Source organism: Adiantum capillus-veneris, chromosome 19 (genome assembly GCF_014529385.1).
Source record: "Adiantum capillus-veneris isolate H3 chromosome 19, ASM1452938v2, whole genome shotgun sequence".
In the NCBI taxonomy this organism is placed as follows: Eukaryota; Viridiplantae; Streptophyta; class Polypodiopsida; order Polypodiales; family Pteridaceae; genus Adiantum; species Adiantum capillus-veneris.
Window position 1 is genome coordinate 151,148,384 of NC_140949.1, and position 144,179 is coordinate 151,292,562.

Consider the following 144,179-nt stretch of genomic DNA (forward strand, 5'->3'; position numbering starts at 1 on the left):
GCTGTAACAGATGTGATTTGTTTGCCGATGAGCGATTGGCTTTTGGTGATTTCTGTCATTTGAGTGTAGCCTGAGTTAGATGCGAGTTATTTGTTGTTTTCCAAGAGTTCTTTGTTGTTTTCCAAGAGATTGACAACCTCTTGTAGCCTCTATGCACTAGTTGAGTCAGCTTTGTCCCATAGATTGAAAATTTATTCGTGATTCTCGCTATATCTGCAATAAGATAGGAGTGAGGTTAGAGACTTGTCCCACAGTACCTAGAAGTGATTTATACTTCACATTCTATTATGGTTCATACCTTTCACCAAGGTTTGCAAAAGATTGCATTAGAAAGGGTTTAGTTTCTTTTTAGAACTATTTACACTCCTCTTTCATGTGTGCTATGAACATCATATTTGCTATAAGTATTGGCAACTATGATCATGGATATACAGGTTTGGAATTTTTTTTGCTACATGCATGTACACTTGGTGTTATGGGCCCTAGTGTTTAGCAAAGGTTGAGTTGGAGCGGCATGCACATTCACACCATAGATCTAACAACCACCCATAGAGGTCATGGCTTGGTGTGGGTGCTTGTGGGTCTTTCAAGTTAACCAAAATGGTTATTTATAACATTGTTGATCCCTCAGCCATGCTGTAAGGCATTGTGATCCCTGTTTACTAGTCATTTTGGAAGACTGTCTGTAAACGGTGGGGAAACACACCTTAGTATTGTCACTTATCCAACGAGGATAGACATATTACAAGTGTAATATTGTGCTAAAGGATATGCAAAGCGTGTACGTGAGCACCAAGCAATCCAATTAGAAAGCACTTATTGCTCTAATTGGAGTTTGCTTACCATAAGGTAAAGCATATTTGTGACTAGGTTTAGTCTCTTCATGTGTAAGCCAGGTTATCAAGCTTGAACACTAGTTATGGTGGGGTTGTTTACTGATGAAAATTGATAACAAGCCAAGGACTTACAATTTTGGGTACATCTTGTATGATAAATCGTTTAGCATACTCAAGAGAGTTCTAAATGGACTCTACACGCTATGTTGGATATGGGCCGATTACACAAGACGGTTGCAAAAGGACTACAATGTGGGAAATCAAGATGTTATTCTTGATTTCATTGAACCTCCTGTTGAGTCGTGTTTCGGTCAACCAAACAGGTGGATCCATGCAGGATGCCACTATGGAAAACATTAGTATTTTTATGAAGATATAACCACTTTTGTTTTTGAGAACGAAAACGCTTCTCCAAGGGGGGAGTAATATCAGGCCTAGGGTAAGATCGGGTAGGCCAAGGGCCAGGACAGACATGTGGTACAGGGGGTCCCTATTAGTAGCTAGGTAGGTCCTATATAGGGCACGGTTGGGTGGAAAGTGGCATGCTCCAATCCCCAGTTCTTAGATGATCTCTCTCATTTACCGACATCTAGGGCTCGCCCAATGCAAGTGGGGCGTGCAACTTGGCGCACTTGGGGTCCTTGGTAACCTTAGTGTCAACATTGAATGGTCTAAAATACCTAGAGTTGGCATTAGTCTTTCCATTAATCCTAGGCTCAATGGACTTTAACACTTATCCTTTGGAGGCTTAATGAAGCTTACCCTAAGGTCATTTCAAGCTTCATTGGGTTCACATTACTATGTGGTAGACTATCTCTCCTCTTGGTCCCCTGTTAAGATAGGTCCAATAACACATATTAATAATCTGACTCTTGCTCCCTTTATCTTCCCATTTTAAATGGCCATTATGAGAAAATCATCTGGGAAAGTTAGATATTAGATTTTATGACATGCTTAGTTGTTTCTCCACATGTGAGGTCAATACATAACGTCCAATGTTCTGATTCTGGGGTCCATTGTCCAAGCATAAAACTTTTTATGCTATACATGATGGCTTTAGAGAGTAGTATATAGTCAATCACACTATGCCCATTGTCTTTTCTACATGTAAAACAATCGGTTCCACTCTACAAATATACACCATTGGCAATGAGCATACCCATGGTATTGCACATGTGTAAAAGTAACTTTCTACAATGAGCATACCCATGGTATTGCACATGTGTAAAAGTAACTTTCTATAGTGATCTGACTCTTTCTCATCCATTGAAGTACAATCATACAAGTGAACTTCCTCCAACTCCCTTGAAATGTATGGCATATCAAATTGTTGCATACCATGTTGCAATGTTTTTGTGCGAGCATTTAAATCCCCAAAGATAATAACATCATCTATGCCTTTAAAATAAGCAATGTCCTCCTTTAAATCAACAAATGAATGATCTCTATTCATACAAGCGGAATCATGACGAGGAATGTAGCAACCAGAAACAAAAATGGGTGCTCTTTTTGGTGTCATAATTTTCATCCGTACATAACGTTTGTGCTTGTCATCTTTCACAATTGATTCAAAATTTTCCAATCCTTTCTTTATCATACATGCTACCCCTCCTTGCCCTCTTTGTTGCTTGAGATTCTTTGACCACATCAATGAATGTATATTGTAATCCTCCAACCCGTTGTTGATCCTTTGTGTATCAGGCTCCCAAGTTTCAACAAGAAGTACAATACCGGCTTTGGTCTGCATTCCATGGGTATCCATTGCAATTCTAGAAGCATACTTTCAATTGTAACCCGGCCTCATAGGTTGCACATTCCTATTTTCTTGAGGGACTTGCCTCCTCCTTGGGCATGTTTTCTTCATGAGAGATTCCTTGTTTTTCTTATTCATATCCTCATATGCCTTGTGACACATATTTTATTTCTTAATTGTGCGATCTTCACATATACCCACTTCTATGCTTCATAATCCATAATCCTGACATGGCAAAGTGGGTTTTGAAGAAATCTTCAATATCAATGGAAAGAGAAGGAGGTGTCTCTAACTTCTCTTAGGAAATTCCACGAATAACAATGTCTGAAAAGTCGCTTTCATTCCTTTAACTCCTCTACATCCACATTCTCAACATTCTTTGTTTGGGCCATAGCTTGCATGAGAGAGGAATTAGGAACCACATTGTTACCACATAGATCAGCCCAATATTTGTTTGTGCATATATTTTTTATGTCACATACATCACGGCTCATGGTTGTCAAATTTCTCCTCTTTCAAATCATGGTCATGCTCCACGTTGCTCATGTGCTCCTCCAAAGCATTCAAGTCCACAAAGAGAGTGTTGACATTCTTTGACTTCCTCTTCAAGTTGCATCAAACGTGTTATCTGCATCTCAAGTGTCCTCTTGGGATTCTCATTCAAAGCCGTAATACATTGGCGTTGTCGAAAAGCTTCATTCACTTGGGAGTCAATTGAAGCATCATGTAGCAAGTGTAATGCATCCCATCTCCCAAACCACTTCTTTATGTCTTGCATCCATCCCGTGCGAGAGAGAGAGAGAGAGAGAGAGAGAGAGAGAGAGAGAGAGAGAGAGAGAGAGAGAGAGAGAGAGAGAGAGAGAGAGAGAGAGAGAGAGAGAGAGAGAGAGAGAGAGAGAGAGAGAGAGAGATGATAGTGGACATGGGGAGATTTGCTTGTGTGGGGAAGTAGGGGTTGACTGAGACCTAGAGCGACAACCATAGAGAAAAGAACGAGCTTGATTATATGAAGGTGGGCTAAATAGAGCCACCGAAGCTTGCCATAGTTAAGGCAAGGCCGACGTCTGTAGAATGGGACTCCTCTCGCCTCTGATAGCAAGAAAAGTAAAGTTATTTAAAGATTAATAAAAATATCATCAAGAACTATTAGTGCTTTTGTAAGCATGTGTCACACTTAAGAGGGTGTCCCAATCTTACTGGAGCGTGGCCGACCAAGACACTATCACAGTTGAAAAAAAGTTTCCTATTTTTCTCAGTAATCAAATGCTAGCCAATTGGTAAAACATTCCTATGCATCACTAATCTCTAGTGTTAATATATTTTCATTCCTACACGTGACTAAGCGCCATTGCTAACTCCTGCATGCGCATCTCCAATGTTGCCATATCACATTTAGGGCTCTACCATGCGCATGTCTCATGCTACATGTCACATTCAGGGGCTCCACCATGTTTGCAATTTAAAATTCTTGGTTGAGATAGGAAAAAAATTTCACTATATATATTTTTGCTTAAAGATTAATGAATCGCTTTCTAAAGATTTTCTTTCACAAGGCAGGCCTTGTGATTTTATCACTTGTCTAAAATCGATGCCAACTAGTGCTAAAATTTAAAGTCTTCCCTTGTAATCATGAGCCTCTAGAGTTGTTGTAGAAGTTTTGGTTAGCAAGCAAAAACCCACGTGCGTTTTTTGTCTTCCAACTCAGGCCTAAGTATTCCTAAACTAATTCTTACCATCACTCACGCTAGGAATATTTCACCCACAACTTGCATCTAAACTAACATAATATGACAGAAGGGGGAGCCCTTTACACTTGTCAAAATCTGCGACATGAAGGCTAAACTCTAAAACTGAGAGAAGCCCCTGTGCACGCCAAAAAAAAGGGACAGAGAAAGAGAGAGAGAGGCAGCCGAAGGCGGCTGGCCGTACTAGTTTGATATAAGCTTGGACCTACAAACGACTAAGTTTCACACATACCATGGGCAACCTATGGGGTAATATGGGCACTCCATAATAGGCATTAAGCCTCCCAAAGGTTAAAAGTGTTTTGGGGAGTTATGTCAAACAAGGTCGTCTACAATAGACGAGGGCATTGCCTCCAATTAAGAATTGAAATTGCTGGTCAACAACTTGTTGCTCCTCACTGTGGCAATTTAATCTGCCTCTCTCATACACACATATCAACATAACCCTCACTTTCCTCCCCACCTTCTCTATTAACAAATGTCTACTAACATAAAAACCTCGAAACATATTGAAGGGATGCCGGTGCAAAAGGAGCCATTGTCAAGGAGAAGTCACTTCAATGCCCTCAAAAGAGGCAGATCTTCCCTTCTTGGCCCACTATATTCCCTTGTGTTATGTGCATATGGATATTTTCGATTTAAAAAATGTGTAGTGTCGTATATTACACACAGATCCTGATATGGCATGCATTCTCATAGCGTGCTGCAAGTAGTGCACTTTACTCAAAGAGATGACTAGCTTAGCTTAGCAACGTTGCTTGCTTTGAAGCTTTTCTGCAGTTTATGCATATAAGAGCTCAACAGCTTGTTGCTTATGTTTTCAAATAGTGTGGAATTCTTTCATGGCAGATAAATCATTGATATTGTGCATTGCGAGTAGGGAGCGCTATTGCCTCTTAATTAGAATTGTCCATCAAAGTCAATAGCTCATAATACGAACAATGCCAAAGATTCAACCTTCAACCTACACCTCATGGCATAAGCTGTTGTCCTTTGTTTGTTATTTGCTCCTTTCAAAATGGCTTATACCATGAATTTCACTATCGTGAATGGCTATAAGGGTGGGGGTAGGCTTTTGTAGGTGAAAAGATAGACTTAGTATTGCTTCATCATGTGAGGAGGTTTCGGCGATCATTGGGTCAGTACTCAAAAGTACCAAAGCGGGAAAAACCTCCACTTCGATTTGAGTTGTAAATTACCGTTGTGATTCTGTGTGTTTCATATAAGGTAGTTTTACAACCTACATAATATCCTTTGGAATTCCTAGGCTAGTTTTACATGGGGTGCAAAATATTTGAAATCTGTTATGAACTGTGACTATGTCAAATATTATGAGTTTGTGGCTATCTTTGACGCAAACTTTCAACCATGGCTAGCCCTTATAGAGGGTACAATCATTCACTTTAAGGTGCCATCTGCCATCTCTTTGATTTCTTTTGGTGCTTATTGTGTACACTATCCAATACACTATGTACAACATTCAAATAGACACACATAGACATAGATGGGTACACATACACATATATAAAAGACTGTTATCTTAGTCATAAGTTTGTATGCCGTATCTTTGACTATGTTTTGACACTGCTTGGGGTCCCATTTCATTTAATAGCTTATTATAGGAGTTAATAAATTGTGCTTTTGTCTCTTGTCTATATTGATGTCAGACTTTGAAGAATCAATTCGTCGCCCTCTCATTTCCTTATTTGAATGAATAAAATTATAGCAAGAAAAAACAAATCCTCTTACTGTTCCAAACATACAAGCACAAATTTCGAGGAAATAAGTTGCCCTCGAAAGTTAATAAAAGATGATTTTAAAAAAAAACACAATAATACAAAGTTCTTGAGAACAAGACCCTAATACATACCAGAATTACAAGCCTACAACAATATGCACTACATCATATTTAGTTATTTTTCATGGTCACAATTTATTGTTTTTCTATACCAAAATTTATGTGGTTCATTACTGCTTGTTTTTTGGTAAAATCATAAAAAATATTACATACTTACTTATAATTCACAAATGCAAGCATTCTCTAATCCAATCACCTTGACTGGTTAAAATTTAGTGTTTCTCCAAACTACAACTTATGATTTCTCGCGCCTCAAGTTTAATAATATTTTTAACCACCAATTCCAATTTTTAATCAGAGGCAGTGCCCTCGTCTACTATAGAGGACCTTGTTTCTTCTCTCATCCCCTTTGCTTGTGCTAATGGGTGTTCATTGATGTTTGTGATCATAGGATGGCCTTGCCACGACCAACTTCTGAAAAGCAACCGCAGGGGTATATTGTCCATGTATAACTATCGATGACAAAGCGAGAGAGACGTCGATCATCAGCGATCCAATGGACCCTTTGCCTTCCAATGGACCCTTACCATCAGCGTTGGCACTCTTGCCATCCAATGGACTCCAGTAGTGCCTGCCGTCCTGATGGACCACATGATCCTCGTTACGAGCTCCATGGTGGTCTTAGCTGTGCCCACTCTCTCATGTTACTTGAATGGATGACATAAGCTTCATGCTCCCTCCTATCAATTTAAAATGACATTCAAATGCACCTCACTTCGCAAGCCACGAGAAGCTGAGCCTATTATAGATTACCACAATAGATAAATTGACATCTAGTCTAACTACTTACAAAGTTAGAGCCAAACATGAGCCAATAGCTGTTTGGAACACACCCACAATTTTCCATGCAGATAGTGCAAAAAAGGAGACTGTGCATGCATGATTCTCATAATTCACCAATGCAAACAACATGTTCTAAGGATAGATGCAGTTACAGGCACATGCAACCCCAGAATGAAAATTTGAGACTGACATTCAAAAAATTCACTGTAATACTACCTTGAGACACGCCTTTAATGTGTTTTTCCATTTCAATGAAAGTCCCCAAATGGACAATTACATGGCAGTTTTGTTAGCGCTTTCAAAGGGCTTTGCTACAGAGCCTATCCGATTATCTCGAGAAAAGAATGGCAGCATGGCCTACATACCCACTCTTTGGGAAAGAAGAGAGCTTGCAATATGCATGATCATAAAGTACTTTAGTCTAATGTCCCAAATCAAAAAATTCCAAGAATTAGCCATATGGGTTGATCTTATGGAGAGACCTATAGACAATGGTCTTTCATCAGAGCAGCATATTTTGAAGGAGAATTGTGCGCGTATGTCGTACGTGTCAATGCAAGGAACTTGCCGATACACTGTGTGCGAGCCACAAATGGCTCCGAGCACACAACAAGCCTAAACTAGTAAGCTCAAAGATGGCGTTGGTGTGTCACTCACCGCTCTACGCTTCCTATCGTGGAGGATTCCTCACCGCAAAGAAGAGGGAGATACTGCTACGCCGCGCTCAACCGCCTCGCCGTCGTTGTGCCTCCACAATTCTTGATCGCTCTCTCTCTCTCTCTCTCTCTCTCTCTCTCTCTCTCTCTCTCTCTCTCTCTCTCTCTCTCTCTCTCTCACGCATACACACACACACACAAGGAGATGAAGAAGAAGAAGATGGAGATGGAGCAAGAGCACTCTTCAATTGCACAAATGAGAGAATGAGTGAATTTTAGGTTTAGTATACTTTTATATGAGCTCACCCCATTCACACTTGGGCGCCCATGCTTAGCCAACTAATCCCTTGAATGTTCCAGTTAGAGTGCGCCTCTCATCGACGATCACTTACCCTTTTCCTATTGGACCGACAAGCCCGATACCTGACTCTACCAAGTAAATAATACAACGTCCGTCGTAGGTGATAGGGTGTCCGTGAGCCGTGAGGGTTAACATGCCCCCCTTCCTGATGTAGATTCTGTCCTCGAAAGCTATTGAGTTGCAGCGCGTTCATCGAGGTGGAAGAGCATTTGAGATGAATGTCCTTAGCTTCTTCAGTCCTGCAAAATCAAACAACATTGGTACAGTAATTGCATTCTCGTATACAATTAAAAAGCATATGCAGTTTTAGGCAGACAAATTGATTGGTAACAGAATTTTAAATCATTTGTCAGCAATAAACATTAAATTGCAATATAATCAAATGCATAAATAGATGTAAAGGTAAAAATTAAACAAGTCTGGGGTCGCTAATTTAACGATCGAAAGGTACTAGAGATCGACTATTAATACCATGGGTAAGCTTCTTAATTTTCTCTGGTCAATTAAGTTGTTTAATCGCGAGAGCCAAGTATTTCATGTTCGAGGGCTGACTAGAGGCTATACCTAGAAGACCTTGTAGTCAAGCTACGATAAAAGGAATTTCTCATGAAATCATCGCCTGACTGATTACTTTTTCTTTGACCCCCCCAAAGTCTTTTCACATTGATTCAATTTCAATGTTTGTGTTTATTTTGTATGCCTTGGGTTTTTTGTTTTTCAAGGAAAAGCGCCCACACTGGGAACCTCTAGGGCTCTAGTACCATAGGCGATACATGTGAGTGAAGTACCAAATCAAGATGAGATTTCTCTTCCAGCTTAAGATTTTACATTGTGGCACTTGATTTTTTAATTTGTTCATTTTTAGCATTTTAATTTTGTAACTTTGGGGGGTCATATAACACTGCTACCCTCCCCAAGCTCATCACACTAGTAAACTCCCTTTATAATAGTTAAGCTAAAGGTCAATAGGGATTAAGCCCACTAGAAAGCCCTAGTACATGTTACACAATGTTGCCTAAATCGGATTAAGAACCTAAGTAACCATTAATTATTATGAAGGCATTCCCCATGGTATTAATAGAAGATCTTTAACGCCTAGCTTGGTCAAACTAGCTTAGTCGGACTGCTTGATTTTTAAGCCTAGACAAGTGATTTTGACAAAAATTACATTGAATTAAATGTTTGACACTAAGCAAATGCGTTGAATATTATGCTACCAATCACAATTAAAGCAGACAAACATGGATGCAAAAAGATAAGGGGCAATGCTAATGAACAAGAATGTGTTGATGGTCGCGCTTGATTTGAAGTGTGAATGAGAGATAGATTCCATGAAGGTCCAAATCCTAACAACAGCAACACATTCCTGTACACACGAGGAAACACAAAGAATACCTCGAGGAGGCACATCAGTGGGAAGAAAGAATTTTGTTAATCACTAAACTCTAAAACAGAAACACTCCTATCGTATCCTACCTACCCTCCATCACTCGAGTGATGAGGATCAAAGGTGTTTTATGACATAGGTTTCTGTTCCAGTGTACCAGATGTGAATGTGTAGGTCTGGGTCAATGTTTTGACTTTTATTGTGCACACTCGTTTGCTAATTGCTCTTGCTCTTTATTATTTTTGTTTTATTGTGAGTATAAGGCTTTATATATACATTCCCTAAGATTGGGAGATTGAGAGGTCAGGGAGGAAGGTTGAGAGGGGAGCAAGTGAATAATGACTGTCAGCAAACACTCCTCCCTTCCTTGGGTAGATCATACCGTTTGAAATGATCTTGTCACCCTTTGAAACCAATTGTTCCAGTTAGTACTAGGTGAGGATTTTTGCCAGTAGTTTTCTATTACCTTAGGTGCCTTGTCGAGTTGCAAGGGTGGTAAGGTACTCTCCCAAGATCGAACTTGAAGTGGTTCAGGTGATTCTTGAACACTGGGAGGTGTGGATTCCTTTGTAGCTTTATGGAGGTCCACTATTGTAGGTGGAGGCTGTGGAGAAGTTTTTACCTCTATGGATGCATTACATGATGAGCTAGAAGCTTCATGAGACTCCCCCCTTCCTGAGCTAGGTGGAACAAATCGTTCTTTCTTCGAAACCCAAACTAGCTCTGGAACAGGTGTGTAGCATTCTGTGATTTTTTTCTTTTCGGGATTGTTGATTTGTTTTGGAGCTATGGGATTGGGCTCACATGGGTCAGGTGACAAGTAAGAACACAATCTACGTTTTGGCACCCAGATTTGATCATTTCCTTGATAGTAGCCTTGAGCTTCCAATAGTTTTTTAGGAATCCAACGCAACGTTTCTTTACATTTCTTGGGGCGAATGGGACGTCTCTTACCAAGCTCCTGTCTTTTAGCACTGACTATGGTTGCTAAAGAATCTTTAGGGACCCACTTGTATGTTTTCTTTGTCATATTAGGATGAGTCTTGTCAAAAGCTATTTGCATTGCTTCTAGCATATTTAAGGGTACTGTTGGGATTAAAGCCCAAGTGGCCTCTTATGCGGATATGGCCGCCCGCCCGCCTAACTCACTTACCTCTAACTCTTTGTATATACTAACATATTCTTTGTGAATACTAAGGAATTGGGAGATAACCCTTCTAACAGATCTCTGCGTACTGTACTGTGTAAGCTCACTGCGTGTGTGTGTGAGAGAGTCGACCCACGCTCCGCTCCGCGACTTCAATTGGTATCAGAGCCTTGGTTCAGTGCGGATTTGCGCAATCGCGCGCGCGCGCACTTTTCCGGCAGATTCTGGATCCGGAGTTCGAAAATTCACACTCGGCGTTCCGGGAGCGTTTCCATCAGGCGACCTGGGGTTTTACCCCTCTTTCGAAGCCGTTTATGCCCTCAGAATTTCGTTCTGAGCACTACAGCAGAAGATAGATTTCAGCCGCAAAGAAATCCGTCTTGTGTAGATTGGCAAGCAGGAGGTGGTCGACATCAATATCGACATCGACATACATCACTTATTCGTCTTCAGAGCATCATCTATAGACCAGGTACACATATATATCATCAGATATATATATTGCAGTCTGCATTGCTTCTTCTTGTGCTTGCCAGGTTCCAGGGGAGGTGTGGCCATACGACGGCTTGACACCACTGGCATGTATTGCAGATTGATGTACTATGATTGTGGGTCTGCTAGTTGTGAGTCACGCTAGCAGACAGACCGCCGCAGCGGTCATAGGACAGTGATTGGTCTATTATAGGATGTATGCTAGTTCTGGGCAGTTTGCTGAGCCATCTGAGAGGGTCGTGTGTGAGGTTTTTTGAAGCCAAGCACTGGGGGCTGGGTTACCCAGTGTGAGGTGGATTAGGTTGCTGGAGTTCCCCTCTACACGCATCCTCTTCGGCGACTTTTATCCCTTAGGATGTATGACTTTGTATAGACACTGGATTGCATCTTATGCGTCAGGCCGTTGAGGCATTGTTCAGGGTTCAGTCTTGAGACAGATACAGGTTCTGTCATCGCCCAGAGAGGAGACAGTGTATGCTTACAGGACAGCATATTACAGGGATTTTTTAGATTTGTCATTGGTCAGCTATTTATGATTGTTTCTTGAGCTATCTTTTGGTTCCCAGAGCTCAGTTTACAGGGGAGACTCTGTCAAAAATTTTCAAAAATACTGACAGTTCCTGAGGAGAGGTGTTCAGCTTGTTGATTATAGCTTGTTTACTGTGTACAGAGGCCAGTTTACAGGGGAAACTCTGCCGGATTTTTCTCAGGAGTAAACAGTTTGGCAGATATGGCATCTTCTCACAGTGAGACTCTTTACAACATAAAGAAGCTGGATGGCACAAACTTTCCATTCTGGAAGAAGCAGATTTGGCAGGTTTTGGTGCAGAAAAAACAAGTGAAGCCACTGAAGCTCAAAGGGGAGAGACCAGAATTTATGGCTCAAGATGAGTGGGAAGAGCTTGACGAGTTAGCTTGTTCCACAATCATGCTGACACTGGCAGAAAATGTTTACTTCAACGTAGCAGAAGAGACTACAGCGTATGGCGTATGGCAAAAGCTATGTGATATGTACGAGAAACAAAGTGCTGCTTCTCAGATTTACTGGCTCAAGAAATTGGTGGATTTGAAGATGAAGGAAGGGACAGCCATGTCAAATCATCTGAATGAATTTCACTCAATTTTCAGCCAGTTAACAGCACAAGAGATAGTCTTTCCAGATTCAGTGAAGGCTATGTTTCTCTTAATCACTTTGCCAGACAGTTGGGATACTTTTCGTACAGCGTTAAGTAATTCTGTCGCGCCAGAAGGTCTTACAAGTGCCAATGTAGAAGGCAGCTTGCTCACAGAGGAAGTGAACAGGAAGAACATTGACAAAGGCAAAGGCAATAGTGCTTTGGTCGTTCGAGGGAGACAACAGTTTAAAGAGAAGAAGGGTAAGAAGGCACAAAACCGAAGTAAGTCTCGTGATTCGAAGTCAAAGGATGACATAGAATGCTACCATTGTGGCAAGAAGGGTCACATGAAGCGAGATTGTACGAAGTGGAAACAAGAAAAAGGCAAAACAAAGAGTTTTGAGCAAGATGAAAAGAAGAGTTCAGTGAAGATTGAAGAGGTGAATGTCACAGGATCTGGTTCAGACAGTGATTCTGGTATAGCAGCTAGTGACATCTTCCTTACAAGCAATCTTGATTCTGTTTTCTTGACTGCAGAGGATGGACATGCTATGAGTGATTGGATTATCGACTCAGGGGCATCTTTACATGTTTCTCCGCACAAAGAGTGGTTTACATCATATGTGGCTACTAAAGATTATGTCAGACTTGGCAATGAGCAGGTTTGTGACATACTTGGAGTGGGAGATGTGCAGTTGAAGTTTCAGAATGGCTCTTCTTTATGGCTCAAGAATGTCAGACATGTTCCAGCAATCCGAAAGAGCTTGATTAGTACAGGGAAGTTGGATGATGCGGGTTATGTGACAGTTTTTGGGAACAACGCTTGGAAGATCTCCAAAGGTTCAATGACTGTAGCACATGGCAGCAAGTCAGGAACTCTGTACACTTTACATGTTTCAGAGGTTAAAAACCATGTAATTAATGTGATTGAGCAGCCAAGTGTGTCACTGTGGCATCGTAGGTTGGGACATATGTCAAAAAGAGGAATGGAAATACTTTCTCATTATGGTTATTTGCCTGGCTTTTCATTTCAAGATTTCGAGTTTTGTGAGCATTGTGTTTATGGTAAGCAAACACAGGAACCGCACAGATCAAAGAGGAATCGTAGGGACGAACGGTTAGCTCTTGTACACAGTGACCTATGCGGACCAATGCCTAGTTTGTCACTAGGGGGAGCAGCGTACTTTTGTACATTCATAGATGACTATTCTCGCAAAGTATGGGTTTACTTCTTGAAGCACAAGGATAAGGTGCTCAAGGTCTTTAAGACATTCTTGCAGCTGGTGGAGAATCAGAGTGGTCAGAAGCTGAAGTGCTTGAGAACTGACAATGGTGGAGAGTACGTTTCCAAAGCTTTTCAAGACTTTTGTGAAGCAAAAGGGATTAAGAGGGAACTTACTGCACCATATAATCCTTCACAGAATGGGGTTGCAGAACGTATGAATAGGACCATACAAGAGAAGGTCAGAAGCATGTTGTCAAATGCTGAGTTGCCTGATGGATTTTGGGCGGAAGCAGTGGCTACAGCAGTCCATTTGATCAACAGGTCTCCTAGTAGGGTTCTGGATAAGAGTGCAGTGGCCGAGATGCTATGGACAGGCAAGGCACCTTCGTATAAGCATCTCAGAGTCTTTGGTTGTGAAGCTTATAGCCATATTCCTAAGGAGTTCAGAAATAAGTTAGAACCAAAGAGCAAGAAGTGTATATTTCTTGGCTACGGAGAATCGGGCGAGATGGGTTACCGGCTTTGGGATCCTGAGTCCAGAAAGCTTATTCGTAGCAATGATGTGCATTTCAATGAAGCCAAGTTTCACGCTAAGCCAGAGAAGACAGAGGAGATCAGAAGAGTTGTCTTCAGGGAAGATGGACCTAGTGCTAGCACATCAAGACAGCATGGTCAGGCTCAGGAACAGCCTATAGTGGCTAGAGAGGCAGAATCAGTTGTGGTGAGACGTTCTGAGCGTGTCTCCAAACCACCTGATCGTTATGTGCCATCTCTAAATTATGTCATGCTCACAGATTGCGGAGAACCATCTTGTTACAAGGAAGCATTACAAGTGGTTGACTCGAAAAAATGGCAGTTGGCCATGCAGTCAGAGATGACAGCTCTGCATAAAAACCAGACATGGAAGTTGGTTAAATTACCACAGGGCAAAAAGGCTCTACCTTGTAAATGGGTTTACAGGTATAAGATCACCGCTCATGATAGTCAGCCAAAGTACAAAGCAAGGCTTGTTGCCAAGGGCTTTAAGCAAGAACAAGGCATTGACTTTGATGAAGTCTTCTCTCCAGTGGTCAAGATGACTACATTGAGATGCTTTCTTGCATTGGTTGCTATATTGGATTTGGTGTTGCACCAAATGGATGTCAAGACAGCGTTCTTGCATGGTGATTTAGATGTGGAAATTTACATGCAGCAGCCAGAAGGGTTTGTTGAGAAAGGCATGGAACATTTGGTATGCCAGTTGTTAAAGAGTCTTTATGGCTTAAAACAATCACCGAGGGCATGGTACCATAAGTTCCACCAGTTTATGCTTTCTCAAGGCTACAAACGTAGTGAGTTCGATCACTGTCTATATACAAAGAAGGCTAAGGATGGCAGTTGGCTGATCCTTATTTTGTATGTGGATGACATGTTGATTGCTGGCAAACACTTGGAAGAAATTTCAGCTTTGAAGTCAAAGATGGCAAAATCGTTTGACATGAAAGACATGGGTGAGGCAAGTCATATACTTGGTATGCGCATTGAGAGAGACAGATCAAAGAAGTTGATTTGGTTATCTCAAACAGAGTATATTGACAAGGTTTTGCAACGTTTCAATATGGAGAAGGGAAAGGCATTGAGTGTTCCATTGCCACCATATGTGAAACTTAGCAAACAAGATTGTCCTGTGTCTGAGGAAGAAAAGGCTGAAATGGATAAGATTCCATATGCGTCTGCAGTGGGTAGTTTGATGTATGCAATGATTGCTACACGTCCGGATATTGATATCTGCGTACTGTACTGTGTAAGCTCACTGCGTGTGTGTGTGAGAGAGTCGACCCACGCTCCGCTCCGCGACTTCAGGTACGAGTGGTGGTATTTCATCCCCCTCAGGTGTTACCCAGGTTGTTCCCCTATTTCCCCAAGTGTCTATGGTTGCTGCTAGGTGGACCCAATCCACATTGTCCGACTCAGTCATCCCAGGTAGTACATCCATATAAGGAGAATCTCCCCCAACATCAGTGTCCGCTTTACACGTGTAACAATACTACAATGGGGCCGAGTGAACTGTGGTGTCAGATCTATGATCAATTATAAACATTGTTTCCTAGAGGATGTGCTCGACCCATCACAAGATCCACTTGAATGACAGAATCTTGGAATTGCAGGTAGACATGGTTTTTAGACCAGTCATGCACCATTTTTGCTTCCCTCATGAAAGGACGTCCTAAGATCATCTCTAATGCCATAGTGTGTTTGGAGAAATCCATAACAATGAAGGTAATCCTTATTTTAAGTCCAAAGACCTTGATCTTGAGATCTTCTATCATCCCAATAGGTTTAACAATAGACCCATTGGCCATCTTCACTACTATGGTTGTGGTTGCAAGGTGAGGTCTTCCCATAGTTTCCTAGCAATTTTTAGTCACAATGCTAACCCCAGCGCCACCATCAAGGATTCCCTTCACAGTTAATCCCTTAGTAGTGATTGGTATGGTCGCATTGGATTCATCACCCTCAAAGTATTGTCCCAACTTGTTAACAGGTATTTCTATAACAAGGTTCTCATCTAGGTTGGGTTGTGGATCTAAGTGTTCCTCCTCTAATGGCATGTCCCCAGCTCCATCTATCTGTGCAAATTGTGGTAGCCCAAACTTTAGTTCTCCATTGAGGAAGGCTCAAAGAGCTGAGACTAGCTCAGGGTCTTTATATAGTTTGGACATGATGGTGGTTCTAACTTCTGAAGACATGAAATCCATCAATTTGGCAATGTTTAACGGCACCTTTTGGACCTTAGTCCCTTGATGTGGGGAAGATGGGATCTCCATTTCTTCGATAGAATCAGGTAGTCCCTCTGTAAACATTCTTTCTATCAAGAAGTGAGTATGTCCACTTTCCCATGACTTTAAGTCACTTTCTTCTTGGATGACACTAGGTACGGCTAAGGGTCTATGGTCTTGGAAACACGGTGTCTGTAATCTGGATCTTCCTAGGTGCTGGTTCTAGATCCCTTTGGGTATCTTCTACCAAACTCCTTAATTGCTTGAGTCGCTCAATCTCCTCTGTAGGGTTTGGATAAGTTCCTATGTTCTCCTGGCCATTGTGGCTCATGAAGATCTTCCTTGTTGGTTTCTATCTTAGTGGTCGTTTTGGTCTCCATGGTTTCACCTGAATCAGAATCCTCTTCAGCGTCGTTCATATATATGGGGTCGTCACCAGTCCCTATGTTGGTCTTCGAACTGGGGTATGACTTCGCTGCTTTTTACGATCTCTTCCTTCGTGTTTTCTTCTTTTTTTGAGATTGGGCAATTGCTGCCGTGTCTCTTTCCTCAAGAATATAATTTTGTTTTTGGAGCATCGATCGTGTGAGTACGTTTACTGGTACCACAGGTGTACTTTGTGATGGCTCTTCGATAACTTCAATCAAGTTTAATGGCGTCATCTTTGGTGCATTTGGATTATTTGGACATTGGGCAATCAAATGATCTATGCCACATCAATTACACATGAGTATCGACATTATAGACGTGCTCGCTTGATTGGTTTGCATTAGTGTGGCGTTATTTTGTAGCCTAATAGGACACTTGGCTACACGATGTGGACCTCCACACTCATAGCATTGAAGAGGTGGTCTCTTAGCAGTGTAATTGATATTTTGGCCTCTTGCCGCAAGAGCAGCTACTTGATAAACATGTTTGACTTGTCCCCAATAGTCCTCCATGTAGTATTGTGGACTTTCTTCACACACAGCCATCCCATATGCAATATTAGCATCTATATCTTCCTCACAGCCTTCCAAACAAGAAATAGAACAACCCACTTGATTCACAGAAGTGATTCTCGGATGTGGTGTTTGCGTTCCTAGCACTGGAGGTGGTAAGCGTGTTGTTTGAACAACATTTTGGGCCCTAGGGACCATGTGTTGTGACGTTTGTTCAAGAGGTGGGGCCGACATCAATGCAGGCACTCGTGGTGTGTCTGTCCAAGCTAAGGTTGGTCTATTGGCCATCACGCACTTAAATACTATGCAATCCTTAGCTTGATGACCATACCTCCCACCACAGGCATTGCAATTCCCATTGAATTTCACTCTAAAAGTAGGGCATTCACTGGTACTATGCGGACCATAGCATAGTGAGCACCATTGTTGCTCCCTTCTTGGATACATATGATTGTGTTGCGAAGCAGATTGTCTCTAAGGGATCGCATTGGTGGTGACTGCTTCCCAAGTGGTGATACCTCTAATGACTAGGCCATTGTAGATATCCTCATGTTGTAATCCCCTAATGAATCTATCAAGCAATTGATTATTATTGAAGCGCTCATTTGGATTACAACGAGAATTCAAATGCTTCAAGCGACTAATAAAGTCTCTCACCGACTCTCCTTCCTCTCGTTGGGCTTTCTGGAGCTGAGAGGCTACACCCCAAGGCACTCCCTCTCGTATGTATTCTTTCAAGAACAGTCTCCTAAGAGTAATACTTTAAGCCTAACCTTAAGTGGGAAGGCAGGCGATTGGTATAGAACCCTAAGGGTGGAAGAAAAAACGATTTACCCTACTCTTATGTAGGTCATTGTGTTCTCCCAGAGAATCGCATATTTGTTCAAACACTTTGATATGCTTTCTCACATCCCCGTCTCCACTAAATTTTTGTGTGAGATTGGCTATTTGTACCGCCTTACTTCTGGGCTCTCTATCAGGCGTGTTACACATATTCTCAATAATAGATCGACCAATAGCTTAAGCAAATGTTGCCAAGTCACCTAAGTGAGCAGGCACCGTGGGTGAAGGCGCTCCAGAGACTACATGTGGAGTAGGTATTGGCATTGGGCTTGGCGCATAGGAAGCCCTTGGGTTCCACGTTGGGTACGATGTTGTGTCATGTGGCGGCCCAAAGTTCATATGTGTGGCCCTAGGCATAGCAAACGTCGGATGTGACATGCTAATGCTAGCCGGTATAGTCCCATGGAAATAAGAACTTGGGTGATGTGGTTGTGGAGCATAGGTTGTTGAAACAATGGGAGGAGTAGGGACTACATGAGTACGATGACCCATAGGTGCATACGATTGGTACACACTTGTAGGTATTGTTGCAGGCATTGAGCTACCATGTAGCGGTGCTTTACTAACAAATGAGGTCCATGGCATGTTTCTCGGCATGCCCATCATTGGGGTAGGCATGGTAGTCATGGTGTCATCAAGGGAAAGATGAGCTAGACTTGGAAAGGTGAAGCTATCACTTGTGGACTCATATTGCACTGAGACCCCTGGCGAAACAACATATGGAGGATCCATCGAACTTACCGAGGGAGTCTCCATTTGCGATAAGGTCGGTTGTTTAGCCTTTCCTGTATCCAAGAATCTCATGAAACCCGTTGAAGGCATGTTGATCCCCTTGTTGCTTTCTAGGGTTTGGCCCTTAGCGGTTGCTAAGTCAGGAGCACTCGATTGCTCTCTTAGCAAGGATATTGACATAGGGGCTTTCGCTTTTAACTCTCTTCGTTGCTCCGCCTTGCGTAAGCTCTCGACTTCCTTTTCCCTCACTACAAGGATATACTACTCAACCTCTTGCACTTCGACAAGGCTTCTACCATCGGGTAATATGACCTCGGAGGGAAATAACTCTGAAGAGTCAGGAGGTGCAGTGAATGAAGTATTCACGTACACATTCTGTAAGGGTATAGGGTCTACGTTGGTCATGAATGGAGAATTTACTTCCCCACCCCCCTCATTTACATCATTAGCTCCATGTTCGGAGCGAGAGGCTCTACTAAAGGTTTCCTTCAGGCGGCTAAGCATGCTCGGCCCGGACCGCGGGCCCATGGCATGCATGTCTTGGCTTAAGCTATCGGGATTAGGCATTGGGAAACCCTCCATGACGTCGTAGTCAGAGGAAGAGTCACTAGCCGCTATGTTCGGGTCTTGGTTTTTACTACCTTGGGTCCCCACCGAGGGCCCGCAACCTAAAGTAGGTGGATATTGAGAACTCGCATAAGTCGAAATTCTCTCTAGTTTCTCCATCTCTAGCACACGACCAGAGCGCAGATGCATGTGCCTTTGGCACCCTACAAGCGTCGGCGAATAACCTCGAAGGTTAACCGCTTACTTTTTTAAGCGTCCGTTTTCACTTGTGTTTTTAATGTTTTTAATGTTTTTTAATGATCGATTTTTTTATTAAAGTATGTGATAGCTCAAAATGAGCGTATCACTTAGAGGATCACGGTGTGCTTTACAGCACAACGTTCGGACACCTGAAGCTTCATTGGTCCTCAAAAAATCGATTTTTAGCTACGTGTGAAGCTAAAATTCGTAATTTTAAAGGGGGATAGATGCCTAAGCCTGAGCGTGAGCTTGGGCTTGGGCCTGAGCGTGAGCTTGGACTTGGGTCTGGGAGATATTCCCGATCTCGGTCCTACCTTTTATATAAAAATTATTATTATTTTTTAAAATTTTTAACTTTTTTTAAGGATAAGGTCGCCGCGGCCTGCGCGAGAGCACACACACTCTACCTACCTACTTCCAACTAATACACCTATTGTTACACACTAACACACTCTATTAGCTGTCAGATCTACTTCCTACTTACTGTACATTACATTACACATAACTAACAACCTTAATACTAACACCTTACACAGAGAAAAAACACACAGTACCTTTGAAAACTCCATTAACAAAAAAAAACAAAACTAGTTAAGTAACAAAATCCTTCTTCTCAAACACACACCTCCTTCCTTACCTTTCCTACAATTGAAATTGCACCACAAAAGAAGCACAAAGTGCCATTCAAGCTTAGTGTATGGCATTCCCGGCAACGGCGCCAAAAATGTGCACGTATGTCGCAATGTCAATGCAAGGAACTTGCCGATACTGTGTGCGAGCCACAAATGGCTCCAAGCACACAAACAAGCCTAAACTAGTAAGCTCAAAAGATGGGTTGGTGTGTCACTCACCGCTCTACGCTTCCTGTCGTGGAGGAATTCTCGCCGCAAAGAAGAGGGGACACCGCTATGCCGTGCTCAACCGCTTCGCCGCCGTCGTGCCGCTGCAATGCTCGATTACTCTCTCTCTCTCTCTCTCTCTCTCTCTCTCTCTCTCATGCATTACACACACACACAAGGAGATGAAGAAGACGAAGATGGGAGATGGAGCAAGAGCACTCTTCAATTGCACAAAGAGAGAATGAGTGAATTTAGGTTTAGTTGACTTTTATATGAGAAATTCACACTTGGGCGCCCATGCTTAGCCAACTAATCCCTTGAATGTTCCAGTTAGAGTGTGCCTCTCATCGGCGATCACTCTTCCCCTTTTCCTATTGCACCGACAAGCCCGGTACCTGACTCTACCAAGTAAATAATACAACGTTCGTCATAGATGATAGGGTGTCCTTGAGCCGTGAGGGTTAACAAGTAAGCACTCAATAATTACACATTGGTAACACATTGCAAATTCTTATAAAAATGCCTTTCACTTCAATGCCCTCAAAAGAGGCAGATCTTCCCTTCTTGGCCTACTGTATTCCCGTGTGTTATGTGCAAATGTCTCTTTCAGATTTAAGAAAATGTGTAGTGTGGTATATTACACACAGATCCTGATATGGCATGCATTCTCATAGCGTGCTGCAAGTAGTGCACTTTACTCAAAGAGATGACTAACTTAGCTTAGCAACGTTGCTTGCTTTGAAGCTTTTCTGCAGTTTGTGCATATAAGAGCTCAATAGCTTGTTGCTTATGTTTTCAAATACTGTGGAATTCTTTCATAGCAGATAAATCATTGATATTGTGCATTGCGAGTAGGGACCGCTATTGCCTCTTCATTAGAATTGTCCATCAAACTCAATAGCTCATAATAGTTATAACATGCTCTCAGACTTTGACTATGCTCTCTAGAGAGCTACATTCAACGTAATTGTGGCTAGATAAATCGATTTTGGGTCAAATACGAACAATGCCAAAGATTCAACCTTGAGCCTACACCTCATGGCTTAAGCTGCTGTCCTTTGTTTGTTATTTGCTCCTTTCAAATGGCTTATACCATGAATTTCACTATCGTGAATGGCTGTAAGGGTGGGGGTAGGCTTTTGTAGGTGAAAAGATAGACTTAGTATTGCTACATCATGTGAGGAGGTTTTGGCGATCATTGGGTCAGTACTCAAAAGTACCAAAGCAGGAAAAACCTCTACTTCGATTTGAGTTGTAAATTACCGTTGTGATTCTGTGTGTTTCATATAAGGTAGTTTTACATCCTACATAATATCCTTTGGAATTCCTAGGCTGGTTTTACATGGAGGTGAAAAGATAGACTTAGTATTGCTACATCATGTGAGGAGGTTTTGGCGATCATTGGGTCAGTACTCAAAAGTACCAAAGCAGGAAAAACCTCTACTTCGATTTGAGTTGTAAATTACCGTTGTGATTCTGTGTGTTTCATATAAGGTAGTTTTACATCCTACATAATATCCTTTGGAATTCCTAGGCTGGTTTTACATGGGGGGCAAAATATTTGAAGTCTGTTATGAAATGTGACTATGTCAAATATTATGAGTTTGTGGCTATCTTTGACGCAAACCTTCAACCACAGCTAGCCCTTATAGAGGGTACAGTCATTCACTTTAAGGTGCCATCTGCCTCTCTTTGATTTCTTTTGGTTCTTATTGTGTACTCTATCCAATACACTATGTACAACATTCAAATAGACACACATAGACATAGATGGGGTACACATACACATATATAAAAGACTGTTATCTTAGTCATAAGTTTGTATGCCGTATCTTTGACTATGTTTTGACACTACTTGGGGTCCCATTTCATTTAATAGCTTATTATAGGAATTAAGGAATTGTGCTTTTGTCTCTTGTCTGTATTGATGTCAAACTTTGAAGAATCAATTCGTTGTCCTCTCCTTTCCTTATTTAAATGAATAAAATTATAGAAAGAAAAAACAAATCCTCTTACTGTTCCAAACATACAAGCACAAATTTTGAGGAAATAAGTTGCCCTCGAAAGTTAATAAAAGATGATTTTAAAAAAGCACACAATAATACAAAGTTCTTGAGAACAAGACCCTAATACATACCAGAATTACAAGCCTACAACAATATGCACTACATCATATTCAGTTATTTTTCATGGTCACAATTTATTGTTTTTCTATACCAAAATTTATGTGGTTCATTACTGCTTGTTTTTTGGTAAAATCATAAAAAATATTACATACTTATAATTCACAAATGCAACCATTCTCTAATCCAATCACCTTGACTGGTTAAAATTTAGTGTTTCTCCAAACTACAACTTATATTATTTGTTATTGTTTGCTGTCAAGCATAGATTACATCTATATGATTTCTCGCGCCTCAAGTTTAATAACATTTTTAACCACCAATTCCAATTTTTAATCGAAGGCAGTGCCCTCATCTACTATAATCGACCTTGTTTCTTCTCTCATCCCCTTTGCTTGTGCTAATGGGTGTTCATTGATGTTTGTGATCATAGGATGGCCTTGCCACGACCAACTTCTGAAAAACAACCGCAGGGGTATATTGTCCATGGATAACTATCGATGACAAAGCGAGAGAGACGTCGATCATCAACCATCCAATGGACCCTTACCATCAGCGTTGGCACTCTTGCCATCCAATGGACTCCCGTAGTGCCTGCCGTCGTGATGGACCACATGATCCTCATTACGAGCTCCATGGTGGTCTTAGCTATGCCCACTCTCTCATGTTACTTGAATGGATGACATAAGCTTCATGCTCCCTCCTATCAATTTAAAATTGACATTCAAAGAAGTCACTATAATACTACCTTGAGACACGCCTGTAATGTGTTTTTCCATTTCAATGAAAGTTTCCCCAAATGGACAATTACATGGCAGTTTTGTTAGCGCTTTCAAAGGGCTTTGCTACATAGCCTATCCGATTATCTCGAGAAAAGAATGGCGGCATGGCCTACATACCCACTCTTTGGGAAAGAAGAGAGCTTGCAATATGCATAATAATAAAGTACTTTAGTCTAATGTCCCAAATCAAAAAATTCCAAGAATTAGCCATATGGGTTGATCTTATGGAGAGACCTATAGACAATGGTCTTTCATCAGAGCAGCATATTTTGAAGGAGTAAGCACTCAACAATTACACATTGGTAACACATTGCAAATTCTTATAAAAATGCCTTTTGCTACTAGCAACGCAAGGCCTTAGAAGAACCATAGTGAGTTGAAAATTAGCAATTTGCTGTGGAATGGAGTGCGTTTTGTTGTTTGGGGGAGGAGGGGGGTTTGCAAATTCTATCATTGTTGTGATATAAAATTGCATCATATTTTTCATGAAAGAAGTATTGAACAATACCAAGAATTGATATTTCTTAAAATTGTCTCAATGCTTTATTTTGAGAAATTCACTTTTTGAGGCCTTTAAATGCATTAAGGACAATCAAGTTACAGGAAATCACGTGTACTTTTTAGCAAATCATACAAGTGTATATAAGTGACTAGGGTCATTGGTTTCAAATGCGACCAAGTGACGTTAGCGCTCATGGACAACGCTTGTCACCTCACATGGGAGTTGTGCGATACGCCCAAAAGGAAAAAAGATTCCAAGTTTGTAAACTAGAGCCCGGGGATGAATGCCCTTTGTTATCGGAGCATGTCTCATAATTGGCTCCTTGAGTACCTATATGTATCCACTAGATTCGGAAAATCTTATCACTAGAGCATTTCAATATTGCAAGCCTTTACCAAGGCTAAAGATTGCTTCAAAGCCTGGTGGCCAAGAGAGTTGATGCCTTTTTAACTCAAACAAGGAACATTTTTCCAAAACAAGCATAAAAAGGCCACACTTAAAATTGTCCCGATTTTTAGGTCACAATTTCAAGGATTCAAGATTTTTACACTACAGTTTGTAGAAGCTTACTAGTTTTCTTCAAAGCTAGCTCAGAATCTAATCGGAGATTATGCAATTTGAACCAGTTAATTATACCCTAAACCCCAATTTGCAAGCATTGCTCATAAACACTAGGTGCATAGGCCTAATGCTCTACTCTACCGTGCCACATAGCAGTAGACAAAGCAAAAAAAGCTATGTGGGCAGCTTATCTTTTTTAACATATCAGCAAAAAGGAACAGTCTTATTATTGTCTTTCACTCAGCAAGGTTTTTGCTCAACAATTGCCTCTGAGGGTGCTTTCAAAATGCTCATGGAATGTCGTGAGTTGTGAACTCCCTTTTGGGTCTCTCCAATTCACACTGCTAACAAAAATGATACCTACCACTTCAAGGATAGCAAGCAAGTAGATATGAGTAACTAGATCAAACGGCTATGAGTATATGAGGTCATGTGCTCAACGCCTCCCCATGTTGCGCACGCAAAGTTCTACACATATGCCTGATGGACTTCAAATCGTCTTGACTTCTGAAAGTGGTGAGGCCGTCTGTACGTGTGGTGGGTTTGGAAGTCTATTGGGTTTTGAAGGCATTGTTGGTAGGGTTACCTTCAAGAAGCAATGCTAATATGCAAACGACAACCCCATGTACCTCTCCATTGGATAATGGCATCGGCTTTTGTGCTGCTTCTGTGTTCGTGCGACAGGTACCTGTGTCTGCTAAGCTTCAAAAAATTGTGCAATTTTCAAACATATATTTATAGACGTCTTTTAACACTTGAGGCACACAGGCATTGCAATCCTTGACCAAGGGCACGATTATCGTGGAACCAGGGCTGTACACATCTTGATGACAATCATACTGTTACCCTAGCATGCAACTAGAGATAAAATGACACAAACCATGAGACATTCCAGTGAACCTATCAATACAATGAACTAAGTACAGATGATACAAAATGGAGCACTAAAAGCGATTAGGTCCAAATTGGACTTCTACATGTGTGCTTGCGAGCAGGGACACATAGAGAGACAGATGCTCATCCATATGATATGCCCGTTTCTTACTGTTGGAATTAGGGTTGAATAGAAACACACACAGCTTGGAGAAGACGAAGGAAGCTCAAGGCACACAATAGAGAGTGTGTTACTTAGTGTGCAATGGAAAGATAGATAGCCCTAGAGTGATGGGCGTATATACAATGCACGGGGGGAAAAACCTCCTAAAGAGGGAAAAAATGCCCCGGCGGTCCTAGTGTGTTCACACACATCACTACCACATGTATATGGTAACAAATCCCCCCTGGAGTGATGCGGTGAACGAGAGATGGCACATGAGTAAAGGGAAGTGCCGTGCCCTGAGGACAGGATCAGTCCACAAAGGGGAGTAAGCCCAAAGCTTTGCAGAAAGCTTCAAGCTTCTCACAAGACAATGCCTTTGTGAAAATATCTGCAAGGTTGTCCTGTGTTGACACATAAGCCAAGCTGATCTCTCCTGCTGAGAGCCTCTCCATGACATAGTGGTAATGCACCTCAATGTGCTTTGTGCGAGCATGAAAAACTGGGTTCCTCGCAACAGTCAATGCGCTCTGACTGTCAGTGTAGATAGTGTTGGCAGTGTCCTGTCCAACACCCAAATCAGCCATAAGGCGTCTGAGCCATACACACTCAACCGTAGCTGTGAAGACTGCCCTGTACTCAGCCTCACAACTCGGAGTGGCCACAGTAGGTTGCTTCTTGCTCAACCATGATATACATGAACTGCCAAGCATGAAACAAAAACCACTTGTGGACACTCGCGTGTCAAAATAACCAGCCCAATCTGAGTCTGAAAAAACATGTAAGTCTGGCGGCAATGATCCCCCCTTGGGATAAAACAAGCCAAGATGTAAAGTGCCACTAAGGTAGCGGAAAATCCTCTTGACAGCCTGTCAATGCTTAGACCCTGGGCTATGCATAAATCTGCTGACCTGTGAGACCACAAACTGAATATCCGGCCTCGTGTTGCATACATAAATGAGGCAGCCAATAGCAGTTTGGTAAAGAGTGACATCAGCAGGATCACCAGCATCATGTAGACTCAACTTCAAACCTGTTTCCATGGGAGTGACAATAGGTTTGCAATCCTCAAGTCCAAACTTACATAGCAATGTCTCTATGTAACTTTTCTAACACAAGGCAATACCACCATCACACTGCTTAAACTGTATACCCAAATAATGATGCAACAGCCCCAAATCTTTCATCTTGAAAGTAGCATTCAAATCAGCCTTAAATTCAGCAATATGTCTCTCATTTGGTCCAGTGATCAACAAATCATCAACATAAAGAACCACAATGAGAAGTACATCACCCTCACGCTTTACATACAATGTGCTTTCTGTTGGACTGTTACGAAAGCCTTGTTTGACCAAATGAGTGTCAGCTTTCTCATACCAAGCACGAGGAGATTGCTTCAACCCATACAAAGCCTTGTTACATTTGCACACTTTGTCCTCTTGTCCTTTTATGACAAAACCGCGAGGCTGCGTTACATAAACTTCCTCAAATATGTCACCATTCAAGAAAGCAGTAACAATGTCTGATTGATGTACATCCCAACCAAAATGAGCTGCCAATGCACATAGAAAACGCACAGTAGTCATACGACAAGTGGGAGCAAAAGTCTCTTCATAATATATGCCTTTTTGCTGTGCATAACCCTTTGCAACAAGTCGAGCCTTATGGCGATCGATCTCACCATCCGGCTTGCGTTTCAACTTGTAAACCCACTTCGTACCAATGGCCTTTTTGCCAGGAGGCAAATCACATAAAGTCCATGTGTCATTTTCTATAAGTGCATCATATTCTGATTGCATGGCAGCCATCCAATTTTCTAAATTTTATGCTTCATCAAAAGTCAGAGGCTCCTCAACATCATGTAAGCTAGACACAGCCAAAGCATAACAATCTGATGCATAAGATGCATGGCGAGAGCCTGAACGAGTACGACTAGACAAAGGTGCATCCAATTTATTGTCACGCAAAGTGTGCACCAGCCATTTTGGCATACCTCTAGCTTGCTCATTTTCAACCCTTTCCTCATCAAGTACATCATGTACATCTGCATCAGTAATAGGCTGATCTAGAACATTTTCAGAAACCCCCATAGGCTGTACATTTGCCTCATTGGAACTTACATTCGTATTTCCACCACTGAAAAGAGGCAACAAAGTGTCATAAATGTCCTGTGAGCTTACATTACTGTCTCTAGCACATGACAGCAAGGGATGAACATAATCTTCCACAAACACTACATCCGGAGAAACCAGAATATGTTTTGTTTGTGGATGATACAACCTGTAACCTTTGCTTTCAGCACTATAACCAACAAAAATACATTTGACAGCCTTATCATCCAATTTTCTGCGATGCACTTGTGGCACCAAAGCATATGCCAAACAGCCAAAAACACGCATGTGCTCAATAGAAGGTTTTATATCATGCCATGCTTCATATGGAGTAATAGACTGCAAAGCTTTCGTAGGACACCTATTAAGTACATAAGTGGCACACATAATGGCCTCAAGCCAAAAAGAATGCGGCAAAGCTTGACTTTTGACCATACATCGTGCCATTTCCGTCAGTGACCTGTTTTTCCTCTCAGCAACACCATTTTGCTGAGGTGTATAAGGCACTGTACATTGGTGTTTTATCCCACGACTAGCCAGAAATGCATTAAATTCATGAGACATATATTGCCCCCCTCGATCGGAACGGAGGGTGCCCATAGTACATTTCGAGACATTTTCAGCCATAGCCAGAAATTGTTTGAAGCACATAAAAACTTCGGACTTCGCTTTAAGCGGAAATACCCATGCATGCCTGGAGTAATCATCAATGAAAGTCACGAAGTACAGGTAATTGCCCAAGGACGGAGTTTGCATGGGCCCACAAACATCACTATGCACAAGCTGCAACGTGCATGTGGCCCGAACTGAACCATCCTTTGGAAATTTAGAACGTTGCATCTTACCCAAAATACAGCCTTCACAAACATGTTTGACAGGTGCTTCAAGAGGCGGCAAAGAAGCAGCCATATCATATTTCTGCAAACGCAACAAACTGGCAAAATTCAGATGACCAAAACGTGCATCCCAAAGTTTTGCATCTGAAATAGCCCTTGAATCTGCAACAGCATTTGCAAAATTTTGTCCACACTTGTCATACAAAGTGAGCTTATACAGCCCACGGCACAAAAGGCCAGATGCAACAATTTCATCACCAAAACTGAGATCATGAACTGTACATCTGTCATCCACAAATTTGACTACAAGTCCAAGTCTAGCAAGTGCAGATATAGACAAGAGATTCTTCTTGATCCCAGGTACATAAAGTGCATCAACAAGTGTGAAGGAACTGCCATTAGCAGCAGTGAAAACAATCTTTCCAACTCCTTGAACTGGATAAGAGGCGTTGTTGGCACAAGTGACTGAATTCCCATGAGGGACTGACTTGAGAGAGGTAAACAATTCACGATGTGAGGTAATGTGCTTTGTAGCACCACTGTCAAAATACCACACATGTGGATCTGCAGCAACTGACAAGCATGCATCATGGACAACAGGATTGTAAGTGCACTCTGCGCTAAAAGCCCATTCTGCATCAACATCAGCATTACAGTCTCCTTTCACAGAAGACTCAACAATGGCTGCATTTGTAGTGGAACCAACATTTGCAGTGGAACCACCCTCTTTCTTCTTAGCCTCTTTGGCCTTCAACTTAGGACACGACTTGATCAAGTGATCATTGGCTTTACAATAATGGCAATGCATCTTCTTTTTGCCCTTATCACTAGAATTTCCAGACGAAGTGCTGCCAGCAGAAGCATTAGGAACAGAATTTTTGCCACTCACAGCAGAACCATAAGAAGTGGCTGCATTACTGTTACCACCCTTTCTTTGAGAAGCAATAAAAGCCTGTTCAACTGCACGCTGCCTAGTCCTGTTTTTTATAGAAAGTGACTCTTGCAACAGCAATGTGCACAATGCATCAAACTTGACAACTTCAGGATTTCCTTGGGTCATAAGTCTCCAAGTACTAGCAAAAGTCTAGTAGGAATCTGGTAAGGCATCAAGAACAGTCTGCACAAGGGAACTATTTGAAATGACTTCACCTGCAGAAATAAGCTGCTCATTGATATCCTTGACACTAGCAAGGAAAATGTCCATATCATCTTCCTCATGCATAATCTTCGACCCCAGCTCTTTTCGTAGCAAAGCAATTTTAGCCTCGTTGCGGCTTGCATAAAGACTTGCTAAAATATCCCAAGCCTGTTTTGCAGATTTTGCTGAACCGATGTGAGGAACAATGGTGCGCTTCACAGACAACGCAATCAATGCATGAGCCTGCGCATCCTTAACATCCCAACGAGCTTGTTCTGCCGTAGGCAAAACAACTCTAACAGCTGCAATCCTTGCAGCAAGACCTGCAACATCCTCAACATCGCCTACATCCTCAGAACCAGGACGTACATCAATGCCCTGCACAATGTTCCAGACACCCTTTGACACAAGAACATGTTGCATCATATAAGCCCACATAGGGTAGTTGTCCCCATCCAACCTGTCCTCAACAACAAACATCTTGAACACATCTGTGTTGTTGTTGTCAGCCATGGTAAATGCTACACCTGATGTGAAAACTGCCCGAAAATAGGAGAAACGGAGCGGGAAGGCACCTGTTATGCAAAAAACAGCACTGACAGAAATTCTGCACAAAATGACGAAATAGCCTGTGCAGTACTGCCTGTAGTGGAAACGGAGGCCGAAATGAGCCCAAATCAAAATTCTGAGCAGACCAAGCTCTTCGAGTTCTCCCAAAACTTTTGTCGACCTGCGAACGCTCGCCAAAGCTCACTGAAATCGGAGAAAGGGAGCAGGCGTGTGTTGGAGCAGCTGGCGACTAAGCCCGGGAGGACGTGACCTGCTCTGATACCAATTGTTGGAATTAGGGTTGCAGAGAAACACACATAGCTTGGAGAAGACGAAGGGAGCTCAAGGCACACAATAGAGAGTGTGTTACTTAGTGTGCAATGGAAAGATAGATAGCCCTAGAGTGATGGCCGTATATACAATGCAGGTGGGAAAAAACCTCCTAAAGAGGGAAAAAATGCCCCCGTGGTCCTAGTGTGTTCACACACATCACTACCACATGTATATGGTAACACTTACTACCTTCGAGCCTAGCCTATTTTTGCTAATTCCTACTATCATCACTTCCATTTATATAGCTTGCCGTTTGAGGAAATCCCCATGTGGCATATGTAGTGTATAAGATAGCCACTTGAGTATAGAAGCTCCCGAACAGCCTAGTGTGTAGTGTAAAGCCCATGTGCAATAATGCTCTCACAACCTATGCGGCATTAAGTCCGACAGATCGAGAAACTAATGGCTTTATTGCCTGCAATGAATCCAAACCAACTAGGCCACAATGCTTGTGTGAACTTCCAGCCATTTGGGTACAAAAGCTCCCAAATAGCCTAGTGTGTAGTGTAAAGTCCATCTGCAATAATTGCTCTCACAATCTGTGCGGCATGGATCAAGAAACTAATGACTTCATTGCTTGCAATGATTCCAAAACAACTAGGCCACAATGCTCGTGAACTTCCTGGAGAGGAATAGCCTGCAGGCCAAGACCGTGTAGAATTTGCTCACCGTGGCTATAAATAAAGAATGCCATGAATATTGATGAACATAGCTTTGATACTGCCGTAATAATTGAAGAATATGATCTCGAACAGATATATCAAACCTACTAGTCTGTAAACCAAAACGCCATGTCAGTGGGTTTCTCTTCCTGATGCTATGTATGAGTGTGTGTGTGTGTGTGTGTGTGTACATACATGGGTACGCATGTATATGTATATTGTATGAAATGTAAGACTTTCCACTTCACTGTATATGTGGAGATACACACACAGAAATAAAATAATTAAGTAAGATCAAGCTTCAAAAAAAAATCATAAGTACAGGTTCTTTAAATTGATCAAGCATATCTTTGACAAGAAGTAGACAAACAAGCAAAAATGGATAGAAGTGAGCAATTCAAAGCAAATTAAGTGTTGTGGTATTTATTGTCTTCGGGTCCCTTGACAAGAGGTGCCAACATGTTTGCATGAGTTGCACATAAAATTGACGATGAGGGTTTTGGCTTCATTGATGGAAGGGCCAGACTTGAAACATTCTCCTTATTAGCGATGTTGGCATTGTTGATCTCAAGGACAAAGTTAAATTTGGCTCATGCTTAGGACTGCATCCGCATCTTGCGTTTGCGAGACCCGCCTCATGCAGTACTTTAACCCCATTTCTGTGGGAATAAAATGAACACACACATATGAGACAGACATTAATTAAGACATAAATAAGGTAAAACCAACCTAGGCATCAATGCTCAAATGTTGGATCTCAAGGTGCTTATTATTTCCTGATGCTTCTCAAGTGAGATTTTGAAATCCACCCACAACAAGGCTAGTAGTCTCTTTGAACCTGGATAAGTGAAATAAATCAAAATGATAGACAAAGTCTAGGAAGATGAACCTAAAAGCATGCAAGCCCAAAACAAGAGAAAAAGAAAGAAAGCAACTCATGTTTGCATCATCTAAAGGCCAATGCTAGCCCATAGGAAAAATTCGATATATCTTTGTGCCAATGGCCTAGCAAAAGAAATAAAACTACAAAAGAAATAATCTCAATGCTTTGTCAGAGGATGGAAACAAAGTGCTGGCTAAACTGACTACCCTATCGTGGAAAAATGACCTTCCAACACTTTTTGAGCACTTTGGGCTAACTAAGTAAATCTTAAGCCTTGTTACAAAAAACCCACTTGAACCTATGTGCACAAGTTGTCCTCTGCTTCCAAACATTTTACCTCTACTTCACCGATTTGTACCATGCTGCATAGGTGCGCCAAATATGTGCAGACACTTTCTTGAAAAGGAAAGGAACACCTATCTCACCAAGGTAAGGCTTTCTAGATATGCAGCTATGAAGCCCTCTATGTATGCATGTGTATGGAGCTTTTGTAAATCTTTGGCGGGTCGATTACGGCCACTGCCTCCCATGGCCTGCTGATTCTCAACTACTTCCCCTTGACGTGAAGGAGGAGGAGGATCACAAAATGACAATGAACTCTCATCCAAGTAATGTGGCGTGACTTCTAGGCCAAAGCCTTCCTCAAGAAGGCCAGTATGTGCATGCGCAACTAGCCCACACTTGGGCATGTTTGGGCACACTTTCACTATGCTTGCATGTGTAACATGGTTTGGAGAGTCGACCTCCGAGTCGAATGATGCAAAAGCCTGTTCACAAAGACCAATTTGTGTATCCTGTGATCAAGGTTGTCCATAAGATGACATCCTACTTGCGCACACTCTTGAAGACTCTGCATGCATTTTGCATGCTTCTAGATCTCATGTAACTGTGAACGAGGGCACTATTGACTTGGAGAGGGATGTAAATATCGAGCTCAATGACATGCAAATGCACTTGCTTAGTCTTATCAAGATCTACAAGGTCAACGCATACCTTGAGCAATGTACTGATGTCCTCGATTTCTGGCTTCCAACCATCCTTTGTACATTTCTCTACGTAAAGATGAAGTTGTCTCTTGTTTTGGCAGAAAACACGCATAAGCACCATTGTAAGGGTGGTTTCTTGTTCCAAGAGACTATTCCTGCACTGATATCGAGGAGAACATTTGGTAGGTATAGGAGAGCAACTTGATAGTTGACAAGCAGGCCCAAAGCCTGTTGCATCCTTTTGCAAAACAAACTAGATATGGCTTACAACAATGGACTGCAGCTTCACAAGGTAGCCGATGTCTTTGAATTGAATCCCAATATTGAGTTGCAACACCACCTCCAACAATACCATCTGCACTTGAGAGGGCTGTCGCAAGAGCTCTATGCAAAAGGCCACCCACAATTCTCCATGGTTGGAAGTCCATGGTTGCACTAAAACGTTTTTGGACAAGGCTTTATTGACAAGTGGATCCCATGATCAAGAGGGTACTTGCAGAGGCACATTCTTCAGTCGAGAGTTGTGTGAGAGAAGAAGGCATATGCCTTGTCCGACAAAAGTGTCCTTGATGGAAGACATCAAAGTTGTTCCATCAAATTCTCTTCATAGCATAGCATTAGCACACTGCAGAAATCAATTATAAGACTAACCTGTGGTGGCTTGACACCAACAATGAGACCACAATCTGAGAGGTCTGAACGTCACATGACAGGGTTGTTGAAGTTCAATTTTATCGCATGTATACACCAGCCAATACTCCTTCCAATCGTTTCAAAAACATAAGTGAAAGTATTGCTGAAAGAAGACAATAGACATTTGAAATACCTTCTTCCTATGGCCTTTCCTCGAGTATGAGCAGCCAACACTTTTTTCATCAGCTTCTCACAATCCATCTATAAAGAAATCAATATAAGCGTTACAGTTACACATCCATGAATAGGATAGTCGAGGTAGAGGAAAGTAGGTATCTAAGTTTGATGCACACAAAATGTGATTGCGGCAAACAGTGATGCATAGCCACTTGCACACACATCTAGTTGCAAAAGAAGTCTAATTATAATGCTGGGTGGCCATTGAACCTCTTGAGTTTTCTCAGCCTGTGTAGCTTTCATTTATTGTTAGTCAAATATGGGGAGAAAGCCCTCACCATTACATATATAAACCGAGCACAAGCTCACAACTCAGTAAAAGCTATCGGAGGAACTAAAGCCTACTTTTTTTCCAATTCTCAGTTTTGCCGAATCGGTGAACTATCCAAAAGTTGTAACAGAATGATTGCGCAACAACAAGAAGACAAACTGAGGTTGTGTGTGTGTGTGTGTGTGTGTGTGTGTGAGAGAGAGAGAGAGAGAGAGAGAGAGAGAGAGAGAGAGAGAGAGAGAGAGAGAGAGAGAGAGAGAGAGAGAGAGAGAGAGAGAGAGCACCTGGTCTCTCAGAGGACAATCGAAGCACCTGCAAATCGTTATCATACACGGTTGCAACTCATCGTTCTGTCATAAAGCGACAGTTGCATTCCAAAAATAACACTCAGCACTCCACATTGCACAAAACCTTCTAGATGCCAAATTTCAATTGAGAAATACCTCTATAGTAGCAAGCCTCAACAACATAAATAGCAATCCAATGCATGCAGTCCACCCTAAAAAACATACCCTTGCTTGGCAACTCCCCATTGGCCTAGGGCTCTATGGCCATGCTAGCAAATTTTCTCCCTATAGACCCTGCCTTACGGCAGTGCCAACAAAAGACCAACTTTCTTCCAAAGGGAATACCACAGCCAACATGCAATTACTCGTTAGTCGGAATATCTGATCGAAAAGAAATCGAGGCATGGTGGTCTTGAGGGACGCATAGAGAGAGAGAGAGAGAGAGAGAGAGAGAGAGAGCAGAGCAAGGTTTTAATGGGCGCGATCCAAGGAGTCCTTTTCTGTCTTTGGCTCACTCAGGTAACGTACATACACACGCCCTTCGTTCCCCTGTCCTTCGATTTCGTAACCCATTTCCTCTTAACTAATGTTCACTAAAACCACATGCGAGGCACTAGTCATAGAGGTCTTAGGAAGCTTAGATTGCTGGTATGTGTATAACTGATGGTGTTTGCTTTTTGCAGGAAAAGTGTTTCAGTTAATGTCAAAGGCTTCTGCTTCTGATTGTGTGTTCTGACTACTTTTAAATTAAAGGGTTCAGCATAAGACTTACCGGTGTTTGTGAATACAATGGCATGGTCTCAGCTTCTCAAAAAGGTAATTTGTTCAAACGTAAGTTTCATTATGCAGGCATCACAGTACTGCCTTGTAGCTTCTGCAACCTACGCTATTTCAGGCCTTGCAAATTTTCTGTGCATATCATGTGGTGTGGGTGGCACTGCCTCTGGCCAGTCCTTTGACAGCTTACCAGTATAAATGCAAAGCCTTTACTTACATTCCTTTTGCTGTGCAGAGTGGGCCCTTGTCAAACCGCCTACGTCTTTCATTCGGCAACATCCGAGATACTATCTCAGGAATTGAAACCAATGTGTTCCCTCGCACTTGTAGCGGTATAAGTTTTGTTTCTACATCCCTTCTTGTTTAATTGAGACATGTTCAGTTGACTAGGTTTAGAGATGATAAGTGCTGTCAATTATGTCTCCAGCGTTTTTGCTGATACTTTTTTTTGAAAAGTTAGCGCTAGGGGATTTTGTGGGTGTGTGTCAGTGTTGGAAAGGGTCACTCATATGAAAGTATGCCATGAAGTGCTCGAAAATGTGAGGTCATGTTGCATGTCAAGAAGATTATGAATTCTTTGCCCCCAAAATTCTGAACCATTTGGCCTCACATGGCTTTATGTGCAAGAAGGTGGACATGCTGCTACTACGTCTTCAAAGCCAAGGTTTGTCTATCGAGTCTAAGGTATTTTGTACCAGCAACTTTGTGAGCCTGGTCACAAGACTTGCATGTTGGGACAAGTCTCATTAGATAGGTTTTTCGATTTCGAAACTCTCTTGCATAAATGGTTTGTACACATGTTTAATGGGTTGGTACACTTTGGTGGGAATCTTGGAACAACAGCATGTTGCCTAGGGTAAATGCAACGTGTTTGGCAATACCAGCATGTAGCCTAGGATAAAGGGGTGGGTCCTGTTTCTAAAGACAAATACTTCACTGAGATTGTGAGATATGGGCCTCAGTACCCAAAAATCATGTATGTGCACATTTGTGCAATTTGGAACGAAAAGTTAATCGACACGCACTTGAGAATTAGGGCTATACACTTTGAGGATTTGCTCCCGCGAACTTCGCGGCTAGTGCACTGAACTCAAGGGCTCACGCTCTGGCGCTCACATACAAACAAAATTGGTTGGTCGTTACAACTTAAGAGTGGAATCCTAGGTCTAAAAACCACTAAAAAGCTCTCTCTCTCTCTCTCTCTCCCCCCCCCCCCCCCCCCCCCCCCCCCCCCCCCCCCCCCCAAATTCTCCCTCCTATCGATACATGAGAATCATGGAGAAGCCCTAGCGTTTTTCAGCCTAGCAACGTCCTACACCATCACATGGGCCTCACAAACTCAAGCCATTGAAGACCTAATGTCACGAGGTTGTGGCAACCACTATCCTTAGTTGCTGGTTGCTTTCCCTTGATTTTTATTTAATTTTTGGGACCCTCTTTTTGAAGTCACAAATGGCCAGACATTGTATGGCCAGTGTGAAACGGCCGACGGCCGAGAGTTTCACACGCAACAGTGATGGGAAGGGCGCCACGAGGTGGTCGGGCCGATTGGCATTGAAATCCGAGCAGTAAAAGGGTGTCTAGGCTCAGTTCAAAGTCATTTAGGCCCCACACGACACTTATAAGTTGGTGGGTACTAGGAAATTAAACCAAAAGGAGTAAAGTGGACACATGGCAGTAGGAGAGCAACCTACAAGCCACACACTTTTCAAAAGCCTCATCCAAGAGGGGGCGCCCAAAATTGAGTGGAGGATGATTTTGCACATAAGTAACCACAGTGTTTGAGTAGTGGGTGTAGGTGATCACAACATATAATGGAAAGCTTTTCTTCTCCCTTGTCTCATGTAGCGTGATGATTTGCTCACGCATCTCTCCCCTTTGCGCGTTTGCCAAGGCAAGAGCTTTCTGTACAGAAACCGGATTAGCTAATTGCTAATCTTCCACAGGTGCGCACAGTTCCATTGCGAAGGATTGTGAAAATGGAGAGTTTTCTCGCGTGAAAACTCGTCCAAGTGAAAGGGGAAGTGTCCCATTGCGTGCGGAGCACCTGAGACACGCGTAGACCTTTTCGCTTCGCTCGAAACGATCCAAAACAGAAAATTACAGCCCGCTGTGTTTTTGTGCAGGTTTAGGGTTTTGAGCCTAAACTGCAAGAGATCTTTAGGGGAGCCTCGGGAAGGCCTTGGTATGTTTAAACAGGGCTTTGGGCACCTGAGAGTGACTAAAGAGGGAATTACAGCATGCTGAAATTGACCTGGAGCTCACCGGAAAGCTTCAAGAATGCGAGGGAAAGTGTCTTAGACGTGTACTTTTGACCTACAGGGGTTTTGGCGCCATTATGTACCGAAATTTGGTCAAAAACCTGCAATCATAGTCATGGACAAGTTTGGACAGCATGGTGAGAGTTGGATGAAAGTGTACGGATTGTTTATTTGCAATAAGAATAAAGAAATACAGAAAGGGACGCCAATCTTTGGGGCCTATAGGTTGTCGCTGTCTGCTTGGAAGCACTCTAGAGTCTAGTTGCCAAGCCGTGTTTTTGTTTGAAGTGTTGAATTCCAATCACATGTTCATTCGTGAAGTTGCTTTGTGTCGTAAAGGTCAAGTAAAGATTGGGTGAAAGCTAAAGTCTACTACCCTCTAGCGAGTCTACGGGCCAGTTTCACCTAACGGTTAGGGAATCCCAAGTCTAACCCTAGCCAACCTACAGATTCCGGCTGAGGTGCCTAAACCCTAGTTGAAGCTCAAGAAGAAGAAGTTTTTACCGACTTACAAATCCTCGTCGAGTGGCTCAAGTATGTGTGGTCAATTATGAAAAAAGGCAAATTAGGTGGAATTTAGAGAAGATTTAGTGCTTGGAGCAAACGAAGATAGAGGTGAGGTTGTGGTGGCAGGTAGAAAAAGGCGTGAAAGGATACGCGATGGAATGGTTGATAGGTGGGTTGTCTCGCTCTTTGTCGATGCTTCTCGGTGTGGAAGGATACACGATGGGATGGTTGACAAGTGTGTTGTCTCGCTCTTTGGTGAAGCTTCTCTCACCGACTTCTCTGTCTCTAATGTCATATGCTCGACGCAGCAGCCGCTTTTCATAGGCCAAGGGCCTATAAATATGTGCAGAGGGCTCAGTCTTTGGCACGCTCCTGCGTGGAGGTGGAGAGTATGGAGTATCGACGTTGTACTGATTGCTTGCTTTGTATCGAGTTCAAGCAATATAAAGAAATACCAAAAGGGGCGCCAAGGTTTCGGGCTAGTGCTCTCTTGGGATGGAATTCCGCCACTCCCTGTCTCGTGTCCTGCATCTCTTTCAGTTTAGTTGTTATTGAAGTGCTAAAAGTCTGTTCAGTCTGTTCTAAATCCTAGAAGCAGCAGAAGCAACAAAAGAAGTTTCACCAACTTGCAAACTTTGGCCGAGTCGCCTATTTTTAAAGAAGAAATGGGACCCGGTCCGATGGGGCCCAAGGGACCTAAAGCCCTTAAAATAAAACGGGACCACACACACTCAATCTCTTGCAAAAAAGGTGATGGCGTCGTAGTTGTACGGATGTCCATGATTTACACTTATGACGTGGTAGGCTGTACGGACTTTCGCGAATTGCGTCGGTACGTGCTGATGTGGTAGTTGTACGAAATTTTCTGTTTTGTGCTAGCAGCTTTTGGAGAAGATGTTTTTGGACCAATTGCTTTTGAGTTTGATGCTTTTCATAGGCCAAGGGCCTTTAAATATGTGCAGAGGGCCCAATCTCTGGCACACTCCCGTGTGGAGGTGCAGAGTCTAGAGTACCAGCGTTGTATCGAGTTCAAGCAATATAAAGAAATATCAAAAGGGGTGCCAAGGTTTGGGGCCAGTGCTCTCTTGGGATGGAATTCCACCACTCCTCGTCTCGTGTGTCGTGCGTCTCTTTCAATTCAGTTGTTATTGAAGTGCTAAAAGTTTGTTCAGTCTGTTCTTTTCCGTTGGCAAGTGGTGCCTGTCTCGTGACAGCAGATAGACCCGCAAGACCACCTCCGGCTAAGAGAGCTAGACCTGCCATTGGACTTGTACGTGATATTTATGGCATTAATCTCGAAAGTTCTAATGAATTGCGCAGAGCATATGAAAAAGTCAACTTGAAAGTTCTACTCTTCTTTGACCCGGGAGCTACTGAGAATTTCATCTATCCCGACTTGGTCAAGCAAATGGATTTTAGACTATGATTACTCGAAGCCGAGCTAGCCATTGGTCAAACATAGATGGTGGTACCTCTCATTGATGCTTTGCCACCAAGGATAGCAGGGAAAGTAGATTTTCACATCATGAAGTTGGGCAATTGCGATGCTCTCTTGGGCATGCCTTGTCATGACAAGAATGGCACGACACACCAGATCGGAAATCGTATGATCACCTTTATACAGAAGGACAAAAGTACGGTTGTTCGAGAAAAACTTGAAATGAATATTCTAATCGCTTTATATTTAGATACTTTTGAACTTTGTTTGAGAAAGTACTGTTTGAAATTTGCTTGAAATGGTTTATCTGTTTTGAACCTGTCTTGGTGTCGATTTGAGAATTGTTCGATTTTGGTTTTGATGTTGGTGTCCATGGTTTATAATTTACTCCCGGGAGGAGTGTTCTTGATTGTTGTAGACCTATGAAGGACGTAGATCGGGTGTCTGGGGAGTGTTTAGTTGTATGTTGAAAAATCTTGGAACGACGCAGACCGAATGTTTCGGGACCATTTAGTTGTATGTTGGAAAACCTTTGAACGATTGACTCGGTGTCTGGGGAGCGTTTAGTTGTATGTTGCAAAACTTGTGAACAACGCAGATTGAGTGTTTGGGGAGCGTTTAGTTGTATGCTTGAAACCTCCAAGAGACGCAGGTTGCGGCGTGGGGAGCGTTTGGTTGTATCGGCTTGGAACTGTGATTTGACAATGAGGCTAGGGCTGAAATCTGAAAATGCTGGGCTGATGCTTCTGCTAACGTTGGGGTGGGCTGATGGCTGAAAAACGCTGAAGATGCTTGTGTTGCCGGTACTTGTACTGTGGGTATTGGATGTCTGGAAAGGTGACCCCTAGGGTCTCCTATATAGGCGCAAAAGTGTGGGTTGAGCAGTGTCAGATTGAGCCCCCACGACTTTGTAAAATGATTCTGATATGTCAATATGTAATGTGTAGTGGAAGTGAATGATGGTGTAAGCTCAGGATGAGTGTTCAGTGGGTGCTCAAGGTTCCTTTTACTTTGGAGGAAGGGAGAGCCTTCCTTGCTTATAGAGTGAATGTGCAATGACCAAAACAAGAGGGTGGAATGCAAACTGCGAGTGAGTGCAAGAGAGTGCTAGAGAGAGAGAGAGAGAGAGAGAGAGAGAGAGAGAGAGAGAGAGAGAGACAACACCAGATGGGGTCCCAAACCCCCCTCCAAGGGCCCCCCCTCTCTATTGCTAGAGAGGTATTTGCTTTAGATTGCACTAAGGTCTGGCACAATGCTCTAGATGCTGTGGTACTTGACGACGATGACGATGACGTCGATGACAACTGAGGGCTGAAAATGAAAAACACTAGGGCTGAGGCTGGCTGAAAACTGAGCGCTGTCCTAGGGCTGAAATCTGCACATGTGCCGGCGATGATGAGGCTATGCAAAACACCGATGGGCTGAAATCTAAAAACGCTGGCTGAACCGATGGCGTTTTGTGGGATCAGGCGAGGAATCGGGTATGGGAAGGTGTGGTAGGCTGAAAACGCTGATCTGACTGTTGAAAATACTGATGCTTGCGGCTGAAAACACTGATATGTTGCTGAGAATACGCTTGAGAGCTTACGGATGCCTGTGCTCTATCTGTCTTTTCTTCTTCCATGCGCCCCATGGTTGCCTATATACCTCCCAGCAATTGGGTCGAGTAGTGCAATAACAGCCCCACGATTTGGATTTAATTAAAAAGTCACTTAAAATAAAATGACCTTATAAGAGGTGGTTCATATGCAAGTGTAATTGGGTTCATGTAGTGGTAAAAAATGCTCATGCTAGGTGTGCAATTAGAGGGTATGCAACTACTTTAAGTCATGCACATAGGGTTAGATGTGCATGTGACATCCCCCCCCTTTCAAGGTGAGGAATTGGTACCAAGCTGCATGGCTTCTTTCTAGTCTGCCAACAACTCAGGGTAGTCTGTGAAAAATGCTTTATCAACCGACAGTGCTTCGTGGGTTCCTTGATCTTTGAACTTCAAAAGGTATTGTCGTGCTTGCTTCTTTGATCCATGGTGAAACCGGTGCAACAAACTTTACTCCGGTTTCATGACTTCTACTTCATCAATGATCTCTGGATCTTCTTCGTTAGAAATGTCCTTTGGTGGGTCTCCCTGAAACTACTTCAACCAAGAAAGATGAAAAACGTGGTGCATTGACCATGAGTTAGGCAACTACAATTTCATAGAAACCTCATTTATCTTTTTAATGACTGGAAAAGGATGATATACTTGAAAAGACAACTTTAGATACTTGCTTGAGACGTTGTTTCCTGATCCTAAGATAGACCTAATCCCCTTCTTTGATGGTAACATCCTGACTATTCTTGTTAGCCTGACGAGAATAAGACTCTTGAGCCTTGCTTAGCCGATGCTTCACACTCTCAATAATCTCATCCAAAGACTCGCTCTCAGTATTGGCATCAGGCAACTGACTCACCGATTGAGTCAACAAAGACTGAAACGGACGACCAAATGCTGCCTCATACGGAGTTCTACCGAGGGCACTAGAATATGAGGCATTCAAAATTGCTTGAACTAATGGGAGATACTGCTCCCAATGAGACTGTTGATCATCACACAAGAATTCAAAACATCGAAAGCCAACTGATTATAGATCTCAGTTTGACCATCGAACTGTGTGTGAAATGTGGATGAAAAGTTCAACTTGAAGCGCTTTCCAAAAATGTGACGTGAATTTGACATCCCTATCTGACACAATCGACTTTGGCAAACCACAAAGGGGATACGAGTGCTTAATGAACAGACGTGCTACATCTTGTGCTGTCACTATGGCCTTACAAGGAATCAACATGCAAAACTTGCTGAAACGATCCAGTGTTCGAGTGGCGGACAATTAACGGGAGTCTTTTATGTGTTCTAGAGAGTAAATTAAAGTGTGTGCAAGACCAATTGCAACCGGTCGTCCAATATGGTGATTTTCAACATTGTAATGTAAATTTGTTTATGAGTATGGGTTTTCAATAAAATATGGGTTTTTTTACAAATGGTACGTACCTATTATGTACCTGAAAGGTGGTTCAATACGGTAGTACGTTCCATACGTACCTAAAACATGCCGTACACTACGTACCTATCCACCTTGTTTCTAGAATGCAAACTAGGTGGAAGATTAGTCACAAAATCCGTGGAAATGCCCTGAAATGGTCCTTCGGGAATAGGCAGCGGTAGCAAGAGGCCTTGCTGCTTACCCCAAGGAGCTTTTTTACCTTTTGACATATGGAACATTGTGTGACATACTTGAACACATCTTTTCGCATTTTAGGCCAAAAAAAAGAATCTTTCTATCTTTTTAAAGTGGTATTCATGCCTTTGTGCCCACCCGTGAGTGCATCATGTGCATCGTGCAATATGGCTTGCCTAAGAGGAGGCAACACACACAATCACACAGACGGTGGCGAAAATACAAAAGACCATCACGAATGAGATAATTGCTAGGCCCTTGGGAAGCAAGAGCCTGCAACCATTGAGCTTACCAAACTCGGAGTCTGCATACTTGTTCTTCATGCTCTCAAAAGAGACATCTTGAATAGAGACGGTGAACTTGTCTCAAAAGTCAAAATGTGTCCTTTGCGACTTAACGCATCTGCAACAGGGTTAGCTTTACTTGGAACATACGCAATTAAACCTCCAAATTGCTCAAAAATTGAGACCACCGTGCTTGGCGGTCACTCCAATGTGCACTAGGTATAGATTGAAGCCATTTGAGGGCTTGATGATTAGTACACAAAGTAAACTCTCTACCATACAAAAAAATGCTTCCAATGCTTGAGACAATGAATGATAGAGAGAAGTTCCTTATCATACACATGATTATTCTTTTCATCATTGTTCAACTTTCTACCGAGAAATGCAACTGAACGGCCATGCTGTTGTAGCACAGCTCCTATGGCGATGTTGCTCGTAGCCGTCATACCTCAAAGGGGTCATCCCAAGAGGCAAGGATGAGACACGGAGCCTCAGTCACCGCAACCTTGAGAGCTTCAAAAGCCTCAATGGCAGCCTCGGGCAAAACTACGCTCTATCGGTGAGTTTTCACCCCTTTCAAAACATCAATCATGAGTGCGACAATGCATGCAAAATTCTTTATAAAAAATAAACACACACGCCAATCATGTCTCCAAAACGACCTACCATAAGACGATTGAACGTACCCTCGGCACCTATCAATCCAAAAGGCATAATAACATACTCCCATTGCCCCTGCTCTGTGCGGAAAGCCGTCTTGTAGATGTCGCCCTTGAATACCCTTACTTGATGGTATCCACTTTTGAGATCGGCTTTACTGAAAACCTTCGCGCCATTGAGCCTATAGAGGATATACTCAATGCGAGGCATCCGAAACTTGTTCTTTACGGTCATCTTGTTGAGTGCCTTGTAATCTACACGGAAACGAGACAACCCATCTTTCTTGCGAACAAACAGAATAAGAGCAGCAAAAGGACTTACACTAGGGCGTATGAAACCCCTGGCCAAGTTGCCGCTCTAACTGTGCTTCTTGAGACTTGTTCAAACGGTAGGGAGCCTTACTAATGGGCTATGCCCCCTCCATGAGTTCAATGCGATGATCCTTTGGATGCTCGGGAGGGAGACGGGGGTGGAATATCATCTTGCAAGAAAAGATGCTCATAACTCTGAAACAAACGTGAGTATTATTCTGGGGTCTTGAGGTCCTGAGTCACTTGAGTGGCATAGATGAATGCTGCTTGAGCTCCTCGTTGTAACTCACGCTTAGCTTGCAGATGAGAAATGAGAGGTAAAGAATGGAGGCCTTGCTTACCACGGATGACCACGGGAGAGGAACCTTCCGGTGAGAGAGTGAGGGTGTTTGCTTTCCAATCAAAGAGCGGAGCATGCTCACAAAACCATGTAATGCAGAAAATCATATCACATCCTGAGAGATAAGAAACAACAAATTTTCAATGTAAAGATGTAAGGTGTGAGCTTTGTCCTAGAGTCACTAGAGTATGAGTCGAGTAGAGAATAGGTGGAATTATCCCACATGTATTTGTGCAAGGTTGTAGAGCTACTTAAAGCTCATTTCATGAATAAACAAATCCATTCCAAGTTTGCATTAAATCTCTCTTGTTTATGGTGAGCTTGTGATGGGTTAGCAACTACTCAAGATCGTGTTTATGAGTCCAAGTTAATCTATCTTGGGACCTAATTTGTTTGAGTGATAATCTAGCCTAGGCCCTACACACACTCACTTGTGTGCACGATGTTTGTCTTTCATCCACCCTAGCTAGCATGATCCCATTCCCATCAAGTGGTATTAGAGCTCCATGGTATACTAGCTAGGATTAGTGCTATGCATTTGTGTGCTAGTGTGATTAGTATCTCCATTAGGTTTCTCTACTCTCAAATCAATTCATGATTGAGCTATGTGTGGGCAAGTTCATGGTGAAAGTCCATTGAGCCACTACCTTCCGGTCAAGCTTGATTAAGAGTTGTAGGTTCTTTGCATTTAATTAGTGTATGTTGTAATTGCACTTGCATTTGGATTAGTTTTTGTGTCGGTTATATTGTCTTGTGGGTGACTACCATGGGTCTATACCTTGCACTTTCCTATAAGGGTGAATCTGGGCTTATCCTAGATTCATCTAGGTAAATAGTTTGTTTGTCGATTTTCTAGTAATTTGTATCCTTTTGTGTTCACTTCGAGCCCATTTTACATTGGCATTGCAACCATTGTATTGTGTATTTGCTTTTGTGGTCTATGTGTGTGTGAAGCCATTGTCGAGAGCTTTCAATTAAGCCCATCCACACCAATTTTGAGCTAGGCTTTGTCAATCAATGCTTTGAACAAACTTCAAGCTTGCCAATGTCTATCCTCTGTTTTTCCAGCATATCTGAAGCTCAGAAAAGTGTGTGCGCTCACCTAAGAGGGCATTGAATGCTCACCATACCCTTGTGGAAAAGAGGATTTAAATAGCCCCAAAAGTCGGCCCTACTCGTGGTGAGAACACCCTATTCTTAGGGTTTTGACCACTCCTTTGTGAGGGGACACAACTGGCGCATTGTAGCCTTCTTCACTTGCTTGGAACCATCTTCGATTGACCAAGGGACCAAAGCTAGGAGTCCACACTATCCCTCTGGTTAGTGCACTACTTTTTCGGGTCCGATCGGACATTTCCAGTTCGATTGCTTGCCTGTCCTATCGCCGTCCGGTGGCGTCGTTACCTTAGCTTCTCATGCGATTGATCGCGACCGGTGCTCTTATTCACCTCTCTCGACCAGTGGATGCCACTATACCCGCGGTCAACTGCATTTAAAAGAGCTTTTGGGTCCGTTCATAAAGGACCCCCTTCCAGCACCCTACTGCGTGAAGCTCCCAAGCCTCCAACCCCCTACCAAGGGGTGATCCCGCAGCCCCACTAGCCCAAAGGTTTCTAGCCTATTTAAGGGCCCGCTTCCACCGCCATTTGCAATGTATGTCATAATCTACATTTATGGGGATGTTTTTTTAGTCATGCTTGTGTAAAGAGGTAGACATTGCCTAGGAGAGTCTCCTAAGCTAAGACCCCTCTATTAGCGCAATGGAAGAGAAGGGGCTTAGGAATTTTAACGGGGAGGGCGTTCACACTTGGCAAACCAAGTTGAAAGGCTACTTAATGAAAAGCAGTTGTGGGGAGTAGTTAAGCCAACGATCACTGATTCGTCATCCATTGATGGAGCATACAGCTATGAGCGCACAAAATCAAGCCAAGGGCAAGCAGACGTTAGGAATCATAATCACTGCACTACATGACAATTATGTACACTTTACTGATGATTGTGAGACCTCATCAGCTGCATGGGAAGCACTAGAAAAAAACTTTGGAGCTAGAAAAAAGAAGAGCAAGAAGGATCTATACAAATTAAAAATGAAACATAACAAAGATATTGCAAGCTTGGTCAATGACCTTAAAAGCATGACCACACTACTAGCTTATGTAAACAGTGCAATACTAGAGGAGGACAAAGTTGCAGTTCTTCTAGCAGCCTTACCACCTAGCTTTGACCAGATAATGACCATCATTGAGGAGAAGGATTCAACACCAGATTTCCACGATGTAATCAACTCTTTAATGTCCGAGGAGAAGAAGCATGGGAGGAATGTGTCACAAAATGATGAAGTGGCATGACTTCCCGCGGACTGACTGTACGGGCAGGTGACATGGTTGACTGTATGGATTTCTGGAATCTGCGTTGACATGCTGATGGGCAGACATTATGGATTTCCGCGTTTTGCGCTGACAAGTGCTGACGTGGCAGCCTGTATGGAATTCCACTTTTTGCACTGGCTGATTTTACTGGCAGATTTTGAGCCAGTTGCTTTTGAGGGATCGTTGCTTTTGAGTTTGAAGCTTTTGGGGCTCTGCTTTTGGCATCCCTTGTAATGTTTATTAGTGACCTAAGGGGGCTCACTTCTCAGAGCATCTAGATGTAGAGTCTGAGAGCGAGCACCCGCGAGAGTTGTACTTTGCCCAAAGATTAATATAAAAAGAAATACCGAAAAGGGCGCCAATCTTTGGGGCCAATACCTTTGGGCACGGAACTCCGCCGGGCCGTGTTAGACTCTCTCTCTCTCTCTCTCTCCCTCTCTCCCTCTCCCCCCATTAAAGTTCAGTGATTATGAAGTTTGTGTTCGTGTGTTGCTATTGATTTCTCACTTGGAGTGTCTAAGCCGGTTACAATGGTATCAGAGCACAAAAAGATTTTCCTTCTACGAAGGATCCGATCCTTTTTGCAACACACACAGGTTTTTGTGAAAGAATCTCCGTGTCCCGACCCCGGACTTATTAGCCACTCCCACCCTTCATACATCGCGCATCGGGTGCGCTCCCGTCTTCATCACTTTGTCTTACAAGGCATAAAGCCATAAAGAATCCCAGATTTCACATGGGTTTTCTCGGAGAATGTGACAAAGATAACACTTTTAACAAGGGGCAGGCAAAAGAAAAGTTGGAATCCGGCGCGAGAACTGAAGAAAAGAATTTAGATTTGGACAGATTCTTGGTGGAAAATTTTACCAGAACGGAGTACAAATGTCAACTGCAGGTTGACACATCTGTGAAAAGATTTATCAAGTACTTCATAGACCCGAGACTTGCAAAACACCTAAAGAATTACCCGATTGACAAGATTTACTCGAGATGGCATGTGGCCAATTGCTTCTCCTCTCAGGTCGAGAGGAAAGCCGAAAGGACAAACGAGTGTAGAAAAGCGGAACCTGTACTCGCAGAAAGGACATGAACAAGAACTTTTGAAAAGAAGATGAACCAAAGGACCACCGGAAGATAAACTTGAGAGTTACAGAGCAGCAACCGAGTGCGGAGGGAAAGGAAAGATGAAAGTAGAACTGGTACCACATTGCGTGGGGACCGACCAAAACGAAAGTACAAAACTTTGCCGCACTTGGGGCAAAGTGATTGACGGAGGAGCCAAGGCCAACTTCTCTTTACTTGAATTGGCGGCTCCACTTGGAATTACGCCGGACAAGCTGAGGCCACAGGCGGAGGCAGTTCTAGCGGCTCCTGGACGGGATGTTGCCATTACACCGATCATTAGCAAACTTCATTTGCAATGTTGGTGTTTAGGGCACAAGGACTTTCACGTCATGCCTTTGAAAGGGTGTGATGTTCTCCGAGGAATCCCTTGGTACCACAAGAACAACGCCGTGGTTGACTATCGAGTTAAGAAAGCGATTTTGACAAATGAAAAGCAAAGAGATTGTACTTGATGAAATCCAGTTTTCTTTACTCGATTTTCTTGAAAGAACTGAATGGTGATTGAAGGTCGAATATGTTTGACCTTGAAAGGAAACGACAGGATTTTCTGCAATAGAGATTGACCGTTTCTCTGAAGGCGTACTAAGCGAGTTGCCTCCTTCACGTCATGAAGATCACATGATTGATTCTTGGTAGTACGCCACCGAACCGGCCACCTTACAGAGTTAGCCGAGGCCAGAATAAAGAAACTATGAACCAAAACAGAGTTTCACATTACGAGGATCAATGATATACTCGACAAACTTCAGAATTCTACTTGCCGAATTGATTTGAAGAGTGATTATCATCAGATCTGTATTGCTCTTGAAGTTGTCTACAAGACAGCTTTCATGACGACTTTTTGGATTTTCAGAGAGTACCGATCATTTGGGTTTTCCAAACACTTGAGGAAGCATAAATTGCTTATAAATGTGAAATAGAGCGAGTTTTTCTTGCCTGAGATACATTTCTTGGGATACAGCAAAAAGGGTACAGATGGATCAGGCCAAAAGTGACACTATCCGCGATTGGCATGACTTTAAGAATGTTTATGAAGTCAGAAGCTTTTTGGGCTTGGGTTCTTACTATCTGCAGCTCATTCAGAAGTTTGCAGAGATAGCTTTGCCTTTGCACTTATTGACTTAGAAAGGAGTCCCTTTTTGGTGGGGACCGACAGAGGTGATTGTGTTTCAGCGACTTAAGGAAAAATTGACTACTAGATCAGTGTTGGCTTTGCCAGACTTGTAAAAGCCATTCTAAGTTTATTGTGATCGTAGTCTGGGAGCGGTCTTGATGCAAGAAGGCCATGTGATTGCTTTTGAAGCAGAATGTTTTCAAGGTCAGAATTGGTAGCACAGATTTATGAAAAAGAGCTATTGGCAGTGATCCATGCTCTTACTTAGCTTTCCAGGGACATAATCATACTAGCAAATTGTTCAAAAATTGAGACCATCGTGCTTGTCTATCACTCCAATGTGCATTAGGCATAGATTGAAGCCATTTAAGTGCTTGGTGATCTATGCGAACTACAAGCTCCCGCCCATAAATGAAATTCTTCTAATGCTTCCAATGCTTCAATGCATGAATGACAGAGAGAAGTTCCTTATTATAGACAAAATAATTTTTCTCAGCACTATTCACTTTAGGAGAGAAAAATGCCATTGGATGGTTGTTTTGCTGTAACATTGTGCCAAGGGCAATGTTACTAACGTTAGTCAACACCTCAAAAGGCTCATCCCAAACGGCAAGGGCGAGGCATGGTGCCTCAGTGACTACTACTTTGAGCGCTTCAGAAGCACCCTTAGCGGCATCGGTTATGACAACTTGCCGACGGCGAGTCTTGACACCCTATATGAAATCAGACAATGGTGCGGCAATATGTGCAAAGTGCTTCATGTGAGAACTGTATGCTTGACACAAACCCAAAAATGAGCAAACATCATATGCTGTTTCAAGCATAGGCCACTTTCTTACCTCACTTACCTTCGCGGGATCAAGTCGAATGCCCTCGGAAAAGATGATGTAGGCCAAATGGCACACAATTGTCAAAAAAAATTCCGACTTTTTTGCTGCAATGTAAAGACGGTTAGCATCCAATCGGGTCAAAACTTTTTCCACATCAATAGCATGTTGCTCGCAAGAAGAGGAGAAAATGAGAATGTCATCCAGAAAAATAAACACGCACTTATCGACCAAGTCAATGAAGATATGCATCATCAAAAGATGAAACGTACCCGTTAGATCAAACGACATAACAATGACCTTTAGTGATTACGTTCGGTCCTAAAGGCGGTCTTGTAGATGTCTCGCTTTGCAATTCTTACCTGGTGGTAGCCACTGTTGAAATTGACTTCCAAAAACACAATCGCTTCATTGAGACGCTCCAAAATGTACTCGATGGAGGCATAGGAAACTTGTTCTTGACCGTCATCTTGTTGATAATCCACACACAACCGCGATGAGCCATCTTTCTTGAACTTGGTTCAAGGAAGGTCGCAGACTATTCTTCGGGAGACTATCTACCCCCTCGTTGGCGCACCCCACATGCAACACACGGTATACCTATTTTTCGATGCTCAAGACGCACGGCTCTACGCACAATGGCAAGCCTTGTGCTCCATGAGTGGGAGGAGTATACATCGAAGGGCTGCCAACACAACCAAAAACACGAGAGAAAAAAAAACTTTTTGGAGATCAGCGGATTAGTGCAAAATTTTCAAAGGTCTGATACCAATTTCAGGGGCACTGGTGAAGAGCTAGCTTTACACCTTCACAAATCCTTCAACTTCTTTCCTTGGTTAGTGATTCCTTTTAGCTTAGATGATGGTTCCTTTTACTTTTCGGTGAAGAGAGGGGCTCGATACTTGGAAGATTCACAATGCGTTCCGTGTGAATCTATTGAGGCCTTTCAAAGGCGAAGTGCTAGAGGACAGGGAGCGAGAGGAGCAACCAGAGGTAGAAGAAACCAAGGAGATTTTTGTCCAAGGCGTAATTGAGGGCGGTTACTCTTCTTTTAAGTGGGGTTATGTCACAAAGTGATGACACAGCACACCTATGGGTACAAGGTGCATCTCATTTGCATGCCATTATGGCAAGGAGATGTACACGTACTGGCAAGCTGCTATTGATGAATATAAAAACATCAGTACAGGGATCACACATCTTAATAGGCAGCTAGAACAAAATGAGAGGCCCATCCAAGTCCAGCAAAATCTTGGATAGATTTCTAGACCACAAAAGCAAAATTGCACAGCGGGCTGAAGTGATGAACACGATGGAATGCATCATGCAAGCGACTTCATAAGATGTATAGACACAACTTACCTCTTCCATTGTTTTAATGGAATGATAGGAAATGAACAAGAGTGCAGATCTCTATGGCTGTTTTTGGTTCACTTTAGTATAATCTCTTCTTAAGGAAGTTCGGTTTGAGGAGACCAGTTTTAAGTATCTTCTACACATCATGTGTTTGATTAATCAGCCATGAAACATTTCTTTTGAAACTACTCTCTTGGGTGATATGTTTGGAACATCACTGCACTCATCCAGTGAAGATGTACATTGGTTTCAAACCACAATATTTAGTACACAACGATCTCAGTTTTTCTTGCACGCTAAGTTGTTTTTTGGCATGCTATGCAGGGGCCCAGCATTTTCAAGAACGTGCATATTCTGGATACATTGACAGCCTAGCAAAGAGGCTAAAGCAGAGTGAGGATTCTGCAGAAATTGCACTACTAAAAGATTTCAACAAAACAAACCCAGAGTATGTCATACACTGGTATGAGCGATGCCCGCCCCATCAATGGTATAAACCAGCTTTTCTGGCGGAATATTTGAAAGCTTTGGTAAAGGTAGATAAGCTGGACGAGCATGAGTTGCTTATGACACTTAAAGAAGGTTTGGAACATTTATATTCCTTTTCTGTTTTCTCAAGGTTGGAAAGTAGGCGGTCTTAAGATGTTTTCTTCCTCAGGTGTCAAAGCTCGATTGGGTGGGATGGTAAATGGATCCTCAGTGCCCTCTGTAGGGGGGGCTCCACCCATTTTAAGTAGCCTTGGTAGCACCACAAAGGACGGTGCTCTGGGAAGTGCAAATTCTCCTGTCCATATGGTCAATTCTGAGGGTGGTCTGAAACAACAAATGTGGCGGTTTTTAAGACTTTTGGCTTTGGGATTTGTTGTGGTCTCTGGGCTTGGAGCATTTGTGGATGACCGAGCAATAACCAAAGGTCTCTCTCTCTCTCTCTCTCTCTGAGGGTGTAGTCACATCTAGCTGCTGTCCTTAAAAGTGAAAAGTTCAAAGCCTTGTTGTGCTAGCTGGGTATCCATGATGATTAGTCATCTTTCTCTCTCTCTCTCTCACACACACACACACACACACACACACACACACACACACACACACACACATTTTTGATGTCTCTTGGGATTGTCCCACGACGTTAAAATTCCCCCACTCTTCCCCCTTCTCCCAAAAAGAAAAAAAAAGAGTGAGGAAGGAGTGCGGGTCAATGGCTAGTGCTGAGAAGTCTCCTCTCTCTCCCTCTCTATTACATCAGAGAGGGCAATGCAAATAAGACTAAAATTTAAACACAGTAAAAAGAAAACAAGACTAATTCTTGATTTTCAGCTCTCAAAGCTCCTAATATACAATCCAATCCAATAGAACAGGTGGAAATTCTCCTCATACTTTGTCATCTGTAGAACTAGAGGAATCTCTATTAGAACTTTGTAAGGAGTATATACTATAGACAGAGGGTATGCTGTCAGGGCTGTAGGAGATGGATGAAGTGCTACGTTTGAAGAGGGGGGCCACATGAAGGTGGAATCCCAGCTGGGTAAATTCTCCTCATACTTTGTCATCTGTAGAACTATAGGAATCTCTATTAGAACTTTAGACAGAGGGTATGCTGTCAGGGCTGTAGGAGATGGATGAAGTCCTATGTTTGAAGAGGGGGGCCAGCCGCCACATGAAGGTGGAATTCCAGCTGGGGAACCCTGTGCCTATGCTGAGGCACCGCTTGCGTCATCTTGTCTTTGCCTTTCTTCTACTAGCTCTTTCTACATTATTCTGATCCTAGGTAACCTCATCATTACTGCAAGACCGCAGGTAGATCCATTCCGTGTCTCCATTTGTAAATATACCAAAAAGATTTACTCCAAGTCAAGGGCTCTGCTAGGAATTCATCTGCCGGGTCCTCTCTCTGTCTCTCTCTTTTAAGGATTGTACACCCTGCTCATCTTGTACCAACCTTTGTATCAGCTCTTACCCATTATATCCACACACACACACACCCATAGTGTGTTATATTAGCCCTCATTCACTACTTTCACCCCCCCCCCCCCCCCCAACTCATCACATACTAAATTAAAAGCCCACATGTTGGACAGATACCTACAAATATCCTGATCCCCCTCCCCCTCCCCCTCCCCCCCAACTCATCACATACTAAATTAAAAGCCCACATGTTGGACAGATACCTACAAATATCCTGATCCCCCTCCCCCTCCCCCTCCCCCCCAACCAAAAAAAATGAAGGTGCGCCTGCCTGCCCCCTTTTATCCTGTACCCGACTTGCCCTGCTCGTCTGCGGCGCCTCTCCCTCCCCTTGGATGTGGCCAGACGGGTCACCAAATCAAGGATTGCCCCTATGCTCAACCCTCTGCGAGCTGCCTCGTCTGCAGCACAAACCAACCCCCCTCCCCCCCCCCCAAAAAAAAAAAAAAAAAACCCCGATGCCCTGTAGGTAGGAGCTCTCTGACAGTTGAGGTAGCACTGCACACAGAGAGAGAGAGAGAGAGAGAGAGAGAGAGAGAGAGAGAGAGAGAGAGAGAGAGAGAGAGAGAGAGATAGATTTTATTATCATCCTCGGAGGTCAAATATGACCTATGGGACCAAAGTTACATGTGATGTAGTATGTGTACGGCTGATGAGTGACTCTCGATGCTCCAAAATTGTAGTGATGAGAGTCGCAATGGAGAGCCCACACTTTGGCTGGGAGAGGAAAGTGTGTAGGTCTAAGTTATGGCTGAAAATGTGATAGAAGCAAGTTCGGATGTGATCAAAAGCTGAGCACTCTAGTAGTGTGTGGTACTCAGACTCTCGAACTTGCAGTGAGCATAATGTGCACAATCGATTTGACTCTTCTCCATTGCCCCAACGCCCTATCTCGCATCGAAGGAAATGGGAGCTAAGCCGAATTGCTGCGATAGTGCGTATCGCAGACAAGGGAATAGGCTCAAGCATGTAAGTGTGAGTACGGTTTCCTCTCTCAGCGAAGAACATGGTTTTGTAGTTGGGGGCAATATAGGTGGTGTAATGTATGAAGCGTGACCCACTGGATTTCTCCCAAGCCGTAATACATTGGCGTTGTAGAAAAGCTTCATTCACTTGAGAGTCAATTGAAGCATCATGTAGCAAGTGTAATGCATCCAATCTCCCAAACCACTTCTTTATGTCTTGCATCCATCCCGTGCTCAAGATCTTGCTTTTATGCGTCTTTTGAACTTTTTTGCTTGCTTCCCATGCAATTGTAGGAAGTCGATGTGAGGGGTTTTGACGCATCTTTATCATGTACTCCACAACCCTTTCCATGCCCATAACCTCAATTGGAAGAGATCCCGACTCAAGAAGTAGGAGCATATATGGTGTTTGTGTCTTAACTTGGAGAAAGTTTGTAAGAAAACGCTTTTGGACATTCTCAAACTCTTTCCAAGTAGACTTTGAGATGCTCCCACCCCACACTTCAACTCCATAAAGAAGAACCGGTGTCACCAATGCATCAAAAAGATACTTCTTGAGAACCCAACACTTGATGTTTCCCGCATTACACATGTTCTCAAATGCATAATATGCTCTCTTTCCCGCTTCCAAACGACGCATAGCACATTCATGCCACTTGTGATTGGATGGAACCTCAAGGCCAAGGTACTTAAAGCTCTCAACAACTTCAAGTGTCTCGTTGTTGTACACAATGCATGGCTTCTCCTTATGGTTGGTTTTCACAAGCATAACCTTTGTTTTGGATTCATTTACAATCAGCCCACTATGCAAGCAAAAGTTCTCAAGGACAACCATAAGCTTTTGTGCATCTTCTAAAGTGTGTGCTAGAAGCACTACATCATCCGCATACAACAAAAGCATGATTACCGCATTGCAAATAGTGACCTCTTCAATGCCTTCTTCTTGCATAAAGTCAAGTACCATTTGTTCCAATTGATCGATGCATAGACCAAAGAGAGTTGGTGACAATGGACATCCTTGTTTAACCCCAATAGTGCTTACAAAAATTTCTGAAATTTCTCTTCCCATGCGCAATTGACAAATCACCTTCTCATAGATTCGAGAAACCGCAAGCATAAACTCACTTGGCACTTGGAGTTCTTCCATCCTTCTCCACAAATTGTTACGTGGAATCATATCAAAGGCTTTCTTAAAGTCCACAAAACAACAATACAATCGCTTGCCTTTCAACCGACTTTCCTCCATGAGAACACGAAGAGTGACAAGATGATCAATGGTGCTATGGCATCGACGAAAACCCGCTTGTCCCTTTGCACGCTTATCATTCTCTTCAGCCCAATCACTCAATTTCATCTCCATTATGCACCCAAATAACTTTGCCATAAGAGACCCAATCATTATAGTCCGGTAGTTGCTTACATTCTTTACATCCCTTCCTTTATGCAAAGGCTTAACCCAATTAGTACTCCAATCATAAGGCATACCATGTTGAAGTGCAAGGTTGAACATATCACACATCCACTCATGGGTAAAATCTCCCGTCCATTTGATCATCTCCGGCTTGATACCTTGAAGATCTCCCGCTTTGTGAGTGGCCAACTTTTCAAGCCCACCGCATACATCCTCAATAGTAAAAAAAGACGGCATACATGGGAGTGAACCATAAAATGGCATTTTTTCAGTATTTTCTTGCTCATATAATTGCCTACAATGTGTGTACATATCCACTAGACTCAAGTTACCAAAATTCTCAACCCGCTTGCCTCTCAAGTTTCTCCAAAATCTTCCACATGCATGTGCCTTTTCTTGGACTTGAAATTCTTGTTGCTTTACTTCCCATCTTCTTCTCTTCTTTTGAATCAATGCCTTGTATGTATGCAAATGACTTTGATAGTTGTCTTTGTCCATAGTTGCATCAAGCTTTATCAAGGACTTTCGAGCATCTTGACATTCTTTATCAAACCACCTTTTGCGTGATCTATCTTTGTTGATACCATGGAGATGCTTTATGGCAAAGCATTCTTCCGCACAAGAACAAATAGCTTTCTTGAAAGCTTCCCATTTAGTTTCCAATGGTGCATCACATTGAAGCTTTGTCATCCATAATTTTTGCTCAACCATTTCAATGTACATTGGTGCCCGTTTGAAATCCATACATAGTGATAACTTCTCTTTCCTTTGGCTGAGATTATCATGCTTAGTTGCTTCTCCACATGAAAGGTCAATACATAAGGTGCGATGGTCGGATTCCGGGGTCCATTGACCAAACATAAAACTCTTTATGCGATACATGATGGCTTCAGAGAGTAGCATATAGTCAATCACACTATCCCCATTATGTCTGCTACATGTAAATCCATTGGTTCCACTCCACAAAGATACACCATTGGCAATGAGCATACCCGTGCTATTACACATGTGTAAAAGTAACTTTCCATAGTGATCTGGCTCTTTCTCATCCATTGAAGTACGATCATACAAGTGAACTTCCTCCAACTCCCTTGAAATGTATGGCATATCAAATTGTTGAGTATCATGTTGCAATGTTTTTGTGCGAGCATTCATATCCCCAAATACAATAACATCACCTTCACCTTTGAAATAAGCAATGTCCTCTTGCAAATCAGAAAATGGTTGATCTCTATCCATGCAAGCATAAAAGGGAGAATCATGATGAGGAATGTAGCAACCGGCTACAAAAATGGGTGCTCTTTTTGGTGTCATAATTTTCAGCCATACATAACGTTTGTACTTGTCATCTTTCACAATTGATACAAAATCTTCCAATCCTTTCTTAACCATACATGCTAACCCTCCTTGTCCTCTTCGTTGCTTGAGATTCTTTGACCACATCAATGAATGTACATTGTAATCCTCCAAGCCGTTAATTCTTTGTGTATCATGCTCCCAAGTTTCAACAAGAAGTACAACATCGGCTTTGCTTGTTAGTTCATCAATGCCAACCCCCGCATTCCATGGGTATCCATTACAATTCCAAAAGCATATTTTCAATTGTAACTCGGTCTCATAGGTCACGCATCCCTATTTGCTTGAGAGACTTGCCTCCTCCTTGGCACATTTTCTTCATGAGAATGAGAGAGAGAGAGAGAGAGAGAGAGAGAGAGAGAGAGAGAGAGAGAGAGCAGACCGGTTATCATTAGGCGAGGTGCTTTGATCTTTGCGCCGATGGAGCAGCGGCTTTCGGGTATGCATATTCGCCTTTCTTCAGAGGGTTCAGTCCCCGTGCATCTGCAGCCGGCTTTTCATTGGCAGCCTATTAGAGTGGTGGGTTCCAAAGGGAAGAGATGTATAGTTGACCCAGTTTTTCCTCAACATGAGGCATCCCTTTGGCGACTTTGGATTTGGGAGGGCAGACCCTTGGCTCAGATTGTTTGGGATCCAGGTGAGTGGTTGTGGCCACCAGAACAAAGGGGAGAGGAGTCCCCTTCCTTTTTTGAGTACACTGCTCGGATTGGGAGGAGGATTATGATTAGCCACCAGCCGGTTCCACACTATCCTCGACGCTTGCAGCATTGGCTGTCCCAGAGGATCTCACCTGTAGAGCAGAGGCAGTTTTGGTCCACTATTTGGGGCTTGCGGGTTAGCAGGAGGATTTCTTATTTCATGTGGATGCTTGCTCATGCTGGTTTGCCTGTTGGGGAGTGGGCGGCCCGCGCAGGTCATGACCCTATTTGTCTCAGATGTCCTATGCGAGTTACAGAGACTTTGCGACACTGCTTCTGGATTTGTCCACAGGCTCATTTTGTTTGGCGAGCGGTGTGTTGTCTGCTAGTGCGTATGGGTGTTCATCAGGGCTTTGTGACATGGGGCTCTGTCGCTTGGCTTCAGCATTACGTGGCTTCACACCTGGTTTATGAGGGTTCTGACACTGATCCTGTCTTTTTGCTGACCTCTCTTGGGTATAGGAGAGGTTCGCTGGATATGCTTTCAGTAGATATTCATGCGGCTGATGTGCCTGTTAGGGATGAGAGATTTGTCACTATCTCCTCTATTACTTTATGGGTGATCTTGAAGGTGAGATGCTCACAGATTCTTAGCGCGCAACCTTCCAGCATTACAGACACATTGCTGGAGATCTGGTCAGTTTTGCTACATACTCTTCGTAGCCAGTGGGATACTTCAGATGGCTCTTCGAGGGCAGCAGAGGAGCGGCAAAGAGGTTTTCTCAGACTATGGGCTCGGACTACAGTTTTGTTTAGCCTAGCTGGTGGGGGCATTACTTGGCATTATGCACCCCCGAGATGGTTCTTGTTGCACTCCTCACATCCTACACCCTGATGTACTTATAGTCTCTTCACCCAGTACACACACATGGATGTGCACCCATACAGTTTTGTACACCTTCCAAGGATAGGCTTTCTAGAGCATCCTTGGAAGTCTCTTTGTACTCAGTATACAGCCACTTGTTTCACAAAGAGAGAGAGAGAGAGAGAGAGAGAGAGAGAGAGAGAGAGAGAGAGAGAGAGAGAGAGAGAGAGAGAGAGAGAGAGAGAGAGAGAGTGTTCTATTATCGTCCTCGGAGGTCAAATATGACCTATGGGACCAAATGAACATGTCACGTGGTGTGAGCGGAGGTCATAAGTGACTCTCGATGCTCAAAAATGACTGAAATGAGCGTCGCAATAGAGAGTCCACATCGTGGTTGGGAGAGGAAGGTATATAGGGAGAGCTCATGGCTGAATATATGGGGAAAAGAGGACCTAATGTGGTACTCACTCTCTCGCACTTGACGAGGGCATAAGGTGCAAAGTCGATGACACTCCTCGCCAGTGCCCCAACGTCCTGTCTCGCAGTGTAGAGAATGGGAGCTAAGACGAATGGAGGCAATGGTGCGGATCGCACTCAACGGGATGGGCTCAAGGATGTAGGGATGGGTTCGGTTAGTAGTTACCTCATTTGGAGAAGAAGAGAGATTTGTAGTTTGGGGCAACGGGTGTGGTGTAATGGTTGAAGCGAGAACCTCCGGATTTCTGCCAAGCCGTGATACATTGGCGTTGTAAGAAGGCCTCATTAACTTGGGAGTTGATTGACGCATCCTTGACCAAGTGACATGCATCCCATCTTCCAAACCATTTCTTGATGTCAAGCATCCACCCCGAACTTAGTATTTTGCTCTTGCATGTCTTTTGAACCTTTTGACTTGCTTCATATGCGATTCTAGGAAGTCGATGCAAAGGGCTACGTTGTGTCTTACGCATGTACTCCACAACCCTTTGCATGCCCAAGACCTCAATGGGAAGCGATCCGGACTCAAGAAGTAAGAGCATGTAGGGTTTTGTGTCTTGACTTGGAGAAAGTTGGTGAGAAAATGCTTTTGGATATTCTCAAACTCTTTCCAAGTAGACTTCCCGATGCTTCCACCCCACACCTCCACTCCATAAAGAAGCACCGGTGTCACCAATGTGTCAAAGAGGTATTTTTTGAGAGCCCAACACTTGATCTCTCCAGCATTGCACATGTTCTCAAATGCATAATAAGCCCTCTTTCCGGCTTCCAAGCGACGCATTGCACAATCCTTCCATTTATGATTGGATGGAACCTCAAGGCCAAGGTATTTGAAGTGATCTACCACTTCAAGTTGCTCATTCTTGTATACAATGCATGTATTTTCGTCATTGAGGGTCTTTACAAGCATAACCTTGGTTTTGGATCCATTCACGATCAGCCCGCTATGTAGGCAAAAGCGTTTCAAGACACTCATAAGCTTTTGTGCATCTGCTAAGGTATGTGCCAAGAGCACTACATCATCGGCATAAAGCAAAAGCATGATCACCGTATTTCCGATCTTAACCTCTTCTATGCCTTCTTGCTGCATAAAGTCAAGAACCATGCATTCCAATTCATCAATGAGTAGCCCAAAGAGGGTTGGGAAAAGTGGGCATCCTTGTTTGACACCAATAGTGCTTGCAAAAAATTCTGAAATTCCATCTCCCAGACGTAATCGACATATCACTTTTTGGTAGATGCGAAAGACTGCATGCATAAATTCTCTCGGCACTTGAAGGCTTTGTATACATCTCCAAAGATTTCCTCGCGGTACCATGTCAAAAGCTTTCTTGAAATCCACAAAGCAACAATACAACTTTTTTCCTTTCAATCGAGACGCTTCCATAAGAACTCCAAGAGTGACAAGGTGATCAATAGTGCTATGATGCTTTCGAAAACCTGCTTGGCCAAGCGCACGTTTGCCATTCTTTTCAGCCCATTCACTTATCTTCATCTCCATGATACATCCAAATAACTTTGTCATCAAAGAACCAACCATTATAGTGCGATAGTTGTTCACATTGTTTACATCTCCTCCTTTGTGCAAAGGTTTGATCCAATTTGCACTCCAATCATGAGGCATGCCATACTGAAGTGCAAGGTTAAACATATCGCATATCCAATATCGTGTTTTCTTGCTTGTCCATTTAATCATTTCAGCCTTGATACCTTGAAGGTCACCTGCCTTGCGAGTAGCAAGTTTCTCAAGCGCGCGGCATACATCTTCAATGGTAAAGAAGGGAGACATAAACGGAAGGGAGCTACAACACTCCATCTTATCAACATTGGGTTGTTCATAGAGGTTCTTGCAATGCATATACATATCCTCAAGAGTCAAGTCACTAAAGCTCTCAACGCGCTTGCCTTTTAGATTTTGCCAAAACTTGTCACATGCATGTGCTTTCTCTTGCGCTAAAAGAAGTTGTTTTTTGACTTCCCACCTTCTCCTCTTCTTTTGAACAAGTGCTTTGTATATGTGTGAACATTCCAAGTAAACTTCCTTGTCTTTGATTGCATCCAATCTTAGCAAGTGTTTTTGGGCTTGACTATATTCCATGTCAAACCATTTCTTCTTGGTGATACCCTTCTTAGACCTTTTGCAAGACATGTGTTTCACCGAAAAGCATTCCTTTGCACAAGAGCAAATTACTTCTTTGAAAACTTTCCACTTGTATTTTAATGTTGGGCTCTCTTGATGCTCTATCATGCTTAACATTTGGTCCACCATATTAGCATATATAAGTGCTCGTTTAAAGTCTAGACGTAGGAAAAAATGATTCACATCATGATTGGAGGCTACATGCTCGGGCCGTTTACCACACTCGAAGTCAATACATAACATCCTATGATCCGATTCCGGATTCCATTCACCAAGTGTAAAGCTTTGTATGCATTCTAGAGTGGCTTCCGAGAACAACATATAGTCAATCACGCTATTACCATTGTGCTTTCTACATGTAAAGTCATTGGTGCCTTGCCATAGAGATACACCATTTGCAATGAGCATTCCGGTACTATTGCACATATGTAGAAGTGACTTTCCATAGTGATACAGTTCTTTTGCATCATTAGAACTTCGATTATACATGTATGAGTCATCTATTCTTCTTGAGACATGCGGCATGTCGACTTGTTGTGTATCGTGCTGTAATATATTTGTGCTAGCATTCATGTTTCCAAAAACAATGACTTCACCTTGATCTTGTAATGAGCAATGTCTTCCTCTAGTTAAACAAAGGGTTGATCTCTATCCATATTCAAGCGAGCATAAAAGTTGGAGTCATAGTGAGGAATGTAGCAACCAGCCACAAACATGACTTGACCATTTGGTGGGCTGATTTTCAGCCATAAGTAGCGTTTATACTGATCTTCTTTGACAATGGAAACATCTTTCAAACCCTTTTTGGTCATACATGCTACGCCTCCTTGGCCTCTTCGTTGCTTGCATTTTTGGTCCACATCAAAGAATGCACATCGTATTTGTAATCCAAGAATTCGTTGGGCATCATGCTTCCATGTTTCGACAAGAAGTATCACATCGGAGTCATTGGTAAGCTCATCAATGCCAATTCCCGCATTCCATGGATACCCGTTACAATTTTAAAAGCTTATTTGCAAGCGTGAGTTGGTCTCATAGATCATGTATCCCTATTTGTTGGGTGGACTTGCATCCTCCTCAAGTGGCTTTTCTTCTTGAGATGATACCTTAACCTTCTTGCTTCTTTCCTCATATGCTTTGCGACATACATTTTGTTGCATAAGAGTGCGATCCTCATATACATTACAACCCGTTCCTTTGAGGTAGATCCAACCATTGTCAAGAATGATCTTTCTCTTTACCTCATCAGCCATGGTACATACAATAGGTTTTTCTCCGGAGCGAGGGACTCCTTGTTTTCCAACTCGATGTGCACCATAAGCCATGATTCCTGACATGCGAAAGTGTGTAGCAAAAAACTCTTCAATAGCAACCCCAAGAGATTGGGGTGTTTCCATGCTTTCCTCCTTGATTCCATGAATGACGATGTTCTTTGAGCGTTTTTGTCGTTCTTGCAATTCTTGAGTATCCACATTCTCTACATTCTTTGCTTGGACAACAGCTTGCGTGATAGGAGATGTAGAAACCACATGATTTTTACATATATCAGCCCATGATTTGGATGCATTTCTTATCTCACATACATCATGTTGTATTGTATCTATCGTTTCCTCTTTCAATACATGATCACTCTCAACTTTGCTCAAGCGCTCTTTCAATACATTCATGTCAACAAGAGAGCGTTTACATTCTTGAACTTCATTCTCAAGATGCATCAAGCGTGTTGTTTGCATCTCAAGAACCTTCTCGAGATTTCATTTTCCACAACGAGAACTCTTAAAGTGCCATTCTCCATTGCAAGTGCGCGCAACTCTTCACCTTGCTTGTTGACGGTTTCTTGTAATGAGATCAAGTAAGCCATGATCATTGCTTCCATTGTTGTAGACGATGTGGTTGGATTAACATCGAAATTCCTTGGAGATTTTGCATCATTCTCCATGGCGAGAGTGGCTTTTCCACCCTTGCGAGTTTTGTCTGACATTGCCTTCAAGTCGGCAACAAAAATGAAAAGTTTTGACAGTTTTTTCAGTTTTGAGATGCTGTTACAGCAAAGCCTTCCATTACACAGAAAAATTCTGTCTTTACATCAATGCGTAGAGGGCTTCGTGCTCTTCGATTGAGGCTATAGATCACCTAAATCGGAGTTCGGATGAGCAAGTTATGGTCAAAAGAGTGAACTGCTGTCTACTAGGTCAAAAAACGAGAGAGAGAGAGAGAGAGAGAGAGAGAGAGAGAGAGAGAGAGAGAGAGAGAGAGAGAGAGAGAGAGAGAGCTTATGGGTAACAAAGTATCCCAAAATTTCTGATTGTACTCTTCTAGATTTGCACAATTTGACGCATTCAAATCATACCACGCCTTGATCACATCCACCTCAAAAGTGTTTGTGAGCCACGCAGGTGAAAGTATCTGTTTAAACTGAACCCATGTTATAGGTGCTTGGCCCTGATTTAACAATGTGGTCCACCATCTCAACGCATTACCCTTCAAAAAGGTGGCAGCCTTGCGTATCTTGGAAGACTCTGTGAAGTTTCCACCTGCATGTGCCGCATCAAATTGTTGTATGAAGGTCAAGGCCTTCATTTTGTCCTGTGTGCCATTAAAAGTGTCAAACTTCACGGCTGCCCCGCCTTCCTTGTATTCCTTTGGCTGGCTCGTAGTGACCACATTATCATCAACAGGTGCTTTAAGAAGTGGTACTTTGTTGCTAATTGGACTATTTTCTTATTTTTAATGATTAATTTCTTTTTCTAGGATATTTTATTGTGTACACTAAGAATTGTTAAAAGATTGTAGCTACAGGAAATGCCATCAAGAACGGACAACTCTGATGTGTCATTTGATGGGTGACGGTAAAACATCGCGAAGGAGTTTCCGTAAGTTCGGTGGAAAGGGCCGGGTTACGAGTGCCCCTGATGCGTCACATGATGGGTGACGGGTACATCAGAAAAGGGGGCATTCCGTAGGCTGAGGAGGAAATCCGAACTGAGTAAGAAAATACACGTAAGAACGCAAGCACAAGAATAAAGATGGATTCAAAGAAGCTTTTTACGAAAAGCAGGAACCTTCGCGGGAGGGCAGATGCTTTCCCGCGAGGAAGCTATGTTTGCATTGCATCTGAGCCGTGTTCTGCACCCAGGGACGCTTGGAATGTGCTTGTGTAGCATTAGTTTTTAACTCACGGAGTGGTTTTTAAAAGTTTGAACAGGTTCACACTTTATTTTAAAAGTGGCCGGCCACTTTTAAGTGACCGGTCCCAAATAAAGCAGCCCCAAATCCTTACGTAAAAAAAAAAAACCTACGCAAGCTGTACGGATGGGTTGAAAACAGCGATCTCTCTCTCTCTCCTCTCTCTAGAAGCGCTAGAGCTTCTACTTTTGTGCCCTATTTCCGCCGGGTGCAAGAGCCTATAAAAAGGCAGCAAGCGTTACAGTTTGGAGAGATCGCAAGGAGTAGCAGGAAGTGCCAACGCTGAGGTCTTGGAGCAAAGTTTGGCGACGGGAATCTGCGAGTGTTCGGGTGACGACGGAGTACGGAGGTTGCTTTTCCGAGCAAGGAGCGACAGGTATAATTTGTCGATACGCATTGCGAGTTGTTGCTTTGTTTGGCTTGTTTTGCAGGAATCTCCCTTTTACGGGAAGTCCCTCACGGGAAGTACGGCTTCGCGCCTAAGTCCCTTACGGGAAAGTACGGCCTCGTGCCTAAGTCCTTTGCGGGAAAGAACGACCCTCGGGTCTAAGATTACAGAACAGAGGGGTTTCCTCGGGTTCTTGTGCTTGTATACGACTCTCCTTGAATAAAGAATACTCTTGACGGGGGGGGGGGGACCAACCCATCTTCTGGTCCCCAATATTGTGTCGATCTTCTCCTTTCTCTCACATTTGCAAAGTTATTTAATTTTCAGATTTTAAAGTGCTCGTGTACGCTCCCGTTTTGTGACAGTGGTATCAGAGCTCGGACTCCTCTCTTTCTCTGCAAAGAAGGACGATTCCGGGAAGAACCATGTCGAGCCAAGGGAGAAGCGTTGAAGAGGAGCTTCAACAAGTGCGAGCTCAGCTTGCGGATTTGCAACAAGTCTTACTATTGCCAGATGTCCAAAAGCTCTTGGGCGGAATGAAGAGAACGAATGGAATCGATGCAGCCGGGCATCCAGACCACACTGTTGGCGTGAGACCACAGGAAGAAAGAGAAGAAGAACATGCCGAGGTGCACAAAGGATCTTCGGATCGGAATGAACGGCCTACTCCAAGGAAAGGCCAGGAAAAAGCGCTCTCTTTGCTAGACGAGAGCAAGGACATCTCTATCTCATCTCCATCTTACTCTCCTGATTATACTTCTACTTCTCAATCGTCTCGCCAGAAGAAGGAAGCCGCTACTACTACTACCCTACATCAACCTAAAGATAAGCCTCGATTCAAGAAGCATGGTCGCAAGTCTCAACATCGCATGAGAGTCTTCAAATCGGGCGACAAGGACATCAAGTTCGAAACCTACAACGGACGGAGAGATATCTCCAAAGCACTGTCCTTCATCAAACAGTTTGAAGTCGCCTTTACCAATGGGCACTTCACAGAAAGATACAAATTGCGCCATGTGGGGATGCACCTCAAGGAAACGGCAAGTAATTGGTGGTTAGCCAAGATTTTGGAAGGTTCTCAGGCCAGAACTTGGGAGAGATTCAAATCTGAATTTTATGAATAGTTTCTTCCGCTTGACTTCGAGCAGGACATACGGAAGGAATGGGACTGGCTCGCCCAGAAGGAACATGAGAGAGTAACAACCTATGTGGACAAGTATTGGTCGGTTCTTTTGAAGGTCACTCTCTTCATGAAGATTGCCGACGAGGAAAAGAAACGGAAGTTCGAAGCGGGTCTCCAACCTCAGCTTCGAAAGAGTATGAAAGTGTATCCGCATGACACTCTTCAGAGGATGATGGAGTCAGCAATCATTGTTGAGGATTTGCACTCAACTGGGACGCCTAGAAAAATGGAGCATAGCACTTACCGTGCGAGACAAAGAGGGGTCTACGATGACCAAGGGGGCCAAGGAAGAAAACGTCCTCCATCTAGGGACTATGATCATTCTAAGAAGCCAGAGGGCAATGGCAAGCGAACTAAGTATCTTTCTCCTACTCAACTTCAAACCTTCAGAGAGGAAGGAAGATGCTTCTACTGTGGCGAGAAAGGACATATGAAACCGGATTGCCCGCTAAAGCAGCAACGGCAAGAACACGCCCCTACGAGGCAAGATAAAGCAAGTAAGGAACCCGCTCCACCAAGCTCGAACTCAATTCCAGATGTTCAAGGAAACACAGAAACGGAGAAAGAGAAGCGTCAACTTCTGAAGGGCTGGGGGTCTTTGAACAACTAGCGAGAGTACTGGTTCTTTATGATCCAGGATCCACGGATAACTTCATCTCCCTGGATACTGCGGAACGTTTGTGCCTCACACCGGCTCAGCTTGGCACACCGGTTACATCCGGATCGGCATTCGAGGGGTTGACAACCAATGCAACTCCCGTGCAAGGACAGCTCAATCTTCGGATTGGCGAGTACAAGGATTGCGAATCATTTTTGATGGCACCCATCGAGGGATGTGATATCATCTTGGGTATGCCATGGCACTTCCACATGACACCCGTCCCTGATTATGTGGAAAAGACCCTCACTTTTGATCATGGGGGTAAGAAAATAAAGATTCATGTTGATGTAGGAGATTGGCAGTTCCCGATTGTAAGTCATATCTCCATTAAGAAAGAAATGAAGAAGTGTGTTTGTGCTTACTTGATTTTTGCACGTGAGAAGGATAAAACTAGTGGGGATTCACTCTCTAGTCTGGAAATTAAGCGTTTTCAATTTATTGAAAAATACAAAGATTGTTTCACGGAAACACTCCCTGATGAACTACCTCCGGTACGCTCGGAAGATCACTGCATAGATCTCATACCGGGTAGCTCGCCTCCCAATCAACCCCCTTATCGGGTGAGTCTTGCTCAACAAGAGGAAATTTTGAAGCAAGTCAACGAGCTTCTAGAGAAAGGGTTAGTACGGCCAAGTGCTTCACTCTACTGCTCTCCAGTTTTACTGGTGCAGAAGAAAGATTGCACGTTTCGAATGTGCATAGACTATAGGTCTTTAAACAAGATCACGGTCAAGAATCGCTTTTCGATCCCTCGGATTGATGATATACTTGATAAGTTGCAGGGTGCAAGTGTCTTTAGTCGCATAGACTTAAAGAGTGGGTATCATTAGATACGGATCGCCCCTGAGGATGTCCATAAGACTGCTTTCCGCACAACCTTTGGACTATATGAATTTTTGGTAATGCCTTTCGGCTTGACCAATGCTCTTGCGACGTTCAATCGCATGATGGACCGCATTTTCAGCCCGTATCGAGCTTTTACGGGAGTATTCTTTGACGACATACTCATCTTCTCTAAGTTGGAAGAGGAACATCGGAAGTACTTGGACCTAGTGTTTCAAGAATTGCGAAAGCATGAGTTGCATGTGAATGCAAAGAAGAGCAAGTTCTTTCTCTCAGAGATACACTATCTCGGCCATATAGTCGCTCACAATCAAGTGAGTATGGATCCTGCCAAGATCCGAGTGGTAGAAGATTGGCCTATTCCCACTACAGTACATGATGTATGTAGCTTCCTGGGATTATGTTCGTATTATCGAAGGTTTGTCCGAGGATTTGCCCATGTAGCAGGACCACTTCATGATTTGACAAAGAAGAAGATTCCTTTCAGATGGGGATCGAGACAACAAGGAGCTTTTGATCGGCTCAAGTACTTGCTAAGCCATGGACCTATTTTGATAGTGCCTGACTTAAGGAAACCATTTGAGGTTCACTGCGATGATTCAGGCGATTGCATCGGAGCAGTGTTAAACCAAGAAGGCCATGCAGTGGCCTACGAAAGCAGACGGCTTAAGGATGCAGAGTTGCATGCATCAATCTACGAAAAGGAACTTACGGCTGTGATTCACGCCTTATCCAACTGGAAGCACTATCTTCTAGGAGCGGATTTTGTGATCAAGACTGATCACCAGAGTTTGCGGTATTTTCTTACGCAAAGGAAACTATCTGAGAAGCAGATGAGATGGGCAAACTTTTTGTCTATGTTTCACTTCAAGATCCTTCACACGGCTGGCAGTAAGAATGTGGTCGCGGACGCATTGTCTAGGCGGCCAAGGGTGAATGCTATCACTTCGGTGTATCATCAAGAATTAGAAGCACTACCGGATTTGTATCCCAATGATCCAGACTTCTCCACCGTTTGGGGAAAGCTACATCGTGGAGAGAATGAGTTTCCCTATTCCATTCGGGACGGTTATCTCTACCACCATCAGGCCATATGTGTGGCGGAACCATTAAGAAAGAAGATCATGGATGAAGCACACGCTTCGCCTTATGCGGGTCATCGGGGTATTCTCCCTACGACCTTAGCTATGGAAAGATATTTCTTTTGGCCTAGCCTTAAAGCAGACATTGATAAGTATGTCAGGGAATGCTTGGTTTGCCAAAAAGTGAAGTATGATCGGCATAAGACGCTTGGGTTGCTACAAACATTGCTTGTGCCTAATGAACCTTGGGAAAGTATTGCCATGGACTTCATCATGGACCTCCCTAGAACTCAGACTGGAAATGACGCGATCTGGACCATTGTGGACAGGTTTAGCAAGCAAGCACACTTTATAACAGTCAAGAAAACGATCAAAGCAGATCATATGGCTAGGGTCTTTCTGGCACAGATATTTAAGCATCATGGAATGCCTAAGTCTATTGTGAGTGATCGAGATCCTCGCATGATAGGAAATTTTTGGCGTGCCTTGATGGATAATCTTGGTACGAAGTTGAATTTTTCATCTGCCTACCATCCTCAAACGGACGGGCAAAGTGAGATAGCCAATTTTACAATATTGGATATGTTAAAAGCTTATGTGTCAGACCGGCAATCTGACTGGGAGAAATATTTGCCCCTTGTCTAGTATGCGTATAACAATACCATACATTCATCGACGGGGAAAGCACCTTTTGAGATTCTCTATGGTAAGCCTTTGCTTCCACTGATCCTTTTAACTAAGGATAAGATCTTTGCAGCAGATGAATTTGTCCGGGATTTGGACACAGCCTACGGGCAAGTTAGGAGAGCTATTCTACGCTCTCAGGAAAAGCATAAGAAAGCTGCAGACAAGCACATGAGGAATCTAGACTTAACAGTCAGACAGTTAGTCTTACTCAAGTTTGAGAAGGCAAGACTTAAGAAATAAGCGTCTCATAAGGGGAAGGTGGTAAAACTTTCTACCCGTTATTATGGGCCGTTTAAGATCACTAAGCAAGTGAATGATGTCACATTTCGATTAGAGCTACCGCCTAATTGGAGGATCCATAATGCTTTCCATGTCAGTTTACTCCGGCCGTATGTGGGACCGCCTCCGAGTCAACCTAGTGCTGAGGAACCTCCTGAGGTTGAGGAAACAGAAGAAATACTCCAACCGGAGCAGATAGTAAGTCATCAGGAGCGGCGGCCCCTAAAGGCTGGAAAAATAACACGGAAGTATTTGGTTAAGTTTAAGAACTATTCGAATTTAGATGCTCAATGGATGACGCAGGAGGAATTAGCAGCTTATCCCCAGATACTGGAGGTATATATCCAAGCACTACAGTTGAGGTCAACTGTTTAGAAGCCAGAGGGATGTTGCTAATTTGACTATCTTCTTATTTTTAATGATTAATTTCTTTTTCTAGGATATTTTATTGTGATACACTAAGAACTGTTAAAAGATTGTAGCTACAGGAAATGCCATCAAGAACGGACAACTCTGATGTGTCATTTGATGGGTGATGGTAAAACATCGCGAAGGAGTTTCTGTAAGTTCGGTGAAAAGGGCCGGGTTACGAGTGCCCTGATGCGTCACATGATGGGTGACGGGTGCATCAGGAAAGGGGGCATTCCGTAGGCTGAGGAGGAAATCCGAACTGAGTAAGAAAATACGCGTAAGAACGCAAGCACAAGAATAAAGATGGGTTCAAAACTTCAAAGAAGCATTTTACGAAAAGCAGGAACCTTCACGGGAGGGCAGATGCTTTCCCGCGAGGAAGCTATGTCTGCATTGCATCTGTGCCGTGTTCTGCACCCGGGGACGCCTGGAATGTGCTTGTGTAGCATTAGTTTTTAACTCACGGAGTGGTTTTTAAAAGTTTGAACAGGTTCACACTTTATTTTAAAAGTGGCCGGCCACTTTTAAGTGACCGGTCCCTTTTGTTAATAAAATAAAGCAACCCCAAATCCTTAGGTAAAAAAAAAAAACCTACGCAAGCTGTATGGATGGGCTGAAAACAGCTCTCTCTCTCTCTCTCTCTCCTCTCTCTAGAAGCGCCAGAGCTTTTGCTTTTGTGCCCTATTTCCGTTGGGTGCAAGAGCCTATAAAAAGGCAGCAAGCGTTACAGTTTGGAGAGATCGCAAGGAGTAGCAGGAAGTGCCAGCGCTGAGGTCTTGGAGCAAAGTTTGGCGACGGGAATCTGCGAGTGTTCGGGTGACGACGGGATACGGAGGTTGCTGCGACAGGTATAATTTGTCGATACGCATTGCGAGTTGTTGCTTTGTGTGGCTTGTTTTGCAGGAATCTCCCTTTTACGGGAAGTCCCTCACGGGAAGTACGAGTGTTGGAATGCTTAACCGAGAAGTATGTCACAAAACGGGAGCGTACACGAGCACTTTAAAATCTGAAAATTAAATAACTTTGCAAATGTGAGAGAAAGGAGAAGATCGACACAGTATTGGGGACCAGAAGATGGGCTGGTCCCCCCCCCCGTCAAGAGTATTCTTTATTCAGGGAGAGTCGTATACAAGCACGAGGAAACCCCTCCGTTCTGTAATCTTAGACCCGAGGGTCATTCTTTCCCGCAAAGGACTTAGGCACGAGGCCGTACTTTCCCGTAAGGGACTTAGACGCGAAGCCATATCACGTGTTTTACCATGGTTATTTGCATTCTCTGCATTTTGCTGTGAAAAACCAGCCATGCCGAAATGAGTTCCAGGCATCCCAAAATTGCCATAAGCACCCTGAAAGCCTAGTTAAACACCTATATTCCCATACATAGAGTTAACCGCACCTGGTTGCATTGCCCCAAACACATTTCCTGGTATGTATCCTTGTAAACCTTTGGATGATCCAACCATAGCCTGAAACACTGAACCACCACCAAAGTAACGAGGATATGAAGTAAACGGTGGAATGTTCTGTCGAACGGCTTGTTCATTACTGCCTTGACCATTCACAGCCTCATGTCCAGATACCACATGTTCCTTTGGACCTGTAGACACATTGGGTGTCTTCACCACCTGCTGTCTGCTGCTCTTCCATAGGAGCCTTTCCATGAGTGTCATGAGACCCCTCTGCACGTGAACCCTCTTTTTCAGGTGGTAGGGGAGAGAGATCCTGTTTAGGAGCTTGTAAGTACTTCTGTAATTTTGGATTCTGAGCCATTTGCTCGAAGATATCCATAATCTTCAAAAACCGAGCTTTGAACATAAGATCCTCATCCTCCGGCTCCATGGGTCGCCTCCCTTTGTCACCAGCCCTATGCTCCTCTTGCCCACTGGAAGAGGATGCTTCCTTTTGAGAACCCTCGTCTCTCAAAGGTTGAAAGTTTTCCGGGGAAAACAAGTAAAAATAAAATAAATAAAAATATTTAGTACATATTTAAAGAAAGCAACAAGAAAAATACACCTCCTGCTGACATGGTTTGACAACTTGTCTGGTGTCGTATTCTTCTCTCTCTCTCTCTCTCTCTCTCTCTCTCTCTCAATCTCAGCACCTTCATTCACAGTGTTTATCCACTTAGTTTGTGATTACTTGCACTCTCTCATTAAAGGCACAGAAGGCTCTTCCTTCCGTAAGTAAAAGGAATCTTGAGCACAATTCGGAACACTCATCTTGAGCAAAGTTCAACATTCATTTTCGTTGCACCTTACAGTTGAGATGGTGAAGAAGGTTATTGACAGGATGAGGACTGGGAGAGCATATGATCACGATGGCTTAGTGGCTGAGCATTTCATGCATGCCAGAGATCTACTAGCAGAGCCTCTAGCAGTTATGTTTAACTGTGCCATGTGTGAGGGCTTACATAATACCTGGAGCCTATCTACGATTGTACCTATCTTCAAATCAGGAGACCCTATGGAGCCTGGGAATTATCGCGCTATCATGATTGGACACACATTGGCACGGTTGTACGCATCCATTCTTGAGCAGCAGCCGAGTAGATGGGCAGAGAGAGAGGGAATGCGTGCAACTGGGCAGGCAGGGTTCAGGAGAGGTTTTTCTACTCTTGATCATATGTTGACACTCAAGGCTATTATCGAGGAGGGCATATCTCGTGGGAGATGGATTTAGTGTAGCTTTGTGGACTTTCTCAAAGCATTTGACACAGTACCCAGAGCTAGTTTGATGCGCGGATTACAGGTGATGGGAGTACCCACAGAGCTCATTTGGGGGATCATGGCATTGTATAGATCAGTAGTAGGGCATGTACGCACTTCAGAGGGTCTATCTACACCGGTTCACTCCACTATTGGAGTGAAGCAGGGTTGCCCGCTCTCTCCTACTCTATTTGGTATGTATGTGGATGAGGTTTTTGACTACATTGAGAGAGATGGTGATAGAGGTGCACCGTTGGCAGGGACATGGATTCCGCTATTGTTATATGCTGATGATATTGTGTTGATCTCCAACTCTCCGGAGGGGATGCAACGTCACTTGGATGCTTTGCATAGGTTTGCCCATGAAAGTGGCTTGTCTGTCAACCTTGGTAAAACCAAGGTCATGGTATTTAATACCACCCCATAGTGGATCAAGAGGTCAGCGCCTGCATTCACATATGGCCAGGAGACAGTGGATTATACAGATGCTTACACTAACATTGGAGTGGTTTTTAGTGAACCAACATTTTCTTTGAGGAGAGTAGCTGAGGCTAGATTGACCAGAGCTCATTCGGCATTGGGGGAGATTGGAGAGGATGTGTTCAAAGGTTCAGTTTTAGGAGCCTCGGATGAAGCTCTGGCTCTTTGACACTTTGGTGGCTTCTGAATTGCTCTATTGAGCTGAGATATGGGGGCCTTCATTGGATCATCACAGGAGAACAGGTCGCACTGATGGATGGGGCGACATGGAGAAACCTTTGGTCTCTATGATCTCGCGGCTCATTAGAGTCAAGGCTTCAATACCACGTGCCATTATCCGAGTAGAGCTAGCTGCCCCCCCACTAGTAGTTGAGGCGCTCACTAGATCTGTTTCTTTCATACACTGCATGTGAGAACCTCCCAGAGACATATACGCCCACCTTGCGCTTGAGTCCTCTCGACAGTTAGCCATGCAGGGAGATGCAACATGTTGGTATGGGGAGATGACGTCGTGGTTCTAGGCACATGGGTTCAGTATAGACAGATTGCCCCCCTTCCAGCACTCATTGGATGCACCTCTCTGACTCTTACACAGTCCGAGACCTCCAGGCTCATCCGCCAAGACCTGACTCAGCTAGAGACCAGGAGGGCATGGAAACAGCCAGCACAGGAGCTAGGCACGAAGATGGCTTTCTACAGAGAGCATCTTCTCCAGCTTACGGCGGACGGTTTTGTGACGAGGCCCAGATACATGGACACTCACTTGTCTCATGGGATACGGTGTGCTATTGGCCAGATACGCACATCTTCACACCAGTTGCGGATTGAGGTTGGGAGATACAATGAAGTACCAGCAGAGGCCAGAACATGCCCCCCTGTGTGACATGGAGCTTGAGACAGAGCTACACTACACATGCCACTGCCCCCGTCTACTACGAGATACGAGGCCGCTTCCATTGCTTGTTCAGAGAGGGCTTTGGACCAGTCCCCACTCTCCAAAGTCATGAGGTACGAGGATCAAAGATGCGTGGGTTTGTTTCTGCTTGAACTGCGCAGACACAGAGAGAGCGTGATGAGAGGAGAGGCTAGCTAGTCTCAGAGACACATCACAGATTTCTTTAGAGCAGACATTGGACACCCGAAGGAGCTATTACCACATCAGATCTTGTTGCCTCACACCAGAGGCACACTGATCGTTCGAGCGATTGAGTTGGGGAGATCCAGACGTCCACGACTGCGGAGGACTACACAACATCGACAGAGGCTACATCAAAGGATTCGGATCACTTTGGCCCGACATGCACGACGCCCGGTCAGACTGCTGACCATGGAGGAGATTGATGAGATCCGCCAGCGATCGATGCTAGATCTCTTGTGACTTGTGATTTCGCTATCCCAGCTAGCTGCTTAGTTCACACCTACCAGTTTAGGATCCCATAGTACTTTTATTTTATCATTTTGTCATTTCATTTTGTTACTCTGACTTTGTATCAGATTCACCACATTGTAACGCTCTGGTCTCATAGGTCATTTTGGCCTTTTGAAGACGTTAATATAACATTTCATCTCTCTCTCTCTCTCTCTCTCTCTCTCTCTCTCTCTCTCTCTCTCTCTCTCTCTCTCTCTCTCTCTCGCGCGCGCGCGCGAAGGAGGAGCAATTGACGCGCGTGTGAACCAAACTCCAGCAACTAAAGCGCCTTTTGGGGAATCTCACGCGTGAAGGAGTAGCAACTTTAGCTGTTGTGCGCAGATAAACAGGCACGAGCAGGCCAGGTTTTTTCAGCCTGCACGAACTGAACCAGTGGCAGACGTGTTTTGGGGCGGTGCACAGGCCAGCAGAGTGTGGGCAGGCAGCAGAAGGGGCGCACAAGAGGGCACAGAGGGCTGCAGGACGTAAGGGTCGAAGAGACCCCTTGCGTAGGACAGCAAATCGTGTGGGGACTGCCGAGCAATCAGGGCAACAGACGCGCAGGGCTGTGGAGATGCAGAGAGAGTAGGTGCAAGTTTGCGGGTAGCAGCCAGCAGGGTTGTGCCCTCTGCTTTACAGGGTGTTCGCGTACGCAGGTCGCGGGCCAGTACCACAGAGGGAGCTTATTGGAGCCGCGTGCTGACCCATCTTGGGGCCGCGTGGATTTTGTTTCCATTCAGGTGCAGAATCAGGAGCAGATCTGCTGGGGCTGCGTCTCTTGGCAGGAATATATGCGTTGCGCTCTGTGGGGTTGTGCAGGACAGCGGGCGCAATGCCCTTCATCCTATTTTGCTCTTTTTGTTCTATTGCTAATGCCCGCAGTGGATTGAGGTTGTGAATATACCCGCATCGGGTTGTGGATGCTCACTTGTTGCTTGGTTATTTCTGAGCCATAGCGTTTTCTGCGTTTTTTTGCGGCGACCAAAGCATGAGGAAATAGAACGATAAGCTTGACCCTTTAGAGGATGCAATTCAAAAGTGCAAAGAAGAAACGACCGAAACAATCAACAAGATCAACCGCAACTTATTGGGCACAATAAAAATGCTCAACGAATGCGTGTTGGCCCAAGAAAGCAAGATAGCTACACTAGGAGATCGTGTGACGGCCCAAGACGAAGAGATTGCGTCACTCAAGAGGGAGCTCGTAGAGGCACGATCACGAAATACACTTGAAGAGGGAGAATTGCAATCATAAGTAGACCGCTCTCGCCATAGAGAGCGGGGCCATCGGAGGAGGGTTTGAGTCTTGACAACTTACTGGTGTCGTATTCTCTTCTCTCTCTATCTCTCAGTCTCAGCACCTTCACTTACAGTGTCCATTCACTTTGTTTGTGTCCATTGCACTCTCTCATTAAAGAACGGAAGGCTCTCCCTTCCCTAAGTAAAAGGAACCCTTGAGCACAGTTTGGAGCACTCATCTTGAGCAAAGTTCAACATTCACTTCCGCTGCACCTTACATTGGTATCAGAGCTTTGACAGTGTTCTGTATCACTCTAAGGTAAGAACCACAAGAACTACAAGAATCTTTTTTTTGCTTGTTACGGTCGCACGTAACCCAAGTCCTCTTGGGCGTGTCGATTCCTAATCGTGTTTTTGAAGAGTGACAGGAAACCTAAGAAAGAAGGGCTTGTCCAGCCTCTCCTTGTGCCTCTTTTCACTCATTGAGAGCAGACCGTGCACTTAGCGGCTGGCCAATCGACGTGAGGTGGGAAAAAGCAACCTTGGTGTGAGCGCAAGGCCGCAAAGGGGTGCGCCCGCGGAAAAGAGCAGAACTCGGGTGAAGAGAAGATTCTTCTCTAACATAGATTGCAAGCGAAAGAAGAACTACAAGAACGTCAAGAACCGCAATAACCTCAAGATCCTCAAGAACCCAAGATCCCAAGACCCACAAGAACCCAAGTTCCTCGTGAACTTAAGAACCCACGACTTTAGTGGATGGTCATCACTCGAAGCAGAATGGATACTTCGCTTGGAGGTGATGAGCATGAGAGAGGCGACGAAGAATTTTCCCCACCGGGAGGTTTTTCCGACCCTCCCCCTTTCCCATCTATTGCACTAACTCCTATGGAGGAGTTGAAGCAGTTGTTTATGGAAAGGAAGTTAGAACGCGAAGCAAGTAAAGCAGAAAGAATAGTAGCCATATCGGAATTTGCAGAAAGAAGGACAGCCATAGATCGTGAATATGAAGAAAGAATGGCAGCCATAGAGCGTAAGCATGCGCAAGCACTCTTGGAAAGACAAGCCAAATTTGATCGTGAGAACAAAGCAAGACAAGCAAAATTTGATCGCGAGAACAAAGCAAGAAAAGAAAAGAGCGACCAACACATGAAAGAGTTCTTGTGACTCTTTTCTATTGTGCAGGCGCAGTTTGAACAGAATCAGGAGAAGGAGACTCTCTCCGTCTCTTCTTCTCCAAAGCATGACACACGGGATTTGCATGATAATGATGAGCATGATTATTTGAATGATAATGATAAGCTGAAGAATTGCATGACAATGACAAGCATGATGATTTGCATGACCAAGTTGTGATTTCTCATGAGTATGATGCTTTGTATGACCACGATGTGTGATTGTTCACAAGAATGATGGGTTAGTTGATACTGTTTCTAGTGAAGCTAACCTCATTGCAGATTCGATCAATTACAAAGAACCGATCTTGGCTCTCGAGTCAAGGTCCAAAGAACCCCTCAGGAAGAACCGATCTTGGCTCTCAAGCCTAGGTCCAGAGAACCTCCACAGGAAGTACTATGTGTTTGCATGATTAGTCAGCACGCATTGTTCGAGTGTTTCATTCGTGATCGTTTCGTGTATTTAGTCAGCGTCTATATGTGATGCCTTTTCCTAGGCATGACATATTGTACGTTGAGCACGTTTCACTCATGAATGAGCACTGATGTATGCGGATTTCTCATGAAAAGCTGAAAAGTATGCATTCAAGGAAGTCACATTCCATGCCTTGGCACGACACAGTTGTAGAAAGCGCACAAGAAAGTATGAGCACCAAGCATGGGCATTTCCGTTGTGAATTGCCACAGTTGATTGATGTAGATGAGAAAGACAAGATTCGATCTCATTGTTTGCGTGTGTATGGTGAACGGTTTGGCACTCCGTCTATTTGTTCATCTACATTGCATGCACACTCTTTGAGGAGGACGAGATTTTTTCCATTCACTTTACATGGAATAGGTATGTTCATGTTTTTGTGTTGGAAGTTGTTTCATGAATTGTCAGCTTCGGAGATTCTTGAACGGAGATTCTTGAAGAAGAGAGACGCATGACTATAGACGAAGTTCAAGCATTGAAGGAGCCACTGAAGACTTTGTGTCGCTTTCGGCGCGGCCCAAAGAAGCAAGCGTTGCAGACCTTTATAAAGGTCAAGTGTCGCATGACCCACACCTCAGAGTGGGCAGGGGAAGAGTCCTTTCGAGGATTCCGGATGTTGTTGGCGATCTCCCTCGACGCCATACAATTCGGTACCAGTACCCCACTTTGAAAAGGAGGGGATGTCACGTGACATCCAACCCAATGTGTCCGTGGACAAGCTACAGCATGACGAGGGTTTAGTTTAGTCAAGTCAGTCTAGAATAGGAAGTGATCTGGCACTTTTGTGAGTCTGTTTGTAGACAGTGCATGTCTAGACACTTAGATTAGATGCATATCCTCTGGTTACACACAACATGATCATCAGCATTCCCATCAAAATTCATTAGAATCCATTAGGGGAATTTTCCAGTGCATTTAAACTTATTTTTGACATTTTTCACTTATTTATTAAGTGATGTTTGTTGGGAACTAGGTAGGGCAATTTTGCTAAGATAATATATAAGCAAACTAGAGTTAGCACTTTCTGGCAGAAGAGGCAGCAGGAGCACTCGCTCAATAGGCAACTTCTCAACAGAACCCCTAGATGTCCTAGCGTTTTTGCATCACAGCAGAAGGCTAGCGTTTTTGGACCAGATCAGCCAGCTTTTTTGCATTGGCAACAGCTTGGCGACAGCAAGAAGCAGTAGACTCCCCAACGTTAGCAGATTCTCCATAGCAAGACAAAGATCAGCCCTAGCGTTTTTGGATCAGCCCGACGTCTCGGCGTTTTGCAGTTCCATCGCGATGAAACCTCAAGATACACCAGCGTTTTCAGTTTTCAGCAGTCAGACTCCGCAGTAGAACCCCCGAACCTCGCAGATCTCTCCTTTCCGCACTAGCTTCTCACCACATGGTCAGATCCATTGAAGTTTGTAGATTCAGCCCGCAAAACGCAGATTTCAGCATCTGCGTTTTCAGCGCATCGTCACCATCGACATCGTCATCGACATAAAGTCAGAATTCAGCAAATAAAGATTTGCAGATTTCAGCCCTTAGCATTTTCAAATTTCAGCCCGTCTTGTCGTCGTCCTCATCGTCGTCGACATCGTCGGCAAGTCCAAGCATTGTAGAGATTTGTGCAATCATAAGTAGACCGCTCTCGCCATAGAGAGCGGGGCCATCGGAGGAGGGTTTGACCACTTACTGGTGTCGTATTCTCTTCTCTCTCTATCTCTCAGTCTCAGCACCTTCACTTATAGTGTCCATTCACTTTGTTTGTGTCCATTGCACTCTCTCATTAAAGAACAGAAGGCTCTCCCTTCCCTAAGTAAAAGGAACCCTTGAGCACAGTTCGGAGCACTCATCTTGAGCAAAGTTCAACATTCACTTCCGTTGCACCTTACATTGATGTGTCAAAGCCTTAAGAATGGAGCCAACTTACAGATGCCGGCCGAGGGGCCTAAACCCTAAGAAGAACAAGTAACAGAAGAAGAAGTCCTACGAACTTACGGGAACCCCGTCCGATGGGGCCCCAAGTGACATAAAAAATTAAAATAAAGTAGGATCCACACACACATGAAAAATTGATGACGTGGCAAATTTTCGAAAATTGCGATGGCATGATGACGTGGCAGGCTGTATGGATTTCTGCGTTTTGCGTTGGCTGATAATGTGGTAGCAGTACGATTTTCGTAATTTACGTTGACAGCTTTTTGGCTTTGTTTTTGGACCAGAAGCTTTTGAGTTTGAAGGCCTTTTACTGTAAACTGCTTTTGGGGCCTAGGGCCTTTAAATATGAGGTTAGGGCTCATTCTCTAGCATGCTTCCTGGAGAAGATGCAGAGTCTTGACTACTGGCTTGTACTGTGTTGATGCAATATAAAGAAATACCGAAAGGGGCGCCAAGGTTTGGGGCCAATACTCTCTGGGGTGGAATTCGCCACTGCGTGTGCCCATCTTGTGACAGGTGCACAACTGGTAGGAACATGGATTCCACTATTGTTATATGCTGATGATATTGTGGTGATCTCCGACTCTCCGAAGGGGACGCAACGTCACTTGGATGCTTTGCATAGGTTTGCCCATGAAAGTGGTTTGTCTGTCAACCTTGGTAAAACCAAGGTCATGGTATTTAATACCACCCCACAGTGGATCAAGAGGTCAGCGCTCGCATTCACAATAGCCAGGAGACAGTGGAGTATCCAGATGCTTACACCTACCTTGGAGTGGTTTTTAGTGGACCAACATTTTTATTGAGAAGAACAACAGAGACTAGATTGACCAGAGCCCATGCAGCATTGGGTAGATTGGAGAGGATCTGTTCACATGTTCAGTTTCGGGAGCCTCGGATGAAGCTTTGGCTCTTCCACACCCTGGTGGCTTCTGCATTGCTCTATGGAGCTGAGATCTGGGGACCTTCATTGGACATCATGGGAGGACAGGTCGCACTGATGGATGGGGGGACATGGAGAAGCCACTATTAGAGCCAAGGCCTCAGTACCACGTGCCATTATCTGAGCAGAGCTATCTGCCCCCCCATTAGTGGTTGAGGCGCTCACCAGATCGGTCTCCTTCATACATTCCCGATCTCCTTCATACATTCACACCGCATGTGGGAACTTCCCAGAAACAGATATGCCCGCTTTGACTTGAGTCTTCTCGACAGTTAGCCATGCAGGGAGATACAACATGCTGGTATGGGGAGATGACATCATGGTTTCAGGTGCATGGGTCCAACATAGATAGATTGCCCCCCTTCCAGTACTCACTGGATGCACCCTCTCTGACTCTCACACAGTCCGAGATCATCCGCCAGGACTTGACTCAGCTAGACACCAGGAGGACATGGATACAACCAGCACAAGAGCTGGGCTCGAAGATGGCTTTCTAGAGAGAGCATCTTCTCCAGCTCACGGAGGATGGTTTTGTGACGAGACCCAGATACATGGACACCCACTTGTCTCATGGGATACGATGTGCTATTGGCCAGATACGCATATCTTCACACCAGCTGCGGATCGAGACTCGGAGATACAACTAGTACCAGCAGAGGCCAAGACATGCCTCCTGTGTGACCTGGAGCCTGAGACAGTTGCACTACACATGCCACTGCCCCGTCTACTACTAGATACGCGGCCGCTTCCATTGCTTGTTCAGAGAGGGCTTCAGACCACTCTCCAAAGTCATGCGGTACGAGGATCAGAGATGCTTGGGTCTGTTCTTGCTCGAGCTGCGCAGACACAGAGAGAGCCCGATGAGGGGAAAGGCCAACCAGTCTTAGAGATGGATCACAGACTTCTTTAGAGCAGACACTTGACACCCGGAGGAGCTACTACCATAGGAGGGCTCGCCGCCTCACACCATAGGCACACTGATCGACCGAGCGACCAAGCTAGGGAGATCCAGACGCCCACGACTGCGGAGGACTACACAGCATCGACGGAGGCTGCTTCAGAGGATTCTGATCACTCTGGCCCGACATGCACGACACCCGGTCAGGCTATTGACCATGGAGGAGATTGATGAGATCCGCCAGCGACCGATAGTGGATCTTTTGTGATCTGTGATTTAGCTATCCCACCTAGTTGATTAGATCACACCTAGTTGTTTCGGATCCATAGCATTTTATTTTGTCATTTTTGCTACTCTGACTTTATATCAGATCCACCACATTGTAACTTTCTGGTCTCATAGGTCATTCTGGCCTTCTGAAGACGTTAATATAACATTTTATTTCATCTCTCTCTCTCTCTCTCTCTCTGACCCTGCTGCTATGCTGCGGGGACTCTTTGCTCCATATGCATGCCATACTGGTAACTGCACCCCTAGTTTGGTACCAGGTGGAGTTAGGTACGGGGTGGAGCTAGCTAGTCGTTTACTTGTACTCCCCTGCCCATATAGTTTCACATCCGTCCCTCGCACACATGTATACCCACCCTAATATTGGTTTATTTTATTTTTCAGCATTTATATTTACTTTCGTCCTTTTTCCTATATGCCTAGAGGACAGACATATGTACAACGTTCCGTCTCATAGGCCTCCTCTCTCTCTCTCTCTCTCTCTCCCCCCCCCCCCCCCCCCCCCCCCCCCCCCCCCCCCCCCCCCCCCCCCCCCCCCCCCCCCCCCCCCCCCCCCGGTTTGTCCAGGAGGTTGACTTCGCCCTCTAATGGACGTTGTTGTTCCTTCTTTCTTAAAACCAAAACACACACCTCCCCACCCCTCCTTTTCCTCCCAAACACCACCACCACCACCACCAACCACCTTTCCCTCCTTTTTCGGGCCTAGGGAATCCCTTCTGCTGCGTAAACTGTTATGACCACTATTTATATTTTTGAAAATGTGGGCAGGCCTAGGGTTGAACGATGAAGTGCGGCCAAGCTTTGAAAAGAGTACAAAGTTTGACGATGTCAAAGGTGTGGATGAGGCCAAGGCAGAGCTCCAAGAAATTGTCAGCTATTTAAAAGATCCTAAGGTTAGCAGAAGTTTCCTTAATATATTTATTGTCTGTGGAGTTTACAAGGTAAGTTATTCACATTGTCTTTTGTTGCTGTAGCGATTTACTGTGCTTGGCGGAAAGTTACCGAAGGGAGTTTTGCTGGTTGGGCCACCTGGTACTGGAAAAACAATGCTTGCACGTGCAATTGCTGGTGAAGCTGGAGTCCCATTTTTCTACAGCAGTGGTAGCGAGTTTGAAGAGATGTTTGTAGGTGTTGGGGCCAGGAGGGTTCGTGACTTGTTTGCGGCAGCAAAGAAAAATGCTCCTTGCATTGTATTTATGGATGAAATCGATGCCATCGGTAGTAGTAGAAATCCCAAAGATCAGCAGTACGTCAGGATGACTCTGAATCAACTTCTTGTGGAGCTCGATGGTTTTAAGCAAAATGAGGGCATTATAGTCATTGCTGCAACCAATTTTGCAGAGACCCTTGACAAGGCCCTTGTGCGCCCGGGGCGCTTCGACCACCATGTTCATGTACCATACCCTGACGTTGAGGGTCGCCGTCAAATTTTGGAATCCCATATGTCGAAGGTAAAGTTTGAAGTAGTTTCTACTTGTTTTTCTTTCAATTTGAGATTACAGGTTTGCATCGGCTAATCTTCAATTACACCTTATCCAAAGGTTACAAAAGGGGATGATGTGGACTTGCACACGGTTGCTAGAGGGACACCTGGACTTTCTGGAGCGGAGTTGGCAAATCTTGTAAATGTAGCAGCACTGAAGGCAGCAATGGACGGTGCCAAGGCAGTAACCATGACAGACCTGGAGTTTGCCAAAGACAAAGTTTTGATGGGTAGTGAGAGAAAATCAGCTGTTCTGTCAGAGGAAACAAGGCGCCTTACAGCTTATCATGAAGGAGGACATGCCATTGTGGCATTAATGACAGAAGGTGCCAAAACCGTGCACAAGGCCACCATTATCCCTCGTGGGCAAAGCCTTGGGATGGTATTGCAGCTTCCTGACAAGGATGAGACAGTTCTTTCTCGCAAGCAAGCGTTAGCAAGTTTACGTGTGGCTATGGGAGGAAGGGCTTCCGAGGAACTAATTTTTGGAGACAGTGAGGTTACAACTGGGGCACAATCAGATATAAAGAATGCGACACAAATGGCGGAAATGATGGTAACAAGATGGGGAATGAGTAAAGCAGTAGGCTTTGCGATTCATGACACTGAGAGTTGGAATGGCATGAGCACAGAGACTCGGCGTGTCATAGAAAATGAGATGAGGGAGCTTCTGCAGGAAGCATATGAGGATGCGAAGCGGATCTTGGTGACCCACCAGGATGAACTGCATGCATTGGCCAAAGCTCTGCTAGAGCGTGAGACTCTGACGGGAACACAGATCAAGGAGCTCCTTGCCAAGGTGGCTGCTGAGAGAGAGGCGGCGTCGGCTCCTGTTGCTGCTACATTGGCATCTCTGAAGGAGCCTTCTTCCTCTATACCTGCAGCAGCAGCTGCAGCTGGTGCTGCGGCTGCAGCAACGGCCTCTGCAGCAGCGGCAGCGGCGACGAGTGTAGCCACACAGCCAGCTGGAAGTTAAAATATGGACAACATCACCAAGAAGGGGGATTAGCAGCTCTGGTTCTTGATGCAGCTGTCGGTGTTGTTGCAACATTGCTTTGTTGTTATTGTTAATGATGAATTGAACAAAGCATGGTTGCAAAGGCGGCCCTCTATCATTCCTCGTGAATAGGAGGTTAACGGTGTTTTATGCCCCCGTATTGGGAGATTTGGATACATTTCATGTACAAGATAAGCACTTATAACTAGGACACTTGTACAATCAGACCTGCTGAGAATGATGAGTAATTATCTGTGGGTTGGTTCAAGTAGAGAAATATCAGAGAACAGGATATATTTTTGTGATATGAGTGCACCTTCTGCAGGTATGTGGTCTCTGTTCTAGCAAAGTTTTACAGGTTTGGCGTGTTATTCTTCTGCTGCTTTATGGATTTAGCAGTTTCTAGTCAACGTCATGTACAAAATTTCAGAGACAAAATATAGATATTGGCATTTTTGCGAGTTTTCTTTGCAGTCTTGAGTATTGGGAGAATGGTATTTCCGATGGACAAGCAGTTACAGATTGTGAAGCTTATACCGTGGTATTCAACCGGTTTGGACTTACTAATTCGTGATTTAAGATTCCTATGGCATGCACTTTGGACATTACATAAACCCTTTTGCAATGAAAACTTATTTTAGTAGTTTTCTGTCGTATTATTTTTTACTGGTGATGCTCGTCTCGAAGAAGTCATGAGAGTAATTTTAAGAGTAACGGAAATTTACACTCACTCACGAAGATGATATTTTTTACAGGTCTTTCTTGCATAATCTTTGCATGTTACCAAGTTGCTTTTACAGGCTGCTCCTTGGCACAGGACGATTGAAAGAAGCCATGCATTTCTGTTCAGTTGAGAGTATATTTTGGTCTCTTTTTGTGAAGTATTGAAAGCAGCTATGCTTTTTTATATTGTTTATTATAGTTGTTTGTATTGATGGGCTACACACTTGTAATGGCCATTAACCAGTCAAGTTTGATCGGCTGTCATACCTATATGTGCATAATAAAATTTGGGAAAATCTTCATGTATCACTCTGCAAATCCTTGTCACGTCAACTATAGCAGTGTGACAATGGAGCACACATGGCATGCAGGGATAGAGTGTGTAGAGCACACCGGGGATGCAAAGTTTAGGGGTGGAGTTTGACAGGGGATCTGAGGAAGGCTAGATCCCCACCGGGGTGTGTAGCCCACTTGGGTACGCCCGGCCGATGTCCCGGACAAGTGTGGACGGTCAAATCTATGTAAAGGGGATGATCTTATAACAGTGCTTCTATGCTTAGGAGCTCTTTGGAGACTCATTGAAGGTAGAGGCAAACGATGCCTATGTTTCATCTTGTTACTTCATGAAATACCTGGAATCGTACACATGGGAGTGGAGAGCCAAATCTGGGTCTGGTCTATCTGCTATCACCTGGCTTGCTCATGGCATTCCACCTTCATGGTTTGCAACCAGCAACATAATCGTTGCTTGCTATAGGTGTGACACGAAAGAATTTAGCCTAAGTTTAAGTGATGGATATAGTTGGAGTGTAAGAAATTTGGATGGTTAGTTTCTATGAAAACTTATGGAAGATTTGCTGCACATTGTGCAAGTAGCACTAATGATGTCATTTTGGTCTCCTACTTGGCCTTAGTTTGCTTTGCCATTGAATTCTTATCCTTTAAACCTCTATTGTGTGGGCTCAATAGTGCTATCTACATTAGCATTCTCAATTAGGCAATGAGGGCCTTAACATTCACTATGCCATTATGACACAATCCAATGAAGAATATCTATAGAATGCCAATGGAAGCAGCAAATGAGGAAAATACTTCTCTTAATGCCCAAAAGAGTGGCGTGTATTGTTAGTTGATATTTTTCACATTCGTGAAGTTGTTGAGGTGTGTCAATGTTCCAATTCTGTCCTTCATTATCCTCAATAGTATGCTATTCATTACCAGGCAGATCCAATTGATGAAATGATTTGGAATTGTTCCTCCATAGCTGTTACTTGGTTAACACGAGACAATTTTTGCAAATGTTGAAAGGAGAAAAGACCACATGGACAAGTCACCGCTATGTTTGAAACAATCAAATACATATTGTCGAATGCCATTCTCTACAACTGTTGAATATACTCACCCATAAGAGTGTGAAACAATTTTCCCCAGCCAATCTATGAAGCTTTTCCTTGCTATAACACACCGCATGGACGATCCTATTTGAAACCAATTTGCACACAAACCATCCATCATCACAATTTGGAACTTAGCCATCCTCTATTATGATAAGAAAGAAATCTCTCTCTTTCTTTCTCTCTCTCTCTCTCTCTCTCTCTCTCTCTCTCTCTATATATATATATATATATATATATATATATAGAGAGAGAGAGAGAGAGAGAGAGAGAGAGCTCTATCTATATATAGATAGAGCTCTCTCTCTCTCTCTCTCTCTCTCTCTATATATATATATATATATATATATATATATATAGAGAGAGAGAGAGAGAGAGAGAGAGAGAGAGAGAGAGAGAGAGATTATCTCTCTCTCTCTCTCTCTCTCTCTCTCTCTCTATATATATATATATATATATATATATAGAGAGAGCTCTATCTATAGCTCTCTCTATATATATATATATATATATATATATAGAGAGAGAGAGCTCTATCTATAGCTCTCTCTCTCTCTCTCTATATATATATATATATATATATATATATATATATATATATATATATATATATATATATATATATATATATATATATATATATATATATATATATATATATATATATAGAGAGAGCTCTATCTATATATAGAGAGAGAGCTCTCTCTCTCTCTCTCTCTCTCTCTCTCTCTCTCTCTCTCTATAGATAGAGCTCTCTCTCTCTATATATATATATAGAGAGAGAGAGCTCTATCTATAGAGAGAGAGAGAGAGAGAGAGAGAGAGAGAGAGAGAGAGAGAGAGAGAGAGATAATCTATATATATATATAGAGAGAGAGAGAGAGAGAGAGAGAGAGAGATAATCTATATATAGAGAGAGAGAGAGAGAGAGAGAGCTCTATATATATATATATATATATATATATATATATATATATATATATATAGAGAGAGAGAGAGAGAGAGAGAGAGAGAGAGAGAGAGATTATATATATATATATATATATATATATATATATATATATATATATATATATATATATATATATATATATGATCACCACTCATCAGATCATTAGTTAGCTTTATTCACTATTCCTTTGTTTAAGATGACAAAGGAACATTGATCTGTCTCATATGCCAAATTCGACCTTTTGAAGACGTGTCATGGTTTTCTTCCATGTATTCCTCCTTTCTTTACCACTAGAGAGAGATATATGGAGAGCTTAAAGAAATTGTCCAATGGCAAGGTAGAAGATCGTCAAGGTATCAAGCTTGAAATCCTAAAATGGACAAGCTAGGAAACACATTGTTAGATACGTGATATGTTTAACTTTGCACGTTAGCACGTCATGCCTCATTCTTGGAGTACAAATTGAATCAAACCTTGAAATAAAGTAGGAGATGTGAACAACGTAAACAACTACCAAACTATAATGGAAGAAAAGGCAATGAACTTCTTAACAAAGGTGTATGTGCATGCCATCAATCGCCTAGGGGGGAGTTTTATTGGTACTGCTATCTTTCTTGAAGCACTTGGAAGGAGGGCGGCCCTTCTTTCCACAAATTCTACAAGCCTTTGATGCTAGGCAATCTTTGGCTATATGTCCCTCTTTGCCACACTTGAAACAAGTTCTATTGCTAGAATTAACTATAAATTCTCCTTCCCTTGAAGTTGAGTTCCCCTCTTCTTCTCCTCCTCCGATTGTAAAGAGTTGATCACATCCTGCAAATCGGGGGTTGGGTCCTTGAAACAAGTTTTATTGCTAAAATTAATTGCGATTTCTCCTCCCCTTTGAGTTCCTCCTCTGCTTCTTTTCTGTAAAGAGTTGATCACATATTACAAATCGGGGTTGAAACAAGTTTTATTGGCAAAACTAACTGCAAATTCTTCTCCCCTTGAAGTTGAGTTCCTCCTCTGCTTCTACTCAATGACGGTAATTGTCTCGTCAAAGCTAGATGACAAGGCTCCTAGTAGGTTGGAAATCTTGTCTTCCTTGGGCCTTGAGAAGAATTGAAAATGTGCACTTGGACAAGTGGGTTTCCAAAAACGTCACATCACGATTGATCACCTTGTCACTCTTTGAGTTCTCAGGGAAGAAAGCTCATTGAAAGGTAAAGGATTATATTACTGCTCTGTGGACTCCAAGAAATATTTTGATCGAAAAGGCCTTTGGGGACATATGGCGAAACTCCAAGTGCAAAGTGAATTTATGGATGGGATTTCTTGCATTTACAAGATGGTGATATGCCAAGTGCATATGGGATAGGGAATTTCAAAATTATTTCACGAGTACTATTGGTGTCAAGCAAGGATGCCCACTTTCACCAACCGTCGTTGGGCTACTCATTAATAAATTGGAACATGTGTTACTTGGGTTTATGCAACAAGAAGATATTAAAGAAATAATGATAGGGAATGTGGCAATCATACTTTTGTTATATACGGATGAAATAGTTCTTTTAGCCCACTCTAAGCAATGCACAAAAGCTTATGGTTGTCTTGGAAGAATAGTAGGTTGATTGTGAATGGCTCCAAAACTATGGTTATGCTTCTGAAAGCTCTCAACAAGGAGAAGCCATGCATTGTATACAGTAAAGAGCCCCTTGAAGTGGTAGAGAGATTCAAGTACCTTGGCCATGAGCTTCCGGACAATCATAAATGGAATTCTTGTACTACATGACACTAAAAAGCCAAGAAGCGACCCTCCTATACATTTGAGAACATTGCAATACAGGTGAGATATTAAATGTTGGACTCTCAAGAAATACCTCATTGACACCATGAACCGATGCTTTTTTATGGAGTTGAAGTATTCGGTGGTAGCATCTCTAAGTGTGCTTGGAAAGAGTTTGATAATGTCCAAAAGCATTTTCTTTCAAACTTCCTCCAAGTAAGACGCAAACACCATACATGATCTTACTTCTTGAATTTGGATCACTTCCCATTGAGATTATGGGTATGGAAAGAGAGTCGTGGAGTGCATGGCTAAAATGCGGCAAAACCCTTCACATTGACTTTTGAGATTGCATGGAAACCAAGTTAAAAGGTCCAACATATGTAGAAAAGAAAAATAGCGAGTTTAGGAAGGAAGACATCAAGAAGTGGTTTGGAAGATAGGATGCACTACAATTGATTCATGATGCCTCCATGGAAATCAAAGTGAATGAGGCTTTTTTGCTATTCCATTGTATCACAACTGTTGGAATTAGGGTTGCACAGAAACACAAACAGCTTGGAGAAGACGAAGAAAGCTCAAGGCACACAATAGAGAGTGTGTTTCTTAGTGTGTAATGGAAAGATAGATAGCCCTAGAGTGATGGGCGTATATACAATTCACAGGGGAAAAAAACCTCCTAAAGAGGGAAAAAATGCCCCAAGAAGTCCTAGCGTGTTCACACACATCACTACCACATGTATATGGTAACAAATCCCCCCTGGAGGGATGCGGTGAACAAGAGCTGGAACATGAGTAAAGGGAAGTGCCATGCCCTGAGGACATGATCAATCCACAAAGGGGAGTAATCCCAAAGCTTTGCAGAAAGCTTCAAGCTTCTCAACAGACAACGCTTTTGTGAAAAGATCTACAAGGTTGTCCTGTGTTGGCACATAAGCCAAGCTGATTTTTCCTGCTGAGAACCTCTCTCTGACATAGTGGTAATGCACCTCAATGTGCTTTGTGCGAGCATGAAAAATTGGGTTCCTCGCAACTGCCAATGCGCTCTGACTGTCAGTGTAGATAGTGTTGGCAGTGTCCTGTCCAACACCCAAATCAGCCATAAGGCGTCTGAGCCATACACACTCAACCTTAGCTGTGAAGACTTCCTTGTACTTAGCCTCATAACTCGAAGTGGCCACACTAGGTTGCTTCTTGCTCAACCATGATAAACATGAACTGCCAAGCATGAAACAAAAACCACTTGTGGACACTCGCGTGACAAAGCAACCAGCCCAATCTGAGTCCGAAAAAGCATGTAAGTTTGGTGGCAATGATCAATCCAATCTGAGTCCGAAAAAGCATGTAAGTTTGGCGGCAATTGATCCCCCCTTGGGATAAAACAAGCCAAGATGTAATGTGCCACTAAGGTAGTGGAAAATCCTGTTGACAGCCTGCCAATGCTTAGACCCTAGGCTATGTATAAATCTGCTAACCTGTGAGACTACAAACTGAATATCCGGCCTCATGTTGCATACATAAATGAGGCATCCAACAGCAGTTTGGTAAAGAGTGACATCAACAGGATCACCGGCATCATGTAGACTCAACTTCAACCTTTTTCCATGGGAGTGGCAATAGGTTTGCAATCCTCAAGTCCAAACTTACATAGTTATGTCTCTATGTAACTTTTCTGACACAAGGAAATACCATTATCACACTGCTTAAACTGTATACCCAAGTATTGATGCAACAACCCCAAATCTTTCATCTTGAAAGTAGCATTCAAATCAGCTTTAAATTCAACAATATGTCTCTCATTTGGTCCAATGATCAGCAAATCATCTACATAAAGAACCACAATGAGAAGTACATCACCCTCACGCTTTACATACAATGTGCTTTCTATTGGACTGTTACGAAAGCCTTGTTTGACCAAATGGGTGAGCTTTCTCATACCAAGCACAAGGAGATTGCTTCAACCCATACAAAGCCTTCTTACATCTGCACACTTTGTCCTCTTGTCCTTTCTTGACAAAACCGCGAGGCTGCGTTACATAAACTTCCTCAAATATGTCACCATTCAAGAAAGCAGTAACAATGTCTGATTGATGTACATCCCAACCAAAATGAGTTGCAAATGCACATAGAAAACGCACAGTAGTCATATGACAAGTGGGAGCAAAAGTCTCTTCATAATCTATGCCTTTTAGCTGTGCATAACCCTTTGCAACAAGTCGAGCCTTATGGCGATCGATCTCACCATCCAGCTTGCGTTTCAACTTGTAAACCCAGTTCGTACCAATGGACTTTTTTCCAGGAGGCAAATCACATAAAGTCCATGTGTCATTTTCTATAAGTGCATCATATTATGATTCGGGCTCATTTCGCCCTCCATTTCCACTATAGGCAGGTCTGCACAGGCAATTTCCATTTTGTGCGTTTCCACTGCGGACGCTTGCCAAACCTCACTGAAATCAGAGAAAGTGAGCAGGCGTGTGCTGGAGCAGCTGGCGACTAAGCTCGGGAGGACGCAACCTGCTATGATACCAATTGTTGGAATTAGGGTTGCAAAGAAACGCGCACAGCTTGGAGAAGATGAAGGAAGCTCAAGGCACACAATAGAGAGTGTGTTTCTTAGTGTGCAATGGAAAGATAGATAGCCCTAGAGTGATGGGCGTCATTACAATGCACGGGGGAAAAAAACATCCTAAAGAGGGAAAAATGCCGCGACGGTCCTAGTGTGTTCACACACATCACTACCACATGTATATGGTAACAACAACTTCGGAGAGACCCAAGGCTTCACTCTTCATGCATTACAACACATATGTTGACCTCAACTGCAAAACCATTTTGTTCTCTGAATGAAGGAATCAAACAAACACTTACATGCTTGAGCATAACCCCTTGAGTGCGATCCACACTATCGTTTCCATCTAGCTCAACTCTCATACTCTTCATGCGAGGTGTCTCATCGACTATGCACTTTGTCCCCCAAAGTTCCTAGGTTTGAGTATTAGACCCCATTGGAGTGCCCACCTATGGATCACATTAGAGCTTTATTTATCCTCCCCACACACATTCCTCTCCCAACCACGGCATTGATTCTCAATTGCGACACCCGTTTCTACAATTATTGAGCATTGAGAGTCACTTATTAGTGCCACACACCCTGCATGATATGTTTCTTATGGTCTCATAGGTCATATTTGACCTTTGAGGATGATAATGAAATGTGTGTGTAAGTGTGTGTGTGTGTGTGTGCACTATCAATTAAATTTTTGAGAAGTGTGCTTTGAGGAGTCCATCGAACTTTGGACCCTCAAGAGCTTTGTCCATTCTACAAGAGAAGTTCTTGGAGACTCTCTCTCTCTCTCTCTCTCTCTCTCTCTCTCTCTCTCTCTCCCCCCCCCCCCCCCCCCCCCCCCCAAAGTGAATGAAGCTTTTCTACAATGCCAATGTATTACGGCTTGAGATTTTGGTGGGTCACGATTCATGCATTACACCACCCATATTGCCTCTAGCTACAAAACCATGTTCTTTGCTGAAAGAGGAAGCTGTACTCAATCTTATATGCTTGAGCCTATCCCCTTGTCAGTGATACGCATATTGCGAGCAAACACAATTCTCACTCTGCAAGAGTGGATACAAGAACACCAATCAGTGTAAAAAAACAACCATATGTCCGTCGATGTGGAAGCAAAGTTGACCACAACAAGGAAGAATCGTCTCAATCCAATGATCACAAAAAGTGTATGGAAATCAAGCCAAAACTATGGCGAGAAATCTAGGGAAAATTGGACAGAGTCTCCCTTGCAAAAGGAGAAAAATCTCAATGCAAATTCTCAAACCATAAACCGCATCAAAGATGCCAAAATAGGAGAAGCTCTCAATCACTATAAAATGACCAAAATCTGTCAACCAAAGATATGGCAAAGTGGAAGTAAATCTTGATCACTATAGTCTTTGGAACAAGACTCAAAACCATAAACCATAAACTACTCAATGCCAATTGGTAGAAATTCCAAAATGGCTCCACAATGTGACATACAATGGCAATCCACACTCTTAACTTACATCCACAGAGTGTGCACACATAAATAAGCTCCGAAAGAGGTGCAATTTCAAAACTGATCAATGAAAAACAATGTTATCAAGAGAGCTCACAAACACTCAAAAGTGCTCACTGAAATGTATTTACAATGGGCATCAAGTATGTGCCATAAGCATATGTAAATCCGTCCGCAAAGATCATAAACTGAAGCACAAAATCGCTGCCAAAGTGTCCTGTGTGAAAAGAAGCTCCACCTGTATGCTCAAAAAATTGCATCTCTCAAGAGACCGCTTTGATGGTGTGTAGACCCAAATCTACCAAAAAGCCTCAAACCTCAAGCTCTGTACAAGTTGAAATTGCCTCTCGAGCTCAAAATTTATGTACTCAAGTTCGAGCACCTTTCGTGCTTCTAAAAGTGCATCAAACTTGCATAGTACACGAAAATAGAAAAGCTAATTTTTTTTTGCATATAGTCAATTTGAGCTAAATATATGTAAATCACTGAGGAATTTGCAAAAAAATTCTTATGCAAAGTTGTAAAACACGTCAAAACGGAGGGGAGCAAAGGGAAGAATCTTCATATCTGTATTTTACAAGGAGAAAAAAAATTCTACAAAACATTGTTGTTGTGTACACAGTTTTCAGGGCAACATCTTCACCTACACACAATCTTCCACACTCTCTTTTGAGCTTCCACAAGAGCATACATCATTCTCAGCTAAGCTCACAAGCTCCCATTGCACTCTCACAAAGCTTTCAAGATTTCTTGATCTCTCCACTATCGAGAGCGAGAAAGCTAATGCCTTGAAGCTCTCAACACTGTTGTCCTCTGTGCAATTGCCATACGCTCTGATACCAATTGAAGAGTACGCAAATGCGGTGCGTGTGCGGAGAGAGAGAGAGAGAGAGAGAGAGAGAGAGAGAGAGAGAGAGAGAGAGAGAGAGAGAGAGAGAGAGAGAGAGAGATTTTACTTTCATCCTCGGAGGTCAAACATGATATATGGGACCAAAGTTACATGTGATGTAGTATGTATGGGGTTGATGAGTGATTCTCGATGCTCCAAAATTATGGTGATGAGAGTCGCAATGGAGAGCCCACACTATGGCTAGGAGAGGAAACTTGATAGGTTTAAGTCATTGCTAAAAATGTGAGGGAAGCAAGTTTTGAATGTGACATAAGCGGAGCACTCTAGTAGTGTATGGTACTAAAACTCTAGTAGCGTGTGGTACTCAAACTCTAGATAGTAGTGTGTGGTACTCTCAAACTCGCAGTGAGCATAATGTGCACAATTGATTTGACTCTTCTCCATTGCCCGAATGCCATGTATCTCATCAAAGGGAGTGGAAGCTAAGCTGTTGTTGGGATGTTGGGGCTGCCCTGTGGGGGGTCGTTAACAACCTAGCCCTGCCCCAGCTGCACTGGCCGCCCCGGCCTTACCTACACCGACAAGCTCGAGCTCGCCCTGGCCGAAACCTGCTGCCGCAGGTCGACAGTCTCACAGCCCCGACGAAGTTCTCTGCACGAAGGCCTTGCCTGCACGACGGGCTTGGCTGCACGAGCTGCCTCTGCACGAAACCGAAAAGCCTCTTCAAGAAACCATTTCGGTTGCCCGAACCTCTGAATTTTTGTTTTGAGAGCACTAAGCCTATCCCAACAAACTCTCTACCTAGGGTTTGTTCCCACGGTAGCCGACCCTCTCCCAGAATGAACACCCCTAAGCCCGCCGCGAAGAGCCGACCAAGCTTTGCAACAATCGTTGCAGCCCCGAGCAAGCTCACACAGATTGCACAACTCCAAGCAGCCCTCGACAAGGTAATGGAGGAGAACTGTGACCTCAAAGCTCGCCTTGGCAAGCTTGAGGCACGCTTCGACTCCATGGTCGAGCTTGTCACCGACAAAGCAAAAGAAGTCGAATCAAAGGTTACTCAAGCCCAATCGATCCCCTTTGCCAAAGTTCAAACCTGCGTGACAGTAGAGCTTCGTGAACAAAAACTTCAAGAAGAAAATGCCCTCAAGGTTCGCATTGGTGGGCTCCCCTCGCCATGGTGTACCATTGAGGACACCCTCGAGGAAGCGATCACCAAGCTCAACGACATCCTTCAACCAATTAACATCAAGCGTGAAAAGGTTTCTTGGATCAACGATACACACAGGCAAGTACCACCCGAACACTGTCTTCTTACTTTCAAAGATAAAGAGGATAAGCTGCAATTACTACGACAAGCCTGAATCCTCAAAGAGACAAATATTTGGATCAACGAGGAGCTGACCACAACTCAATTGAAGATAAAAAAGAGCGAGCTCAAGAAAATGCAGGAAGCCCGCAAGCAAGGTAAATGGGCAGTCTATCGAGGTGGTAAAGCCATCATTCAAGAATTTCGAGCCCCCAAAAAGGCTCTGTCCAACCCTCCCTAGATCTTGTTCCCCCCCCCCCCCCCCCCCCCCCCCCCCCTTCTTATCCCAATGATTGGACCCTCAGTCCTTAACTGATATGTATCTGATGGCCTCACTCAGAAGCAACAAGTCGATGTAATGCCTTTTGTGATGGTCCCATGGGTCATATATGACCTACGTGGATGATAAATCAGTTTATCTATCTGTCTATCTATCTCTCTCTCTCTCTCTCTCACACACACACACACACACACACACACACACACACACACACACACACACACACACACACACACACACACACACACACACACACACACACACACAATTTGAAGCATTTGTCATTATTTACACTAAACTTGTAAAATTTGCCATTATTTACATCAAAACTTGTAAAATTTTACAAGGTTTCTTTAAGGCAAGCTCAAAATCTAGCCAGGAACTTGTAGCTTCAAATCGTTAAAAACACTATGATACCTATTTTTTGTAAACACCCTAGTACGGCCATAAGTAGGTATGGGAGGACTATCGTCGGGTGCTAACGGGCAATGTACAACAAGGAGAGAAGCTAAGAGAGGCAAACAAATTTTCTATGAGAGTACTCATAGAGGCCTTTCTTCACATGTATGTGAATGCAACACTACCTCTTGGAATATCAAAACCAATAGAACATAGAGATACAGACTTGGCTGTATAGAGAATCTTTCCACATGCAATTACTTACCCTTGCACCTTGATCACATGTGGGCTTGTGTTTGAACGACTTTGCTTGAAAAGTGAGATTCCTGCAAGTTACTTGGAGTTAGCACATGAAAACTTTCACCTATAATTTGAGATCCTATGGAGAATGCAGTCTCCAGCTTGCCTGTACACTTACATGGAAGATTTTTGAAGTTAATGTTTGGCTTAAATGGTTCTAGTTTAGGTTCAATTAGAAGAATATGGGTTTTGTAAGCCAAAAAAAAAGCTGAGCATATGCATTGAAGCCCATATGTGTCCTTAAGATTGACTGATAGCCTTGGAGAACTCCCCATCCCTGGGCAAGTGTCTCCGAGCAAGAGATGATCCGAGCGACCAAAGACATTAAAAAAATTGGAAGCAATATGAGAGCATGGCATGAGCACTGGTTTTCAAAGGAATATTTAGGCTTTAAATAAGCTTCCAAATTCAAATTTGATCTTAATTTTGGGGATCACCCCATTTCTCAATGGAATTTGGGAATACACACTATAGAGTGATATTTTGATCGACCTACAAAATGGCTACACCTACCTTGTGGGTTGGTTACATATCTTATGATCCAGGCAACTCCTTTGAAAGCAACACAATGGACACTATCACAAATGGAGATTCCTTTTGTGAATCCAATAGACCCAACCAAAGCAACACAATTGACACTGTCACAAATGGAGATTCCTTTTGCAAATCCAATAGATCCATCATACATTGTTGTGCTTGGCATCTTGGTGTAGTTTGAGTCCACAAGTAGTATTTTAACTTTTCCAAATCTAGCTCATCTTTCTCTCGGAGGCACTACAACTACCATGCCTAATCTAGTGATGACCATGATAAAAAGTGCACCCCTAAACTTTGTAGTGAATATTGCACAAACACTTTCTTACCTAATGCCTACAACAATGGCAACAGTTAATACAAGTGTGCATCACCCCATTTATGCCTATCTTGACTAATGCTTATGCAGCCCGTACACCTTACAACGTTCCAATTGCTCACGCTTCACGACCGCATTACCCTAATTTCCATTTGAATGGAGCCATGCTAGATTTCATGTCATATTTCACATCTCAAGCGGGCCCCACACCTTTTTGTAGTAGGCCAATTGTTCCCGCATCTTTGGACCTCGTATGGTGCAATGCCATTCCAAGCATGGAGCCCAAGGAGTGTGCTCGTGCCTCATGTAGGTCTAGGAGCCTCTCCTACGCCAGCTATACCTGCTCACATAGGTGACTTGGAAACATTTTCACAAATCATTGGTCAATTCATTGCACAAAAAATGTATGATACACCTGAGAGAGATCCTAGAAGCAAAGCGGTCCAAGTGGAAAAGCTCACACAAAAAAATAGTGGTGATGAGGATCCTATGAAGCATATTGAGGGTTTGAAAATGTATGTGACTCTTTAGAAAATAACAATGAGTTGCATAAGTGCAAAACTTGAACTTAACCTAAGTGGAAAGGAAAGAGATCGGTATAGGACACTAAGAGCTAAAGAACGCACTACCAAACAATACAATGTTATCAAGAGGTTGCTCTTGAAGGAGTGCATATGAGAAGATGTGCGTTGAGGAGTGGCACATCAACTTCAAAAAGCCAAACATGAGAAATGAGAATCAATGAGAGACTTCAATGAGAGACTTCATTAGTCATTTGAAGAATCGAAATTCACTGTACCCCAAATGAGAGCTTTAACATTAATGAACTACTTGACAAATTCATCCAAGGATTACGACATGAGGAAATCTATAATGGCTTAGTCATTAGAGGTATAGCTACTTCTTGAGAAGCTGTCATTCCCAACAAAATACAACTAGAATACAACTTGATGATTGTAGGGAAAAGGGTGTCTTTTGAGACAAAATCCACTAGCTCACAAGTGGTTGAGCATGAAACAATGATTATAAATCCTATTGCTAAGGATCCATAGATATACGATATGTCCTTGGAAGATTTTATTAAGGCCATCCAAGAATACCTTTGAGATAACAGAGTCCCTCAAAATACCAAAGATAACCAAGCTCTGATACCTCTTCAATGCTACAATTGTGGTTGACCACATTGTGTAGCTGAGTGTCCTAATAGAATACAAAGGAATGTTACACAAGTGCAAACAAATCAAGGGAGAACATATGCAATGCCAATATTCACTTGTAATCACCGTGGCATAGATCATTTGATTTCTCAATGTACCCATAATCCAAGTGCACCAAAGATTACACCATTGAGCTTGATCGAGGTTACCAATGGGACAACAGAAACTACACGTGTTACATTGGTGAGTGCACTCACAAGGTCAATGCTCCAAAGTCAAAATTATATCCTCAAAGAGAGAGATGCTAGATTAATCATTGGAGCAAGGAAGAAGAAAACATGAAGAAAGGGATCACTAAAAGTTGCGAATCCAAACCCTGGTTCAAAGATTTACATAGGGATATGTGATGACCCTGAGTATGTGAATGACCTTGAACATCAATAGAAACCATGGAAACTAAAACTACCACCATGAGGGAGAAAACCAAAGGGGAGAAAAACAAGAGGGACTCAAGCAAACACACGATTGGGAAAGAGAAGTCATAAGTACACCACTCTCACACCGTAAACAAATTAATGGGTGTCCTCACAGCTAACCAATCAGAGGCCGAGAACCCCCAAGAGAGGCCACATGGGTCAAAACCTGAGATGCCAAAGGAGAAGATGGACTCTTACCCAAACCCTATAGAGGAGATCAAGAAAATCAAGCACTTAAGGATTTTAGTAGAGGAGACCCAAAGGGAGCTAGAGCCAAAACCTAGGCAGATCAAGATTATAGACATAGTGTTTTCCAAGAAAACTTAACCTCACAAGGACCAAAAATGGTTAGCCATACCTAGTATCATATGAAAAGAGAGTGAGTGTAAGACATTGCAAACTAGGCATACATATTATCTATTTGAGAGGATGTTTAGTGGGGGAATATCTGATCGCATTTAGAAAGTGGAGATCCCATACTCACCCACCTTAGGTCATGGAATAGAATCTCAAAAAGACCCATTGAACATTTTTAGACTAAGACTTAAGAGGGTGTACTTACAATGCTTCTCAAGGAATTCAAGGACATTTTTTCTTGAATATTTCATGATATGAAGGGTGTTCCACCTTCTCTGGTGCAACATATGATTCCCATGATTAGCACTGCTTACCTAGTCCAACAAAATCCTCCCAATGAATCCTAAGTATGCAAACATTTCTTAAGAGAAGAACTTGATAATCTTATCAAATGTGAATTCATATACCCTATTGAGCACTTAGATGGGTTTTTTTGATATTCATTGTGCCAAAGAAGAATGGAAAATTTAAAGTGTGTGAAGACCTCAAAAAGGTTAATTTAGCCACTAGGAGAAATCATAATCCGTTGCCATATTTAGAACATGTGCTTGAGATGGTAGGCAAGGAGGCTTATAGCTTTTTAGATGGGTACTCCCATTATAATCAAATCACAATTTTTCCAGATGACCAAGCTAAAACTGCTTTCATAACATAGTTTGGAGTGTTTGAATTTTTGTGTTATGGACTTTGGATTAATGAATATCCTTGCTACATTCCAACAGTTAATAAACACTTCGTTCATAACATAGTTCTGAGTGTTCGCATTGCTTGTTATGGAATTTGGCTTAATGAATGCCTCTGCTACACTCCAACAGTTAATAAACACTTCGTTCATAACATAGTTCTGAGTGTTCGCATTGCTTGTTATGGAATTTGGCTTAATGAATGCCTCTGCTACACTCCAACAGTTAATAAACACTACTTTCAAGGAGTAAGGGATTTTTGTAAAGCTTTCTCATATGACCTTTGTGTTTATTCCTCCTGGGATGAGCATATGTCATGTTTACAAGAGGTGTTTGAAAAGTGCAGATGATATTGCATCTTATTGAACCCTTCCAAATTCCGATTTTGGATTAACCATGGAATTGTTATTTTAGGACATATAGTGCCAAAGAATGGGGATTTACAAACAAGAACAAAATTAAAGCCATTCTAGATTTTCCACCACCTAAAAAGTATAAGGGAGATCAAAGATTCATGGGCCATGTTGGCTATTATTGATGTTTTATATTAACCTTTTTTGAGATAGCTTTTCCTTTGTACAAGATTCTTATCAAATTAAAGTGGATCGAGGAATGTGGCCACATTTATGAGTTATTAAAGAAGGCTTTGATGAGTGTCCGATTGGGATGTGATTTTCCACGTACATATTGATGCATCAAAATTTGCTATTGGGTGTGTTCTGGGGACGGGTATGGAGAGAGCTTTTGAAGGAAGCTTTTGAGAGAGCTTTTTTCTGTTCCTCCACTTAAGCAAATTTTTCTAGCCAAAAGTTTTCCACACCATCACTGGAGAGAGCTTATTCGAGGAAGCTTTTTTTGTTATTTATCAATCCCTAAGAATATTCAAACTACCATTGTTTGTGATAAAAACTATGCTTGAAACATATGAGAAGGACGACAAGATACATTCCACACTTTTAGGACATGTGAGCCCCAACACAAATCACAATTTTAACTCAACACACAACATCTATTGGCAAAGAAATATGCACAAAGCAGACGAACTGCAAAACAACTTCAACCCAGCACATAGCATCTGAAAAAAAAGTAATATGATAAGATTAAAGCAGACAAACTGCATAACAACTAGCATCCATTAACAAAGAGATATTTTACGACAAAGTGGAAAAATTTCAATAAAATAGACATAACATCATCCCAAAGACGGAATTCTCACTAAAAGAGTTCCAATACCAAATCTCCCCGCAATTACATACAAAGTAGCAAGTGCTAAATGGCAATTATGTTGCACATTGACATTTGAACACACGCAACAAATATTCATTTGTAAGCTTTCTCTGATGGACGAACATGTTGTGGTTCAAATCCAAGCCAAAATAGCAGAGGAATATGTAGAATATATGCTTGCAGGCCATATATGGTTTACTTTGCGCCACTCATTCTGCAAAGTCTCCACATGTACACATCAGACTACTGCCAACATGAACTTCATATCTCTCTCCTCAAACTTGAGAAAAAGATGTCTCCACAATGAATTTTTCATGCATGTCTACCTTCACAACATTGTGCTGTACAACATGTGCCTCCATGGTGATATAGGGGTGTACCTCCCAACCCATCTTCAATCTCTTTAGCAACAATTGCTGGACCCGGTGCTTTTCATTGCTGTGCGTGACGATTGGTTGAAGGGCCTACTCCATGATATCTACCCTCAAAAAAAGAAAGCATCTTCACACTTTGAAACAATGAGTTCGATAGATAGAAAACGCATGCATCGTACAAGCTCAACAATTCTCTCGCCAACAAGCCAACTTGCATGCTTTGTTTCTGCAAGGTTTGTAGTTGGATTGTATGACAAATCATCTACTTCCTACAACAGAAATAGTTCTTGTAAATGCATTGAAGCATATAATTCTACATGCAACTAAGATAGCATCCCACATAGTTTTACCCCAACAAAGTGCTTTCTTCAGTGAGGATAATGCACATGCCACCAACTGAGCCAACAATCCATCTGGGACAAGTTACTGTTGGAGACTTTTCCAGTTACCCACCAAGATTGAATAGTCCGATACAAGCTTGTTGCCTCCTCCTCACTCCTTGCACATTGCCAAAGTTCACACAAACGCTTATGCTCATCCTGAAAATTTTTATGTACGTATTGCATGGTGTGAATGTGCAAACTTTGCTCCCAATGAAACAAGCAAAAATGTTGTCTTCCCTCCATAATATTGACAGGCCCTCCATTGAATACAGTCCAAACACTCCAATTTGGCCCAGCCTCATTTGCCATGAATCATCTAAAATCTGCTGAAAGGTGCCCACTTTCTAAAAGCGCTAAGTTCATCATTTCCGAAAACATGGTTTGTGCCTTTGTGTCTTCTTCTTTCATCTCACAGATGGCTATTGTCTGCATTTCTTGGATCGTGAAAAGTGCATTGATCAACCATTATTACGAACAAAAGAAGAAGAGGAGGGAAAATATGCTAGCACATCTTACGTAGGGTCATAGACATGGGCTGCCATTGTTGTCCACCTTGCTACTCTACGAACATGATCAAAGCATACCCAAATTTTTTGAAGGTCTCCAGTACCGTCTTGTTGCATCCAATTTACAAGCTCAACATTAGATCCTGGGCCATTGAATCACATTTTGAAAACATGACATCTTGTTTTTTGATCTATGGATTGTCTTGGAAAAAGCAAACCATGGAAATACTTGTAGCCGCAACTGTTTTTCAACAAAATCAATTGGGAATCTGCACCAACACCAATCATTGCTGTTGTAGCTTCTCGCATCCAATGTTTGAATCTGAGTTACAAACAACAAAGATGGAGTTAATAACTTCCAGAGGGAGTGCAATTGATACATTTATTAGACAACATTTAAATACCTCTGTGTATGAATTAGTGGTTGCATCTCCTCTAGTACAAAGAGGAGCTCATTACTATTCAGCTACCCCCCATTTTCACGCACCACCACTCCCATAACCATCTGCTTTGCAAGATTTAATTGCAAATGCCTAGGGCCTGTCACTAGGCTTTCAGAAAACACACATGACACAAGCTCTCTAGCTTGTCTGATTGCTGATCGCAAAACTCCCTTGGCCACAAGATGATTATACCTTCCGAGGTGGATAAATAATCGGGTCTAGTTGTAATTTGCTAGTAAGTAATAGACAGTGCATGTACACTTCCAAAGAAGAATTGGACAATTACCACAATGAAAGCAATGTAGTGTCCCATTTTTAGAACTAAACATACCAACTAAAGCAATTGATGTTAATAATTTCCTCGTCCAAGAAGTCTCGTTAGGCAACCCGTTCATTGCATTTATCAAACACGAGCTATTCTTACAAATGAGGTGCCCACCACACTTACTTCTCTTGTGATCAAAGCTGGATATCTCATTCTAGAATGAACTAGCTTAACCCAACAATGGCCATCATACTTCTGATCCATTCCCATCATTTTGGAAATGCCATCTGGCACCACGTCTAGCTAAAAAACGCAGTCCCAATTGTATATTTGAGGAACTTCATCAACACGCTTCTTAATTGAACATCTAGAGATCATTCGGCTTAACTTGGGGTACTTGTATCTATTTAATGCTATGTACTCCAATGTACTTTGTGTTTTGTACAATTTGCTTAAAATCTGCCCTTTTTTGTGTGTTTTTGGTATGTTCCTCACTTAATTTACCTGCCATTTCTTCTTGATAGGCATGAAAGGAATCCTTACCCTTACGAGATGAAATTTCGGCAGACCTTTGTCCTTGTTCTTGAAAGGAGCTTTCAAACAACTCCACTATTGTCACCTTCGGCGTTGATGAATTTTCACACTATCGTGCGTGACCAACATAAACTTTGAAGACAAGGTTGAATCCAACACAAATTGAAATTGTTGACCTACTTGCACACCATCTGTCACCTTTGTCTAAATGTCACCTTCAGGAGTTGAAATGATGGCAAACATCTTACTGTCACCACCACCTCCATAGTCCCCAGGATTCACCATCGAATATCTTGCTCAGAAATCAAGCAACAATAAGACATTGCCAACATTATTAAAAAATAAACTCACCTTGATCAATGAGGATGAATCCATTTCTCAACAACTCTAGCAGAAAAAAATGGGTATACGTGAATTTTAGAGCTTTCCCCTTATTGTATATTTATAGGCATCCGTGACACCCAGACAAAGATTAGGTAGCTCAATCGATCATGTCATAAATTAGATTTGGAAATCAAAGGCCATATTAGAGACAAGCCCAAATCTAAACATATAAGATATTAGTTAGAATATGTCTATATATCTAACACTCCTACTTGTGGATCTCTCTCTGTCTATTTCTCTTCACAATATACTATGTCATTGGACCTATCTTTAAATTTTGCTACTTCTCTTCACAATACACCGTATCATTTGACAATATCGTTTTAAGTACACTACCTAGAATTACCCAAAATCCCCTTCAAATTTTCTATAATTTCCAAAATACCCCTAGTTGTGAGATTATATTTTTCCCAAAATAATGATAGCCTTCCATAAGAGGACGGATTGCTTCATTACTTCTTGGCATCAGTGCCTTTTGTTTACAAGGCAGTTGAGACAAATTTTCTGCCAAGAACACGAAATTGGATCTCAATTATTAAAAAAGGAAAAATATTAGAAATCCTTAAATAAGCCAACAAAAATATTACAGGGGTATTTAAAATATTCTCAAAATACCCCCACTATTTTTTCATAAATTCCCAAGATGCCATTCAAAATTTACAAACTCCCAAAACAACCCTGGATAGGAGATTTTATATTTTCCAAAAGACAAAAAGTTGTAGCTTTTGATAATAGTGTTGGAATTAGGGTTGCAGGAAAACACACACAGCTTGGAGAAGACGAAGGAAGCTCAAGGCACACAATTGAAAGTCTATTACTTAGTGTGCAATGGAAAGATAGATTGCCCTAGAGTGATGGGCGTATATACAATGCACGGGGGAAAAAACCTCTGAAAGAGGAAAAAAATGCCCGGACGGTCCTAGTGTGTTCACACACATCACTACCACATGTATATGGTAACAAATCCCCCCTGGAGTGATGCGATGAACAAGAGCTGGCACATGAGTAAAGGGAAGTGCCATGCTCTGAGGACACGATCAGTCCACAAAGCAAAGCCCAAAGCTTTGCGAAAAGCTTCGAGCTTCTCACAAGACAATGCCTTTGTGAAAAGATCTGTAGGGTTGTCCTTTGTTGGCACATAAGCCAAGCTGATCTCTCCTGCTGAGAGCCTCTCCATGACATAGTGGTAATTCACCTCAATGTGCTTTGTGTGAGCATGAAAAACTGGGTTCCTTGCAACTGCCAATGCGCTCTGACTTTCAGTGTTTGACAGTGTTGGAGGTGTCCTGTCCAACACCCAAATCAGCCATAATACGTATGTGCCATACACACTCAATCATAGGTATGAAGACTGCCCTGTACTCAGCCTCACAACTCAAAATGGCCACAGTAGGTTGCTTCTTACTCAACCATGATATACATGAACTGCCAAGCATGAAACAAAAACCACTTGTGGACACTCGCGTGTCGAAACAACTAGCCCAATCTGAGTCCGAAAAAGCATGTAAGTCTGGTGAATGATCCCCCCTTGGGATAAAACAAGCCAAGATGTAAAGTGCCACTAAGGTAGCGGAGAATCCTCTTGAAAGCCTGCCAATGCTTAGACCCTGGGCTATGCATAGATCTGCTGACCTGTGAGACTGCAAACTGAATATCCGGCCTCATGTTGCATACATCATACATAAATGAGGCATCCAACAATAGTTTGGTAAAGAGTAACATCTGCAGGACCACCAACATCATGAAGACTCAATTTTAAACCTGTTTCCATGGGAGTGGCAATAGGTTTGCAATCCGCAAGTCCAAACTTACATAGCAATGTCTCTATGTAACTTTTCTGACACAAGGCAATACCACCATCAAATTGCTTAAACTGTATGACCAAGTAATGATGCAACAACCTCAAATATTTCATCTTGAAAGTAGCATTCAAATTAGCCTTAAATTCAACAATATGTCTCTCATTTGGTCCAATGATCATCAAATCATCTACATAAAGAACCGCAATGAGAAGTACATCATCCTCACGCTTTACATACAATGTGCTTTCTGTTGGACTATTACAAAAGCCTCGTTTGACCAAATGAGTGTCAGCTTTCTCATACCAAGCACAAGAAGATTGATTCAACCCATACAAAGCCTTCTTACATCTGCACGTTTTGTCCTCTTGTCCTTTCTTTACAAAACCGCGAGGCTGCGTTACCTAAACTTCCTCAAATATGTCACCATTCAAGAAAGCAGTAACAATGTATGATTGATGTACATCCCAACCAAAATAAATTGCCAATGCACATAGAAAATGCACAATAGTCATTTGACAAGTGGGAGCAAAAGTCTCTTCATAATATATGACTTTTTTGCTGTGCATAACCCTTTGCAACAAGTCGAGCCCTATGTCGATCGATCTGAACATTTGGCTTGCGTTTCAACTTGTAAACCCATTTCGTACGGGTGGAAGATTTTCCAGGAGTCAAATCACATTGTGTGCGTATGTCGCACGTGTCAATGCAAGAAACTTGCCAATACACTGTGTGCGAGCCACAAATGGCTCCAAGCACACAACAAACCTAAACTAGTAAGCTCAAAGATGGCGATGGTATGTCACTCACAGCTCTACGCTTGCTGTCGTGGAGGATTCCTCGCCGTGAAGAAGAGGGAGACGCCGCTACGCCGTGCTCAACCACCTCACCGCCGTCGTGCCGCCACAATGCTCGATCGCACACTCTCTCTCTCTCTCTCTCTCTCTCTCTGTCTCACGCATACACACTCACACAAGGAGATGAAGAAGAAGAAGATGGAGATGGAGCAAGAGCACTCTTCAATTGCACAAATGAGAGAATGACTGAATTTTAGGTTTAGTTGACTTTTATATGAGCTCGCCCCATTCACACTTGGGCGCCCATGCTTAGCCAACTAATCCCTTGAATGTTCTAGTTAGAGTGCACCTCTTATCGGCGATCACTCTTACCCTTTTCCTATTGGACCGACAAGCCCGGTACCTGACTCTACCAAGTCAATAATACAACATCTGTTGTAGGTGACAGGGTGTCCGTGAGCCGTGAGGGTTAACATGCCCCCCTTCCTGATGTAGATTCCGTGCTCGGAAGCTATTGAGTTGTAGCTCGTTCGTCAAGGTGGAAGAGCATTTGAGATGAATGTCCTTAGCCTTCTTCAGTCACTGCAAAATCAAACAACATTGGCACAGTAATTGCATTCTCATATACAATTAAAAAGCATATGTAGTTTTAGGCAGACAAATTATTTGGTAGCAAAATTCTAAACCATTTGTCAGCAATAAACATTAAATTGCAATATAATCAAATGCATAAATAGTTGGAAAGGTAAAAAATTAAACAAGTCTGGGGTCACTAAATCAACGGTTGAAAGGCACTAAAGATCGACTATATTAATACCATGGGTAAGCTTCTCAATTTTCTCTGGTCAATTAAGTTGTTTAATCGCGAGAGCCAAGGATTTCATGTTCGAGGGCTATACCTAGAAGACCTTGTAGTTAAGCTACGATAAAAGGAATTTCTCATGAAATCATCGCCTGACTGATTACTTTTTCTTTGACCCCCCGAAGTCTTTTCACAGTGATTCAATTTTGATGTGTGTGCTTATTTTGTATGCCTTGGGTTTTTTGCTTTTCAAAGAAAAGCGCCCACACTGGGAACCTCTAAGGCTCTAGTACCATAGGCGATACATGTGAGTGAAGTACCAAATCAAGCTGAGATTTCTCTTCCAGCTTACGATTTTACATTGTTGCACTTTGATTTTTTTTGTTTTTTAATTTTTTAGTTTGTTCGTTTTCAACATTTTAATTTTGTAAATTTGGGGGGTCATATAACACTGTTACCCTCCCCAGGCTCATCACACTAGTAAACTCCCTTTATAATACTTAAGCTAAAGGTCAATCGTGACTAAGCCCACTAGAAAGCCCTAGTACATTTCACACAATGCTGCCTAAATCGGATTAAGAACCTAAGTAACCATTGATTATTAGGAAGGCATTCCCCATGGTATTAAGAGAAGATCTCTAACGCCTAGCTTGGTCAAACTAGCTTAGTCGGACTCCTTGATTTTTAAACCTAGACAAGTGATTATGACAAAAATTACATTGAATTTAATGTTTGATACTAAACAAAGGCACTGAATATTATGCGACCAATCACAATCAAAGCAAACAAATATGGATGCAAAAAAGATAAGGGGAAATGCTAATGGACAAGAAACACCTGTTTGCGTTGATAATTGCACTTGATTTGAAGAGTGAGTCGAGATAAAGATTCCATGAAGGTCCAAATCCTAACAACAGCAACACGCTCCTGTACACACTAGGAAACACAAAGAAAACCTCTAGGAGGCACATCAGTGGAAAAAGGTACCACTTATTGAACACAGCAAAAAAAACATAAGGACCTCTAACCTAATTATTTGCACTCCCCCTAAGGAGTTAAGTGAATAGGATATTGTAGAGAAACCCTAAGGCTAAACCCCTATCCTCGTCGTCGAGATAAACAAAGTCATCATCCATGAGACCATATGTACTGAGGCGGTCCGGGGCGGGCAACAAGAAGAGCAACCTCTAGACACCCTTCAAGGCTCCCGTGCTGCTCAATGGGGCTGGGGCACAACACAACACAAACCAAAACAACAAACCCACAGCCAAATCCCAACTACACAAGGGGCACCACCTAGTTTAAGAGCGAACTAGGACGCAAAAGAGGAGAATTGTTAGAGCAACCCACAAACAAGCAAGGAATTTACACTAACCCTAACACCAATGGAACACTCTTACACACTAAAACACGAGAGAGAGAGAGAGAGAGAGAGAGAGAGAGAGAGGGAGAGAGATAGTGCTCGGGCTGCTTTGAGACGTATCGGCAATGATCAAGCAAACACAACTATATATTTAAGAAAGAGAGAGAAAGGGGGAGGGGGTGCTTGTTGCATTAATACCTTCTTACAAATCTGTCATGACAAATCAAAGTGAGATTAGTATTTTTTCAACATAGCTTGCGTAAATTTCACCACAACACATCACAAGAAAAGCCACCCCAATCACTGTCTTAAAGCCAGGGGAGTCCTCTCCACCCTGTCGCCCTCTTACAGCATGTGGAATTTATGGCTAGATTGATGACAACACCAGAGACAAGCTATCAAGAACTTAACAAAAAACACCAAGACACCTACGCATCATTGTTGTCCATTACTTCACGTTGGAAGGGAGACAAAGTATCCAAGCTTAGTCCAAATCCACCCTCCTTGATTCAGCAAATGTTGGGCTTACACTAGTAGGAGAAATGATAGATTTCCTACTCTCAATTGAATGATCACTCTCTCTCTTACAATGGCATAGAGTTCCCTCGCTAATCCCCTATTACAACACATGCACATGCATAAGACAATGAGCTTCCACTCAAGAGCTCCTTCTAGAGAGGTTGAGCTTGGCTTCTCAAGCTATAGCATAGTGCTCTTGCTTATGGCTCCCCCTTTTGTGCTAGCTACACCCTCCTTTTATAGCAATTTTGAAGGCTAGGGTTACTCCTCTAACCATGGTTGGGTTAGATTTTCAGCAATTTATCTAATTTCTTTTGCTTGGAATTATCAAGAAGTTGGTGGGGAAAGAGAGAGGAGAGAAATGGAGGTGATAGGACTTTTCATAGTGGGTTAGTGTTAGTAGAGTTAGTATTAATTCACAAATGGAATTGGATATTTACAATGGGAGTATCCATGTAGGATACAAATAAGGAAGAAAAACTCTTAAGAGGTAAGAAAAGGTGGATTTCTTACAAGGTTGATGCTCCAAGTGTCTTGAGTAGGGCCAATTTTGACGCTTGTTGACGGTCCACTAGCTTTGACGGTACATTTTTTCTCCACTCTTGACCTTCTTTGAGAGACAAGGTAATTGAAGCTGAGTAATCAACCACCATGATGCTGTCTTCTAAGAGAAGAGGCTGAATTTTGTGGTTTTTTTGATAGATATGGGTAAATTGGAGGAGGAAGAATGAGACTAGGTGGTCAATTTTGGAATGGAATTGTGTGGGAGGTATGAGTTCACCATGGTTTCTCTTATTCTTCAAGGTTGAGGAGAAGGTGAGTAGGGTGCAGAGAGGAGTGGTGAGAGAGGTGGGGATGATGAGTGGAGAAGTGTGTGTGAAAGAGGAAAATGATAAAGTGGAAGAGAGAGTGTGGCTGCATAGCATGGGAAAACTGGGGTCCACTAATAAAATCATAGCTCACAGCTCGTAGCTCAAAAAAATATGAAAAAATTTGAGGCAAAAGTTCAGCCCACGAGCTACAACTTTTGTTTGTATCACCTTTTCAAATTCAGAGAGCAAGTGAACTTCAAAAATTCTGCAAAACCGACCGTTTTTTTCCACTGCACAAGGTCCTTGTGGGGTCCTTCTTTGGATGATTCTTTTGAATACCTCCAAGAGTGAGCCCTCCATAGTGCATGTATGCATGCCACCTACCCTTGACCTTATTTGGTAGGTCTATAATTGAAGATATTGTTGAGATTAGGATATAAGTGAATAGTACAACTAAGAAAATCAAATATTGAGGGGTCTAAAAAATATGTACATGTCAAATATAAATAATATAAGTGGAAAAAATATAAAGGGGTCAAAAGAAATCTCTCTCATTATGAGGCTACCATAAAAAGATAAATATTTTTGGTGTTCTAATTTTTTTAGAAAAAAATAAAATAGATGTAGGAAGGGAAAAATCACAATAGTGAAAAAATATACACATAAATAAAACTAGTTTTTTTGGATTTTTGTTGGGGTGGAGTTACACCAAATATAAGAGAAGCTTACATGAAAATATTTCTATATGGAATAAAGAGTATGAAAAATGGTAAGAAAAATTGTGGTAATGGTGAGGCAATGTACAGAGCATAAATAACACACACCTAGGTAGAAATATTTAAATAAATACCAAAATAATTATGAAAAAATATTTTATTTAGGCCCTATATACAAAGAAATATTTACATACGCATGGGCCATAATATACTTATATTTTTTATATTTTTTATTTTTTTGGCTCAACTAGCCCAATGACTAGCTAATTGAGGGTTTTTTAAGAAGATATGGGAAAAGTCCCGTGACTCACGCACGCCTATGTACAGTGAAATGGTAGGGATAGCCATAGTGTTTGAGTGATTTGATAGGGTGAGGTAGCTTACTATGGCCACTATGGAAAGCCAAAAAACGGCTATCATTAGCCCTCCCCCAGGATGATGGTATATTCATGTACCATCATAGAGCATCTTTTCCAAAGAGAGTGCTTCAGAGTCCTTGACGAGATTTTCATTGTTTGGCCCCTCAGAATTTTGGCTGGAGTTACACTCATGCTTCATGTAACAATACTTACATGAGACAGCGGCCTTTGGACAGATCTTTGGTAGATCCTTTGGTAGAAGGCGACTCAAATAGGGCTTCAAGCGATACCCGTTTACCTTCCTGGAGTGCTCTTTACCATTCAAGTCCATAAGCTGATAGTAACTAGAATTGAAAGCCTTCTTGACTATGTATGGCCCTTGCCATCTAGTTTCAAACTTGGCATCAAAACGATTGTCAAGTCGATTGTCATACCTTAGCACAAGCTCTCCTTCCTTGATGCCTTTGTCCTTCAGTTTCTTTTCGTGCGTTTCTTTCGCTTGTGTGGCTTTCCTCTTGTAGCACTCATATGATGCTTCTCTTTTCCACTCAAGCTCCACTAACGTAAGAAGTCGATCCATCCATACCTCTTGATCATCTTGTGCTCCTTTGCCATGAAGTCGCATTGTTGGAATGTTGAGCTCGATAGGCTGCAAAGCCTCTTGACCATAGACCAAGTGAAATGGTGTGAACTCCGTGGCTTCCCTATATGTGGTTCGATATGCCCACAAGGCACCATCCAAGAAGTCATCCCATAATTTTGTCTTGTTTTGCACCATCTTTCTAATGATTCCTGCAATGACACCATTAGCCTTCTCCACCAAACCATTTGACTGTGGGTAGTATGGTGTGCTATGACGATGTAGAATGTGAAGCTCTTCACAAACTTCTGTGAGCAAGCCCTTCCTAAACCCTGGACCATTATCAGAAACAATCTCCAAAGGTGTGCCAAATCTGCAACAAATGTGATTGTACACAAACTTGCTAACTGTCCTCTCATTCACTCTTGCCACACTTTGAGCTTCCACCCACCTAGTCATATAGTCTACAGCCACTAGAATGTAGAGTTTACCATTTTTTGTCCTAGGCAGAGGACCCATAGCATCAATGCCCCACTTTTCAAAGGGTCCATTTGCAAGCACTATTTGCCTAGGGCCATGCACCAATCTTCTATTTCCATTTATCTGACAATTGTGACAGCTTTTACACCAATGTTGAACATCCACATGCAAGCTTGGCCAAACATACCCCGCAAGCAAAATCTTCTTCACAGTTGATTCTTGGGCAAAATGACCACCACATGCCTCTTCATGCAAACCTTTTAGAATGGCTGGAATTTCCTCGATAGTTGGTACTCTTCTGCACACTTGATCCTTCCCTCTTTGATAGAGGGAGCCTTCTAGGAAGAGATATGCGCTTGCCTTCTTCATGAGTCTCCTCTTCTGAGCTTTTGTGAAGTCTGGTGGAAACTCACCCTCCAAAATGTAGCCAATGATGGGAGCCAATGACTCCAATCCCTGGTACCTCGGTTGCTTCACAGCAGCCGCCACCATGATGACCTGCACTTCTTTCTTTACACATGCAACGGCTTGTTGTGCAAGTAAATCAGCATCTTCATTTTGTTTCCTAAGAATATGATATAATTGCACCTCCTCAAATTGATTAAATAGCCTATGGATGGTATGAACTTTGGCCCTTAGTCTTTCATTTTTGCATGCCCAGATGCCTAAAATCTGCTTCACAATGAGAAGTGCATCCCCTTTTACCATGAGACGCTGTATACCATGGCCAATGCATATTTTTAAACCATGAAGTAGTGTGTCATATTCTGCTTCATTGTTGCTAGTTGAACCTGGTAGATTGACCTTCTCTTTCATGACCACCTCTCCACTTGGGTTGAGCAATACTAGCCCTCCCCCTGCTTTCTCTGTGGCTCGTCGAAAAGCTCCATCAAAGAACAAGGTAAAAGCATTGGGAATACTTTTTGGTGGTGGCAATGGTAGGGTCTTTACTTCAGGCACCTTAATCTCATTTTCATGCACCCTATAAGTGAGAATCCCTGCCAATTGTGAACGCACACTATCTTCTACCTTGAAGGAGTATTGAAACTCTTGCAACTCCATAATCCACTTTGAGATCCTAGTACTAAGATTCATTTGAGATGACACCCAAGGGAACAAATTCTCTGCAGTGAGAATTACAAAAGGTTTTGGGAGCAAGTAGGATCTAAACTTCCTTATCGCAAACATGAGAAAGCATCATGAGTTCTGCCTCCGTGTAGCCTCTCTCTAAAGCATTCATGACCCTACTAGCAAAGTAGATGGGTCGCATCCTTGTACTGTGGGGATCTTGTTGTAGCAACACAACACCAATTGTTTCCCTTCCAACACTAGAGCTAACAAAGAATGTGTACTCCCAACAAGGAGGCATGAGTGTTGGTAGCTCTGACAAAATGACTTTAATGTTACAAAAATACTCTTCAAGCTCATCAGACCATGCAAATTCTACTTGTTGTGTCAACTTTTGCAAAGGATGAAGCAAATCCGAGGCTAAGTGAATGAAGGGTGACATATACTTCACCTTCTGAATGAAAGAGATGACCTCCTTAAGACTCTTTGGTGATGGGAGCTCAATAAGAGACTTTGCCTTTGAAGGATCCACCTCAATGCCTTTATAGGAAACCTTGTGACCGAGCAAGATCACTTCATCCTCACCTATGTGGCACTTGTCGGGGTTGAGTTGACCTCCCATATCGTAGAGCTTCTTTAAACCTTCTTCTACCCTTTGTAGATGCAATGATTTTGAGCTATAAATACATAAATCATCAATGAACACCCTAATTGACTTTCCAAAGAATGCTTGAAACACCATGTTCATGAAACGTTGGAATGTTGCAGGAGCATTTGTCAGACCAAATGGCATGACTCTAAAAGCATAAGAACCCCAAGGAGTGATAAAGGTTGTTTTCAATTGATCCTCCAATGCAATCCCTATTTGAAAGTAACCTGAGTAGCCATCACACACACTGTACTTCTCATGACCAGCTACCTCATTTAGTATCTCATCCTGAAATGGGAGGGGAAAGTGATCTCTTTTTGTTGCCTCATTGAGTGGACGGTAATCCACACACACCCTCCACTTTCCGTTTTTCTTAGGAGTGACAACAACGAGAGAGACCCACTCTGAATTCTCCACTGGATAAATGAAACCTGCTGCTAGAAGCTTTCTTACCTCCTTGAGTAAAGCCTGCTCCTTGATGACTCCTAGCCTTCGTAGCTTCTGAGCCTTAGGTATGGCCTCTGGCTTCAACTCAATTTTGTGTTGAACAGCATCTACTCCACGCACATCGGTGTAGTCTTTAGCAAAAAGCCTAGGAAACTTCCTTAGCACACATTTGAACTCCTCTCTTTCATCCTTTGTAAGTGTTGTTGATAGCATACCTTCCAGCATCCCTTCATCTTGAACACCTTCGTTCTCTTGAGGACATATCTCCTCCAAGCCTTGACAAGAGGTCTCTTGGTTGCTTGGCTTAAACCTTACCCCCATGACTTCGATGGAAGACTCCTCTTTAGTAATGATGCCGCTAATTTCTTCTTCTGAAGTGCTATCGGTCCAACCTTCTTCCGTCTCACTTTGAGATGATTCTTCATGGAGCTCCTCTTGGCGTTGCTCCTTCATGTCAAAGACAACCTTCTTATGATTGTCATTCCTGCAAATTAATTTCCCACTCTCCCAATCTTGCAAAGCTCGCATTTTCATTAGCCATGGTCTTCCTAGGATAAATGGATAACCACTTCCCTTGGTCGACATAACATAAAAATCCACCGCTTTCTTAATGCCAAAGGCCTCTACAAAGACATTTTTACAAATGCCTACACACCTAGCCTTGCTATTGTTTGCCATCTTGACTTTGATTTCAGGTGTCTCATGGATGTGCATGCCTAGTCTTTGCATGAGTCCCTCTGTCATGATGCAAATTTGTGCACCCCCATCCACTAGACCTTTCCTAACCAATCTTCCTTTGATGTAACAGTCTAGCACTGGTGTAATGTCCTCATTCATTTCAGCTTGTGCAATTTTTACAACAGGCACACTCTCTTTTACCTTTCTCCTAGTGCTAACTGCCCTTGTTAAATCCCTCCTTACTTGTGGACATAATGCAAGAAATTGAGGCCATGAAATATCAGGACCCTTACCTCTCATGTCTTCCAACAAGTTGTACGGAGCCATACCATGTCCAAGAGGGAAGTCTTGGAGGTTGATACGACGTCGAGTCCTCTTGGTTTCCTTGGTCTCCTTTGCCTTTTTGCCTTGTCCATGGTCACTCTGTGATGTGACACCCTCTTTCTCTTTACCTTTTCCTCGGCCACGCTTAATGCCATTTGCTTCCATGTCAACCTCATTTGAGTTTGTCACCTCTACCACATGCACATTTGGATCTGGAAAAGGTGGAACTCCTTCTACCCCTTGTGGAGGTGGTCTTGGTCCATTTGGCCTTTGTAGAAGCCTTGGTTGTTGATCAGTTCCTTCACCTGCATTCATCACTGGGTAATTCAAGTTAGGTCTCCCTGGCTCCCCATGGGGCCAAGGACAATTATACATCCCATGTCCAGACTCTCCGCAATTCCAACATTGCAAGACTCTCCTAGGTCGTGGATCTCGCTCTTCAGACTTCTTTGCTTGTCCCTTTGGACCTACAACTTGTGCAAGGTGAATTGACAGGCTGCTTAAAGATTGGTTTAACTTCTTAATTACTTCCGCCGTTACCTCAGGAAGCTCCCTCGATGTTGATGCTTGTGACTTACCTTTGGGTCTAAGACCTTCTATTGGAACCTCTCCCCTCAAGCACTTGAGTTTCCTATATTTCTCAGCAGCCCTAGTTTCAGCTGCATCAAAGGTAGCAGGTGCACCCGCCTCAACTTTTACCTTAAGGTCAGGAAAGAGTCCGGCTGTGAACCTCTCCTTCTTTAGAAATTCTGCACCATCACCAGCGTTAGCAACATTTCGTATCCATAGAGCCCAAAGACGTAGAAACTCTTGCTTGTACAAGTAGTAGTCATCTAAGTCTTTTTGCTTATGAGAAAAAATGTCTTGCCATAGTTTTTGAGTGTTTTGGGGATCAAAGAAGTATCTCTTAAAACGATTCAAAACTTCTGTGTAATTCCCCTTAACTTCCTCAGGCAAAGAGTCAAACCAAGTACTAGCATCTTTCCAAAGGACCACCTCAAACATTTCTACACGTTCTTGATCGGTTACTATCCTCTTGATACGGCAAGACATCTTGAAATTTGCTAAAAATAATTCTGCATCCTCTCCAGGCTCTCCAAAGAAAAGAGGATATCCAGACATTTGGCGTTGGCTCTCCATTATTATGAAAGATTACAACACGAGTTACAATAAGGGATACAATAGAGATTTAGAACCACTCGCCTGCAAATGAAGAAGTGAGAAAATACCACTCTAGGTTTTCTTCTTCAGCTATCCAAGCTTCAATAAGGTCTCGATTTGTTTGATCAAAACAAAAAGGTAGACTATTGATGAGCTCTAAGAAGGGTTGAAATTCTTCAAAGCTAAGGCGATAAACAGAAATCTCTAGAACTTCATTTTCTGGATCCAAAAGAGCAACCACGTCCCAAGTGATAAATTGCACTTGCTCTACAATTCCCAACGCACAAGCGGTTTGTATAAAAACTAGATCTTCATGCTCGTCGAAGGCCGTGAGAAAGTAGCAATTGACTAGGAGCTCCTTTCCTTCGAGTTCCACACAGTCGGAGTGAGGCAACCTTCTCACAATTTCATAACGAACATCCTCATCAAGTCCAATCAAGTTTGCAAGATTTAAAGACTCCACTTGTGCTACAAAATTCCTGGACAAAAACTCCTTAGGATTATGGTTAAATCATTCAAAAGCATAAAGAGATTTACAATGTCTCTATGAACAAAGTGTCATAGAAAGTAGAGAAGGATGAGAATTTATACAAATTTGCAATCTTCTCTATGCTCTCTTTATTAAGACAAGCTCTGAATAGCTCCCTATCTCCTTTGTTGAAAGCGAAAGGAAGACTATTAATAAGACGCAAATGAGGGAAAAATTCACCAAATGTGAGTCTATGAAGCATGAACTCTGGCCGCAAGTTTCCTGAAGAGTCTTCCTCAATGGTGAAATGCACTCGCCAAACGCCAAATTTCACTCTATTTACCAATCTTAGGGCACACACGAGTTGGATGAATGCGCGGTCTTCCTTAGTGCCCAACAACAAGAGGAAAATGGAATCCACGCGTAGGACCTTCCGTCTTAACTTCACCACCCTCTTGTTATGAGGGAGACGCCTTACTACTTGCTCCTGCAACTCAATTGGTAATAGAGCTAGATCTCTAAGGATTGAACTTTCACTGCACACACATTCCCAGTTAGAACAAATGATCGTTTTTTTGTTTCTTGTAACAACTTGGACAAAGAAAAAACAAACATACACACTATTTTGCCGGGCTGCACTTCATTTTAAAATAAAATGAACACATGTACATCAAAAGAAGTGTGGTAGTTGATGAGAGGTAGAATGACAGGGTTTGGTGATGCAAGAATTTCTCCTGCTCTTTGGGCACCAAACATGAACACCATTCGTTGTTGAAAATGGATCTTTCTACTAATTGCAACGTTTATTCTAATGTGTGGAGTAAAATGAAAGGGAAAAACCTCTATTCCTGGGCCATTATCCATGGCCTATGCATGTCCTAATGCTTAAAACAAAACAAAAATATAGACGTCCAAACTAAGGTCGTACCTAATAAGAGGCAAAATAAAAGGATTTACTGAAGCGTTTATCTCGGCCAACCTAAGAGGACCTAAAATTCTACGAATGACACGTTGAAATTGCAACTTAGTACTAACAATTATGTGTACCTTTTGCCTTGCAATGGGAATGAAGGGATCATACAAATTCTCGTGATTCATGCAAGCTACTTGATTATGCTAAAGGTTGAGCCTTCACAAAACATACACAAGCCTGTTACTCAGTGGGGGCACCAATTTGAGGCGGTCCGGGGAGGGCAACAAGAAGAGCAACCTCTAGACACCCTTCAAAGCTCCCGTGCTGCTCAATGGGGCTGGGGCACAACACAACACAAACCAAAACAACAAACCCACAGCCAAATCCCAACTACACAAGGGGCACCACCTAGTTTAAGAGCGAACTAGGACGCAAAAGAGGAGAATCGTTAGAGCAACCCACAAACAAGCAAGGAATTTACACTAACCCTAACACCAATGGAACACTCTTACACACTAAAACACGAGAGAGAGAGAGAGAGAGACACACACAGAGAGAGAGAGAGAGAGAGAGAGAGAGAGAGAGAGAGAGAGAGAGAGAGAGGGAGAGAGATAGTGCTCGGGTTGCTTTGAGACGTATCGGCAATGATCAAGCAAACACAACTATATATTTAAGAAAGAGAGAGAAAGGGGGAGGGGGTGCTTGTTGCATTAATACCTTCTTACAAATCTGTCATGACAAATCAAAGTGAGATTAGTATTTGTTCAACATAGCTTGCGTAAATTTCACCACAACACATCACAAGAAAAGCCACCCCAATCACTGTCTTAAAGCCAGGGGAGTCCTCTCCACCCTGTCGCCCTCTTACAGCATGTGGAATTTATGGCTAGATTGATGACAACACCAGAGACAAGCTATCAAGAACTTAACAAAAAACACCAAGACACCTACGCATCATTGTTGTCCATTACTTCACGTTGGAAGGGAGACAAAGTATCCAAGCTTAGTCCAAATCCACCCTCCTTGATTCAGCAAATGTTGGGCTTACACTAGTAGGAGAAATGATAGATTTCCTACTCTCAATTGAATGATCACTCTCTCTCTTACAATGGCATAGAGTTCCCTCGCTAATCCCCTATTACAACACATGCACATGCATAAGACAATGAGCTTCCACTCAAGAGCTCCTTCTAGAGAGGTTGAGCTTGGCTTCTCAAGCTATAGCATAGTGCTCTTGCTTATGGCTCCCCCTTTTGTGCTAGCTACACCCTCCTTTTATAGCAATTTTGAAGGCTAGGGTTACTCCTCTAACCATGGTTGGGTTAGATTTTCAGCAATTTATCTAATTTCTTTTGCTTGGAATTATCAAGAAGTTGGTGGGGAAAGAGAGAGGAGAGAAATGGAGGTGATAGGACTTTTCATAGTGGGTTAGTGTTAGTAGAGTTAGTATTAATTTACAAATGGAATTGGATAGTTACAATGGGAGTATCCATGTAGGATACAAATAAGGAAGAAAAACTTTTAAGAGGTAAGAAAAGGTGGATTTCTTACAAGGTTGATGCTCCAAGTGTCTTGAGTAGGGCCAATTTTGACGCTTGTTGACGGTCCACTAGCTTTGACGGTACATTTTTTCTCCACTCTTGACCTTCCTTGAGAGACAAGGTAATTGAAGCTGAGTAATCAACCATCATGATGCTTTCTTTTAAGAGAAGAGGCTGAATTTTGTGGTTTTTTTGATAAATATGGGTAAATTGGAGGAGGAAGAATGAGACTAGGTGGTCAATTTTGGAACGGAATTGTGTGTGGGAGGTATGAGTTCACCATGGTTTCTCTTATTCTTCAAGGTTGAGGAGAAGGTGAGTAGGGTGCAGAGAGGAGTGGTGAGAGAGGTGGGGATGATGAGTGGAGAAGTGTGTGTGAAAGAGGAAAATGATAAAGTGGAAGAGAGAGTGTGGCTGCATAGCATGGGAAAACTGGGGTCCACTAATAAAATCATAGCTCACAGCTCGTAGCTCAAAAAAATATGAAAAAAGTTGAGGCAAAAGTTCAGCCCACGAGCTACAACTTTTGTTTGTATCACCTTTTCAAATTCGGAGAGCAAGTGAACTTTAAAAATTCTGCAAAACCGACTGTTTTTTTCCACTGCACAAGGTCCTTGTGGGGTCCTTCTTTGGATGATTCTTTTGAATACCTCCAAGAGTGAGCCCTCTATAGTGCATGTATGCATGCCACCTACCCTTGACCTTATTTGGTAGGTCTATAATTGAAGATATTGTTGAGATTAGGATATAAGTGAATAGTACAACTAAGAAAATCAAATATTGAGGGGTCTAAAAAATATGTACATGTCAAATATAAATAATATAAGTGGAAAAAATATAAAGGGGTCAAAAGAAATCTCTCTCATTATGAGGCTACCATAAAAAGATAAATATTTTTGGTGTTCTAATTTTTTTAGAAAAAAATAAAATAGATGTAGGAAGGGAAAAATCACAATAGTGAAAAAATATACACATAAATAAAACTAGTTTTTTTGGATTTTTGTTGGGGTGGAGTTACACCAAATATAAGAGAAGCTTACATGAAAATATTTCTATATGGAATAAAGAGTATGAAAAATGGTAAAAAAAATTGTGGTAATGGTGAGGCCATGTACAGAGCATAAATAACACACACCTAAGTAGAAATATTTAAATAAATACCAAAATAATTATGAAAAAATATTTTATTTAGGCCCTATATACAAAGAAATATTTACATACGCATGGTCCATAATATACTTATATTTTTTATATTTTTTATTTTTTTGGCTCAACTAGCCCAATGACTAGCTAATTGAGGGTTTTTAAAGAAGATATGGGAAAAGTCCCGTGACTCACGCACGCCTATATATAGTGAAATGGTAGGGATAGCCATAGTGTTTGAGTGATTTGATAGGGTGAGGTAGCTTACTATGGCCACTATGGAAAGCCAAAAAACGGCTATCAGTACCATCCTGTAGTCATAGAAATCTTCTTCTTCATCATAGGTACCTATGTTTACTAGGAAGGTCACTAGACACCTAGAGTCATCTTGGTCAAAAGGGTAGGCTTGTGCAATGGGAGAAACACTCTCTACTAAGTATGGGTCAGTCATGGTCAAGAGACGTATCAGCCATTCTAACTCCTCGAAATTCCTCTCACATGCTAGCGTACCTACCAAATCCCATTCACATGCAAGCACCGGAAAGACCATGTGGAACATTTGTGAAAAGTAACGAGGTTAGCTCTCACCCAAGGCAGGAGTGGATGACTCTAGCGTACTAGCCATATCTGTACATGCAAATACATGATGGTTAGAGTGCAAATATTACAAGGGTCGTGTTATTGTGCATAATGTGTTTATATGATTTTGTGTTATGGCTCTTGCTCTTTTAATTTTTTATCTTGTTTTTGCGATTATAAGGCTTTATATATACATTCCCTAAGATTGGAGATTAAGAGGTCAGGGAGGAAGGTTGAGAGGGAAGCAAGTGAATGATGGATACCAGCAAACATTCCCCCCTTCCTTGGGTAGATCATGCCTTTTGGAATGATGTCGTCACCTTTTGAAACCAATTGTTCCAAGTTGTTATGGGTGAAGGATTTAACCAATAGTTTTCAACTGCCCTATGCGTTTCATCTAGTTGCAAGGGTGGTAAGGTACTCTCCCATGATTTTATTTGCAACATTGTTGTAGGTGGTGAACTTACAACGGGAGGTGCAAACTCTTTCTTGCTTGTATGGATATGTACAATGGTAGGTGGAGGTTGTGTTGAAGCTTCTATTTTTGTATAGGAACTACACGAAGAGCAAGAAGCTTCATTTGATTTTGATGTCCCTGAGTTAGGTGGAACAAATCGTTCTTTCTTTGATACCCAAACTAGCTCGGGAGCAGGTGTGTAGCATTCCGTGATTTTTTTCTTTCTGCGATCTTCAATTTGTTTTGGAGCCACAGGATTGAGCTCACATGGGCCCGATGACAAGTAAGAGCACAATTTATGTCTTGGCACCCAGATTTGATCATTTCCTTCATAGTAGCCTTGGGCTTCCAATAGTTTTTTAGGAATCCAACGCAACGTTTCTTTACATTTCTTGGGGCGAATGGGACGTCTCTTACAAAGATCCTGTCTTTTAGCACTGGCTATGGTTGCTACAGAAGCTTTACGGACCCACTTGTATGTTTTCTTTGTTATATTCCGATGGGTCTTGTGTGTTTCAAGCTTTATTTCAGCTACATCAGTTGAAGTTCTAGAGACTTGGGCTATGGGGACATATGGTTCAACCTCTTGGACATGCAATGTTTTGGGTTTTATTTTCTTAAGAGGCAATATTTCAAGGAGTATGCCTTGAGTGGCAGGGCTAAGAGTTGGTTACTGTGTTGTGACACCCCCTGTCCCCCAATCAATAGTGCATTTGGTGGCTATCATCCATGTGCGTCCTAGATTTATATTACCCTTCATAGTTCCAACATGCATGACCAAAAAGTCTTGAGCTACAACCCCATTGTCATAAGTGACAGAAGTGTGTCAGATTCCAAAAACCAAAGTTTTTTTCTTGTTGACACCCTTGACTTGGATAATACTCTCAGATAGAGGTGGCTTCCCTAACTGACACGACACCCCATATGATAGCAGATTATATTTAGCACCTGTGTCCAATAAGGGGTTATATAGCACTTTTCCATAGGTGCTGTTTAGCTCAATAGGGTATCGTAGAGGTGTGTCAGAGTCCAACCAATCCTCGTCGCTTTCAACGTGGAATGCATGTGTGACTCCAAGGTTAGCCTCTCGTTTTCGTCTTATGCATTGTTGTCGCTCCTTAGCCTCAGCTTGAGCTTGTATCTTCTTCAATTCTATTTGTGCCTTGGCTGCCTTTTTTGTATGGATGGCACGTAGCTCCTCTTGGCTTAAAGGATCATAATATCTTTTAAATTTGTTCCCATTGAGGAATCCAATAGTTTCAACTCCATCAAGAGTCTCCACACGAATGGTTCCTTGTGGGGTGATCTCACATACTCTATATGGTCCTTTTCCTGCATATTTCAACTTTTTATTTTCGTTACGCACTCCATACATAAGGACTTTATCACCAACATTGATATCTTTGTTCTTTAGATGACGGTCAAACCATTTCTTCCTCCTATCTTTCTCCACAAGTGCATTTTGCACAGCTAATTGCCTCTCTTCATCTAGCCTTTCAAGGATATATAATTACTCAACTAAGGGGTGACCATCCCAACCTTCTTGAGAAGCTACTCAAAGACTAGGAACGACAAACTCCCATGGCATAACCGCTTCTTGGCCATACACCATCTTGAATGGTGTGCAGTTAATGGAAACTTTGTACACAGTACGATAAGCCCATAGAGCTGATGTAGGGTTTAAATCCCAATCTTTGCGATGAGCTTCCACCGTTTTGGTCAAGATAGAGATTAAGGTCTTGTTGGTGCTCTCAGCTTGGCCATTTGCTTGTGGATAATAAGGTGTGGACTTATGGTGAGCTATCATAAAGTTTATAGTGAGTTCTTTATTACCCCATTTATAAAATGAGTACCATTGTCACTAACAATCTCAAAGGGACAACCAAATCTTGTATAATGTTCTCAAAGAGAAACTTGGCAGTTGATATTGCATCGGCCTTACGTGTCACCCTGACTTCCGCCCACTTTGTCACATAGTCAGTGGCAACAATAATATATCGAGATTGAGTGCTACGAGCTGCCGGACTAATTGAGCCTACAAAGTCAAAACCCCATTTTTCAAATGGTTGAGTCACTATAACAGGATGTAAGGACATCCTATCCTTTCGTTGTGTGATCTTGTAACGTTGGCATTCATCACATCCTTTTGCAAAAAGTGATGCATCCTTGAATAAGGTAGGCTACCAATAGCCTGATTGCAACACCTTTCTAGCTGTTAGTTCCCCTGAGAATGTCCGTAGGATATACCCATGTGGGCTTCTTGCAGTATGTATAAATACTCATCCTCATGGGCACAACGTCTAAGAATATCATCCTTCCCTAGCCTGTAGAGAGTTCTTGCAAATGAGAGAGTAAGGTTTACATTCTTTTAACAATTTTTGAGCTAGCTCTTTGGGTGAAAAACCATTAACTAGAAAGTTCACAATATTCTCAATCCATTCAGGTATGGTTTTGACTAGGAATAGAGAAGTATCGGGCAACTCATCATAGACTCCAGTAGGGGCTTCACCATTGGTTATGCGAGACAAATGATCCGCCATGAAATGTCTTTTACCAGGTCTCACCACAACGGTAAAATCAAACTCAAGGAGAATTAACAACCATCGTGTAATTCTTCCCATGGAACAAGGTTTATTTACTAGATACAACAAGGCTTGATGATCAACATAGAACACAAACTTGTTGGCCAGAAGGTAGTAGCGAAATTTCTTCACTACGTAAATCATACCTAAACCTTGTCGCTCTGTAGTGGTGTAGTTTCTCTCAGCATCATTCAATTGACGACTTGCAAAGCTAATGAGGTAGTCTAGTTTATGTTCTCCTGGTTGAGCTAGAACACACCCAATAGCAAAGTTTGATGCATTAATATGCACATGAAAAATTACATTCCAATCGGGCACTCGTAGAATAGGAGCGCTAGTCAAGGTATTTTTCAATGACTCATAAGCATGGTCACACTCCGCAGTCCATTGGAACTCAATAAGAAGCTTGTACAAAGGACGAGCTATCTCGGCAAAGTTTAAAATAAACCGTCGGTAATAACCAACATGGCCCATGAACCTTTTAACTCCTTTATAGTTTGTAGGTGGTGGAAATTTAGCAATGGCTTTAATTTTGCTCTCATATGTGGAAATCCCATTTTTGGACACTATATGCCCTAAAATGACTCCATGTTTAACCCAAAATTGGCATTTGAAAGGGTTTAAGGAGATGCGATACAATCTACACTTCTCAAACACTTTTCGTAAGCATGATAGATGTTCTTTCCAAGAGGAATAAACACAGGTTAAGCCAAAAGCCATAACACGAAATGCGAACACTCCAAATTTGGTTATAAAGGCTGTTTTAGCTTGGTCCTCCAGCGCAATTGTGATTTGATTGTAGCCAGAGTACCCATCTAAAACGCTATAAGCTTCCTTCCCTGCAACTCTTTCAAGCACATGTTCTGAATATGGCAAGGGGTAATGGTCCCTCCACTATGGCGGCATTGACCTTCTTGAGATCCATGCACACTATGAGTTTCCCATTCTTCTTTGGCACAATCACTATTGGAGACACCCATTCTGAGTGCTCAATAGGGTATATGAATCCGCATTCCACAAGCTTTTCAATCTCTTCTTGAACGATTTTTGCATATTTAGGATTCATTGGGTAGGGTCGTTGCTGAACTGGTTTAACCATGCTATTCATGGGGATTGTGTGTTGCACCATGGAAGGTGGAACACCTTTCATATCATGATATGTCCAGGCAAATATATCCATGAATTCCTTGAGAAGTTCTTTAAGTACACACTCCTCAGTCTCGGTCAGATCTTGGGCAATGAAAATAGGTTTAGACTCTTCTCCTGGGTCTGGTAACTCTATTTCCTTAACTATTGCTGGACCGTCATAGACTCCATTGCTCCCATCGATAGGTTTTCTTTGAGCCTTTGTATACACAACCTTACGTTCCTCTGTGGTATAGGATTTGAAATGTTCAGGTGCAGGTGTAAGTCTGTGGAGTCATGTTTTTCTGTGGACTGTGATTTCACTTCCGATTCCTTTTTTTGTTGAGCTAACTCTCGATTTTGTCGTCTCCTTACAATACGACTCAACTTTGGATTCTCTGTAGCCTCTAGTTGTGCGATGTCAATGGGTTGTGGACTACACCACATAACGCTTTGAAGGTATTCACCCCAGTTATCTACCAACTTCCGATGAGCATCACATGCCCCTATATAATTAAGCCATTCTGCGGTAGATTTCTTTTCATTTATTCTAGCACGCACATTGCTCGATATCGTCGCCTCTGATATCTCTTACTCTTGTTGTTTAGTTCTCGATTACGGGTGATCTCTAGTGAAGAGTCACTAGATGAATCACTACTTGTGTCTTTTTCTCCCTTGGGATAGATTGTCATCTAGGTTACCATTGGGCCCTGAATGGTTTGTCCCCACATTTGTACTAAGATTTAACTCAGATTCTTTGTCCTCAGATTCAATTTCAACTGATGATTCTGACCCCAAATTGTGTGGGCTATAGTCTTGTGAGGCGCTACTGGTTTCAATGCCAGTCAAACTTTCATCTTGTAGATCATTAGAAGCTATATGCATTGCTTCTATCAAATTTAAGGGTACAAGTGGTGGTATTTCAGTCCCCTCAAGTGTTACCCAGGTCGTCCCCCTATTTCCCCAAGTGTCTATGGTTGCTGCTAGGTGGACCCAATCCACATTGTCCGACTCAATCATCCCAGGTAGTACATCCATATAAGGAGAATCTTCCCCAACATCGGTGTCCGCTTTACACGTGTAACAATACTGCAATGGGGCCGAGTGAACTGTGGTGTCAAATCTATGATCAGTTATAAACCTGTTTCCTAGGGGATGTGCTTGACCAATCACAAGATCCACTCGAGTGAGAGAATCTTGGAACTGCAAGCAGACATGGTTTTTAGACCAGTCATGCACCATTTTTGCTTCCCTCATGAAAGGACGTCCTAAGATCATCTCCGATGCCATAGTGTGTTTGGAGAAATCCATAACAATAAAGGTAATCCTTATTTTATGTCCAAAGACCTTGACCTTGAGACCTTCTAGCATCCCAATAGGTTTAACAATAGACCCATTGGCCATCTTCACTACTATGGTTGTGGTCACAAGGTGAGGTCTTCCCATAGTTTCCCATCAATTTTTAGTCACAATGCTAACCCCAATGCCACCATCAACGATTCCCTTCACAGTTAATCCATTAGTAGTGATTGGTATGGTCACATTGGATTCATCACCCTCAAAGTATTGTCCCAACTTATTAACATGTATTTCTATAACAAGGTTCTCATCTAAGTTGGGTTGTGGATCTAAGTGTTCCTCCTCTATTGGAATCTCCCCCGCTCCATCCATCTGTGCAAATTGTGGTAGCCCACACTTCAGTTCTCCATTGAGGAAGGCTTGAAGAGCTGAGACTAGCTCAGGGTCTTTATATAGTTTGGACATGATGATGGTTCTAAATTCTGAAGACATGAAATCCATCAATTTGGCAATGTTTAACGACACCTTTTGGGCTTCAGTCCCTTGATGTGGGGAAGATGGGATCTCCATTTCTTCGATAGGATCAGGTAGTCCCTCTGTAAACATTCTTTCGATCAAGAAGTGAGTACGAACACTTTCCCATGACTTTAAGTCACTTTCTTCTTGGATGACACTAGGTATGGCTAAGGGTCTATGGACTTGGTGAGGTTGTTGTTGCGTAGGGAACACGGTGTCTATAACCATCATCTGCCTAGGTGCTGGTTCTAGATCCCTTTTGGTATCTTCTACCAAACTCCTTAATTGCTTGACTCGCTCAATCTCCTCTGTAGGGTTTGGATAAGTTCTTATCTTCTTCTTGGATCCTTGCCATTGTGGCTCATGAAGATCTTCCTTGTTGGTTTCTATCTTAGTGGTTGTTTTGGTCTCTATGGTTTCACCCGAATCAGAATCTTCTTCAACGTTGTTCATATATCCGAGGTCGACACCAGTCCCTATGTTGGTCTTCGAACTGGGGTCTGACTTCGCTGCTTTTGCCGATGTCTTTCTTCATGTTTTCTTCTTTTTTTGAGATTGGGCAATTGATGCCGTGTCTCTTTCCTCAAGGATATAGTTTTGTTTTTGGAGCATCGATTGTGTGAGTACGTTTATTGGTACCACAGGTGTACTTTGTGATGGCTCCTCGATAACCTCAATCAAGTTTAATGGCGCGATCTTCAGTGCATTTGGATTATGTGGACATTGGGCAATCAAATAATCTATGCCACATCGATTAGACATGAGTATCGGCATTGTAGACGTGCTCGCTTGATTGGTTTGCATTAGTGTGGAATTCTTTTGTAGCCTAATAGGACACTCGGCTACACGATGTGGATCTCCACACTCATAGCATTGAAGAGGTGGTCTCTTAGTAGTGTAATTGATATTTTGGCCTCTTGTAGCTACTTGATATACAGGTTTGACTTGTCCCCAATAGTCCTCCATGTAGTATTGTGGACTTTCTTCAAGCACATCCATCCCATAGGCAATATTAGGGTCTATATCTTCCTCATAGCCTTCCAAACAAGCAATAGATGATTCACAATCCACTTGATTCACAGAAGTGATTCTTGGATGTGGTGGTTGCGGTCCTAGCACTGGAGGTGGTAAGGGTGTTGTTTGAATAACATTTTGGGCCCTAGGGACCATGTGTTGTGCTGTTTGTTCAAGAGGTGGGGCCTACATCAATGTAGGCACTCGAGGTGTGTCTGTCCATGCTAAGGTTGGTCTATTGGCCATCACGCGCTTAAATACTATGCAATCCTTAGCTTGATGACCATACCTCCCACATGCATTGCAGTTCCCATTGAATTTTACTCTAAAAGTAGGGCATTCACTGGTACTATGCGTTCCATAGCATACTGAGCACCATTGTTGCTCCCTTCTTGGATACATATAATTGTTTTGCAGGTCATTGTGTTCTCACAAACTCTTTGTTGTTGATCCTCAACACTAGTAGCACCCATTGTGGATTGTAGGACATCTAACCAACCCACGTGATAGGTGTGACCTGTGTATAGGTTGGTCAAAGTTCCCGTTTGTAGTTCGTACTCCCAGTTCTCATTTTAGAACGCTCCATCTAGGATTGAGGTGCTAGGGGTGTCCTTTGAACTAGATGCAATGTTGTTTTCTAGGGGTTGGCCCTTAGCGGTTGCTAAGTCAAGAGCACTCGATTGCTCTCCTAGCAAGGATATTGACATAGGAGCTTTTGATTTCAACTCTCTTCATTGCTCCGCCTTGCGTAAGCTCTCAATTTACTTTTCCCTCGCTGCAAAGATATATCGCTCAACCTCTTGCACTTCGGCAAGGCTTCTACCATCGGGTAATATGACCTCAGAGGGGAATAGTTCTGAAGAGTCAGGGGGTGAAGTGAATGAAGTATTCACGTGCACATTCTCTAAGGGCATATGGTCTACGTTGGTCATGAATGGAGAATTTACTTTCCCACCCCCTCATTTACATCATTAGCTCCATGTTCGGAGCGAGTGGCTCTACTAAAGGTTTCCTTCAAGCGGCTAAGCACTCTCTGTCCAGACCGTCGACCAATGGCATGCATGTCTTCGCCTGAGATATCGGGATTAGGCATTGGGAAATCCTCCATGACGTCGTAGTCAGAGGAAGAGTCACTAGCCGCTATGTTCGGGTCTTGGTTTGTACTACCTTGGGTCCCCACCGAGGGCCCGAAACCTAAGGTAGGTGGATATTGAGAACTCACGTAAGTCGAAATTCTCTCTAGTTGCTATGTCTCTAGCACACGACCAGAGCGTAGATGCATGTGCCATTGGCACCCTACAAGCGTCGGCGAATAACCTCGAAGATTAACCGCTTACTATTTTAGGCATCCATTTTCACTCGTTTTCTTATGTCTTTTAATGTTTTTTTAAATGTTTTTTAATGATTAAAGTGTGTGATAGCTTGAAACGAGCGTATCACTTAGAGGGTCGCGGTGTGCTTTACAGCACAACGTTCAGACAGCTGCAGCTCCGTTGGTCCTCAAAACTCGATTTTCAGCTACATGTGAAGCTAAAATACTTAATTTTAAAGGGAGACTGAGGCCTGAGCCTGAGCATGAGCTTGGGCTTGGGTCTGGGAGATAATCCCAATCTCGGTCCTACCTTATATATATATATATATATATATATATATATATATATATATATATATATATATATATATATATATTTTGGGATAAGGTCACCGTGGCCTGCGTGCGAGCACACACACACTCTACCTACCTACTTACAACTAATACACCTACTGTTACACACTAACACACTTCATTAGCTCTCAAAGATCTACTTCTTACTTACTGTACTTTGTGCTAGGAATTGGATCGTGCTAGCTATGGTGGATGAAAGAGAAACATGGTGCAAGTGTGTGAGTGTGTGTAAGCAAGGTTATCACTCAAGTGAATTAGGTTCCAAGATAGAATTAGCTTGGACTCATAAACACAATCTTGAGTATTGACTTAGCTTAGCACAAGCTCACCATAGACAAGCATGTAGTGCAAAATGAAGTTGTTGTTTATTCATTCAAGCAATGGGCTTTAAGTAGCTCTACAGCCTTGCTCCACAGTATGTGGGATAAATCCACTCTCCTCTGCTTGACTCACACCTTAGGACAAAGCTCACACTTTACAATCCTCCCCTTGAGGTTTGGACTAAGACAAGATACTGAAGATGCACGATCTACACAGGCTAACAAAATCCACATAGGATGGTGATATCCACACAGGAAAATAAAGTCCACAAAGGATGGTGATGTCCACACAGGATGGTAAAATCTACACAAGAAAAATCCACAAAGGATGGTGATGTCCACACAAGTTGATAAGCTGGTATCCACACAGGAAAAAGTCCTCCCCTACAAGTAGAGATTCTGCATCTTCAAAATGGGTCTTCATAAAAGACAACGCTGCTCTCGTCTTTGTCCTTTTTGTCTTCTACTATGTGAGCTGATCCTCTGTTAGGTCTCTTGCCTTTGTTGCTTCTACTGTTGCTTTTAATTGCTTCATGGTCTGACTTCGTATCCTCCCCTCGAACGAGTGCTTTCTGTCCCCCTTTTTGTGGTACAATCAGGCTTTATTCCATGCGTCATAATGACATGCAACAATATGCTAAAATATCCTATCAAAAGGTTTATGCAAAAATTAATGCTCTCTTCCATATTGGTCATACTCCGAGAGCCCAAGCATGCGGAATTTCTCATACAACTTGTCACAAAGTCTTCACACATGGAGAAATTTTAGCAATTTGGAGACTCTCCAATGCCAATGTCTATCCCATTACAAAAGCACATAATGTCATCCATGTAGACAAATATAATTACATACATTGCAAGAAATTGTTGTGCTTGGCTACAAGATTTCAATTTGTACTTTGGATTTTTGCTTCAATGTGAAGCTCCTCTTCACTGTCAGTGAAGCCCCTCTTCACAATGAAGTAATGCTCCTTTGGATGCTTTTAAGATTTTCTTTGAGTGATTTGGAGAATTTTGATGAAGCCTTTGGTTGCTTTATCTCTTCCACTCGGAGTTCTTTGATGCCTTTGAGCAATCTTCAATGAATCCTTTTGAAGCTTTTGACTTGATGCTCGAAGGATAAACTTGAATCTTGAGGTTGCCTTGGAGTAGCGCGGGAAGCGGTCCCAAGCAGTGGCTTGGTCAAGCTTCATCAGCGTGGGAAGGGCGGCTTACAAAAGCCTTGAAGTCTTACTTACCTTGGAGCTTTGAGGCTCGGATGCAGTAAGGCATGCGAAACCCGGTGCCAGGGCCAGTTGGCAAGGCGAGCTTGAAGGCTTTTGATGCAGGGTGGGAAGGGGGGCCCCGTAGGGGCGGACCCGAAATTTCCTTTAAAGGCAGTTGAGCGTGGGCATCTTGTCGGAAAAGATTTTAAGCAAAGCGCGTGGCGCCTGTGGGAACCTGCCCCAGCGGACCCGCCAGGCTCCAAAAGCAGTTTTGAAATTCCAATTAGCATCCGCCCGATTTGCCCAAGTTGGGTATGCCCGACTTGAACCTCGGACCCCACAAGCCAATATTGGACAAGCTATTTTGGGCTAGCCAACAAGCCAAAGTGCTTCCTTGTGAAGTGCCTCCAAAAATCTGATTCTTAACCAAAACTCAGCAAGCTTTCCACATAACACACACACCATTTTTAGAAAAAAAATTAAACGGGCTTCCCTTGTCAGAATGGGGCACTTAGGGACTCTATGGATAGGTTTTGAGGAGTGCTTCGAGATGACGAGGGTGATGAAGCTTAATGGTGAAGCTAAAGAAATTAATAGCAAGTGCAAATTGGGGGGAAATGACACTTAATGTACACAAATTGAAGAGGTTGAATCTAAAGATCGCTTAATTGACCACCAAGATTAACTAGTGAGAGTAGTGGTTCATAGGAATCAAACCCATGAGCTTGCTCACAACTAATTAGTCTAGTGATTACTAAGTGATGATTATTAGAGGTGGAAGGAGAGAGGTGATGATATATTACGGACTCAAAAAAAAGGATGATTAAGAAGTGCTAATCGAAGCTAATGGAGATGCTAATGATTAACACACACTAATGCATAATGAAAATCCTAGCTAGCACACCATGGCTCTGATACCAAATGTTAGGAATTGGATCGTGCTAGCTATGGTGGATGAAAGAGAAATATGGTGCAAGTGTGTGTAAGCAAGGTTATCACTCAAGTGAATTAGGTTCCAAGATAGAATTAGCTTGGACTCATAAACACAATCTTGAGTATTGACTTAGCTTAGCACAAGCTCACCATAGACAAGCATGTAGTGCAAAATGAAGTTGTTGTTTATTCATTCAAGAAATGGGCTTTAAGTAGCTCTACAGCCTTGCTCCACAGTATGTGGGATAAATCCACTCTCCTCTGCTTGACTCACACCTTAGGACAAAGCTCACACTTTACACTTTGCATTACACAGAACTAACAACCTTAATACTAATTCCTTATGACAGAGAAAAAACACAGTACCTTTGAAAACTCCATTAACAAAGAAATACACAGTAGTAACACAAAATCCTTCTTCTCAACACACACACCCTCCTTCCTTACCTTTCCTACAATTGAAATTGCACCACAAAAGAAGCATAGAGTGCCATTCAAGCTTAGTGTATGGTATTCCCCGGCAACAGTGCCAATAATGTGCGCGTATGTCGCACGTGTCAATGCAAGGAACTTGCCGATACAGTGTGTGCGAGCCACAAATGGCTCCAAGCACACAACAAGCCTAAACTAGTAAGCTCAAGGATGGCGATGGTGTGTCACTCATCGCTCTACGCTTGCTCTTGTGGAGGATTCCTCGCCACGAACAAGTCCATAAAGTCCATGTGTCATTTTCTCTAAGTGCATCATATTCTGATTGCATGGCAGCCATCCAATTTTTTGAATTATGTGCTTCATCAAAAGAGAGAGGTTCCTCAACATCATGTAAGCTAGACACAACCAAAGGTAAACAATCTGATGCATAAGATGCATGGCGAGAACCTGAGTGAGTACGACTAGACAAAGGTGCATCCAATTTAATGTCATGCAATGTATGCACCAGCCATTTTGCCATACCTCTAGCCTGCTCATTTTCAGCCCTTTCCTCATCAAGTACATCATCAATAATAGGCTGATCTATAACATTTTAAAAAACCCCCATAGGTTGTACATTTGCCTCATTGAAACTTGAAAAGAGGCAACAAAGTGTCATAAATGTCCTATGAGCTTACATTACTGTCTCTAGTACATGACAACAAGGGTTGAATAGAATCTTTGACAAACACTACATCCCATGAAACGAGAGTACGTTTTGTTTGCGGATGATACAACCTGTAACCTTTTCTTTCAGCACTATAACCAACAAAAATACATTTGACATCCCTATCATCCAATTTTCTACGCTGTGTTTGTGGCACCAAAGTGTATGCCAAACAACCAAAAACATGCATGTTCTCAATAGAAGGCTTTCTATCATGCCATGCTTCATATGGAGTAATAGACTACAAAGCTTTCCTAGGACACCTGTTAAGTACATAAGTGGCACACATGATGGCCTCAAGCCAAAAAGAGTGCGGCAAAGCTTCACTTTTGACCATACATCGTGCCATTTTTGTAAGTGATCTGTTTTTCCTTTCAACAACACCATTTTGCTGAGGTGTATAAGGCACTATACTTTGGTGTTTTATCCCACGACTAGCCAAAAATGCATTAAATTCATGAGACATATACTTCCCCCCTTAATCGGAACGGAGGGTGCCCATAGTACATTTCGATACGTTTTCAGCCATAGCCAAAAATTGTTTGAAGCACATAAAAACTTTGGACTTCCCTTTGAGCGGAAATACCCATGAATGCCTGGAGTAATCATGAATGAAAGTCACAAAGAAAAGGTAATTGCCCAAGGATGGAGTTTGCATGGGCCCACAAACATCACTATGCACAAGCTGCAACCTGAATGTGGCCCTAATTGCACCATCCTTTGGGAACTTCGAACGCTACATCTTACCCAAAATTGAGCCTTCACAAACATGTTTGGCATGTGCTTCAAGAGGCAGCAAAGAAGCAATCATATCAGATTTCTGCAAACGCAGCAAACTAGAAAAATTCAAATGCCCAAAATGTGCATGCCACAGTTTTGCATCTGAAACAGCCCTTGAATTTACAACTGCATTTGCAAAATTTTGTCCACACTTGTGATACAAAGTAAGCTTATACAGCCCACGGCACAAAAGGCTAGATGCAATAATTTCATCACCAAAACTAAGATCATGAATTGTACATCTGTCATCCACAAATTTAACTACAAGTCCAAGTCCAGCAAGTGTGGATACAGACAAAAGATTCTTCTTGATCCCTAGTACATAAAGTGCATCAACAAGTGTGAAGGAACCGCCATTTGCAGCAGTAAGTACATCTTTTCAACTACCTGAACCGGATAAGATGCATTGTTGGCACAAGTGACTGAATTCCCATAAGGGACGGACTTGAGAGAGGTGAACAATTCACGATGTGAGGTAATGTGCTTTGTAGCACCACTATCAAAATACCACACATGTGAATCTGCACCAACTGACATACATGCATCATGGACAACAAGATTGTAAGTGCACTCTGCATTAAAAGCCCATACTGCATCAACATCAGCATCACAGTCTCCTTTCACAGAAGACTCAACAATGGCTGTATTTGTAGTGGAAGCAGCATTTGCAATGAAACCACCCTCTTTCTTCTTAGCCTCTTTGGTCTTCAACTTAGGACACTGCTTGATCAAGTGATCATTAGTTTTACAATAATGGCAACGCATCTTCTTTTTGCCCTTATCATCAGAATTTCCAGACAAATTGCTGCCAGTAGAAGCATTAGGAACAAATTTTTTGCCACTCGAAGCAGAACCATAAGAAGTGGTTGCATTGCTGTTACCACCCTTTCTTTGAGAAGCAATAAAAGCCTGTTCCACTTCACACTTCCTAGTCTTGTTTTTTTTGGAAAGTGACTCTTGCAACAACAATGTGCGTAATGCATCAAACTTGACAACTTCAGGATTTCCTTGGGTCATAAGTCTCCAAGTACTAGAAAAAGTGTGGTAAGAATCTCGTAAGGCATCAAGAACAGTCATCTGAAATGACTTCACTTACAGAAAATAAGTTGCTTATTGATATCCTTGACACTAGCAAGGAAAGTGTCCATATAATCTTCCTTATGCATAATGTTCGATTCCAGCTCTTTACGTAGCAAAGCAATTTTAGCTCTTTGCGGCTTGCATAAAGACCTGCTAGAATATCCCAAGCCTATTTTGCAGACTTTGATGAATGGATGTGAGGAGTAATGGTGCACTTCACAGAAAATGCAACCAATGCATGAGCCTGCAACCAATGCATGAGCCTGCACATCCTTTACATCCCAATGAGCTTGTTCTACCGTAGGCAAAACAACTCTAACAACAACAATCCTTGCAGCAAGACCTGCCACATCCTCAACATCACCTACATCCTCAGAACCTAGACATACATCAATGCCTTGCACAATATTCCAGATGCTCTTTGACACAAGAACAGGTTGAATTATGTAAGCCCACATAGGGTAATTGTCCCCATCCAATCCGTCCTCAGCAACAAACATCTGTGTTGTTGTCAGCCATGAAAAATGCCTGTACGTGATGTGAAAACTACCCAAAATAAGGAGAAACTGAGTGAGACCATTAGGTGCTATATAGCACAACCCTTGGTAGACTGTATGGGACCTATTATGCAGTATTTGGCATTGATAGAAATTTTGCACAGAATGACAAAATTGCATGCACAGACCTAGCTGTAGTGGAAACGGAGGCCGAAATGAGCCTGAATAAAAAATCTGAGCAGACTGAGCTCTACGAGCGCTCCCAAAATTTTTGTCAACCTGCGCGAATGCTTGCCAAAGCTCACTGAAATCGAAGAAAGTGAGCAAGTGTGTGCTGGAGCTACTGGCGACTAAGCTCGGGAGGACGCAACCTACTCTTATACCAATTGTTGGAATTAGGGTTGCAGGAGAACACACACAGCTTGGAGAAGACGAAGGTAGCTCAAGGAACACAACGGAGAGTGTATTACTTAGTGTCCAATGGAAAGATAGATTGACCTACAGTGATGGGCGTATATACAATGCACGGGGGAAAAAACCTCCTAATGAGGAAAAAATGCCCTGGCGGTCCTAGTGTGTTCACACACATCACTATCACATGTATATGGTAACAAATAGGACTGATTGTATATCATAACCAGATGCTAAAAGTGGTATTTGGGTGGGTTATAAAAGTCTTGGAAAATAATTGCTTCATAAATTGCAGGCATAGTTCACTTATTTGCTATAATGCATGCCAAATTTACCTAGAGTAGAAAAGAGATAATATTTTTCCAAACATAAAAATACTAGTAGCCTTCCATAAAAGATCAATTTAGGAAAACTGGGAAAAATGCATAAAAATGGGACATATTTCTTGTCTTCGTCTCATTTATAGTTTGTAGGATGAGAGCTAGTGTGAATGATGTCCTCATATTTCTTGTCTACAAGAAATACCATTTATAAGAAAATGTGCATGAAGACTACACATATGTAATGTTTGACACTCTTAGTTTTATTTAGGGAACTCGCGCTTATGGTTAACTATAGTTACTGCTAACAAAATGCTAAGAAGGATGAGTATTCAATGAGGATTTTTTTTTTTGGCTACGTTTCTATAGACTATGCAAATTCTCACTGAGGAACACTATTAAATTTCGATTATGATTCTCCCAAACAAAGCTTGTGGTAGATGAGATTTAGAGGCTCAAACTCTAGGATGAGTCTCCTTGCCAATGCATAAGTCTCGATCTTGTGAAAATTCTAGTTGTGCTAAAACATAAAAAGATGTGTATAAAGAAAACATGTGATGTTTTACTCCTATGACAGCTATGTCCACCACTGACTAGTAACTATTGAGCAAGAATAAGACCAAAAGTTTTGTTAAGAGACATGGAGGCTCAAGCTGATCTAGGTTTAGGCTCCTTGCCAATGCATTGACTAACAAAAACAATTATAGAGTGTGTCTAGAGATGTGGAGGCTCAAGCTCTAGGTTCAGGCTCCTTGCCAATGCAAACAAAAACAATTGTAGAGTCTTTGTGGTGATAACAGATTAGGAAAGATGGAATCAAAATTGCTGTTGAGGCTCAAGTCTATGACTTGTAAACACCCTCAAAGCCACATCCCACCTAACACTTTTTGCAAGGGTTGGAGAGGCTCACCATTCTCACGTTCTATATGCACTCATTCCTGGCACACGACTATGACAAAGTGCAAGAAAATTTCTCGGTAGCCTTCCGATGAGCAAGTAAGGGTTTACCAATTTGCCCATTTTGTTGCAGCAGTTTCAATAGGTTATTTGCTTTGTTGAGCTACTTGTGACCTGGCACAACCGGTTGGCATGCTGATGCTTTGTAAAAACTCATGATCAAGCCAGCTTTTGGAGTGCTTATAGAGCGTAGATCCATCCCCTCCAAGTTTTGGAAGCTCTATTCGTGACATGTGCACCAAGTTGTTTCACCACATTGAGCCCTTGCAAACACTCAATTTAGCGAGACGGTACTCTCACTCATAACTACCTTGGAGGCTCAAATGCATTTTTCCCCAAGTCTAGCACAAAGTGTTGAACCAAATGCTCAAACTTGAGGTTGAGCCTAGAGGGTCAATGTATGCTCTACTCTTGATCTCTAAGTGAACAAAGGGTGTGGCCCATCCGCACGATGAAGAATTTGTATGCTCGACCTTGGCCACCCATCCAAATTTAGAACACTTTAATTTGAATTTTGAAATTGACGGCCGTCATATACTAACGGCGGATCTGGAAACGCTGCTATCGATTACCATGGTGAACCTCTTGGCAACCATCAGCCCCACAATCACCATGCTGAATCTCTCAACATTGAGTCGCACCCCACTGTCACCATGCTGAACCTCTCAGCATTGAGTCTCCACCCCACTATCGCTTGAACTGCTTCTAGCATCTGTGGATCTGTAGAGACAAACGGACGGTGTGAGGTGGCAATCCCACTTGCTGAACTGCCCAGTAATGATCGTTCGTGCTAGAAGTCCATGCTAAACCATCCGCCTTTATGTCGCCTGGATTGTTGCCAGCATCTGTGGCTTTGCAGAGACAAATGTACAGTGTGAGGCGGCATGATCCCAGCTGCTCCTGCAACAAGAAGGGACAAGCCGACAGCTTTGGAGGATGACGAAGCAAAAGGGGATCCTGTCCCTTCTAAACCTCTCGGCAACCATGTCATTTTGAAGAGAACCTCCAAGAGACCTCCAGGTAGCCAGAAGAGATATGCCATATTGTGCTAGTCAGCTTCAATTAACAGCATTGGACCAGGGCAATTATGAATTTAAGAATATCTTGTGTGCAACAAGATTGCGTCCACCAAGTATCTTTTGTAGAATCCATTCTCTCTCTCTCTCTCTCTCTCTCTCTACTTTTTGTTGCCTTGTGTTAGGTTTTTGAACTATGCCATGTGGGTGTCTTGTGCCTTTTTTGTACCTTGGAGGGGTTGAGTTTGAGCCTCATGGACATATTTATTACTACAATGAGGTGGAGGAGGTCACATGACCGATTTCTTTTTGAGATATACCATGTCGCTGCCTTTCTTCCCATTTTGTACCTAGTACGGGTGGAGGCTTGTGTTTGAATTTGAGCCTCATGCCAATAATTTGTGTCAAAATAATGAGGTAGAGGTTCGAACTTAAGTTCGAGGCTCATGCCCATTATTACTACAACAAGGTAGAGGAGGTCTCATGCCCGATTTCTTTTTGAGATATACCATGTAACTGCCTTTCTTCCCATTTTGTACCTAGTAGGGGTGGAGGCTTGTGTTTGAATCTGAGCATCATACCAATAATTTGTGTGAATGAGGTGGAGGTTCGAACTTAAGTTCGAGCCTCATGCCCATTATTTCTACAACAAGTTACAAGGTACATGAGGTCTCATGACCACTTTCTTTTTGAGATATCCATGTGAGTTCCTTTCTTCCCATTTTGTAGCTAGGAGGGGTGGAGTGGCGAGCCTTGTACCCATTTTCTATCTAGCAAGTGATAGAGGCTTGCCCTTAAGTTCAAGGATCTTGCCCATTCCTTACCCAAAATGGGGTGGAGGCTAAAACCCATGCCCATTTTGTGCTTATAAGTGGGTAGAAGCTCAAGTTCAAGCTTCATGCCAATTTTATGCCTAGAAAATGTTGAAGGCTCAAAATTAAGATTGACCCTTGTGAGAATTCTAAACTTTAAACAAAACCTTTCTCTTAGAGATCACAAACCTATAGCTTGTTTCAAGAATTGTGATAGACATTTTCAAGCTTTTATAATCATTAGCATGTTTTATTTTTTCTTGCATAAACTTGGTCTAAAGGAGGAAAATTGTATCTTTGTTCTTGGAAAAAGTCCAATCATTGGTTACTATTTTGAAATTTACCTTGTCCAAAATTTTAAAAAAGTGAAGTTAATTTTTATGTAACATTAGAAAACTATCAAAATTTTTATCTCCAAATAGTTAAAATGTATATGTATATTTAGTTGTAGAGCATATATTCTTCCACTATTAAGAGGATAGTATACACTACATGATTGACTCCTTTAGATAGCCAAAATTAGAAGCACCATTATAAAAGATGGGATGAACTTTCCAGAGCATTCCTAAATTGATCTTCTAGTGCCTTGATCATAAATGGAACAATCAATATATGTGCTAAATTTAGAGCAAAAGAGACAAAAAGCTTTGAGTTTTCAAGTTCTATGTTAAAAAATGGGACTTGAAGAATTCCCTAAATTCCTAAATTGGTGTTATAAGAGGAGAGCTTGCTTCTTTACTTCTTGGCATTAGTGCATTTTTTTCACTTGTGCGAAGAACTCAAAATCGGATCTCAATTGTTAGATAAGGGAAAAGATTAGAAATCTTTCAACAAGCTAACAAAAATATTACAAGGGTATTTAAACTATTCTTAAAATACCCCCACTATTTTGTCATAAAATCCCAAAATGCCATTCAAAATTTACAAAACACCCAAAACAACCCTGTTTAGTAGATTATATACTTTCAAAAAAAAATGTAGGTTTAGCTAAGAGGATTGATTGTATATCATAACAAGATGATAAAAGTGAGATTTGGGTGGGTTATTCAAGTTTTGGAGAGTAATTGCTTCATTAATTGCAAGCATAGTTCCATCTTTTGCTATGCAATTTGTGACAAATCACATGCAAGCACTCAAAACGGATCTCAATTTTCATTAAGGAGTAAAGTTCAGGAACAAAGATAAGAAGGCCTTGAACAATCAAAATACACCCTCACTATTGTCATAAAATCCCAAAAAGACCTCTAATTTGTGAAAAATTACCTAGCGAAGCACTCAAATTCGGATAAACCCTTGCACTAAAAATAAAGTTGCTAATTATAACTAATTCATAGGAAAAATAGATGCTTTAATCCCTCGCTCTCAATTTTTCTCTATCTCCCTCAACATCACCAAGTAGGCTGAGGTGATCTTGAGGGAGAAAGAGGAAGTGACAAAGAGGGATAAAAGGAATCGGTAGAAGGGTAATTGATGTAACTATTGATTATCACATTAAATTCAGATGCCATTCCTCCCTTCCTACTCTCCCTACTCTCTCCTCATCACCCTACTCTCTTGATTGCTTCTCTTCCTCTTTCTCTTTCTCTCAATGCCTTCTAGAGGGGTGAGCGCTAGCGCTAGAGCCCACTCTTCGACATAGATATTGAGTTATAGAGATTAATGGAAAGATTTTAGGGGTATTTTCAGCAAAATTTTTAGAAAATATAGCAAAGCAAATCAGTGGCTCAATATCTATAGCAGTTTGATATAGGAAGGGTTTCAGTAGGAGCGAATTGCTTTTGCAGGAAAAGTTGTGACGTTTGAGCTGGAGAGAATTGATTTAGCAAAGGAATCTCAAGTCTGGCCTCAAAGGGCGCACGCAAACAAAGAAGTTAGAGATCATTTCATCAAAGCACGCCAGGTAGGCTATCTCGCATTTTGATTTCTGCTCTTCTTGCTCATTATGTTGCCCAAGCGCTAGCACTCAAGTAGCATGGAGAGCAGGCAATAGTGCACCTTCAAAAGCTGACGTGGTAGTGCTAATCTATTTTAGTAAGCTATCCTCTATATGATACTTATCAAAGTTACCATGTAGTCTGTTGGCAAATCCTACGATCTACAATGCTAATTAGCATTCTATACTAAGTGTGTTAGTACTCCACCATTGCTTAGTTAAGAGTCAGCGCTATGTTAAGAAATAAGTAGCCACAATCCTCTTGATGCCCAAGTGTTAATAGCAGTTTTAAGTAGAGCTAGTGTAATAATTAGCGATAATCATTATTGTTTACCATGGTGATTGCTAGAGTGGCAACTTTCTAAGACTTGAGTAGGTTGACTTGAGTTTACTTTTTAAGACTAGCTCTCATCATCATGTTGCCCAAGCACTCACTCAAGCATGATGAAGAGCACGGATGTTGCATAGAATGATAATCAAAGAGAGCAGGATGAGGGTGCATGAAGTGCTAGCGCTCAGGCATGGTGCATAGCATAGGGTAGTGTAGACATAACATGGTGCATAGCATAGGGTAGTGTAGACATAACATGGTGCATAACATCGGGATCCAGTTTTGCCTTGTGGAAATGGAAGTTTGTGGCAATAAGAGCCTTTTGCCACACAAATTAGGTAAAGTGATGGATTACACATAGGCAAAACAAAACAATTGCATCCCTCCTATCACAATGCTTGAGCGCTAGCGCTTGGGCAAAATAATGAGCAACAGGGTGAGAGAAAATGCTTGAGAAGATATCAAAGGAGAAGGTTCACATGGGGAGGGAAATGCCTATAAATAATGGTACCTCCATTATGATAAAGAGTTTCAAGACGGCGGTAACAAGAAGGGCAGCTACTTGTAAGGTAATAATCCCTAAGAAACTATTTCGACCTTATCTTTCATCTTGATGTCTAACTTCCATCTCTCCTTCTCTCTCATATCCTCTCTACCTCCCTTGAGCTCACCAAGTGTGGTGAGTGCGCTCACCACACTTGGTGAGCTCAAGGGAGGTAGAGGGGATGTGAGAGAGAGGGAGAGATGGAAGTTAGATAGGATGATGAAAGATAGAGGGCGGCATAGATGCCTATAAATAAGGGTGACTCATTGATGATTGAGAGTAGATTGAAAGTGGTTACAACCGAGCAATACTTTTGTAAGGTAACCATCTCCTTGAAACCTAGAGAGAGAGAGAGAGAGAGAGAGAGAGAGAGAGAGAGAGAGAGAGAGAGAGAGAGAGAGAGAGAGAGAGAGAGAGAGAGAGAGAGAGAGAGAGAGAGAGAGAGAGAGAGAGAGAGAGAGAGAGAGAGAGAGATGAAAGGTATAGCAATATTGCCTCTCCATCATTAGGTTATACTAGAAGTATGATTTGTGGTTTTATTGTGGGCTCTCAGACCAAATAGTTCATTATTTGTAGACACAAGTGACACATATTTATCAGTTTATTTCATAATAATGTTTGTCTAAGATTCTTAAAGATAGATCTAGAGCATAAAAAATGGATAAGGCATGTGAAAATTGGAGCAGATACAAGGGTATTTTGGGATTTTTGTGGATAGGAGGATGAAAGAGTGTGGGAGGGATAGGGAATTATAGATGCATAAAGTGATCTTAACCTGATCGCCTTTACCACCGATGCTTCCCTCTCCTTCTTCCTCTCACTTACTTTCTATCTCCTTCTAGGTCAAAACGAGAGGAATCTAGAAACTACTATATAGATAACAAGATAGAGATTGAGATAGAAAGGGGAAGTGCCTAAAAATTGGTTCATCATAGATATATTGGAGCAGCTTATGGGGCATTAAGAGCATGTGAATTTATACATAGACAATAGATGAGAGGCATAGTTAATTCTTGTCATCCGCGCAGGTATTAAGCGGCTGTGAATAAGGTAGCAAGACATGTATACACTGTCTCAGACTTGTCCCTTGTTACAATACCATCTATTAGTGATTTATAATCTTGGGTAAATGGTTAACCATTTAAGTATGATGCAAGAGCATGCTTGCTTAGTAAATGTTTTGGTTTTTCAGCTGGCGGTGGAGAGCGTGTCCTGATTCTGCATCTTGGATGGGACAAGACGAAGGAGGACTTGAAAAATGCATTGTTGAGCACTGTCAAGCTTCACGTGGTGGAGAAGTTTCTGATGCCAATACGTGATGGTCGGCCTCTGATTCATCGATCAACGCATCTATTCTTTTCTTGCCATCAAACATGGCTGTGTATGGGCTATCTAAAACAAATGTACCTGATTGGAACAAGATGGAAGCATGCCATTTTGGCAACTTGCATGACTTGCATTGGCAACTGCCAACGACATACGCGTACTTGTGGTTGTTTGTCCATCAGATAGTTATGGAATGGTGCATGATATGGCGTCATCTATTGGTTGGCAAGAAGACCACTTGAATGTGGTGTGTGTAAGACACCTGTGTGCAAGACAAAGAGTAGAACCATGTGCACGTTGTTAGTGTCAGCTACGAGAAAAGAGCAGTCTTGGCCTTTAAAGGCCATTGACATTCCATCAGATGATGCTTGGTACAATTTGCTACAAGAGGGTGCTTGGACACAAGAGGAAGATGGGACACCAATGCGAGGTATGGTCCTTCTATCGTTGGCTCCAAGTATGGTTTTCTTTTTTCATGTAAGTAAATCCTTTGACATATATTTGTGGTGTAGGGGGCATGGATCCGCATGGGCATTGGTTCTTGGCAATTGCTTGCACAATACACTAATGAGAACGATGTTGTTGTTCAATACAGGGGTGATTGCGGTGCATTGGCCTTAATGGGTAGCCAGATGGGACGTACGATGACAATACTTGAAAGCAATGAGGATGTCTCCAACAAACTGAACGCCGTTTTAGAGATGCAATCCCATCAACTGCGAGAGATTCAGGAGCGAGACAAGAGACTAGCAGAGGAGGTCGAGCGTTCCCTAAAGGCAGCTTCTCTTGTGGAGCCGCATCCAGACATTGCGGAATTGGATCCACCAGCCCATCCCATATAGTAGACTAGTTGCAAGATACCTCAAATTATGTAGATGATGCTAGTTGTGGTCTTCCAATGTATACTCATGCTTTGAATATTCTCTGATTAAATAGATGTGTTCCGTTTTGTCTCAAATACTTGTAACTATAGCTTTTGTTTGTTGTGGTAATTATAAACTCAATCGTTTCATTTTTATGCAAACTTGTTAGTTTTTTGTTTCTCAAGTGCTACGTGTGTTTTTGGCTATTTTGTAAGATCATTTAATCACTATGGTTGTCTTGAATACGAAGAGCGAAAAGAGATCTTTTTTGTCTATTTGACTCAATCCACTAAAACGAGCATAGAGGAAGCTTTTTCAAAAAAATTATCAATTGTTCTATTTTTTTAAGAAAATCTTCCTCAAAAGCTCCCACATAAATCTTCCTCCAATCCCCTACTCATGTGTTCTAACTCAGCCATTCTGTGACAACATAAATTGGACTACCCTATTAGGTTTACTAGTTACCAATTGAATGATGCTAAGATGAACTACAATACTACATAATTAAAAGGGCTAGCAATTATTTATGTGGTAGAAAAAAATTGGTATGATATCCTAGCTTCCAAGTTTTTGTTTTATGTTGATCATCAAGCATTACTATATCTCGTAAACAAACCATGTTTCATGGGAAGAATCATAGTATGGTTACTCATTCTCCTTGAATTTGATTTTACAATGCGTGTGAGACCTGACAAAAAACATGATCATTTGTCTTGCACACCAAATGGTAAGCTCCCACTAGAGTTGATGATGAGTTTCTTGATACTTCCCTCTTTATGGTTGAGACCAAGCCCCAATGGAGTGAGATGCTTGTTAACTTTTTAGCTAAATTGTCCAGCCAA

The 144,179-nt window shown here is 42.5% G+C and overlaps 1 protein-coding gene and 1 pseudogene across 1 annotated transcript; one reads left to right on the forward strand and one right to left on the reverse strand.

Moving 5' to 3' along the window:
• Positions 1-32,211: 32,211 nt before the first annotated feature.
• Positions 32,212-33,361, reverse strand: LOC147435076 (uncharacterized; annotated as a pseudogene).
• Positions 33,362-34,542: 1,181 nt separating this feature from the next.
• LOC147435077 (ATP-dependent zinc metalloprotease FTSH 5, mitochondrial-like) lies at positions 34,543-83,808 on the forward strand. The gene is made up of 8 exons (XM_086491439.1): positions 34,543-34,728; positions 34,893-35,025; positions 35,222-35,318; positions 51,121-51,378; positions 51,455-51,709; positions 81,636-81,760; positions 81,842-82,318; positions 82,409-83,808. Exons 2-8 carry the CDS (start codon positions 34,999-35,001, stop codon positions 83,324-83,326), a joined length of 2,157 nt encoding a protein of 718 aa, XP_086347565.1. The 5' UTR covers positions 34,543-34,728; positions 34,893-34,998; the 3' UTR covers positions 83,327-83,808.
• Positions 83,809-144,179: the final 60,371 nt, after the last annotated feature.

Bases quoted from the DNA above. Each gene is read 5' to 3' on its own strand.
- LOC147435077 (XM_086491439.1), top strand. From the start codon at position 34,999: ATGGCATGGTCTCAGCTTCTCAAAAAG. The intron at 35,026-35,221 runs GTAATTTGTTCA...TTTGCTGTGCAG, and splicing joins GGTCTCAGCTTCTCAAAAAG to AGTGGGCCCTTGTCAAACCG. The intron at 51,379-51,454 runs GTTTGGAACATT...TTTCTTCCTCAG, and splicing joins GCTTATGACACTTAAAGAAG to GTGTCAAAGCTCGATTGGGT.